The sequence below is a fragment of the Lampetra fluviatilis genome, chromosome 49 (assembly GCF_964198595.1).
Source record: "Lampetra fluviatilis chromosome 49, kcLamFluv1.1, whole genome shotgun sequence".
Classification (NCBI taxonomy): Eukaryota; Metazoa; Chordata; class Hyperoartia; order Petromyzontiformes; family Petromyzontidae; genus Lampetra; species Lampetra fluviatilis.
Genome location: NC_136323.1, coordinates 3,308,374 through 3,452,552, shown reverse-complemented (window position 1 = coordinate 3,452,552; position 144,179 = coordinate 3,308,374). Strand labels below are relative to the sequence as shown.

The 144,179-nt window shown below is 54.9% G+C and overlaps 5 protein-coding genes across 7 annotated transcripts in view; 3 read left to right on the top strand and 2 right to left on the bottom strand.

Moving 5' to 3' along the window:
* The window catches only part of LOC144948350 (nuclear receptor subfamily 5 group A member 2-like), a 113,639-nt gene extending 42,016 nt beyond the window's left edge, over window positions 1–71,623 (top strand). The window contains exons 8-11 of the mRNA XM_078877777.1: window positions 3,716–3,866; window positions 20,350–20,435; window positions 20,526–20,692; window positions 71,548–71,623. Coding sequence (XP_078733903.1) covers window positions 3,716–3,866; window positions 20,350–20,435; window positions 20,526–20,692; window positions 71,548–71,623 — 480 coding nt within the window. The remainder of the gene's footprint in view (window positions 1–3,715; window positions 3,867–20,349; window positions 20,436–20,525; window positions 20,693–71,547) is intronic.
* Window positions 71,624–76,469: 4,846 nt separating this feature from the next.
* SLC39A7 (solute carrier family 39 member 7) lies at window positions 76,470–84,880 on the top strand. Its single transcript, XM_078877957.1, has 8 exons — window positions 76,470–77,357; window positions 79,645–79,813; window positions 80,428–80,508; window positions 82,073–82,204; window positions 82,873–82,934; window positions 82,998–83,130; window positions 83,606–83,805; window positions 84,611–84,880. The coding sequence occupies exons 1-8, from the start codon at window positions 76,989–76,991 to the stop codon at window positions 84,863–84,865; spliced, it is 1,401 nt and encodes a 466-aa protein (XP_078734083.1). The 5' UTR covers window positions 76,470–76,988; the 3' UTR covers window positions 84,866–84,880.
* A 2,651-nt stretch (window positions 84,881–87,531) lies between these two features.
* Window positions 87,532–96,818, bottom strand: LOC144948376 (inactive glycosyltransferase 25 family member 3-like). The gene is made up of 12 exons (XM_078877802.1): window positions 96,429–96,818; window positions 93,924–94,034; window positions 92,839–92,956; window positions 92,441–92,575; window positions 91,896–92,100; window positions 89,990–90,109; window positions 89,668–89,744; window positions 89,342–89,448; window positions 88,838–88,973; window positions 88,482–88,609; window positions 88,096–88,302; window positions 87,532–87,938 (listed from the first exon to the last, which is right to left on the bottom strand). The coding sequence occupies exons 1-12, from the start codon at window positions 96,713–96,715 to the stop codon at window positions 87,668–87,670; spliced, it is 1,902 nt and encodes a 633-aa protein (XP_078733928.1). The 5' UTR covers window positions 96,716–96,818; the 3' UTR covers window positions 87,532–87,667.
* Window positions 96,819–97,944: 1,126 nt separating this feature from the next.
* On the bottom strand, window positions 97,945–122,734 carry POMT1 (protein O-mannosyltransferase 1). Of its 3 annotated transcripts, none has more exons than XM_078877955.1 (19): window positions 122,679–122,734; window positions 112,300–112,406; window positions 111,357–111,407; window positions 110,894–111,040; window positions 110,382–110,484; window positions 109,814–109,879; window positions 109,176–109,269; window positions 108,711–108,866; window positions 108,346–108,467; window positions 107,512–107,607; window positions 106,439–106,531; window positions 105,880–105,976; window positions 104,363–104,455; window positions 104,062–104,182; window positions 103,339–103,436; window positions 102,541–102,581; window positions 101,347–101,473; window positions 100,451–100,628; window positions 97,945–99,758 (listed from the first exon to the last, which is right to left on the bottom strand). In XM_078877955.1, exons 2-19 carry the CDS (start codon window positions 112,316–112,318, stop codon window positions 99,379–99,381), a joined length of 2,082 nt encoding a protein of 693 aa, XP_078734081.1. In that variant the 5' UTR covers window positions 112,319–112,406; window positions 122,679–122,734; the 3' UTR covers window positions 97,945–99,378. The 3 variants fall into 3 exon arrangements, with proteins under 3 accessions (XP_078734081.1, XP_078734079.1, XP_078734080.1); XM_078877953.1 differs by lacking the exon at window positions 122,679–122,734 and adding an exon at window positions 114,477–114,776; XM_078877954.1 differs by lacking the exon at window positions 122,679–122,734 and adding an exon at window positions 114,477–114,776 and having other exon boundaries at window positions 99,463–99,758; window positions 102,468–102,581.
* Window positions 114,470–141,028, top strand: LOC144948460 (von Willebrand factor A domain-containing protein 7-like). The gene is made up of 19 exons (XM_078877952.1): window positions 114,470–114,530; window positions 119,923–120,091; window positions 121,228–121,350; window positions 122,466–122,633; window positions 125,446–125,518; window positions 128,020–128,117; window positions 128,455–128,622; window positions 129,441–129,650; window positions 130,216–130,354; window positions 132,714–132,871; window positions 133,184–133,441; window positions 133,902–134,120; window positions 134,837–134,991; window positions 135,475–135,589; window positions 136,114–136,321; window positions 138,319–138,409; window positions 138,982–139,214; window positions 139,736–139,862; window positions 140,744–141,028. Exons 3-19 carry the CDS (start codon window positions 121,290–121,292, stop codon window positions 140,918–140,920), a joined length of 2,658 nt encoding a protein of 885 aa, XP_078734078.1. The 5' UTR covers window positions 114,470–114,530; window positions 119,923–120,091; window positions 121,228–121,289; the 3' UTR covers window positions 140,921–141,028.
* The last annotated feature ends 3,151 nt before the right edge of the window (window positions 141,029–144,179 follow it).

Here is a 144,179-nt window from a genome sequence, read left to right as displayed (position 1 = left end):
ACTCTCTCGCTCACTCTCTCGCTCACTCTCTCGCTCACTCGCTCACTCTCTCACTCTCTCGCTCACTCTCTCGCTCACTCTCTCGCTCACTCTCTCACTCTCTCGCTCACTCGCTCACTCTCTCGCTCACTCTCTCACTCTCTCGCTCACTCTCTCGCTCACTCTCTCACTCTCTCGCTCACTCGCTCACTCTCTCGCTCACTCTCTCACTCTCTCGCTCACTCTCTCGCTCTCTCTCGTACTGCACGCAGCCCTTCTCGCAGTCCAACGGCCTCCGACGGGTAGCTCATAAACTGCATGCAGAGCTCCATTCTCCCCCTCCCCGTGTCTCTCCTCCCTCAATCTCTCTCCCAGTTGTCTCTCCCCCCTCTCCCTCCCCGCTCTACCCGTCCCCGTGTCTCTCCTCCCTCTCTCTTTCGACTCTCCCGCTCTCCTATCGCTCTCCCCTCCCTGCGTCTCTGATCAGAAGTCGATCTCTCTTGGTCCATCACCAAAGCGGCTCCTCCACACTCCCCCACCTCTCCATCAATTCCCTCTCCCCCCCCCCACCTCTCTCTCGCTCTCCCTTATCTCTCACAACTTCACATCGTCTGCCCCCCCCCCTTCTCCCTCTCTCTACGATCTCCCTTCACTCTCCCCGACCGCTACTCTATTACCCCCCCCCTTCTCTCTTCCCACTCTCCCCCTCGCTCTCCCCCCTCCCTCCTACCCTCTCCCACCTCTCACCCGTCGCTTGCCCCCGGCTAGAGAAGTCGTCTTTAAAGACCCGGGAGATCAGGGGAGAGGGAAGGGGGTGGGGAGGGGGGATCAGGGGAGGGCGATGTAGGGGGGGGGGGATGGGGGTCGTGTCGTTAGTGAAGTCTCAACATGAACTGTGACTTGCACATCGATCGCACATGAGTGACTGCCAGTGCGTGCGAGTGTGTGTGTGTGTGCGAGTGTGTGTGCGCGAGTGTGTGTGTGTGTGTGTGCGAGTGTGTGTGTGTGTGCGAGTGTGTGTGTGTGTGCGAGTGTGTGTGTGCGAGTGTGTGTGCGTGCGAGTGTGTGTGTGTGTGCGAGTGTGTTTGTGTGCGAGTGTGTGTGTGTGTGCGAGTGTGTGTGCGAGTGTGTGTGTGAGTGTGTGTGTGTGTGCGAGTGTGCGTGCGAGTGTGTGTGTGTGTGCGAGTGTGTGTGTGTGCGAGTGTGTGTGTGCGAATGTGTGTGTGTGTGTGTGTGAGTGTGTGTGTGTGTGCGAGTGTGCGTGCGAGTGTGTGTGTGTGCGAGTGTGTGTGTGTGTGTGTGTGCGAGTGTGTGTGCGAGTGTGTGTGTGTGTGTGAGTGTGTGTGTGTGCGAGTGTGCGTGCGAGTGTGTGTGTGTGTGTGTGCGAGTGTGTGTGTGTGCGAGTGTGTGTGTGCGAGTGTGTGTGTGCGAGTGTGTGTGTGTGCGAGTGTGTGTGTGTGCGAGTGTGTGTGCGAGTGTGTGTGTGTGTGCGAGTGTGTGTGTGTGTGCGAGTGTGTGTGCGAGTGTGTGTGTGTGAGTGTGTGTGTGTGTGCGAGTGTGCGTGCGAGTGTGTGTGTGTGTGCGAGTGTGTGTGTGTGCGAGTGTGTGTGTGCGAGTGTGTGTGTGCGAGTGTGTGTGTGTGCGAGTGTGTGTGTGTGTGCGCGAGTGCGAGTGTGTGTGTGTGTGCGAGTGTGTGTGTGTGTGCGAGTGTGTGTGTGTGCGAGTGTGTGTGTGCGAGTGTGTGTGCGAGTGTGTGTGCGAGTGTGTGTGCGAGTGTGTGTGTGCGAGTGTGTGTGTGTGTGTGCGAGTGTGTGTGTGTGCGAGTGTGTGTGTGTGCGAGTGTGTGTGTGTGCGAGTGTGTGTGTGTGTGCGAGTGTGTGTGTGTGTGTGCGAGTGTATGTGTGTGTGTGTGCGAGTGTGTGTGTGTTTGTGCGAGTGTCTGTGCGAGTGTGTGCGAGTGTGTGTTTGTGTGTGTGTGTTTGTGTGTGTGTTTGTGTGTTAGTGCGTGTGTGTGTTTGTGTGTGTGTGTTTGTGTGTTTGTGTGTGTGTTTGTGAGTGTTTGGGTGTGTGTTTGTGTGTGTGCGAGTGTGTGTGCGAGTGTGTGTGTGTGCGCGAGTGTGTGTGTGTGTGAGTGTGCGAGTGTGTGTGTTTGTGCGAGTGTGTGTGTGCGAGTGTGTGTGCGAGTGTGTGTGTGAGTGTGTGTGTGCGAGTGTGTGTGCGAGTGTGTGTGCGTGTGTGAGTGTGAGTGTGTGTGTGTGTGTGCGAGTGTATGTGTGTGTGTGTGCGAGTGTGTGTGTGTTTGTGCGAGTGTGTGTGCGAATGTGTGCGTGCGAGTGTGTGCGAGTGTGTGTTTGTGTGTGTGTGTTTGTGTGTGTGTTTGTGTGTTAGTGCGTGTGTGTGTTTGTGTGTGTGTTTGTGAGTGTTTGGGTGTGTGTTTGTGTGTGTGTGTGTGCGAGTGTGTGTGTGCGAGTGGGAGTGTGTGTGTGCGAGTGTGTGTGTGTGTGTGTGCGAGTGTGTGTGTGTGTGTGCGAGTGTGTGTGTGTGCGAGTGTGTGTGTGCGAGTGGGAGTGTGTGTGTGCGAGTGTGTGTGTGTGTGCGAGTGTGTGTGTTTGTGTGTGTGTGAGTATTTGGGTGTGAGTGTTTGCGTGAGTGTTTTGGTGATTGAGTGTTTGTGCGAGTAGTGGTGTAGCGGTTAGCGCGCTGCACTGCGAACCTGACGACCCGGGTTCGATTCCCGCTCACAGCCAATACCAGTAGCCTCCACTAGGTCGACTGAGTCTCAAATGAGTACCTGGTGCGGTATGCAAACATCGCCACTGGGGAGACAAAGGCGGCCGGGCGTGGTTCTGGCCACCCACCTTCTCGCACACCGTGCCGCCCTTAACAGGAGCTCGCTAACAGCACTTGCCCCAACAGTCTGTTACAGACTATACGGGGGATCTTTGTCTTTGTGTAGCGCTGGCGTAGCGGTCATCACGCTGCGCTACGAACCCGGCGACCCGAGTTCGATTCCCTCTCACGGCCACTAACACCGGTGACGATTATCTGAACCGGTCCTGGGCATCCTCTAGGTCGACTCAGCCTCAAATGAGTACCTGGTACGGGATTTATAGGTGCTCGCTAACACCACCTGCCCCAACAGTCTGGCAAGGCTATACGGGGAGGTCTTTGTGTACAGGTGAGGGGGTGTTGATGTAGTGAGTGTTGGAGCTGTCCATGGTGCTAGAGACAGGACAGCTTGGTGGTGGTGGTGGTGCTGGTGGTGGTGCTGGTGGTGGTGGTGGGGGTGGTGGTGGTAGTGTTTGTGGTGGTGGTGGGGGTGGTGGTGGTGATGGTGGTGGTGGTGGGGGTGGTGGGGGTGGTGGTGGTGTTGATGGTAGTGGTGGTGGTGTGGGTGGGTGGTGATGGTGGTGGTGGTGGTGGGTGGTGATGGTGGGGGTGGTGGTGGGGGTGGTGGTGGTGGGGGTGGTGGTGGTAGTGGTGGGGGTGGTGGTGGTGGTAGTGTGGGTGGTGGTGGTGGTGGTGGTAGTGGTGGTGGGGGTGTGGGTGGTGGTGGTGGTGGTGATGGGGGTGGTGGTGGTGGTGGTAGTGGTGGGGGTGGTGGTGGTAGGGGTGGTGGTAGTGGTGGTGATGGTGGTGGTGTTGATGGTGGTGGTGGTGGTCCTTCCAGTTGGGGGGGGGGGGGGGGGTAAGTGTGACGAGACGCAGGTTCACCCCGCCCCGCCCCGCCCCTCAGGTGGAGTTGTCCGCGGTGCTGGAGGCAGGCGGGGGCCCCACTCTGGCCGGGCTGCTGTCCCGCGCGCAGGAGCTCGTGTCGCGCCTGCACGCGCTCAGACTCGACCGCCGCGAGCTCGTGTGCCTCAAGTTCCTGCTGCTCTTTGGCAACGGTGAGAGACGCGTGGAGACGTGGAGCCCCCCCCCCCCTCTCTCGCCCAGCCCCCCCCCCCTCCAGCCCCCCCTCTAGTCCCACCCGTTCCAGCCCCCCCCCCTCTCGCCCAGCCCCCCCCCCCCAGCCACCCCCCCAGCCACCCCTCCAGCCCCACCCCTTAGTCCCCACCCCTCCAGCCCCCCACCCCTCCAGCCCCCCCACCCTTCCCAGCCAGCCCCCCAACCCGCCCCCAGCCACCCTCCAGCCCCCCCCCAGCTACCCTCCAGCCCCCCCTCCAGCCACATCCCAACCGCCTTTGTCTCCCCTGCGGCAATGTCCACACACCGCACCAGGTACTCATTGAGGCTGAGTCGACCTAGGGGAGGCCCAGCACCGGTTCAGATGATTGGTGGCCGTGAGCGGGGATCGAACTCGGATCGTCGGGCTCGTAGCGCAGCGCGCTCACCGCTACACAAAGACACGGATAAAGATCCCCCAGATAGCCTCAGCAGACTGTTGGGGCAAGTGCTGTTAGCGAGCACCTATGAAGGCCGGCACGGCACACGAAGAGGTGGGCGGCCAACACCACGCCCGACCGCCTTTGTCTCCCCAGTGGCGAAGTTTACACACCGCACCAGGTACTAATTTGAGGCTGAGTCGACCTAGAGGAGGCCCAGGACCATTTCAGATAATCGTCGCCGGTGTTGGCCGTGAGTGGGAATCGAACTCGGGTCGCCAGAGTTCGTAGCTACAACGACCGCTCACCACATGAACACACACACACATGAACGTGCACGCGCACGCACACACATACAGACACGCGCACACACACACATGTAGGTACACACAGACGCGTACACACACGCATGTAGGTACACACAGACGCGCACACACACGCATGTATGTATGTACACACGCACACACACGCGCACATACAGACACACACACATGTAGGTACACACAGACGCGTACACACACGCATGTATGTACACACGGACACCCACGCACACACACACACACACATGTAGGTACACACGTACACGCACACACGCACACACGCGCGCGCGCCTTCTGGTAACAAACGTGGAATGAAGGTAGGAGGAGGAGGAAGCGCGCGGGACATTGGGCTCGAAGGACGCGCGGCCGTGCGGGAACTAAAGGCGCTGAGAGAAAGGGGAGACAAGGGGGAGGGAGACAAGGGGGGAGGGGAGGGAGGAGGAGGCGCGGAGCAGAATCAATCAGCGAGCGTGGCGCAGAGAGAGAGAGACAGAGAGAGACAATGCGAACACGGCACGCGGAATGCAGGACGACTAACACCCTACACCCCACCCCGCTCATCCTGCCATAGCCCGCTCGCTCACCTCGCTCACCCACACTCACCCACACTCACTCACCCACACTCACCTCACTCACTCACCCACACTCACCTCACTCACCTCGCTCGCTCACTCTCACCTCACTTCACCCACACTCACCCACACTCACTCACCCACTCTCACCCACACTCACTCACCCACACTCACCCACACTCACTCACCCACACTCACTCACCCACACTCACTCACCCACACTCACTCACCCACACTCACTCACCCACTCTCACCCACACTCACTCACCCACACTCACCTCACTCACTCACCCACACTCACCCACACTCACTCACCCACACTCACCCACACTCACTCACCCACACTCACCCACACTCACCTCACTCACTCACCCACACTCACCCACACTCACTCACCCACACTCACCTACACTCACTCACACTCACTCACCCACTCTCACCTCGCTCACTCACCCACCCACACTCACCTCACTCACTCACTCACTCACTCACTCACCCACACTCACCTCACTCACCCACACTCACCTCACTCACTCACCCACACTCACCTCACTTCACCCACACTCACCTCACTCACCCACCTCGCTCACTCACCCACCCACACTCACCTCACTCACTCACCCACACTCAGCTCACTCACCCACACTCATCTCGCTCACTCACTCACCCTCACTCACTCACCCACTCACTCACACTCACCTCGCTCACTCACCCACACTCACCTTACTCACCTCGCTCACCCACACTCACCTCACTCACTCACTCACTCACACTCACCTCACTCACTCACACTCACCACGCTCACTCACTCACTCACCTCGCTCACTCACTCACTCACTCACCCACTAACCTCACTCACTCACACTCACCTCACTCACCTCACTCACTCACCCACACTCACCTCACTCACACTCACCACGCTCACTCACTCACCTCGCTCACCCACACTCACCTCACCCACTCACTCACACTCACCTCACTCACCTCGCTCACCCACACTCACCTCACACTCACCTCACTCACTCACACTCACCTCACTCACTCACACTCACCACGCTCACTCACTCACCTCGCTCACTCACTCACTCACCCACTAACCTCGCTCACTCACTCACACTCACCTCGCTTACTCACTCACCCACACTCACCTCGCTCACTCACTCACCCACACTCACTCACATTCACCTCACTCACCCACACTCACCTCACTCACTCACCTCACTCACCTCACTCACCCACTCACACTCACCTCACTCACTCACCTCACTCACCTCACTCACTCACCTCACTCACCTCACTCACTCACCCACACTAACCTCACTCACTCACCTCACTTACCTCACTCACTCACCTCACTCACCTCACTCACTCACCCACACTAACCTCACTCACTCACCTCACTCACCTCACTCACTCACCCACACTCACCTCACTCACTCACACTCACCACGCTCACTCACTCACCTCGCTCACCCACACTCACCTCACCCACTCACTCACACTCACCTCACCCACTCACTCACACTCACCGCACTCACCTCGCTCACCCACACTCACCTCACACTCACCTCACTCACACTCACCTCACTCACTCACACTCACCTCACTCACTCACACTCACCTCGCTCACTCACTCACCCACACTCACTCACATTCACCTCACTCACCCACACTCACCTCACTCACTCACCTCACTCACCTCACTCACTCACCCACTCACACTCACCTCACTCACTCACCTCACTCACCTCACTCACTCACCCACTCACACTCACCTCACTCACTCACCCACACTAACCTCACTCACTCACCTCACTCACCTCACTCACTCACCCACTCACACTCACCTCACTCACTCACCCCCACTAACCTCACTCACCTCACTCACCTTACTCACTCACCCACTCACACTCACCTCACTCACTCACCCACACTCACCTCACTCACTCACTCACTCACACTCACCTCACTCACTCACCCTCACTCACCTCACTCACCTGCACACTCACCTCACTCACTCACCCACACTCACCTCACTCACTCACCTCACTCACTCACCCACTCACACTAACCTCACTCACTCACCTCACTCACCTCACTCACTCACTCACCCACACTCACCTCGCTCGCTCACCTGCACACTCACCTCACCCACTCACACTCACCTCACTCTCTCACCCTCACTCACCTCACTCACCTGCACACTCACCTCACTCACTCACCCACACTCACCTCACTCACTCACCTCACTCACTCACCCACTCACACAAACCTCACTCACTCACCTCACTCACCTCACTCACTCACTCACCCACACTCACCTCGCTCGCTCACCTGCACACTCACCTCACCCACCCACACTCACCTCACTCACTCACCTACACTCACCTCACTCACTCACTCACTCACCCACACTCACCTCGCTCACTCACTCACTCACCCACTCACCCACACTCACTCATCTCACTCACTCACTCACTCACACTCACCTCACTCACCCACACTCACCTCACTCACTCACCCACACTCACTCACCCACACTCACCTCACTCACACTCACCTCACTCACCCACACTCACCTCACTCACTCACCCACACTCACCTCACTCACTCACTCACCCACACTCACCTCACTCACCCACACTCACCTCACTCACTCACCCACACTCACCTCACTCACTCACCCACACTCACCTCACTCACTCACCCACACTCACCTCACTCACTCACCCACACTCACCTCACTCACTCACCCACACACACTCGCTCACTCACCCACACTCACCTCACTCACTCACACTCACCACGCTCACTCACTCACCTCGCTCACTCACCCACACTCACCTCACTCACTCACTCACTCACCCACACTCACCTCGCTCACTCACTCACCCACACTCACTCACACTCACCTACACTCACCTCACTCACCTCGCTCGCTCACCTGCACACTCACCTCACCCACCCACACTCACCTCACTCTCTCACCCACACTCACCTCACTCACTCACCTACACTCAGCTCACTCACTCACTCACCCACACTCACCTCGCTCACTCACTCACCCACTCACCCACACTCACCTCACTCACCCACACTCACCTCACTCACTCACCTGCACTCTCACCTCACTCACTCACCCACACTCACCTCGCTCGCTCACCTGCACACTCACCTCACTCACTCACCCACACTCACTTCACTCACTCACCCACACTCACCTCACTCACTCACCGACACACTCGCTCACTCACCCACACTCACCTCACTCACTCACCCACACTCACCTCACTCACTCACCCACACTCACCTCACTCACTCACCCACACTCACCTCACTCACTCACCCACAATCACCTCACTCACCCACACTCACCTCGCTCACTCACACTCACCTCACTCACTCACCCACACTCACCTCACTCACCCACACTCACCTCACTCACTCACCCACACTCACCTCACTCACTCACCCACACTCACCTCACTCACTCACCCACACTCACCTCACTCACTCACCCACACTCACCTCACTCACTCACCCACACTCACCCACACTCACTCACTCACACTCACTCACCCACACTCACCTCGCTCACTCACTCAGACTCACCTCACTCACTCACTCACTCACCCACACTCACCTCACTCACTCACTCACCTCACTCACTCACCCACACTCGCCTCACTCACTCACCCACACTCACCTCACTCACTCACTCACCTCGCTCACTCACTCACACTCACCTCGCTCACTCACCCACACTCACCTCACTCACTCACCCACACTCACCTCGCTCACTCACTCACCCACACTCACCTCACTCACTCACTCACCCACACTCGCCTCACTCACTCACCCACACTCACCTCACTCACTCACCCACACTCACCTCACTCACTCACCCACACTCACCTCACTCACTCACCCACACTCACCTCACTCACTCACTCACCCACACTCACCTCACTCACTCACCCACACTCACCTCACTCACTCACTCACTCACCCACACTCACCTCGCTCACTCACTCACTCACTCACCCACACTCACCTCACTCACTCACCCACACTCACCTCACTCACTCACCCACACTCACCTCACTCACTCACCCACACTCACCTCACTCACTCACCCACACTCACCCACACTCACTCACTCACACTCACTCACCCACACTCACCTCGCTCACTCACTCAGACTCACCTCACTCACTCACTCACTCACCCACACTCACCTCACTCACTCACTCACCTCACTCACTCACCCACACTCGCCTCACTCACTCACCCACACTCACCTCACTCACTCACTCACCTCGCTCACTCACTCACACTCACCTCGCTCACTCACCCACACTCACCTCACTCACTCACCCACACTCACTTCACTCACTCACTCACCCACACTCGCCTCACTCACTCACCCACACTCACCTCGCTCACTCACTCACCCACACTCACCTCACTCACTCACTCACCCACACTCGCCTCACTCACTCACCCACACTCACCTCACTCACTCACTCACCCACACTCGCCTCACTCACTCACCCACACTCACCTCACTCACTCACCCACACTCACCTCACTCACTCACCCACACTCACCTCACTCACTCACCCACACTCACCTCACTCACTCACTCACCCACACTCACCTCACTCACTCACCCACACTCACCTCACTCACTCACTCACTCACCCACACTCACCTCGCTCACTCACTCACTCACTCACCCACACTCACCTCACTCACTCACCCACACTCACCTCACTCACCCACACTCACCTCACTCACTCACCCACACTCACCTCACTCACTCACCCACACTCACCTCACTCACTCACCCACACTCACCTCACTCACTCACCCACACTCACCTCACTCACTCACCCACACTCACCCACACTCACTCACTCACACTCACTCACCCACACTCACCTCGCTCACTCACTCAGACTCACCTCACTCACTCACTCACTCACCCACACTCACCTCACTCACTCACTCACCTCACTCACTCACCCACACTCGCCTCACTCACTCACCCACACTCACCTCACTCACTCACTCACCTCGCTCACTCACTCACACTCACCTCGCTCACTCACCCACACTCACCTCACTCACTCACCCACACTCACTTCACTCACTCACTCACCCACACTCGCCTCACTCACTCACCCACACTCACCTCGCTCACTCACTCACCCACACTCACCTCACTCACTCACTCACCCACACTCGCCTCACTCACTCACCCACACTCACCTCACTCACTCACCCACACTCACCTCACTCACTCACTCACCCACACTCACCTCACTCACTCACTCACCCACACTCGCCTCACTCACTCACCCACACTCACCTCACTCACTCACTCACCCACACTCGCCTCACTCACTCACCCACACTCACCTCGCTCACTCACCCACACTCACCTCACTCACTCACTCACCCACACTCGCCTCACTCACTCACCCACACTCACCTCACTCACTCACCCACACTCACCTCACTCACTCACCCACACTCACCTCACTCACTCACCCACACTCACCTCACTCACTCACTCACCCACACTCACCTCACTCACTCACCCACACTCACCTCACTCACTCACTCACTCACCCACACTCACCTCGCTCACTCACTCACTCACTCACCCACACTCACCTCACTCACTCACCCACACTCAACTCGCTCACTCACTCACTCACCCACACTCACCTCGCTCACTCACCCACACTCACCTCGCTCACTCACTCACCCACACTCACCTCACTCACTCACCCACACTCACCTCGCTCACTCACCCACACTCACCTCGCTCACTCACTCACCCACACTCACCTCGCTCACTCACCCACACTCACCTCACTCACTCACTCACCCACACTCACCTCGCTCACTCACCCACACTCACCTCACTCACTCACTCACCCACACTCACCTCACTCACTCACTCACCCACACTCACCTCGCTCACTCACCCACACTCACCTCACTCACTCACTCACCCACACTCACCTCACTCACTCACCCACACTCACCTCGCTCACTCACTCACCCACACTCACCTCGCTCGCTCACTCACACTCACCTCACTCACTCACTCACCCACACTCACCTCGCTCGCTCACTCACACTCACCTCGCTCACTCACCCACACTCACCTCACTCACTCACTCACCCACACTCGCCTCACTCACTCACCCACACTCACCTCGCTCACTCACCCACACTCGCCTCACTCACTCACTCACCCACACTCGCCTCACTCACCCACACTCACCTCGCTCACTCACCCACACTCGCCTCGCTCACTCACCCACACTCGCCTCGCTCACTCACCCACACTCGCCTCACTCACTCACCCACGCTAACCTCGCTCACTCACCCACACTCACCTCGCTCACTCACCCACTCTCACCTCACTCACCCACACTCACCTCATTCACTCACTCACCCACACTCACCTCATTCACTCACCCACACGCACCTCACTCACTCACCCACACTCACCTCGCTCACTCACTCACCCACACTCACCTCGCTCACTCACTCACTCACCCACACTCGCCTCACTCACTCACCCACACTCACCTCACTCACTCACCCACACTCACCTCGCTCACTCACTCACCCACACTCACCTCATTCACTCACCCACACACACTCGCTCACTCACCCACACTCACTCACCCACACTCACCTCACTCACTCACCCACACTCACCTCATTCACTCACCTCACCCACACTCACCTCGCTCACTCACTCAGACTCACCCACTCTCACCTCACTCACCCTCACTCACCTTGCTCACTCACCCACACTCACCTCGCTCACTCACTCAGACTCACCCACTCTCACCTCACTCACCCTCACTCACCTCGCTCACTCACTCACCCACCTCACTCACTCAGACTCACCCACTCTCACCTCACTCACCCTCACTCACCTCACTCACTCACTCACCCACACTCACCTCGCTCACTCACCCACACTCACCTCGCTCACTCACCCACTCTCACCTCACTCACCCACACTCACCTCATTCACTCACTCACCCACACTCACCTCATTCACTCACCCACACTCACCTCGCTCACTCACCCACACTCACGTCACTCACTCACCCACACTCACCTCGCTCACTCACTCACCCACACTCACCTTGCTCACTCACTCACCCACACTCACCTCACTCACTCACCCACACTCACCTCGCTCACTCACCCACACTCACCTCGCTCACTCACCCACCCACACTCACCTCGCTCACTCACCCACACTCACCTCACTCACTCACCCACACTCACCTCGCTCACTCACCCACACTCACCTCACTCACTCACCCACACTCACCTCGCTCACTCACTCACCCACACTCACCTCGCTCACTCACCCACACTCACCTCGCTCACTCACTCACCCACACTCACCTCGCTCACTCACCCACACTCACCTCGCTCACTCACCCACCCACACTCACCTCGCTCACTCACCCACACTCACCTCACTCACTCACCCACACTCACCTCGCTCACTCACCCACACTCACCTCGCTCACTCACCTCACCCACACTCACCTCACTCACTCACCCACACTCACCTCGCTCACTCACTCACCCACACTCACCTCGCTCACTCACCCACACTCACCTCGCTCACTCACTCACCCACACTCACCTCGCTCACTCACCCACACTCACCTCGCTCACTCACCCACACTCACCTCATTCACTCACCCACCCACAAGGATAGAAGCGAAAGCACAGACATATAAAGAGACAGATCACCCGTATAACCTTCACAGATTGTTAGACCAAGAGCTGTTCGCGACTAGCACACGAGGGGATGGGTGGCTAGCACCACGCCCGGCCGCCTTTGTCTCCCCAGTGGCGATATTTAGACATCGCACCAGGTGCTCACTTAAGGCCGAGTCGATCTAGAGGAGGTGCAGGACCGGTTCAGATAATCGTCACAGATATTGGTGGTCGTGAGCGGGAATGGAATTCGGGTCGTTGGGTTCGTAGCACGGCGCGCTAACCGCTGCGCCACCGCTCCCAACTGCAATTGCACACAGACACAAACAAACACAGACACTTTCTCACGCACATTGACACAGAACAACAACTGCCATTCGCCACTAAGTGGCGGTGACGTCACCACGACGCTTGTGTCAGGCCATGTGCACCTTGAGGCTATCACGTGAAGTGTCGAACGCCCGCTGGCAGGAGGTCACGGGGCAGACCCAGCAGGTGCCACGGGTCGACTGACTGAGATGACCGAGACGACTGGCTGATGCACCACCTGTGCCCCCTACTGTGCCAACTTGCTGTGCTTTAGCCACCCGGCGCTCCGCTCGTTGTTGTGAGCGTCGCTCCTCCGCCCTCCGTTGTTGCTGGAGGGCGACTGCCTCCAACTGCCCAGTAGCGTCCTTCACGAGCCTCCTCCACAGAGGTCGATCTTGACACTGCTGATACCAGTCATCGACAAGTCCACTCAGCTCCACGTCCTCCTGTACCACATCACTCCATCTCTTCTCTAGCCCGTGCCGCGCCCGTTTAGCCCCCTCGATCCGGTAGAACAAAAGCTGTTTAGGCATGCGGTGGCTGGGCATGCGGGCTACATGACCCAGCCAACGCAGCTTTGCCTTCCTGAGGAGTTCACCGATGGGACTTTGCCCAGATCTTTCAAGGATTTGTGAGCTCCTCACACAATCCAGCCTGGTTAAACCCAGGATGGATCGTAGGCAGGCCAACCTAAATGTTTCCAACCGGCGAAGATGCTCCATTAGGGGGGTCCACGTTTCGCAAACGTAGAGAAGGGAGCGAATGACTGTGGCCGAGAAGACCTGAAGCTTCGTGCGGAGCGACAGACCAGGTAGCTTCCACACAGCGTTACGCAACCGATGAAAAGATATTGCCGCTCGACTGATTCGGAGTGAGACCTCTTCTGTTAAACTGGAGCCGGTCATAAGCACACTGCCCAGGTATGGGAAACTCTCCACTCTCTCCACTACTGCCCCATCACCGATTGGGAGTTGTGGGGTTGGAGTGTCCGATGGTACAAAATACCCAAGCAGGTGCTTAGTTTTGGTGCGGCTGATGGTAAGGCCCCAGCTCTTAGTGGCACGCACCAGTCTCAGCAGCAGCGTCTCCAACTCCTCCTCTGAATGAGCAGCTATTACCAAATCATCGGCATACATAACGTGTTTGACCAATAGGGAGCCATCCCTTGATTGCACCCGGGCATCGATCAGCCTCCCATTATATCTGTACCAAATGGAAATTTCTCCGGTACAGCTATTGAAGGCATCACGATCTACATGGTCAAAACAGATGTTAACTAATGTGGGAGCCAGAGGACATCCCTGTCGCACCCCAAGTTGTACAGGGAAAGGCTCTGACTCCCGGCCACGTAGTTTTACCCGGGCCAGCTCACCGTCATGAAGGTCCTTAATTATCGTGAGCAGAGGGTCAGGGACTCCGCACGAAGAACAACCCAGAGCCCAGGCCTACTGATGGTATCATAGGCCTTGACCAGGTCAATAAAGCAGAGATGTAGGTCTTGTTGGAGTTCCCTACACCTCTGCTGTAGCAGACTGACAGAAAATATGGAATTTGTGCAGGACCGCCCTTTCCTGAAGCCGCATTGGGGCTCCGCAAGCCTCTCCTCAGCGTGCCTAGCAAGGCGATGTTGAATAATCCTTGACAGGACCTTTCCCGGCACACTGAGGAGTGAGATGCCCCTGTAGTTGTTACAGTCTGTGCGGTCCCCCTTCTTAAAGAGGGGGACCATTGACACACAGACACACAGACACACTCACACACACAGGCACTCTCTCTCACACACAGGCACTCTCACACACACACAGACACACTCTCACACACACTCACACAAACACAAACGCACTCACACACACACAGACACTCTCACACACACACAGACACTCTCTCAGACACAGACACACAGACACACTCTCACACACACAGACACACTTACACACACAGAGACACATTCACACACACACAGACACATTCACACACACACAGACACACTCACACACACAGACACACTCACACACAGACACACTCACACACAGACACACTTACACACACAGAGACACATTCACACACACACAGACACATTCACACACACACAGACACACTCACACACACAGACACACTCACACACAGACACACTCACACACAGACACACTTACACACACAGAGACACATTCACACACACACAGACACATTCACACACACACAGACACTCTCACACACACACTGACACGCAGATGTACAAAGATCCCCCGGATAGCCGAGTGGATACTCTGGGGTAAAGTGCTCCTAGCAAGCATCAGAGCCAAGAAGCGCTTCAGACAATCGCCACTGCCGTTAGCCGCGGACTCGGGTCGCCGGGTTCCTAGCGCAGTGCACGCGATCATTCAAATATACAGGATAAAGAGCCCCCCCCCCCCCTCCCCACAGCGTGTTGGGGCAAGTGCTGCTAGCGAGTGGCAGCACCTATTAAAGGCCGGCACGGCACACGAGGGGTTGGGTGGCCAGCATCACGCCCGGCCACCTTTGTCTCTAGATTTGAAGCTTTCGTGACTGCAAGGATTCATATTCTTAGGTTTTTTCCGTAAAGTCACGTAGGTTAAAACATTTTAATTAATAAAAGTTAATTAAAAATAAAATAAAAATCACGACGTTTCGGAGGCAACACAAGCCTCCGTCTTCAGGTGGAACCGTCACAGCACGATTGCTGTATCAAGTAAGATGTTTTCTACACCCCCGTTAAGGCTGAGTCGATCTAGGGGAACTCGGGTCGCCGGGTTCGCGCTAACTGCTACACTACCGCTCTGCTAGCCAGCATGTATACACACACACACACGCACACAGGTACATACACGAGCATTGATACGCACGGTCGAGCGAATGATGTGAATGCTCGTGATGTTCTAACAGGGTTAGAGAGCTTTGATGGGTTCCACTCATAGTGTGGCTAGCTCGGCATTGGGTTCGACTTTGCTCGAAGTCTCTGGGGAGAGACAAAGGCGGCCGGGCGTAGGTGGTGTCCGTACCACGCCTCCCAACGCAACCTTAGCAGGCGAGCTCTTACGTCACTTGCCCCAACGGTATGCAAAGGCTATGCCGGGTGGGGGGTGGGTCTTTATCTTTGCGTGTGTGCCACGTGCGCGTGTGCCTCGTGCGCGCGCCTCGTGCGCGCGCCTCGTGCGCGCGCCTCGTGCGCGCGCCTCGTGCGCGCGCCTCGTGCGCGCGCCTCGTGCGCGCGCCTCGTGCGCGCGCCTCGTGCGCGCGCCACGTGCGCGCGCCACGTGCGCGCGTCACGTGCGCGTGCGCCTTTGCGGCCGGAGGGGCACGGTAGTGCAGTGGGGTCCGCGCGCTGCGCTACGAAAGCGGCACTTGACCCAGCAGTCGACGGAGGCTACCAGGGCCACCAACACCGTCACTGATTATCTTGAACCGCTCACGGATCTCCCCCTAGGTCGGCTCGGCCTAAACAAAAAAATGAATACCTGGTGCGATGTGTAAAACATCACCACTGGGGAGACAAAGGCGGCCGGGTGTGGTCGCTGGCCACGCACCCCTCGTGTGAGCCGTGCCGGCCTTCGTAGGTGCTCGCTGCTCGCTACTAACAGCACTTGCCCGAAGTGGATGTTAAGGCTATAGGAGGTGGAGGATGAGGGAGGGGGTCTTTACCTTTGTGTGTGTGTGCGCGCGGCCTTAATAGGCGCTCGCTAACAGCGCTTGGCCCAACACAAAGAGGCGTGAGAGAGAGAGAGGGAGGGGCGGGGGAGGCACAATACAAAGTGGGGAGGGGGGAGTGGGGGGGAGACAATGTGATTGAAATCAAATGAACTCGTAATGAAGACGCGACCGCTGGCGTTCAAAGGAGGCAATTCCATAACGCGGCACGATTTATTCACCATTGGGACGAGTGGGAGGGAGAGGGGGGAGTGGTGGTGGGGGGGTAACTGTGCAGGGAGCGGTGGCGCAGTGGTTAGCGTCAGGAATGGAACGGGAATGGAACCATAGGTCCATTGCTGATCACGATTTTAATAAGTGACGAATATCTTCTTGGTTCTTTCGGTAAAGTCACGTAGAAGGAAAATAATAAAAGAATAAAAATAAAACGTAATAAAATAATTATCACGACGTTTCTTCACCTGAGGACGGCTGCTTGCGTTGTAGCCGAAACGTCGTGAGAATTATTTTATTATGTTTTATTTTTATTATTTTATTATTTTCCTTCTACGTGACTTTACCGAAAGAACCAAGAAGATGAATCCCTGCAGTCACGAAAGCTTTAAATCGAAAAAGTGACGAATATTTTAACCGGTGCCGGGCCTACCCCTAAGTCGACTCAGCCGTAAAATCAGTAACCCGGTGCGGTGTGTAAACGTCGCCGCCGGGGAGACAAAGGCGGCCGGGCGTGGTGTTGGCAGCCGTGCCGACCTTACGAGGTGTTCGCTAACAGCACTTGCCCCACCCAGGTCTGTGAAGGCTACACGGGGGATCTTTGTCGCTTGTATATTGGCGTGTCTTTTACAATGTGCTGATCATTATGGACACACACTCACTTGTGCCGTATGAACATATAGACACTTACCTGTACACTCACCTCTATACACAAGTAGCCACTCGTGTATACAAAGACAAAGATCCCCCCTATAGCCTTTAACAGACTGTTGGGGCAAGTTCTGTCAGCGAGCACCTATTAAGGCCGGCTAAATTTAGCCACAAAGACAAAGATCCCCCGTATAGCCTTTACCAGACTGTTGGGACAAGTGCTGTTAGCGAGCACCTATTAATGTCGGCACGGCACACGAGGGGGTAGGTGGCCAGCACCACGCCCGGCCGCCTTTGTCCCCCCAGTGGCGATAGTTAGACATCGCACCAGCTACTCAATTGAGGCCGAGTCAATCTAGGGGAGGCCCACGACCGTTTTAGATAATCGGCGTCGTACGCGACGCAGCGCGCTAAGCACTCCCCACTCACCTATTCACCTATCCACTCACCTCGATACACTCGAGGTGAGTGGATAGGAAGGAGCGATGGTCAACGGAGAGTTGAGTGGGAGAGGCGGAGGAAGTCATGGGGAGTCGCGGAATATCAGGGGGGGGGGGCCGGGGGGTGCACCCCCCCCTCCACCCCCCCGCCCCCCTCCCTCCACCCCTCCCCCCATCCCCACCCCTCGCCCCCCACACCCCCCGATGGATTTTTCGTCTCCGCCGACCTCGGCTGCATAATACATGAAGCGCGGCGAGGACTCGTGTCGAGACATTGATCCAACTCCCCCGTGATCTCTCACTCCACCTCCACCACTCCACCTCCACCACTCGCTCACAACAGCTCCACCACTCCACCACTCCACCACTCGCTCCTAACAGCTCCACCACTCCACCTCCACCCCTCGACTCGCTCCCAACAGCTCCACCACTCCACCTCCACCACTCCACCTCCACCCCTCGACTCGCCCCCAACAGCTCCACCACTCCACCTCCACCACTCGACTCGCTCACAACAGCTCCACCACTCCACCTACACCCCTCGACTCGCTCACAACAGCTCCACCACTCCACCTCCACCCCTCGACTCGCTCACAACGGATCCACCACTCCACCTCCACCCCTCGACTCGCTCACAACGGCTCCACTACTCCACCTCCACCCCGAATCCATCACAACTCCCCCCAACTCCACCCCCATCCCACCAACCTCTTCCCGCCTGCTCCACCATCTCAACTCTACCCTACAAACTCCATTCCACCTCCACCACCCCGACTCCAAGCATCCGACTGTTGGGGCAAGTGCTGTTCGCGAGTAGCAGCAGCACCACCTATGAAGGCCGGCACGGCACACAAAGGGGTGGGGTGGTCCGTACCAAAGACAAAGATCCCCTGTATAGGCTGTAACAGACTGTTGGGGCAAGTGCTGTTAGCGAGCACCTATGAAGGCCGGCACGGCACACGAGGGGGGCGGGTGGCCAACACCACGCCCGACCGCCTTTGTCTCCCCAGTGGCGAAGCTTGCACACCGCACCAGGTAGAGCACTGAGTTGAGGCTGAGTCGACCTAGGGGAGGTCCAGGACCGGTTCAGATAATCGTCAGTGGTGTTAACCGTGAGCGGGAATCGAACTATCACCTGCATCTCTCCCCCCTAATTTTGTCACCCCCCCCTGCTCCACCCCTCCCCCCCCTAAATAGCCACCCCCACCAGATGTGTCACTTGACGGGGTCAGGGAGCAAATCTGGCTCGTGGCTGCTGACCTACACACTCACCTACACACTCACCTACACATTCACCTACACACTCACCTACACACTCACCTACACACACACGTATCTGTTCAGCGTTCACCTGTACACTCACCTGTACACTCACCTACACACTCACCTGTACACTCAGCTACACATTCACCTACACACTCACCTACACACTCACCTACGCGCACACGTATCTGTTCAGCGTTCACCTGTACACTCACCTGTACACTCACCTACACACTCACCTGTACACTCACCTACACACTCACATGTACACTCACCTACACACTTACCTACACACTCACCTACACACTCACATGTACACTCACCTACACGCACACGTATCTGTTCAGCGTTCACCTGTACACTCACCTGTACACTCACCTACACACTCACCTACACACTCACCTGTACACTCACCTGTACACTCACTTACACGCACACGTGTCTGTTCAGCGTTCACCTGTACACTCACCTGTACACTCACCTACACACTCACCTGTACACTCACCTACACACTCACCTGTACACTCACCTACACACTCACCTGTACACTCACCTACACGCACACGTGTCTGTTCAGCGTTCACCTGCACACTCACCTGTGCACGCCTGCCCGCAGCCCTGTTGAACTCACCTGAACTGTGCACCTCTTCTCCCTCCTGTTTTCCTCGTTCCCCTTCTGGCCTGACCCCCCTGCTCCTCTTCCCTCCCTCCTCCCACCTCATCTTGACGCTCTCCCCTTCCTGCTGCTCCAACCTCCCCCTTATGATCTCCCTTCATTTCCCACCTCTCCCCCAACTGTCCCCCCCCCCACCTCCTCTTCTCTTCTCCTCCTTAGACGTGAAGCCCCTGGAGAACCCTCGGCTGGTGGAGCAGGTGCAGGAGCAGGTGAACTCGGCTCTGCTCGAGTACACCTTGCGCTGCGCAGGCTCGCACCACCACCACCACCACCCCCATCACCACGCCCATCACCATCCCCACCACCATCACCCCCATCTTCAGCAGCAGCAGCAGCAAGGGCAACAGCAAGCCGGAGACCGATTCGGACAGCTGCTGCTTAGACTGCCCGAGATGAGAGCCCTGAGCGCACAAGCCGAGGAATACCTCTACTGCAAGCACCTGCACGGAGAGGTGCCCTGCAACAACCTCCTGCTGGAGATGCTGCACGCCAAGAGGGTGGGGTAGGGGCAGAGGTCGCAAACGGGTTTTGATTCCTTACCCGTACCCGTACCTGGCCGCACCAGGGTCGCAAACGGGTACCCGTACCCGGCCGTACCCGTACCCTACCCGTACCTGGGTATCGGGTACCTGATTGCGACCTCTGGGATGAAGCCACGTTGCAGGCGCGGGTGGGTTGATTCTAGGAACTTGAATTGTGAGAAGAGACAAGACGTTGGGAAATGAGTGACAAACGGTGACTCACCAGTGACTCACGGCCTACCTGTACCCGTACCCGGCCGCACCAGGGTCGCAAACGGGTAGCCGTACCCGGCCGGGTACGGGTAGCTGGGTATCGGGTAGGGTACGGGTATCGGGTACCTGGTTGCGACCTCTGGGTAGGGGGCGGCGGGGGGGGGGTTATAGACTGAGGGGGGCGGGGCGGGGGGGATACCTTGAGGGCGTGGCTTAACATGGGGCGGGGCTCCCGCGATCCAATCAGCGCGAGAGAACAAGGCCAGTCGTTAGGCGATTGGGTGAACGCGTGCGCCGGTGTGGGCGTGGTCACCGTCTCCTCTGGTCACGTGCACGGTTCGGAATGCACGTCGCACTCGCCTGATGATTGGTGAAGGCGCGTGGCTTTGAATTGCAGTAGAGACCGCACGCGTATATGTGCGCAACAGAGAGCATGAATTCAAATTTTAAGTGGAGGGGTCTTGTGTGTATGTTTGTGTGTGTGTACGTATGTGCCCCTTCGAGAAAAGCAGTGGCGCAGTTGCGCAGTGGTTAGCTGAACCGGTCCTGGGCCTCCCCTAGGTCGACTCGGCCTCAAATGAGTACCTGGTGCAATGTGTAAACATTGCCACTGGGGAGACAAAGGTAACTGGGCGTGATGTTGGCCACCCACCCTCTCGTGCGTGTGCAATTCCACCCTTTATAGTTGCTCTCTGACAGCACTTGCCCGAACAGTCTGCGAAGGCTATGTGGGGGATCTTTGTCTTTGTACGGGTGTGTGTGTGTGTTGATATAAAAAACAACAACCCCTCGAGTTCATGTGAATCAGCATTCTAAGCGTCACTTGAGATGACCGTGTTTACCAATCATCGGGCAAGTGCAGTGTGTGCACGACCGAATCCGTGAGTGAACAGGAGCAGAGACCGGGTTCACACGTGGTGAGGGCCGAGGGGGTTAGAGGTCGAGGGGGTTAGAGGTCGAGGGGGTTAGAGGGGAGGGGGTTCCCCACGATTCCCCCGCCCCCTACACCCCCCCCCCCCGTTTTAACTTGACTGGGGGATGACGTCACATTGAACGTCCCTACAGCACTAGGAGCAAAGGGGGGAGGAGGTGTTGTGGTTTAGGGTCGCGGTGAGTTTTTATTATTCCGGCCGATTCATTCAAGTGCAGCACTTTGCCACTGCTGACCCCATGTTTGCTAGGACCCCCTCTATCTGGAACCCCCAAAGACCCACGACTCGAGACCCCCCCGCCCACCCCCCCCCCCCCCCCCGTAATCCAAGACCCTGAAACGCAGGGCACCCTGTATCTGGGTGGGAACCCCCGATACAAGACTTGACAATCCCTCTGCCTGGGTAACCCCACGAACTGGGACCCCCTATTAACCTGGGACCCCCTTTTATGTGAGACCCCTCTCACCGGGACCCCCCCCCCCCCCACACATACCCCACTCTGGGTCTGCGGATTGACCTGGTTCTGATAGGGATCAGGTCGTCCGTGAATTCGGTATCGATGTATCTATCGTGTTGTTGTTGTTCAAGTTGTAAACGTTGTTGTTGATGTTGTTGATGTTGGTTGTTGTTGTTGTTGTTGTTGTTTTTGCTAAATCGTTCCTTGCGAGCTTTTACCTCATGGCAGTAGCAGAGACGAGGAGACGACACGGGGTGGGGATGTAAATAGACGCGGAGAGAGACGGACGCATCGAGGCAGATGTCGGGAGATGGCGGGACAGAGAATGGGGAGAGGAGAGAGGGAGACACGGGGGAGATATTGGGAAGCATGTGGAGACACAAGGAGAGACACGTGGAGAGAGACACGGAGAGAGACACGAGGAGAGAGACACGGGGAGAGACACGAGCAGAGACACGGAGAGAGAGACACGGGGAGAGAGACACGAGGAGAGAGACACTAGGAGAGACACGGGGAGATACACGAGGATAGAGACACGGGGAGAGAGACACGAGGAGAGAGACACGAGGAGAGAGACACGATGAGAGAGACAGGGGGTCACGATACACGTGAGGCACAGGTAGGAGACACGGGGGACGAGAGTCGCAGAAGGGGGACATGGATTGGAGACACCTGAGGGACATAGGTACACGTGGGGACATGTACACATAGAGAGGCACGGGGAGACACGGGGAGACACGCGGAGACATTTGGAGACACCGGGGAGACACAGGGAGATACGGGGAGACACTTGGAGACACTTGGAGATACCGGGTAGACAAGTGGAGACACGGGGAGACACGGGGAGACACGGGGGTACACGGGGAGACACTTGGGAGACACTTGGAGACACAAGGAGACACGGGGATACACGGGGAGACACGGGAAGACACGGAGAGACACTTGGGAGACACGGGGAGACACGGGGGTACACGGGGAGACACGAGGAGACACACGTAGTTGTGCAAGACACATTGAACATGTTGCGGAGGGGACACACAGGAGAAGCGCGGAGACAGGCGGGGAGATTCGCTGAATGGGACTCAGGTGGAGACACAGGAGAGAACACGGCGGCGGCGGGGGGGGGGTCGGCTCCCTCTCCCCCACCTCGCTTCCCCCCTCCCCCCCTCATTCCACAGCTGCTGCTAATCTAAGCACTCTTGGTCGCGGACTCCGCACGATCCGCTTCGTGTAAAAAAAGAATCCGAATAAAGAAATGAAACCTCAGGTCGTGGTGGTGGTGGTTGGTGGTGGTGGAGGCGGCGCTGCGTGGCCCCCTGCTGCTTGGGGGTGCAGCAGGGGGGGGGGGCAGCAGGGTGGGGGGGGGGTCTCAACATACTACAGTATATTATATACAGTATACAACAAAGTTTGGCTGACTGGGCTGGGCAGCTTGGCTCCACACACTCTCCTACCTCTCCCCTCTCATCTCACTCCACTCCCCTCCACGCACTCTCCTACCTCTCCCCTCTCATTTCACTCCACTCCCCTCCACGCACTCTCCTACCTCTCCCCTCTCATCTCACTCCACTCCCCTCCACGCACTCTCCTACCTCTCCCCTCTCATCTCACTCCACTCCCCTCCACGCACTCTCCTACCTCTCCCCTCTCATCTCACTCCACTCCCCTCCACGCACTCTCCTACCTCTCCCCTCTCATCTCACTCCACTCCCCTCCACGCACTCTCCTACCTCTCCCCTCTCATCTCACTCTACTCCCCTCCACGCACTCTCCTACCTCTCCCCTCTCATCTCATTCCACTCCCCTCCACGCACTATCCTACCTCTCCCCTCTCATCTCATTCCACTTTCCTCCACGCACTCTCCTACCTCTCCCCTCTCATCTCACTCCACTCCCCTCCACGCACTCTCCTACCTCTCCCCTCTCATCTCACTCTACTCCCCTCCACGCACTCTCCTACCTCTCCCCTCTCATCTCACTCCACTCCCCTCCACGCACTCTCCTACCTGTCCCCTCTCATCTCACTCTACTCCCCTCCACGCACTCTCCTACCTCTCCCCTCTCATCTCACTCCACTCCCCTCCACGCACTCTCCTACCTCTCCCCTCTCATCTCACTCTACTCCCCTCCACGCACTCTCCTACCTCTCCCCTCTCATCTCACTCTACTCCCCTCCACGCACTCTCCTACCTCTCCCCTCTCATCTCACTCTACTCCCCTCCACGCACTCACCTACCTCTCCCCTCTCATCTCACTCTACTCCCCTCCACGCACTCTCCTACCTCTCCCCTCTCATCTCATTCCACTCCCCTCCACGCACTCTCCTACCTCTCCCCTCTCATCTCACTCTACTCCCCTCCACGCACTCTCCTACCTCTCCCCTCTCATCTCACTCTACTCCCCTCCACGCGCTCCCCTACCTCTCATCTCACTCTACTCCCCTCCACGCACTCTCCTACCTCTCCCCTCTCATCTCATTCCACTCCCCTCCACGCACTCTCCTACCTCTCCCCTCTCATCTCACTCTACTCCCCTCCACGCACTCTCCTACCTCTCCCCTCTCATCTCACTCTACTCCCCTCCACACACACTCTCACATACCTGTATATATATAAATACAAAGATCCCCTTGTAGCCTTAAAAGACTGCTGGGGCAAGTGCTGCTAACGAGCACCTATAAGGGCCGGCACGGCATAAAGGGTGAGAGTAGCACCTATGAATGCCAGAACGGCACACGAGGGGCTGGGTGCCCAGCAAAACGCCGGACCGCCTTTGTCTCCCCACTGCTGATATTTTCACACATTCACAGACCAATTAATTTAGGTTGAGTCGACCTAGGAGAGGCACAGGGACCGGTTCAGTTATCCGTCACCAATGTCAGCTATGAGCGGGAATCAAACTCGAGTGGCCGGGTTCGTAGCGCAGTGCGCTAACCACTGTGCCACCGCTCCCGCGTAACACAAAAATGCAAAGACAAAGATCCCCCGAATAGCCTCAACAGACTGTTGGAGCAAGTGCTGCTGACGACAACCTATCAAGGCCGGCACGGCACAAAGGGTGTGAGTGGCCAGCACCACGCCCGGCCGCCTTTGTCTCCCTCGTGAACATATTTATTATTTACACATTGTACCGGGTACTCATTTGAGGCTGAGTCGACTAGAAGAGCCCCAGGACCGGTTCAGATAATCGCCACTGTCATTAGCCGTGAGCGGGAATCGAACTCGGGTGGCCGGTTGTTCATAGCGCACTGCGCTAACCGTTGCGCCACCGCTCCCCACAGACACGCACGCGCAACACACGCGCGCGCGCGCGCGCACAGGCACGCACTCACTCAATCTCTCCCACGAGAACACACATACATCCTCGCACGCACACATACGCTCACTCCGTCACCCACACAGACACGCGCGCGTGCAGCACACACATACACACGCATACACATACATACACACACATACACATACATACACACATACATACACACACATACATACACACACATACACACACATACACGCACACACACACATACACACAACACACACATACACACACACATACACACACATACACACACACATACACACACATACACACACTTACACACACATACACACACACACATACACACGCATACACACGCATACACACATACACACACACATTCACACGCACACACACATACACACACATACACGCACATACACATACACACACACAAAGACCCCCGTGTAGCCTTTAACAGGCTGTTGGGGCAAGTGCTGTTCGCGAGCACCTATGAAGGCCGGCACGGCGCACGAAAGGGTGAATGGCCAGCACCACGCCCGGTATTTACACACCGCACCAGGTACTTATTTGAGGCCGAGTCGACCTAGGGAGGACCCAGCACCGGTTAAGATAACACTGGTCAACACACTTTTACTGGCATAAGCTATTCCAACGGTTTTAATGTAATTTTGGGGTGCTGATTCCAAATCTGGCATCAGTTTTTGTCTATCACATCGGGTTTTTGAGATATCAAATATTGCATTTTAAAAAAAAACTGTAGAAGAAAAATATTAAATAAATGTGAATATCTACATAAAATGATATTATAAACTCACTATCCTAAAAATACAACACCATATTTTAACACTAAAGCAGTCACTGACTCGCAACAACTTGCAATCATAAGTGACAGAGTTAATTTCGGGTAAAATAAATGAAAATGGGGTATGCTGATAGCAGAGGTGTGGACTCGAGTCATGTGACTTGGACTCGAGTCAGACTCGAGTCATGAATTTGATGACTTGCGACTCGACTTGGACTTGCATAACAATGACTTTGTCCCACCTATGAGATGTGGACTCGAGTCATGTGACTTGGACTCGAGTCAGACTCGAGTCATGAATTTGATGACTTGCGACTCGACTTGGACTTGCATAACAATGACTTTGTCCCACCTCTGGCTGATAGCATAAAAATGAGATGTTATATAGCAAATCTGAGATCAGATTTGGAATCAGCACCCTGAAATTAGTCTAAAACAGCTGCAAAAGTCCAGGCCAGAATTTTTTTTGTGTTGACCAGTGTAATCGTCATCGGTGTTGGTTGGCCGTGAGCGGGAATCGAACTCGGCACTCGCCGTCTGCGTAGCGTGGGAGATGGAGTGGATGGATGGGCAGCTCCACGCCGGCCGCCTTTGTCTCCCCAGTGCACCCACACACCGCACGCACATTAACCTCCCCATCCAACATCTTTCTCTCTCTCTCTCTCGTCGCTCATTCTCTCTGTCATATACAACAAAGACAGCTCTCTCTCTCCCGCGTAGCCTTAACAGACTTTTGGGGCAAGTGCTGCTAGCGAGTAGCAGCAGCAGCACCTGTGAAGGCCGGCACGGCACACACACTCTCTCTCTTTTACACACACTCTCCCCACTCTCCCCGCACGCTCTCTCCCCGCTCTCCCCCTACTCCCCCCACTCTCCCCCCACTCCCCCCACTCTCCCCCACTCTCCCCCACTCTCCCCCTACTCCCCCCACTCTTCCCTACTCTCCCCACTCTCCCCCCGCTCTCTCCCCGCTCTCTCTTCACTCTCCCCCCGCTCTCCCCTACTCTCCCCACTCTCCCCCCGCTCTCCCCCCACTCCCCCCACTCTCCCCCACTCTCCCCCTACTCTCCCCACTCTCCCCCCGCTCTCTCCCCGCTCTCTCTCCACTCTCCCCCCGCTCTCCCCTACTCTCCCCACTCTCCCCCCGCTCTCCCCCCACTCCCCCCACTCTCCCCCACTCTCCCCCTACTCTCCCCACTCTCCCCCCGCTCTCTCCCCGCTCTCTCCCCACTCTCCCCCCGCTCTCCCCCCACTCCCCCCACTCTCCCCCCACTCCCCCCACTCTCCCCACTCTCCCCCCCCTCTCCCCCCACTCTCCCCCTACTCTCCCCACTCTCCCCCCGCTCTCTCCCCGCTCTCTCCCCACTCTCCCCCCGCTCTCCCCCCACTCCCCCCACTCTCCCCCCACGCTCCCCCTACTCTCCCCCCGCTCTCCCCCCACTCCCCCCACTCTCCCCTACTCTCCCCACTCTCCCCCCGCTCTCCCCCCACTCCCCCCACTCTCCCCCACTCTCCCCCTACTCTCCCCACTCTCCCCCCGCTCTCTCCCCGCTCTCTCCCCACTCTCTCCCCCCGCTCTCCCCACTCCCCCCACTCTCCCCCCACACTCCCCCCACACTCTCCCCACTCTCCCCGCTCTCCCCCCACTCTCCCCCCCCCCCTACACTCCCCACTTCCCCCCACTCCCCCCACTCTCTCCCCACTCTCTCCCCACTCTCCCCACTCTCCCCCCACTCTCCCCCCCCCTACACTCCCCACTTTCCCCCCACTCCCCCCACTCTCTCACCACTCTCCCCCTACTCTCCCCACTCTCCCCCCACTCTCCCCCCACTCTCCCCCCCCCGCTCTCTCCCCACTCTCCCCACTCTCCCCCTCCCACTCTCCCCCCACTCCCCCCCGCTCTCCCCCCCCCTCCCGCACGCCACGCGCCGTGCCCGCGCCGTCCGTCTCGAGGCGACACGAGGCGCCGCTATTTTCCGCCGCCGCGACTTTCACAGATGACTGGGTCACGTGACCGTACCCCCCACCCCCTCAGCACCCACCCCCTCACCCCCTCAGCCCCCACTCCTCTCCAAAAAAAAAACTCCGACCGGGGCCTCCAACTCAGGTGAGGGGGGGAGGGGGTCCCGAACAGAGAGAGAGGTGGGGGAGACTTCCCTGACCCTGCTGCTAACGCGACATTGCATGTCGCAACCGGTCCAGAGGTTTCGCTCGCGTTGAACCAACGCTGCTGAGATTGGAGAGGACAGTGGCGCGGACGGGATGTGTACAACGCACACGCACGTGATCAACACGTGAGCACCACGCCCCCGCGCGCCTTTGTCTCCCCCCGGTGCTTCATATCGCACGCGGGGCTCGGCTAAGGATGGGTCCGAACCTGGGACCCGTTCAGAAATTCCAGGTAACGGTGGAGATATTTCACGACGACGTCGCCCGCGGTCCGGGAATCCAACTGGGGTCGCCGGGTTTGGGAGCTCAGCGCGCTGAGATCCACAGCGCCGCCGTTCTCCCGTCATCACACAGACAAAGATCCCACATCCCCACCAACTCGTGTCACCTCAACAGACTGCAGCGGCGAGCGCTGTGAGCAGGGGCACACGAGGGGCGGTGTTCTGGCCGGAATCACGCCCGGCCGGCCGCCTTTGGCTCCCCTTAGTGCCGCGTTTGCCACCGCACCGGCGGGTACACTCACTCAAGGGCTGAGCCAACCTAGGGGGGTGGGAAACCACACACACACCACACACATACCACACACACACACTCATCACACACACTCATCACATACACACCACACGCACACACACACCACACACACACACCCCACACACACACACACCACACACCACACACACACCACACACTCATCCACACAGACCACACACATCACACGCACACACCACACACACACACCACACACACACCACACACCCCACATCACATACACACCACACGCACACACTCACCACACACACCACACACACACCACACACACCACACACTCACCACACACACACACCACATACACTCACCACACACACTCACCACACACACTCATCCACACACACCACACACACACACCACACACACACCACACACACCACACACACACCACACACACTCACCACACACACACACCACACACACACACCACACACACTCACCACACACACACACCACACACACACACCACACACACCACACACACACCACACACACTCACCACACACACACACCACACACACACACCACACACACCACACACACACACCACACGCACACACCACACACATTCACCACACACACTCATCCACACACACACACTCACCTCACACACTCACCACACACACACACACACCACACACACACCACACACACACCACACACACTCACCACACACACACACCACACACACACACCACACACACCACACACACACACCACACGCACACACCACACACATTCACCACACACACTCATCCACACACACACACTCACCTCACACACTCACCACACACACACACACACCACACACACACCACACACACACCACACACAGACCCCACACACCCCACCCACACCACACACACACCACACACACACACCACACACACACCACACACAGACACCACATACACACACACACCACACGCACACACCACACACATTCACCACACACACTCATCCACACACACACACTCACCTCACACACTCACCACACACACACACCACACACACACCACACACACACCACACACAGACCCCACACACCCCACCCACACCACACACACACACCACACACACACCACACACACACCACACACAGACCCCACACACCCCACCCACACCACACACACACCACACACACACACCACACACACACCACACACAGACACCACATACACACACACACCACACACACACCCCACACACACCACACACACTCACCACACACACCCCACACACACACCACACACACACACCACACACACACACCACACACACCACATACACACACACACCACACACACACCACACACACTGACCACACACACACACTCACCACACCCACCCACACCCCAACACCGGCTCAGACAATCGCCAATTGCGTTGGCGGCCGCGGCGAGCGGTGAATGGAAGTCGCGTCCGCCGGGTTTGTTGTAGGGCTGAACGATTAATCGATTTCAAATCCGAATCGCAATTTGAAACAATGCGATTAGCAACTCGCAAAGGCTGCGATTTTTTTGCGATTTGAAAAGTCCTATTACTTTCTTGGTGGAATTGTTTCATCTTATATTATTATAACTGTATTTATTCAACTTAACAATTGTGCTATGTTTGATTGTTCTATCTCAATTAAAACATTTGAATAAATACATGTTGGAAGCTATTAATATAGTTTAAGTTCTCATTATTGCATTAGAATATAAAGAGCAGTTCATATTGTGATGGTATCACGTGGTAATGCTCCATCACATGTTTTAAATCTATTACACAGTGAGTATTGAAATGAAAGCCTGACTTTTAAAAAATGTAATCGCAAATCAAATCAAATCTCAATATCTGTCAGAAAAATCGCAATTAGATATTTGCCCCAAATCGTTCAGCCCAAGTTAGTAAGCGAGCGGTGACGCTAACCACTGCGCCACCGCTCCCTACAATCAGATAACCCCCCCCCACACCCCCCACCCACTCGACCCCGCCCCTCGGGGTCCGTGGGGGCAGCAGGTGGCGTCGCTGGCGCCTCCATTAAGGGTCCCCCGACCGCCTTTGTCTCTCGGGGTCATTACGGGGTTCGGGGTGGTGGGGGTCCCCTCTAGCCCCCCCCCCGACCCGCTCACAACCTGCGCGCGTGACGAAGAGGGGAGACGCCTCGTGACTTCTCAGCCACTCAAGGGGTCCCATTGTGGTCGGCGTTCTTGCCGCTGTTGTTGCTGCTGCTGCTCCTGTTGTTGTTGTTGTTGCTGCTGTTGTTGTTGTTGTTGCTGCTGCTGCTCCTGTTGTTGTTGTTGCTGCTGCTATTGATGTCGTTCTTGTTTATGTTGTTGTTGCTGCTGTTGTTGTTACTATTGATGTTGTTCTTGCCGCTGTTGTTGTTGCTGCTGCTGCTCTTGTTAATATTGATGTTGTTGTTGTTGTTGCTGCTGCTGCTGTTGTCACTATTGATGTCGTTCTTGTTGTTGCTGCTGCTGTTGTCACTATTGATGTCGTTCTTGTTGTTGCTGCTGCTGTTGTCACTATTGATGTCGTTCTTGTTGTTGCTGCTGCTGTTGTCACTATTGATGTCGTTCTTGTTGTTGCTGCTGCTGTTGTCACTATTGATCTTGCTCTTGTTGATATTGTTGTTGCTGCTGCTGCTGCTGTTGTTGTGATTTCGTGTGAACGTGTGTGTCGTGTGTGCGTAGACGCGTGTGGGGGAGCGGTGGTGTAGTGGGTAGCGCTACGCTGCGCTACGAACCCGGTGGCCCCGAGTTCGATTCCCAACATCGGTGACGATTGTCTGAACCGGTCCTGGGCCTCCCATAGGTCGACTCAGCCTCAAATGAGTACCTGGTGCGGTGCGTAAAAACATCGACACTGGGGAGACAAAGGCGGCCGGGCGTGGGGCTATCCACCACCCAACTCTCTCCTTGTATATGTGCCTGCCTTCATAGGTGCTTGCTAACAGCACTCGCGCCTACCATCTGATGAGGCTACACGCGTGATTTGTGTCTTTATATAGACGTGTTGTGTGTGTGTTTATAAAATGAGGGCAGAGGAGCGATGCTCACAACAACGAGCGGAGTGCCGGGCGGCTAAAGCGCAGCGATTTGGCACACTTGGGAGTACAGGCGGTGATTCTGTCAGTCATCTCAGTCGATCAACTCATAGCAACCTGGGTCTGTACCGTGACGTCGTGAGGGCCTCAAAGTGCACCTAGCCTGGCACAAGCGCCTCGGTGACGTCACCGCCACTTAGTGACGAATGTCGGCTGCTGCTGTGTATGTTAGGCGGTCGCTAACAGCACTTGCCCCAACAGCCTGTGCCGGCTACATAGGGGATCTTTGTCTTTGTGTGTGTGTGTTTATAAATGACTGGCTTTGGAATCGATTACAGGCCATACATAACATCAGTGGCACGTGTGTGTGTCAGTGTGTGTGTGTGTGTCAGTATGTGTGTGTCAGTATGTGTGTGTTAGTGTGTTTGTCTTTGTGTCAGTATGTGTGTGTGTATCACTGTGTGTGTGTGTGCGTCAGTATGTGTGTGTGTGTGTCAGCATGTGTGTGTGTGTCAGTGTGTGTGTGTGTGTCAGTGTGTGTGTGTGTGTCAGTGGGTGTGAGTGTCAGTATGTGTGTGTGTATGTGTGTCAGGTGGGGGGAGCGGTGGCGCAACGGTTAGCGCGCTGCGTTACGAACCCGGCGACCCGAGTTCCATTCCCGCTCACGGCCACCAACGCCAGTGACAATTATCTGAACCGGTCCTGGGCCTCCCCTAGGTCGACTCAGCCTCAAATGAGTACTGGTGCGGTGTGTAAAACATCGCCACTAGGAAGACAAAGGCGGCCGGGCGTGGTGTTGGCGACCCACCCCCTCGTGTGCCGTGCCAGCCTTCATAGGTGCTGCTCGCTAACAGCACTTGCCCCAACAGTCTGTTCAGGCTATACGGGGAATCTTTGTCTTTGTGTGTCGTTGTGTGGGGAGCGGTGGGTGTAGCGGTTAGCGCTACGCTGCGCTACGAACCCGGCCGAGACCAGAGTTCCAATTTCCGCTCACGGCGATTATCTGAAACGATATTGGGCCTCCCCTAGGTCGACTCAGCCTCAAATTAGTACCTGGTGCGGTGCGTAAACATCGCCCCCATTGGGGAGACACGAAACGGCCGGGCGGCGAGGTGATGCAGGCCACCCACCCCGCCCTTCCTGCGCCGTTCCGGCCTTCATAATGATCCAAGCTCATCGCGAACACAGCACTTGCCCCCAGCAGCGTGTTCACAAGGCTACGCGGGGGGGAGGGGGGAGGGTGCCTTTGCGTGTTTCGAGAAGAATGGAAAATTATTTATGAGCAGGTAAGGAGGCCCGGCGCGATAATAAAAACGATGCTTCATCATCATCGCCGTCATCATCACACGGCGCGACGCAGTCGCAAAACTGGGGAGTGAGACTCCGGGTCCCATCACAAATGAGCGTTGCGACGTCGATTTCTCGCCTCCCGTGCACAGGAGCCAGTGGTGGTGGGCATTCCACGTTGCCATGGCGGGAGGCGAGTCCCCCCATGGAATATTTTTGGGGGGATTTTTGCACGAAGCATTGATGTGCGGTGCTTTGTCTGGAAGACTTTGCTGTTTTTTTCCTGGATTTTTCTGTTTGCGCGGAGTCACTTTGAGATGTTTTCTTGTTCATGTTTTTGTTTGTTGCGGTTGCACCCGAGTCAAGAGCCGAATGGCTCACAGGGCTACACCAAATAAATAAATGAAATAAAATAAGTGAACAACCGCCGTCTGGTTTTGACTTGGGCGTGTGGAGTGCCCGGTCTTAATAGGCGCTCGCAAACAGCACCTGCCTTAACAGTCTGTTGAAGGCGCTACATGTAGTACTGGAGATCTTTGGCTACGGGGAGCGGTAGTGTGGCGGTTCGAGGGCGTTACCAGCCACGAATATTTGCACCCATCCTGGAATTCCTTTAGACTCGGGTCCACTCCGCCTCAACTGAGTTATCCTACGCAGTGGAGCGTGTGTGGTGATCTAAGACACCAGCACTGGGGAGAGAAAGGTTCAAAATAACAAAGATCCCCCGGATAGCCGTAACAGAGTTTTGGGGCAAGTGCTGTTAGCGAGCACCTATTAAGGCCGGCATCGTCCAGAGTTCACACCACCCACTTCAGAAGGTGCCCGCTAATTACAACAGCGCTTGCCCCAACAGCCTGCACGGGCTACACGGGTGACCTTTGCCTGTGCACGGGCTGAAGAACGAGTCGATGAGTTGCAGTGCAGAGGGAGACTCACAATCGTTCGTGCGATGATACTGGTAAGAGCCTCCTGGTTACACCAGCCCACAGGGGATTATTGTGTCCGTCCGTCCGTCGTGCAGGGAGGGGCTGGGTGGGGAGAGGAGGGTGGAGAGGGGCTGGGTGGGGAAGGAGGGGCTGGGTAGGGAGGGGAGGGTGGAAAGGGGCTGGGTGGGGAGGGTGGGGAGGGGCTGGGTGGGGAGGGTGGGGCTGGGTGGGGGGTGGGAGGGGTGGAGCTGGGTGGGGAGGGGCTGGTCACCCCGTGGTGCCCTTATAAAACTCAACGTTTAACCTACTCACGCCGGCTTGTGCCCGCCCTCACAGTCGGCCATATTTGCGGAATACACCACGCCGTCGTTGACCCTGGCCATTGACCGAGCAACCCAACGTTCCTACCAGCTCCCTCCGCAGCAGGAATGTGTTTAAGTGCCTCGGTAGTCCCGCGAATTCACGATCCACTCTGCGGAGAGCGAGAACCGCAGAGGAACGGGGAACAGCCGAGTTCGTGACCCACACCAGGCGCTGAGCCACGTGGTTTACCCCGCTCCCTCCCCTCCCCCTCGACCCCCCCCCCCGCCGCCCCCTGCCCACTAATGAAAAGGTAAAGACGCAGCCCTGCAAGTGCGTACACTCAATCCACTGCTAGCGGACGGGTGCCTCCGATAGAGGGGAGATCTCTAGGGGTGTTAGGCCGAGAGAGGCCCGAGTTACCCACACTACACCCCCTTCCTTGAGAGCCCCCCCCCTTCCTTGAGAGCCCCTCCCCCTCCCCGTAGTCCACCACGACCTGTTCATTGCGTGTTCACTTTCAGTGGGTACATAATGGTCATGTCGGTGGGTTCATAATGGCCGTGTCAGAGACCCCCCTCCCCACCCCTCCCCTCCCCCCACCCCTCCCCCCTCCCCACCCCTCCCCCTCCCCACCCCTCCCCGCTCCCCCTCCCCTCCCCACCCCTCCCCTCCCCGCCTGTGTCAGCATTGAATCACCGCGGTGGAGTAATCGTTGTGCGAAGCCGCGTAATTCACCCCCCCACCACCTCCTCCTCCTCCTGATCCCCCTTCCCCCCTCCCCCCTTAATGAGCCGAATGGGGGTTTGGTGGAGCGGGCGGGGTGGGGGTGGGGGGCTTAATTACAGACAGCGAGCGCGCGCCTATGATTATTAATTATCGCCAGTGGCACAATTACCCCGCGTTAGTTAAGCCGATCGGATCAATCCGCTGGAGCGGTGGGTTCAGAGTGGCCGTGTCAGGCTTGCGATGGCCCATTGCAGGGGATAGAGAAACAGCTGAGTTCGAGCCCTGGCTCTTGGCGTCTCTCGCTCTCTCTCTCTCTCCAGTCCAGTGTCTATCCACTGCTGGGTGACAGCCCTCCCCCACGCCGTGGCCGTCGTAAGGGGTTGTTGGACCATACTTCACCACTTTGGTCACTGCGGGTCGGTAAAGGCTGGGAGCGTAGAGGTACGGTACAACAATGGATTTCGTTGCTGATGCTGCTCCCCCTGTCGCCTGCCCCGGTAACCTATAGCACCTGTTATGCACGGCAGTGGCGCTGTCCAGGTTCAACTCCAGCTTCGATTCCGAGATTTTTAGCAAATTCAAACGATTTGGTCACAAGCCTCTCTCTCTCTCCTCTCTCTCCCTGAGGTCCACGTTGGCCGTGTCGGGTTCACGATGGCCGTGTCGGAGAGACTTGCCCCGCTCAGCAAAGATGTTGGTGTCGTCGTTTTGCTCAATGGATGCACCGCAGGAACCCGGCCACCGTAACGTGGAATTACCACCGCGGGCTTGGGGAGGCGGGGTTGCGGGCGTGGGGGGGCTTGCGTTGAGAAACAAAGTGAGGGAGGGGGCAGAGTCACTCTGAGCTGGGACGTAAATTCCTCGCAGCTGGGACGTCCACTCCGCCCATAAACTGCGATTCTCACCACGCGAACCGCGACTTCATCCAAGGTTTACGATGAAGGGGTGGGGGGGGATTAGGGGAGGGGCCATTTCACCCAACACGTGGGAGGGAGTGCGGGGGGGGGGGCTAACACCTCACCCACCGACTCACCACCGTCAACGCAGCTCGTTCACTCTTCTCACCTTTCGAGTAATTCACCTTCGCCTCCACTGACTCGCTCACACACTCGGCCATTCAAGAGCTCACCCACCCGCCTGTCTACCCACCCACCTGTCTACCCACTCACCTACCCCTGACACTCACTCGCGCACCTGTCCATTAGCCACTCACCAACTCATTCAACGACTCCATTCAACATTCAACTATTTATCCACTCACTAACTCACTTACCCACTCACCCAGCCCTCACACTCACCCATGAATAAACCCAACCACTCACCAACTCATGCAACCACTCCATTCAACATTAAACCACTTCTCCACTCACTCACCCACTCACTCACCAGCCCTCCCACTCACCCATCAATAAACCCAACCACTCACCAACTCATGCAACCACTCCAATCAACATTAAACCACTTCTCCACCCACTCACTCACCTAGCCCCCCCACTCACCCATCAATAAACACATCCACTCACCAACTCATGCAACCATTCCATTCAACATTCAACCACTTCTCCACCCACTCACTCACCTAGCCCTCCCACTCACCCATCAATAAACCCAACCACTCACCAACTCATGCAATCATTCCATTCAACATTCAACCAATTCTCCACTCACTAACCCACTCACCTCGCCCTCCCACTCACCCATCAATAAACCCAACCACTCACCAACTCATGCAACCACTTCATTAAACATTAAACCACTTCTCCACCCACTCACTCACCTAGCCCCCCCCCACTCACCCATCAATAAACCCAACCACTCACCAACTCATGCAACCACTCCATTCAACATTCAACCACTTCTCCACCCACTCACTCACCTAGCCCCCCCCCCACTCACCCATCAATAAACCCAACCACTCACCAACTCATGCAACCACTCCATTCAACATTCAACCACTTTTCCACCCACTCACTCACCTAGCCCCCCCCCCACTCACCCATCAATAAACACAACCACTCACCAACTCATGCAACCACTCCATTCAACATTCAACCAATTCTCCACTCACTAACCCACTCACCTCGCCCTCCCACTCACCCATTAATAAACCCAACCACTCCATTCAACATTCAACCACTTCTCCACTCACTCACTCACTCACCCACTCACCAGCCCTCCCACTCACCCATCAATAAACCCAACCACTCACCAACTCATGCAACCACTCCATTCAACATTCAACCACTTCTCCACCCACTCACTCACCTAGCCCTCCCACTCACCCATCAATAAACCCAACCACTCACCAACTCATGCAACCACTCCATTCAACATTCAACCACTTTTCCACCCACTCACTCACCTAGCCCCCCCCCACTCACCCATCAATAAACACAACCACTCACCAACTCATGCAACCACTCCATTCAACATTCAACCAATTCTCCACTCACTAACCCACTCACCTCGCCCTCCCACTCACCCATTAATAAACCCAACCACTCCATTCAACATTCAACCACTTCTCCACTCACTCACTCACTCACCCACTCACCAGCCCTCCCACTCACCCATCAATAAACCCAACCACTCACCAACTCATGCAACCACTCCATTCAACATTCAACCACTTCTCCACCCACTCACTCACCTAGCCCTCCCACTCACCCATCAATAAACCCAACCACTCACCAACTCATGCAACCACTCCATTCAACATTCAACCACTTCTCCACCCACTCACTCACCTAGCCCTCCCACTCACCCATCAATAACCCAACCACTCACCAACTCATGCAACCACTCCATTCAACATTCAACCAATTCTCCACTCACTCACCCACTCACCTCGCCCTCCCACTCACCCATTAATAAACCCAACCACTCCATTCAACATTCAACCACTTCTACACTCACTCACCCACTCACCTCGCCCTCCCACTCACCCATTAATAAACCCAACCACTCACCAACTCATGCAACCACTTCATTCAACATTAAACCACTTCTACACTCACTCACTCACCCACTCACCTCATCCTCCCCCTCCCTTTCTATCACCCCCCAACCCTCCTCTCCCGTCTCCCCCCCCCCGTCTCCCCCCCCCCGTAGCCCCCCCCCCCCCCCGTAGCCCCCCCCCCCCCCACCGGCCCCCCGGGATCACGGGGTTAACCTGTAAAGCGCGCGCCCTCGCCGCGTGGAGGAGATTGCTGCTGCCGCTGCTCTCGACACAATCTCGCGGCCCCTCCATAACCCTGTCACCATCACTCACCTCCACAAACACGGCTCGCACTCGCACCCTGGTGACACACACCACGACTCGCACCCTGGTGACACACACCTCGACTCGCACCCTGGTGACACACACCTCGACTCGCACCCTGGTGACACACACCACGACTCGCACCCTGGTGACACACACCTCGACTCACACCCTGGTGACTCACACCTCGACTCACACCCTGGTGACACACACCTCGACTCACACCCTGGTGACACACACCTCGACTCACACCCTGGTGACACACACCACGACTCACACCCTGGTGACACACACCTCGACTCACACCCTGGTGACACACACCTCGACTCACACCCTGGTGACACACACCTCGACTCACACCCTGGTGACACACACCACGACTCGCACCCTGGTGACACACACCACGACTCACACCCTGGTGACACACACCTCGACTCACACCCTGGTGACACACACCACGACTCACACCCTGGTGACACACACCACGACTCGCACCCTGGTGACACACACCACGACTCGCACCCTGGTGACACACACCACGACTCACACCCTGGTGACACACACCTCGACTCACACCCTGGTGACACACACCTCGACTCACACCCTGGTGACACACACCACGACTCGCACCCTGGTGACACACACCTCGACTCGCACCCTGGTGACACACACCACGACTCACACCCTGGTGACACACACCACGACTCGCACCCTGGTGACACACACCTCGACTCACACCCTGGTGACACACACCACGACTCACACCCTGGTGACACACACCTCGACTCGCACCCTGGTGACACACACCTCGACTCGCACCCTGGTGACACACACCTCGACTCGCACCCTGGTGACACACACCTCGACTCGCACCCTGGTGACACACACCACCACCCGCACCCTGGTGACACACACCACGACTCACACCCTGGTGACACACACCTCGACTCGCACCCTGGTGACACACACCTCGACTCGCACCCTGGTGACACACACCACGACTCACACCCTGGTGACACACACCACCACTCGCACCCTGGTGACACACACCACCACTCGCACCCTGGTGACACACACCACCACTCGCACCCTGGTGACACACACCACGACTCGCACCCTGGTGACACACACCACCACTCGCACCCTGGTGACACACACCACGACTCGCACCCTGGTGACACACCCCACGACTCGCACCCTGGTGACACACACCACCACTCGCACCCTGATGACACACACCACGACTCGCACCCTGGTGACACACACCACCACTCGCACCCTGGTGACACACACCACCACTCACACCCTGGTGACACACACCACGACTCGCACCCTGGTGACACACACCACCACTCGCACCCTGGTGACACACACCACCACTCACACCCTGATGACACACACCACGACTCGCACCCTGGTGACACACACCACGACTCGCACCCTGGTGACACACACCACCACTCACACCCTGGTGACACACACCACCACTCACACCCTGATGACACACACCACGACTCACACTCACACCCTGGTGACACACACCACGACTCACACCCTGATGACACACACCTCGACTCACACCCTGGTGACACACACCACGACTCACACTCACACCCTGGTGACACACACCACGACTCACACTCACACCCTGGTGACACACACCTCGACTCGCACCCTGGTGACACACACCACGACTCGCACCCTGGTGACACACACCTCAACTCGCACCCTGGTGACACACACCTCGACTCACACCCTGGTGACACACACCACGACTCACACTCACACCCTGGTGACACACACCTCGACTCGCACCCTGGTGACACACACCACGACTCACACCCTGGTGACACACACCTCGACTCGCACCCTGGTGACACACACCTCGACTCACACCCTGGTGACACACACCACGACTCGCACCCTGGTGACACACACCACGACTCGTAACCTGGTGACACACACCACGACTCACACCCTGATGACACACACCTCGACTCACACCCTGGTGACACACACCACGACTCACACCCTGATGACACACACCACGACTCACACTCTGGTGACACACACCTCGACTCACCCCCTGGTGACACACACCTCGACTCGCACCCTGGTGACACACACCTCGACTCACACCCTGGTGACACACACCACGACTCGCACCCTGGTGACACACACCACGACTCGTAACCTGGTGACACACACCACGACTCACACCCTGATGACACACACCTCGACTCACACCCTGGTGACACACACCACGACTCACACCCTGATGACACACACCACGACTCACACTCTGGTGACACACACCTCGACTCACCCCCTGGTGACACACACCTCGACTCGCACCTTGGTGACACACACCACAACTCACCCCCTGGTGACACACACCTCGACTCGCACTGGTATCGGATCACCATCAATCACCAACGGGCGGGACCTCATCACCTGCTCCTCCCCACTAGCACTGGCACCCTCTCTGTTTCCCTGTCTCTCTCTGCGTCCCCGTGTCTCCCCATGTCCCCTTCAAGATGCGCCGACTTCACACGAACCGGGGATCGAACCGGGCTTTTGAAATTCAGCAGTTCGCCCCCCCCCACTCCCCCCGCCCCCCCCCAACTCCGCCCCCCCCCCTGGCCGGGGGCGATGATGGCAGAAAGATGAGGTGGGAATCGATGGAGGTGGCCAGGAAAATCTTGTGGATCGATAGCAGCGATCAGAGATCAATAGCGAAGGGCTGAGCCGCGGGCGACACGTGGAGAAGGTGGGGAGAGACACATACACAGAGATACATACACAGAGATACATACACAAAGACACACACATAGACACACACACAGATACACACAGAGACACATACACAGCGATACATACACACAGACACATACACAGAGGTACACACGCACATAGATACATACACAGAGATACATACACAGAGATACATACACAGAGATATACACACAGAGATACACACACACAGATACACACACAGAGATACACACACACAGACACATACACAGACAGACATACATAGCAATACATAGAAATACATACACTAAAATACACAGAGACACATAGAGATGTATGTTTCGTGAACTTCTTTCGCACCGTAGGTAGCCAACCGTGCTAATCGGAAGTGCGATACATGCACAGGGATAGAGATACATACACATAGATACATACACAGAGACACATACACAGAGACACATACACAGAGATATACACACAGAGATACATACACAGACACACACACAGAAAGACACACACAGAGATACACACATAGATACACACACAGAGATACACACACACAGAGATACACACACAGGCACACACAGAGACACATACACAGAGATATACACACAGAGATACATACACAAACACACACACAGAAAGACACACACAGAGATACACACACAGAGATACACACAGAGATACACACACAGACACACACAGAGACACATACACAGAGATGCATACACTTGGGTACATACACAGAGACACATACACAGAGATACACACACAGAGACACACACACAGACACATACACAGAGACACACACACACATACACAGAGATACATACACATAGATACACACACAGAGATCCATACACAGAGATACACACACAGATATACACACACAGAGACACACACAGACACATACACAGAGACACACACACACAGACACAGAGATACATACAAGTAGATACACACACAGAGATCCATACACAGAGATACACACACAGAGATACACACACAGAGACACACACACAGAGATACACACACAGAGACACATACACAGGGCTACAACAACAACCGCCGTTCGCCACTAAGTGGCGGTGAGGTCACCACGACGCTTGTGCCAGGCCAAGTGCACCTTGAGGCCACGTGAAGTGACGAATGCCCGCTGGCAGGAGGTCACGGGGCAGACCCAGCAGGTGCCACGGGTCGACTGACTGAGATGACGGAGATGACTGGCTGATGTACCACCTGTGCCCCCTGCTGTGCCTACTTGCTGTGCTTTAGGCACCCGGCGCTCCGCTCGCTGTTGTGAGCGTCGCTCCTCCGCCCTCCGTTGTTGTTGGAGGGCGACTGCCTCCAACTGCACCAGTAGCGTCCTTCACGAGCCTCCTCCACAGAGGCCGATCTTGACACCGCTGGTACCAGTCATCGGCAAATCCACTCAGCTCCACGTCCCCCTGTACCACATCACTCCATCTCTCCTCTAGCCCGTGCCGCGCTCGTTTAGCCCCCTCGATCCGGCTGAACAGAAGCTGTTTAGGCATGCGGTGGCTGGGCATGCGGGCTACATGGCCCAGCCAACGCAGCCTTGCCTGCCGGAGGAGCTCACCGATGGGACTTTGTCCAGATCTTTCAAGGATTTGTGAGCTCCTCGCACAATCCAGCCTGGTTAAACCCAGGATGGATCGTTGGCAGGCCAGCCTAAATGTTTACATTTGGCGAAGATGCTCTGTTAGGGGGGTCCACGTTTTGCAAGCGTAGAGAAGGGAGGGAGTGACCGTGGCCGAGAAGACCTGAAGCTTCCTGCGGAGCGACAGACCAGGTAGCTTCCACACAGCGTTACACAACCGATGAAAAGATATTGCCGCTCGACTGATTCGGAGTGAGACCTCTGCTGTCAAACCGGAGCCGGTCATAAGCACACTGCCCAGGTATGGGAAACTCTCCACTCTCTCCACAACTGCCCCATCACCGATTGGGAGTTGTGGGGGTGGAGTGTCCGATGGCACAAAATATACACAGGAGAACATACACAGAGATACAAAGACAAAGATCCCCCGTATAGCCTTAACAGACTGTACGGGCAAGTGCTGTTCGCAAGCACCTATAAAGGCCGGAACGACACACGAAGGGGTGGGTGCCCAGCACCACGCCCGGCCGCCTTTGTCTCCCCAGTGGCGATGTTTATACGCCGAACCAAGTACTCATTTGAGGCTGAGTCAACCTAGAGGAGCCCCAGGACCGGCTCAGATATTCGTCGCTGGTAGCGGCGGGAATCAAACTCGGGTCGCCGGGTTCGTAGCGCAGCGTGGCGCTAACCACTGCGCCACCGCTCCCCTTACTCACACACGCGCACAGACACGGACACGCTCCCTCGCTCCCATCGCTCCCCGCCCTCCATCTCTCACTCTTCCTCCATCCTCACCCACTTCTCACGCCCTCCATCTCTCTCTCTCATGCGCTCTCCCCACCATCTCTCCCACCACCCCCCACCTCTCTCCCTGCTCGGGCTTTGTGGATATTCCACGTTTCGATGGCAGGGGAGCTGCACGCCGACCCAACCCGCTGGTATTGACTTCCTACAAAGTGAGAGTACCTCATTTATCGACCAGAGGATGACGATGATGACGCGAATGCTTGCTGATGAGGATGATGTTGATGAGACCTCGCCTGGATTTGAACTCATCGGCGAAGCTCTCCGAGTATCCAAATCACTACGCTGACAATGATATCATTTTCTTGGTTCTTTTGGTAAATACTAGATTTGAAGCTTTCGTGACTGCAAGGATTCATATTCTTAGGTTGTTTCGGTAAAGTCACGTAGGTAAAAAATTAAAATTAATAAAAGTAAAATAAAAATAAAATTAATTTTTATTTTTTACCTACGTGACTTTACCGAAAAAACCTAAGAATATATTTCGGTAAAGTCACGTAGAAGGAAAATAATAAAATAATAAAAATAAAACATAATAATTATATCATTTACAAAACAATGCACCCATCCCATCAGGCCGAACGGCATTCCGGGAGTACAAATCATCAGCAAGCATTGGTCCAGGCAATCAGTTGTCGTTGACTCTGCTGATGAGACGCTGAAATGTCGAAACCAATCCTTGCCCCTAAACATCTGGGCAGTTAAATTTCGATTTAAAGCTTTCGTGACTGCAGGGATTCATCTTCTTGGTTCTTTCGGTAAAGTCACGTATAAGGGAAATAATAAAATAATAAAAATAAAACTGATTATATTTATTTCATTTTTTTTATTATTTTCTTTTATTTAAATAAATAAAAAACATTATAAAATTATTTTATTTTGTTTTTGTTTTTTTATTTAAATAATAAAAATAAAACATTAAGTATTTTATTATGTAAAGTCACGTAGAAGGGAAATAATAAAATAATAAAAATAAACATAATAAAATTATTTTTATGTTTTATTTGTATTATTTTATAATTTCCCTTCTACGTGACTTTACCGAAAGAACCAAGAAGATCTGGGCAGTTCACCAATTTTGGTGCAAGCGAGCCTGGCTGCTGCTGCTGCTGCTGAGACGTTGAAAGTAGAACCGCGGTGCGGAGTTTTGCCTTTTTTCCCCCGTGAGCCACTGATGCTGACATTACCCACTGCCAGTGGGGCCGTTTGACTGATGGGATGTGTTGAAAAAAAACGGAGCATGTTATTTACCATTTTGTTCATGAGTTTGGTCGGATATGGGACGGATGCGAATCGCGTGGTCCATTTAATTGGACACTGGCATCCTCGTGATGACTCGAAAGGATTCACTCCCCCAACAATACACAACAATACACAGCTATACACAACAATACACAACAATACACAGCTATACACAACAATACACAACAATACACAGCTATACACAACAATACACAGCAATACACAGCTATACACAACAATACACAACAATACACAACAATACACAGCTATACACAACAATACACAACAATACACAGCTATACACAACAATACACAACAATACACAACAATACACAGCTATACACAACAATACACAACAATACACAGCTATACACAACAATACACAACAATACACAACAATACACAGCTATACACAACAATACACAACAATACACAACAACACACAACAACACAACAATAAACAAAACAATACACAGCGCGCGGGAGCCGATAAAACATTCGGTTGATCCCCCCTCGACCCCGCCCCTCACTCCGCACCCCCCCCCTTTCCCTCTCCCCCGGCTACAACGTTTGAGGAGTTGGAAGGCCCCCCCCCCCAACCACGCAGCCCCTCCCCTCATCAATCCGCACGCCATCGCGGATCGATATCACCAATCAATCCGCGTCATCGTCATCATCCCAAAACTGCCCCCCACAGAGCCCCTCCCCCTTGCCCCCCACCTAGCCCCCTCCCCCCCTAGCCCCCCTATCGCCCTCCCCCATGGCCACGGGTCATTAACTCCCTTTGCTGCTGCTGCTGCTGTTAGACACAGAACCATGTCACTAACACTGTCACTAACACTGTCACTAACACTGTCACTAACACTGTCACTAGCACCGTCAAAAGGACAAAGACAAAGATCCCCCGTGTAGCCTGTAACAGACTGTTGGGGCAAGTGCTGTTAGCAAGCAGCTATGAAGGCCGGCACGGCACACGAAGGAATGGGTGGCCAGCACCACGCCCGACCGCCTTTGTCTCCCCATTGGCGATGTTTACACACCGCTACACCAGGTACTCATTTGAGACTGAGTCGACCTAGGGGAAGCCCAGGACCCGTTCAGATAATCGTCATTGGCCGTGAGCGGGAATCGAACTCGGGTCGTCAGGTTCACACACGTACACACCTGTACGTGTGTGTGCATGCGTGTGTACACACACACACGAACACACCTGTACACATGTGCGTGTGTGTGCATGCGTGTGTACACACACACACGTACACACGTGTGTACACACACACACACGTACACACCTGTACGTGTGTGTGTGTGTGCATACGTGTGTGTGTTCATGGGTGCTAAGGTCCCCTTCGTTCATCTCCCCTCCCCCTTGATCCCCCTCCCCCCCACCCCCCTCCTCACCCCCAGCAGCAGTGACACGGATCAAGAAGCCGCTACAGCGATAGGGAGGGGAGGGAGGAGGGGAGGGGGGAGGGGAGGGGGGAGGGGAGGGGGGAGGGGAGGGGAGGGGGGAGGAGGGGTTGGGGGGGTAAGGGGCGTGGGGGAGGGACGGGGGGGGGGGGCAGCGAGACAGCTTTAGGAGACAGGGGGTCGAGGGAGATGGAGGGAGACAGATGAAGACACGGGGAGCCAGGAAGAGACTCTGAGACATTGGGAGAAAGTGGGAGACAGACAGAGACAGACAGAGACAGACAGAGACAGAAGGGGACAGGGGTGGGGGGGGCGACGAGGAGAGAGGAGCAGTGGTGGGTGGGGGGGGATCTCAGTGGGAGACAAATGCAGACACCGAGAGATGTGATCGAGAGGCGGCTCCAGTGAGGGACAGGGAAGAGACGGGGGGGGGGAGACGGGGGGGGGGGGAGACGGGGGGGGGAGACGGGGGGGGGAGACGGGGGGGGAGACGGGGGGGGGAGACAGGGGGGAAACGGGGGGGGAGACGGGGGGGGAGACGGGGGGGAGACGGGGGGGAGACGGGGGGGGAGACAGGGGGAGACGGGGGGGGAGACAGGGGGAGACTGGGGGGGAGGGAGACGGGGGGGACGGGGGGGGGGGAGACGGGGGGGGAGACGGGGGGGGGAGACGGGGGGGGAGACGGGGGGGAGACGGGGGGGGAGACGGGGGGGGAGACGGGGTGGGAGACGGGGGGGAGACGGGGGGGAGACAGGGGGAGACGGGGGGGGAGACGGGGGGGAGACGGGGGGGAGACGGGGGGGAGACGGGGGGGGAGACGGGGGGGAGACGGGGGGGAGACAGGGGGAGACGGGGGGGGAGACGGGGGGGGAGACGGGGGGGAGACGGGGGGGAGACAGGGGGAGACGGGGGGGGAGACGGGGGGGGAGACGGGGGGGGAGACAGGGGGAGACGGGGGGGGAGACGGGGGGGGAGACGGGGGGGAGACGGGGGGGAGACAGGGGGAGACGGGGGGGGAGACGGGGGGGGAGACGGGGGGGAGACGGGGGGGAGACAGGGGGAGACGGGGGGGGGGAGACAGGGGGGAGACTGGGGGGGAGGGAGACGGGGGGGACGGGGGGGGGAGACGGGGGGGGAGACGGGGGGGAAAGGGAGACGGGGGGGGAGACGGGGGGAGACGGGGGGGGAGACGGGGGGGGACACGGGGAGACGTGGAGACGGGCTGAGGTATTAGTAGGCAAGTGGAGATGGGGGGGGGTGACGGGATACCTGGGGGATCAGGCCAGGCTATGTATCACCTTGCCCCCCCCCTCCTGCTCCTCAACCATCTCCCCCCCCCCCCCACGCCAATCCCATCGCGACACTAACATAAAACAGAGGAGCGAAGCGGGAGGGGAGGGGGAGTGGAGGAGGGGGCGGGGGAGAGGGGGGATGACCCCCTCCCATTGGTCGCCTGTCCCCCAGACCCCCCCCCCCCCCTCTTGCCCCCAAAATACCCTTGGCGAATGTAGGGTCCGATAGGAAACCCATCATCATCATCAGCAGCAGCACTACAACTATCATCAGCATCATCAGCAGCAGCAGCAGCACTACCACTATCATCAGCATCATCAGCAGCACTACAACTATCATCAGCATCATCAGTAGCAGCATCATCAGCAGCAGCACTACCACTATCATCAGCATCAGCAGCAGCACTACAACTATCATCAGCATCATCATCAGCAGCACTACCACTATCATCAGCATCAGTACTACCACTATCATCATCAGCATTATCAGCAGCAGCACCACCACTATCACGAGCATCATCATCAGCAGCAACATCATCGCCCAAGGCAAAGAAATCCTCCGTGTAGCCTCGTCTGCTGCTGAGCAGCAAGTTCTGTTTGCGAGCACCTATTAACATAGGCATGGTGCACGAAGCGGGTGTGGTGGCCAGCACCACGCCCGGCCACCTTTGTCGCCCTAGTAGAGGTGTTTCTACACCGCACCAGGTAATTATTTGAGGCTAAGTCTACCTAGGGGAGGCCCACGATCGATGTTGATCGCCGTGAGCAGGAATCGAACTCGGGTCGCCGGGTGCATAGCGCAGCGCGTTAACCACTGCACCACCGCTCCCCACTCACTCACTAACCCACTAACTCACACACACTCTCAGCCACTCTCTTACTCTCACTAACACGATAAAAGCAAAAGATCCCCCCTATAACCTTAACAGACTGTTGGGGCAAGTGCTGTTAGCGAGCACCTATGAAGGCCGGCCCAGCACAACGAGAGGGTGGGTGGCTAACACCACGCCCGGCCGCCTTTGTCTCCCCAGTAGCGATGTTTACACATCATTTGATCCCTCTCTCAGACAAACACTCTCACGCACCCTCACAATCTCACTCTCACGCACTCTCTCACAAACACTCTCTCACACTCGCTCACTCCCTCTCACACAAACACTCTCACTCTTTAAACACTCTCTCTCCCTCTCTCTCACACACTCGCTCTCTCACAAACACTCTCTCACACTCGCTCACTCCCTCTCACACAAACACTCTCACTCTTTAAACACTCTCACCCACTCTCACAATCTCACTCTCACACTCGCTCACTCACAAACACTCTCACCCACTCTCACAATCTCACTCTCACACTCGCTCACTCACAAACACTCTCACCCACTCTCACAATCTCACTCTCACACTCGCTCACTCACAAACACTCTCACCCACTCTCACAATCTCACTCTCACACTCGCTCACTCACAAACACTCTCACCCACTCTCACAATCTCACTCTCACACTCGCTCACTCACAAACACTCTCACCCACTCTCACAATCTCACTCTCACACTCGCTCACTCACAAACACTCTCACCCACTCTCACAATCTCACTCTCACACTCGCTCACTCACAAACACTCTCACCCACTCTCACAATCTCACTCTCACACTCGCTCACTCACAAACACTCTCACCCACTCTCACAATCTCACTCTCACACTCGCTCACTCACAAACACTCTCACCCACTCTCACAATCTCACTCTCACACTCGCTCACTCACAAACACTCTCACCCACTCTCACAATCTCACTCTCACACTCGCTCACTCACAAACACTCTCACCCACTCTCACAATCTCACTCTCACACTCGCTCACTCACAAACACTCTCTCACACTCACACTCCCTCTCTCTCACACACTCGCTCACTCACAAACACTCTCACCCACTCTCACTCCCTCTCTCTCACACACTCGCTCACTCACAAACACTCTCTCACACTCACACTCCTTCTCTCTCACACACACGCTCACTCACAAACACTCTCTCCCACTCTCATTCCCTCACTCTCTCACACACTCGCTCACTATCTCTCACACACACTCTCTCACTCACAAACACTCTCACAACCTCTCTCTCACACACACTCGCTCACTCACAAACACGCACCCACCCTCACAATCTCACTCTCTCACACACTCGCTCACTCACAAACACTCTCACAACCTCTCTCTCACACACACTCGCTCACTCACAAACACTCCCACCCACCCTCACAACCTCTCTCTCACACACACTCACTCACAAACACTTACAAACACTCTCACAATCTCACTCGCACACACACTCTCTCTCACACACACTCGCTCACTATCTCTCTCTCTCTTACCCACTTGTCACTACCACTCACTCACACTACCTGGTCACGTGGCGGCTCTGCGTCTGATCCGTCCCGGGGGGGGGAGGTGGGCTGGGGGGGGGGGGGGCAGGCCGAGGAGGAGGAGGGGGGGGGGGCAGTGGTGGGGGGAGGTGGGTGGTGGGGGGGGGGGCTACTGTGGGGGGGGGGGGGGAGTCGTGAAGTGGGGGCCTCTGCAGCCGCCTCCAGTTAAATTCATGGCTCAATTTCCAGACTCCGTCGCCTCTCTGAGACAAGTGGGGGCAAGGGGGGGGCGGGGTGGGGGTGGGGGAAGGGCGGGGGAGGGGCGGGGGGAGGGGGGGAGCAATGGGGGATGAGGGACGGGGCGGGGAGAAAGACTGGCAGGTGAGGTCGCCGCGGCTGTGACATTCCCCGCTCACTTATTCCGGTGTTGGACTTCGTTCAACTGAACTCTGCTGTTCTCGCGATCATCATCATGACGATGATCACGACGATGATCACGACGATGATCACGACGATGATCACGACGATGATCACGACGATGATCACGACGATGATCACGACGATGATCACGACGATGATCACGACGATGATCACGACGATGATCACGACGATGATCACGACGATGATCACGACGATGATCACGACGATGATCACGACGATGATCACGACGATGATCACGACGATGATCACGACGATGATCACGACGATGATCACGACGATGATCACGACGATGATCACGACGATGATCACGACGATGATCACGACGATGATCACGACGATGATCACGACGATGATCACGACGATGATCACGACGATGATCACGACGATGATCACGACGATGATCACGACGATGATCACGACGATGATCACGACGATGATCACGACGATGATCACGACGATGATCACGACGATGATCACGACGATGATCACGACGATGATCACGACGATGATCACGACGATGATCACGACGATGATCACGTCATCAAGCCCGAGTGATGATCTCCTGCCGCTGGTCACGTGAGCACTGAGAGCCACTGGGCGGCTGCATCTCCCGCTTACAGCCACTGCAGCGGCAGTGGTGGAAATTCCACATTCATATGGCGGGGTCGACTCCATGGTTTTTCAATAAGGCAACCGCTGTTTACTCCCCCCCCCCCTCCAACCCCCCCCCCCCGCCCCCCATAAAGTGGAAGATATTTTATCGACCCCGGTGGGATGGATGGTGATGATGTTAAGCTGAGTCAATGCCATTGCGAGCCACTCGCTCCCCTGCTGAGCAGCCAATTACAGCTTCTAACGACTCAGAGAGAGAGAGGACGACTCAGAGAGAGAGAGGACGACTGAGAGAGTGAGGACGACTCAGAGAGAGGACGACTCAGAGAGAAAACGACTCAGAGAGAGGACGACTCAGAGAGAGGACCACTCAGAGAGAGAGAGGACGACTCAGAGAGAGAGAAAGGACGACTCAGAGAGAGAGGACGACTCAGAGAAAGAGGACGACTCAGAGAGAGAGGACGACTCAGAGAGAGAGGACGACTCAGAGAGAGAGGACGACTCAGAGAGAGAGAGGAGACGACTCAGAGAGAGAGAGAGGACGACTCAGAGAGTGAGGACGACTCAGAGAGAAAACGACTCAGAGAGAGGACGACTCAGAGAGAGAGAGGACGACTCAGAGAGAGAGAAAGGACGACTCAGAGAGAGAGGACGACTCAGAGAAAGAGGACGACTCAGAGAGAGAGGACGACTCAGAGAGAGAGGACACGACTCAGAGAGAGAGAGAGGACGACTCAGAGAGAGAGGACGACTCAGCGAGAGAGAGGACGACTCAGAGAGAGAGAGGACGACTCAGAGTGAGGGGACGACTCAGAGAGAGAGAGGACGACTCAGAGAGAGATAGGGGACGACTCAGAGAGAGAGAGGGGACGACTCAGAGAGGAGTCGCCGGCGCTACCAACGATTGCCCACCGAGCTCTGCGATCCTCTGTGTATGTTAAATTGTTACCGGCCAACGAATGACGCAGCGTTCACGTGCTGTGAGCAAAGCGGAAGCCACCCCGAGTAACCCGCACGCCTGTGAGCGTGCGAGGGCGAAACACTCGATCCCACAAAGGCGGAAGAGATGGAGCTCACGTGTTTGTTGTTACCGCCTTCTCCTGGCAGAGCCAGAGTCCGACTCCTCCTCGACACCCACCCACGGGGTAGGGAGAGAGTTTCGCAGGATCCGGGTGTGGTCCACCAACCCTCCACAGCGCTACATTACAACATGCAGGTGCGTGCAGCGCAGCAGCCCGAGTGGGTGTTACGGTGAATGTCGGCACATTCAGGTTCGATTCCCAGCCACAACCCCCCTAGGTCGATTCAGCCTTCACTTACCTGGTGTAATCATCAGCGCTCACCACTGCGCTACCGCTCGTCACTTGCACACTCACTCACACACACTCAGTCACACACACACTCACTCACTCAGTCACTTATACACTCACTCACACACTCAGTCACTTACACACTCAGTCACTTACACACTCACACACTCACACACACTCAGTCACTTACACACTTACTCACTTACTCACACACTCAGTCAGTCACTCACATTCAGTCACTTGCACACTCACACACTTACTCACTTACACACTCACACATTCACACATTCAGTCACTTGCACACTCACTCACTCACACACTCACACATTCACTCACACACACACACACAAATAAACTCATTCACACAAAAATACAAAGATCCCCTGTATAGCCTTAACAGACTGTTAGAGCAAGTGCAGTTAGCGAGCACCTATGAAGGCCGGCACGACACACGAGGGGGTGGGTGACCAGCACCACACCCGACCGCCTTTGTCTCCACAGTGACGATATTTTTAAGCATCACACCAGGTACTCATTTGAGGCTGAGTTGACCTAGGGGAGGTCCAGGACCGGTTCAGATAATCGTCGCTGGTGTTGGCCGTGAGCAGGAATCGAACTCGAGGCGCCGGGTTTGTAGCGCAGTGCGCTAACCGCTACACCACCGCTCCCCACACTCACTCACACACACTCACTCACACTCACTCACACACTCTCTTACACACACTCACATACACTCACACACACACACTCACACACACTCACACACTCACTCACACACTCACTCACACTCACACACACTCACTCACACACTCACTCACACACACTCTTACACACACTCACACACACTCACTCACACACACACTCTTACTCACACTCACACACACTCACTCACACACTCTCTTACATACTCACACACACTCACTCACACACTCACTCACACACACTCACACACTCACATACACTCACACACACACTCACTCACACACACTCACACACACTCACTGACACACTCTATTACACACACTCACACACACACTCACTCACACACACTCACATACACTCATACACACACTCACACACACTCACTCACACACTCTCTTACACACTCACACATACTCACACTCACTCACACACACTCTTACTCACACTCACACACACTCACTCACACACTCTCTTACTCACACACACACTCACACTCTGGTACACACTTACAAACCCCAACACACTTCACCTACCAAACCCTCTCATTCTCTCTGTCATTGTTTTTCAATTTGGAGAGCGCAGAGCGGACTTGGGGAGGGGGGGGGCTACGTGGGGGGAATGGGGGGAATGGGGGGAGTAGGGGAGGGGGCCGCTCTCCCCTCAATGATGCCGCGCGCTCTCGGAGAGTAAACATTCCTCTCGCCCAGAGCTCGTTTCTCACGCTTAGCCAGGAGAGAGGACATCCCCCTCCCTCCCCCTCCCTCCCTCCCACCTCCCCCCCCCTCCCTCCCACCTCCCTCCCCCCCCTCCCACCTCCCTCCCTCCCTCCCTCACCCCCTCCATCCCTCCCCTCCCTTCCATCCCTTCCCCTCCCTCCCTTCCGTCTTCCATCCTCTTGATAATTGCGCATTCGTGATAAAATAGATAATAAGACATATTTACCCCCCACCTCCCTCCCACCACCCGTCACTCCCCTCCATCTCTCTCTTCTTGAATCCATCCCTCCCTCCTTCACCCTCCCTCCACTCCACCCCTCCCTCCTCCACCCCCTCCCTCCACTCCACCCGTCCCTCTACTCCACCCCCTCCCTCCACTCCACCCCTCCCTCTACTCCACCCCCTCCCTCCACTCCACCCCTTCCTCCTCCACCCCCCTCCCTCCACTCCATCCCTCCCTCCTCCACCCCCCCCTCCCCTCCACCCCCCTCCCTCCGTTAATCCCCCCCTCCCTCCCCTCCACCCCCTCCCTCCTCCACCCCCTCCCTCCACTCCACCCCCTCCCTCCTCCACCCCTCCCTCCACTCCTCCCTCCCTCCTCCCCCCTCCCTCCACTCCATCCCTCCCTCCTCCACCCCCCTCCCTCCACTCCATCCATCCATCCCTCCACCCCCCCCCCCCCATCACTAATCCCTCCCTCGCCCTCCCGCAGCCCCCCGCGTGATGACGTCACCGGGGGGGAGCACGTGGTGGGGTCAGAGACTCGAGGATGGGTTCGGGGGTGCGAGCGAGACGTGCGGTCAGGTGAGTCCTGCGTGGGGGTAGGAGCCGGGGTCTGGGACGGGAGATCGGTGGTGGGGTCAAGAGTGGAGTAAACGGTGGGGTCAGTGGTAGGATCAATGGTGAGTTCTGAGGTGAGGTCAGGGGTGGGGGTCACTGGTCAGGTCAAGGGTGGGGGTCACTGGTGGGGTCAGGGGTGGGGGTCACTGGTCAGGTCAAGGCTGGGGGTCACTGGTGAATTAGGGATGCGGGTCACTGGTGGGATCAGGGGTGGGGGTCACTGGTGGGGTCAGGGGGTGGGGGTCACTGGTGGGGTTAGGGGTGGGGGTCACTGGTGGGGTCAGGGGTGGGGGTCACTGGTGGGGTCAGGGGTGGGGGTCAATGGTGGGGTCAGGGGTGGGGGGTCACTGGTGGGGTCAGGGGGTGCGGGTCACTGATGGGGTCAGGGGTGGGAGGTCAATGGTGGGGTCAGGGGTGGGGGTCACTGGTGAATTAGGGATGCGGGTCACTGATGGGGTCAGGGGTGGGGGGGTCACTGGTGGGGTCAGGGGTGGGGGTCACTGGTGGGGTCAGGGGGTGCGGGTCAATGGTGGGGTCAGGGGTGGGGGTCACTGGTGGGGTCAGGGGTGGGGGGTCACTGGTGGGGTCAGGGGTGGGGGTCACTGGTGGGGTCAGGGGTGGGGGGGTCACTGGTGGGGTCAGGGGTGGGGGGTCACTGGTGGGGGTGACTGGTGGGGTCAGGGGTGGGAGGTCACTGGTGGGGGTCAATGTTGGGGTCAGGGGTGCGGGTCACTGGTGAGGTCAGGGATGGGGACATCGGTGGAGTCGTGATTTTGTCAACTGACAGTGTTTGGGGGAAGTTGTTGAGAAAGACAAAGACGGCCGCGGAGAGTGGTGAGGGGTGGGGGGGGGTGGTGAGGTGGGGGCGGCCAGGAGGCGAGTGGCTGCGCGGCGTCGGCGGTAACCCGTTCATCGCTGTGATTCATGAGCAGTGAACCATCATCAACATCACCACCACCATCAACACCACCATCACCACCGCCACCATCATCAACATCACCACCACCATCAACACCACCATCACCACCGCCACCATCATCAACATCACCACCACCATCAACACCACCATCACCATCACCACCTCCATCACCATCATCAACATCACCACCACCATCAACACCACCACCAACACCATCACCACCGCCACCATCATCACCACCACCATCATCAACATCACCACCACCATAAACACCACCATCACCATCGCCACCACCATCATCACCAAGATAACCAAGATCACCATCATCACCAACATCACTACCACCATCACCACCACAATCACGACTACCATCACCACCATCAATCATCATTACCTTCATCCCCTCCCCACGTCCCTCACCTTCTCACCTCCTCACCTCCCCACGTCCCCCACCTCCCCACGTACCCCACCTCGCCCTCACCCTCCCCAATCGTCACTGACCACAGCCGCGGCCGTGAATCGAACTCAGTTCTGCGGGGAGTGGACGGGGGTAGGGGGAGGGGTTCGGCGCGCACATCTGCGCTAACCGCTGCGCCACCGCTCCCCGTGTCACTCCTCCGGGTGCTCCATTGATCGCGTGGTTCCCAGGTCTCCGCGGACGCGACGGGATGTAATCCCAGGTCCTTTAACTACGGATCTGATTAAACTTCCCCGCATCTCCCACCACTACACTTGACCCCTGCGCTCACCCACAGAGATTCATAGAGTCCCTTACACCACCCCCCCCCCTAACACAGACCCCGCTATTGATTTAGGGGTGGAGGGAGCGGTGGCGCAGCCGTTAGCGCACTGCCCTGTGAAGATCGCCAGGTCAACCTGAGTTGGAACGATTCCCAGCACAGCGGCTAACATCATTGGTGAATGACAACTGAACGGGCCCAAGACCCCCTCCCCTCCCCCACCCTTTACCAAAGCCGGATTGACCGGCGTGGTGAAGTATGGCCTAACAACCCACGTGACCAGCACGGGCTTGAGGAGGCCTCCATCCAGCAGTGGATTGAGCAAGGCTGTGACAGGATAGGAAATAGGATGGGTTGGTTATTAACCCCCCCCCCCCCATCTGAATGACCCTGCCCCTCCCCTCTCCCCCAATAACCCCAGCCCCCCCCCCCCCCAGCAAGGCGGCACCAGCGGGGTCATTGAGGGGTCACGTGTTGTCAGGAGGTCGGAGGTCAACTCATTCAGATCAATTCCGAGGCCCAATTCAGTGTGAGGGGCGGGGCTCTGGGGGTGATTACAGCCCCCTGACCTGCCTGTGTCCGTGTGTTGGGGAGCGGTGGCGCAGTGGTTAGCGCATTGTGCCACTCACCCGGCGACAAGCCGAGTTCGAAGCCAGTCCTGGGCCTCCCTTAGGTCGATTCGGCCTTTAAGCGAGTGCTTGTCACGATGCGTAAACATCGGCACTGGGGAGACAAAGGCGGTCGGACGTGGTGCTGCCCACCCACCAATCCCCTTCGTGTGTCGTAACGGCCTTCATAGGTGCTTGCTCGCTCACAGCACTTGCCCCAACACTCTCGCAAAGCTGTATGGGGGATCTTTACCTTCGTTTGGAGAGGGGGGGGTCTCGATTAGAAACTGGACTCCGCTTGGTTCCACCTGACCCCAGCATTGGGGTGAGAGAGGGGGCGTGGGGGGGTGAGAGATGGAGAAAGTGATGGATTGATGAGTGATTGATGGGGGAAAAGAGTGAGTGGGTGAATTAGTGGGGGGGGGGGGGTGAACAAATGAAAGTGTGGATGAATCAGTGAGTAGGTGAGTGAATGGGTGAATGGGTGAATTTGGGAGTGGGTGAGTGAGGGAATGAGCGTATTCGTGAGCGCATTAGTGAATGAGTGCGTTAGTGAATGTGTGAACGAAGAAGTTAGTGAATGAGTGAGTAAGTGAATGAGTGAGTTAGTGAAATAGTTAGTAAATTAGTTAATGAATCAAGGAAGTCGTGAGTAAGTGAAAATATGAAGGCGTGAAGGCGTGAGTGAATCGAAAAGTGAGTGAATAAGCGAGTGAATGAGTGAGTGCGGAAACGCGTGAGTGAATCAAACATTTAATGAGTGAATGAGCGAGTGAATGAGTGAGTGGGGGAACGCGTGAGTGAATCGAAAAGTGAGTGAATAAGCGAGTGACTAAGTGAGTGCGGAAACGCGTGAGTGAATCAAACATTTAATGAGCGGATGCGTGAGTGAATAAGTGAGTGAATGAGTGAGTGCAGGAACGCGTGAGTGAATCGAAAAGTGAGTGAATAAGTGAGTGAATGAGTGAGTGTGGGAACGCGTGAGGGAGTGAAAAAGTGAATAAGTGGAGGCGTGAGTGAGTGTGCGAGCGAGTGAATGAGTAAGTGAGGGAACGCGTGTGTGAATCAAACATTTAATGAGTGAATGAGCGAGTGAATGCGTGAGTGTGGGAACGCGTGAGTGAATCGAACATTTAATGAGTGGAGGCGTGAGTGAATGCGCGAGTGAATGAGTGAGTGCGGGAACGCGTGAGTGAATCGAAAGTGAGTGAATAAGTGAGTGCATGAGTGAGTGCAGGAACGCGTGAGTGAATCAAACATTTAATGAGTGGAGGCGTGAGTGAATGAGCGAGTGAATGAGTGAGTGTGGGAACGCGTGACTGAATCGAAAAGTGAGTGAATAAGCGAGTGAATGAGTGAGTGCGGGAACGCGTGAGTGAATCGATAAGTGAGTGAATGAGCGAGTGAATGAATGAGTGCAGAAATGCGTGAGTGAATCAAACATTTAATGAGTGAATGAGCGAGTGAATGAGTTAGTGCGGGAACGCGCGAGCTAATGCAAAAGCGAATGAAGGCGTGAGTAAATGCGCGAGCGAGTGAATGAGTGAGTGAGTGAACGCGTGAGTGAATGAAAAAGTGAATGAGTGGAGGCGTGAGGCGGCAGCGGCGGCGGCGAGAAGGAGGAGGAGGAGAGTGAGTGAGGACGCTTGAGTCTCCGTCACAAATCACGAGCCGCCCCCCCCCCTCGCCATAACTCGCAACGCTGTCACGGCCGCGCGATGGAAAACGGTTCGTGATGGACGAGACGTGGCCACCGGGTCCGCGCGCCGCCTCATTTAGTCTCCTCCGAGAAGACGCGACCAGCAGCAGCAGCAGCCCCCCATCTCCTCCTCCACCCCCTGCAGCCCCCCACCCCCCATCTCCACCTCCTCCACCCCCAACAGCCCCGCCCCTCGACCCCCCCTTCAGGTTTTCACGCTCGCGCAGATGGGAGCCACACACACACCACCCTGGGTCTATATACTCACACACACTCACACACCACCCTGGGTCTACACACACACACCCACACACCACCCTGGGTCTACACACTCACACACACACACAACCCTGGGTCTACACACTCACACACACACACCACCCTGTGTCCACACACACACTCACACACACACACCACCCTGGGTCTACACATACACACCACCCTGTATCTACACACACACACCACCCTGGGTCTATACACTCACACACTCACACTCACACACCACCCTGTATCTACACACACACACACCCCACCCTGGGTCTACAAACACTCACACACACACATCACCCTGGGTCTATACACACACACCACCCTGTATCTACACACACATACACAACAGCCTGTATCTATACACACTCACCACCCTGGGTCTACACACACACACCACCCTGTATCTACACACACACACCACCCTGGGTCTACACACACACACCACCTTGTATCTACACACACACACCCCACCCTGGGTCTATACACTCACACACACACACACACCACCCTGGGTCTATACACTCACACACACACACACACCCCACCCTGGGTCTATACACTCACACACACACCCCACCCTGGGTCCACACACACACTCACTCACACCACCCTGTATCTACACACACACACACTCACACACCACCCTGTATCTACACACACACACCCCACCCTGGGCCTATACACACACACACTCACACACACCACCCTGGGTCTATACACTCACACACTCACACACACCACCCTGGGTCTACACTCACACACCACCCTGTATCTACACACACACACACCACCCTGGGTCTACACACACACACCACCCTGTATCTACACACACACACACCACCCTGGGTCTACACACACACACCACCCTGTATCTACACACACACACACTCACACACCACCCTGGGTCTACACACACACCACCCTGGGTCTACACACACACACCACCCTGTATCTACACACACACACTCACACACCAACCTGTATCTACACACACACCACCCTGGGTCTACACACACACTCACACACCACCCTGGGTTCACTCACACACACACACCACCCTGGGTCTATACACTCACACACACCACCTTGGGTCTACACACACACACCACCCTGTATCTACACACACACTCACACACACACACCACCCTGTATCTACACACACACTCACACACACCACCCTGGGTCTACACATTCACACACACTACCCTGTATCTACACTCTCACACACACACCACCCTGTGTCTATAAAGACAAACATATCCCGTATAGTCTGAACAACCTCTTGGGGCAAGTGCTGTTCGCAAGCACGTGTAAAGGCCGGTACGGCCTCTCCCTCGTGGTGATGTTTACACACCGCATCAGGCATTCATTTTAGGCTGAGTCGACCTAGGGGAGGCTCAGGACCGGTTCAGATAATCTTCACTGGTGTTGGCCATGAGCGGGAATCGAATCCGGGACACCGAGTTCGTAGAGCAGCGCGCTAACAGCACACAACCACAGCCACCCACAAAGACAAAGATGCCCCGTGTAGCCTTAACAGACTGTTGGGGAAAGTGCTGTTAGCGAGTAGCACCTATGAAGGCCAGAACGGTACAGGAGGGGGTGGGTGGCCAGCACCACGCCCGACCGCCTTTGTCTCCCTAGTGGCGATGTTTGTACACACCAGACCAGGTACTCATTTGAGGCTGAGTCGACCAAGGGGAAGCCCAGGACCGATTCACATAATCGTCACCGGTGTTGACCGTGAGCAGGAGTCGAACTCGGGTCTCCGGGTTCGTTACACCGCCGCTCACCACCCACCTACACACACACACCTACATATAACCCACGCCTCCACACCCACACATAACCACACACACGCACACCTACATATAGCCCACGCCTCCACACCCACACATAACCACACACACGCACACACCTACACACCCACACATAACCACACACACGCACACCTACATATAGCCCACGCCTCCACACCAACACATAACCACACACACGCACACCTACATATAGCCCACGCCTCCACACCCACACATAACCACACACACGCACACCTACATATAGCCCACGCCTCCACACCAACACATAACCACACACACGCACACCTACATATAGCCCACGCCTCCACACCCACACATAACCACACACACGCACACCTACATATAACCCACGCCTCCACACCCACACATAACCACACACACACACACCTACCTACATATAGCCCACACCTACACACCCACACATAACCACACACACACACACACCTACACACCCACACATAACCACACACACACACACCTACATATAGCCCACACCTACACACCCACACATAACCACACACACACCTACACACCCACACATAACCACACACACACACACCTACACACCCACACATAACCACACACACACACACTTACATACAACCCACGCCTACACACCCACACATAACCACACACACACCTACACACCCACACATAACCACACACACACACACCTACACACCCACACATAACCACACACACACACACTTACATACAACCCACGCCTACACACCCACACATAACCACACACACACCTACACACCCACACATAACCACACACACACACACCTACACACCCACACATAACCACACACACACACACTTACATACAACCCACGCCTACACACCCACACATAACCACACACACCTACATATAGCCCACGCCTACACACCCACACATAACCACACACACACACACACCTACACACCCACACATAACCACACACACACACACCTACACACCCACACATAACCACACACACACACACCTACATATAGCCCACGCCTACACACCCACACATAACCACACACACACACACACCTACACACCCACACATAACCACACACACACACACCTACACACCCACACATAACCACACACACACACACCTACATATAGCCCACGCCTACACACCCACACATAACTACACACACTCTTACCTACACACACACACACCTACACGCACTCAGGCACACCGACAGCCACACACGCGCACCTACACCCAACCACACTCACCCACAGCCACAACCACAACCACCCCCCCCCCCCCAGCACCGCGATATTCCACCCCTTAACATTTGTCCCAAAGATGGGTGGACGTGCAGATGGAGGGGACACGGGGGACACGCCACGACACGAGCGGGAGACCCAGGGGGCGGGGGGTGGAGACGGGGAGATTGGCACCACCCAGCCGCAGCCAACCCACGGTTGACCACCGCGTCCCACCTACCCCCCCCTCCCCCCCTCGGACGGACAGAGACAACATTGCGGGGCGGGAGATCAGGACAGCCACGTGTGATGGTCAGATGGACAAGCACAAAGACACCCCCCCTCCCTCCCACTGCTGACCCACCAACTCGCACCTCGCGTAGCCAACGCGGATTGTTGGGGCTAGGGCGGACCCCTTCGTCTCTCCCGAGCTCGCTCACGGGGGCTGTTTGTTGTTGTTGTGGTTGTTGTTGTTGTGGTTGTTGTGGTTGTTGTTGTTGCGTGGTTTGTTTTTCAAATCACAAAACCGCACAAGGTGCGTGCCTACTTCGGGCTGAGTTGACCTAGAGGAGGGGGGGGGGGGGGAATTGGGGGTGGGGAGGGGAGCCATGAACGGTTCACGCTGGTGTGGTGAGAGATCGATCAAGGGGTGAACTCACTCGGCGGCGTGGGGGGGGGCGATCGCGTGAACGGTGGCCAGGATCCATTGAGTTGCTCCGGGCACAGCTGCAGATGAACTCCATCTCGGCCTTCATCCCGGAGCGCGCCGGTGACCACTCATGAATAAATACCGGACGAGGCGTGAGGACGCATATCTCGTTATCTAACATTGACGTGAGCGCTGCACTCAAATCTAGCACTTTATTAACATAAGTTCTCAAATCTAGTATTAACATGAGTACTCATAGCTAGGGACTGCAGTTAATCAGAGAGACGCCTGCTTTCGTGAAGACTCAGTGACTGAATTTTGATTTAAAGCTTTCGTGACTGCAGGGATTCATATTCTTGGTTCTTTCGGTAAAGTCACGTAGAAGGGAAATAATAAAATAGTAACCAATATAAAACAATACAAATCCTCACGACGTTTCGACTGCAACACAAGCAATCATCATCAGGTGTGAAATCCACAGCAAAAAAAATTTGAAAAAAAAACTCAGTGACTGGTTCAGTGGTCACGTTCCACTGATGCGAACTTAGACGGAGTTCGTAGCGCGGCGCGCTAACCACTGCGCCACCGCTCCCCAACGCACACACAGAAATAACAACAAAGACCCCCCCCCCCCTCCCGTGTAGCCTTAACAGACTGCTGGGGCAAGTGGCGTTAGCGAGCAGCACCTGTGAAGGCCGGCACGTCACACGAGGGGGGTGGGTGGCCAGCATCACGCCCGTCAGACCGCCTTTGTCTCTCCCCCTCACTGCCCACAGTGGCGATGTTTTTTACGCACCGCGTCAGGTACCCATTTGAGGCTGGGTCGACCTAGGGGGAGGCCCAGGACCGGTTCAGATAATCGTCACCGGTTGTTGGTGGCCGTGAGCGGGATTAGAACGCGGATCACCGGGTTTTGTCGGTGAGCGCGCTAACCACTGCACCACCGCTCCCCCGCCCCACCAACCCCCCCCCCCTCCACCTTCCCGTGATAGCGACGTGCAGCGATAAATAAATAAATAACGACGGGAATTTCTTCCCTAATGGAGTGATTAGGGGAGGGGCTGTGAGTGGGGGGTGATACGTGGAGGGCGGGTGAGAGGGTGGGGGTGCGGTGGGTGGGTGGGGTGAGGGGAGGGGGTGGGTGGGTGGGTGGGGGATCTTCAGAGTTGATTCTCATTTAAGCAATCAGCGAGGTGAATCGTATAACGCGCGCCAGACACGGCGAGGCGGGGAGAGCGAGAGGGAGGCGCGTGCGTGTGTTGTGTGACACGGAGAGAGAGAGCGAGGAGTCGTGTGGGCGCGCGTGTGTGTGTGTGTCCGTGTGTGTGTGTGTTTGTCTATGGGGAGCGGTGGCGCAGTGGTTAGCGCGGCTGCGCTACGACACCCGGCCATCCGAGTTTGATTCTCACCCACGGCCAACACCGGTGATGATTATCTGAACCGGTCTTGGGCCTGGCCTAGGTCGACTCAGCCTCAAATGAGCACCTGGTGCGGTGTGTAAAACATCGCTACTGGGGAGACAAAGACGGCCGGGCGTGATGCTGGCCACCCACCCTCTTGTGTGCCGTGCCGGCCTTCAAAGGTGCTCGCTAACAGCACTTGCCCCGGCAGTCTGTTACAGGCTACACGGGGGATCTTTGTCTTTTGCGTGTCTTTGTGTGTGTGTTTATATAACGATCGGTGGCGCAACGGTTAGCGCACTGCGCGACGAACCCGGCGACCCAGGTTCGATTCTCACTCACTCGTGACGATCATCCGAACCGGTCCTTGGGCCTCCCTTAGGTCGACTCAGCCTTAAATGAGTTACCCGGTGCGGTGTACACACCAGCACTTGGGGATACAAAGACGGCTGGCCGTGGTGCTGACCACAATCTTCGCCGTCGCGACCTCTCGCAGGTGCTACTCGCCGAACAGCACTTGCCCCAGCAGTCCGCGTAGGCCACACGGGGGACCTTTGTCTTTTGTCACCTACACGGAGGTGGGGGGTGGGGGTGTGACCCCCCCGTCAGTCTCACGCGCCCTGCCCCGCCCCTCGCTTCTCCATCTCTAAACTCACGCCCCCACCCCGCCCCCACCCCGCCCCCACCCCCCGTGGGGGGTGGGGGCGGGGGTTAGAGAAGACGGGGGGTTAGGGGGGTGTGTGGACATCAATCTCCACCCCCCGGACCCCACCCCTCAACCCCCTCCGTCACCCCCCCCCCACCTCTACGCCTGACCGCGCGCACAGGTGTGACGGGTCACGTGACCAATTAAAGTCAACTCCGCGTACTTCTAACGCGACTAATCACGCAGAGGAATGGATGTACTTGACACCGTCGCGTGAATGTGGAATTTCCATCGCTATCTAAAAGTTGTGAACGGGCGAACGAGGGCCTTCCTTAACCCAACGCTAGTTTGAGCTGGAATTATAATTTTTAACTTTAGAAATCATGACTCGTGATATGATTTGCATAATAATAATAATAAAAAAGCACCCTTCATCAATCCACTGCTGGATGAAGGCCTCCCTACGCCCAGCGCGTCGTTGTGGGGTGTTGGGAGGGGGGGTGTAGGGGGGTCATATGACCATACTTCACCACGCTGGTCAGGTGCGGGTTTATGAACGGAGGATCCGGTCCGTACATCATTCGCCACGGATGTTAGCCGCGTCCGAATTATTTATTTAACTTCGGGGTCATCCCCTCCCCCCCCACTATCTTGAGAAGTGTCTATTATCCGCCTCTCGTGTGAGTGAGCAACACATCTACGTGCCACCACGAAGGAGCATGGTGCGAAACGTCGCCTATGATCAAATGCACGAAGGCCACACTCGTTGTCGACGGTGAACGCGCTTCGTGTGTTGCCTGCGCCCGTGCACCACCAACGGCCATACTCGGCAGCAAAGCGCATCACCAGATACATCACGATAACGCGTGGATCACGCTCGCCCGCACCCTTTACCCACCCAGCAAAGTGGGGGGGTGCTCGACCTATACAGCCCCTCCCCTACCCCCCCCCCGCTGCGACCCTCCCCCCCTCTCCGCCCGTCCTCCAAATGTCATGGGCAGAGGGCGAATCCTTGCGCGATACACCAACCCCAACCGCCAGTAGCGGCAGCTGGGACGGCAGGAAGGAAATTGGTGTTCGCGCCCAACAAATAAAAACGAAGTGGCCGGAGAGAAAGCGGGAGAGAGAGAGTGGGGAGAGAGGCAAGTGGGGGGGGGGAGAGCGAAGCAGAGGGAGATGGAGTGCGGGAGTGCGGAAAAAAATGTGCGAGTGATTTGCTGGCGAGGGCTGACCGCGTGAGCGCGGAGAAGGGAGCAGAATTAAACGAGAGAGGAGGACGAAAGACAGATTCAGAGGCGCCTGACCCCCCCCCCCCGCCCGCCCCCCGGTACCCCCCCCCCCACAACCGGCCCCCCCGCCCCCGCCACACGAGACCCCCCGTGAGGCGCGGCGCGAGTGGAGGTCACGCGGACACAATCATCACTCCTCACAAGGACAGCGGCGCTCTGCTCGCCGAGACGGATGGACGGATGGGTGGGTGGGTGGTGGTTGGGTGGGTGCGTGGGCAGTTTGGTGGATGGGTGGGTGAGTGAGTGTGTCGGTGGATGGGTGGGTGAGGTGTGCTGCTGTGTGACTGGGTGGGTGGCTGAATAGGTGTAAAGGTGGGTGGGTGACGGCGTGACTGGGTGGGTGAGTGGGTAGGTGGATGGGCTTGGTGTGTGGGTGGGTGGATAGGTGAGCATGTGGATGGGTGACTGAATGTTTAGATAGCTGGCTGAATGGCAGGGTGGTAACTGCGTGGGTGAGTGACTGATTGGATATATGAGTGGGTTAATGGCTGGGTGGGTGTGCAGGTGGGTGAGCAGGTGGGTGGGTAGGTGGGTGCTGGATGGCTGGGTAAGTGGATAATTGTAGTGGGTGACTCGGTAGGTGACTGGATGGCTACGTGGGTGCGTGACTGAGTGACTAGACGAATTCGACAACGCACTTGACCCACGGACTCAAGGTTACGGAGTTCAAATCCTGGTTGGGGGATCCAGAGAACGAGTACTACTGTACATCCGATTAGCACGGTTGGCTACATACGGAGCGAAAGAAGTTCAACATTCATACAACATATTATTGGTTCTTTCGGTAAAGTCACGTCGAAGGAAAACAATGAAATAATAAAAAATATAAAACAATTTCCCTTCTACGTGACTTTACCGAAAGAACCAAGAATATGAATCCCTGCAGTCACGAAAGCTTTAATTCAAAATCCATACAACAGTGGTCATATGGATTGACTGACCCCGGCCATGGGAATGTGGAATTTATCAGAAAGGCGCGCTGTCCCCACGCTTGTGTTTCACGCACACACGCGCGTATACAATGTACAGGTTCTCCTCGCTTTACACGGTGGTAGTAGATGCGTTCCAAACATACAGGGAGCTCAAACAGAGGAGCACACACAGTACACACAGTGATGCATCTGTGTACCTCTGCGTGTATCTCAGTGTGTGTCTCGTTGTGTGTATCTTCGTGTGTATCTTTGTATTTCTGTGTGTGTCTCTGTGTGTATCTCTGTGTGTATCTCTGTGTGTATCTCTGTGTGTGTCTCGTTGTGTGTCTCCTCGTGTGTATCTTTGTATCTGTGTGTATATCTCTGTGTATCTCTGGGTGTTTGTGTACACACAGTACACACATATACTGCGTGAAATCGTACAAACCGAAAAAAAACTAATCGGGAATCCCGTACCTCCCTATCTACACCATCCCAACCATCCAGTAAATCATGTGACTTGTGTGTTGCCAACCCCACTCGGATCCCTATAGGAGGGGATCTAAGGGTAAGGCTACATACCTTCTTAGTGTGTGATCCTATAGGATGGGATCTAATGGTAAGGCTACATACCTTGTGAGTCTGTGATCCTATAGGAGGGGATCTAAGGGTAAGGTTACAGACCTTGTGAGTCTGTGATCCTATAGGAGGGGATTTAGGATGGGCGGAGTTTGCGGGCGGCGGGCATTGCCCCCCCCCCCGGTGCCCCCCCCCCCCCCCAAAAAAAACTGGACACCTTCATTAATTTATTTTCAGTAGTTTACAAGAAAAATAAAAAAAATTTATTACATTTACCCGCGGTTCCTAATGTGAGGGACAAAGCGAAGCCAAATATATAAATACTGGATCTCGGGCAAGGTTTTCTTGGCCGTTGCATTCACAATTTGACGCAACCAGATATAGGCGCATTCGGGGCCAGGACATGTCCGGGTTTGAGTCCAAATCATGAAGCGATGGCTGCGATGGCAATTCAGTGGGAAACCGCCGAATGTCGTCGTTCCTGGTGCCGTGTGGAGTGAACATCGCTACCCGCGGGAGACAAAAGAGGCCGGGCGTGGTGCTGGCCAACCACCCTATCGTGTGCCCGCGCCGGCCTTTCTAGGTGCTGCTACTCGCTAACAGCACTTGCCCCAACAGTCTGTTAAGGCTATACGGGAGGTATTTGTCTTTGTGGTAGTGCCGGGGGAGCGGTGGCACAGCAGTTAGCGTCATTGCGCTACGACCCCCGGCCAATGATCTCGAGTTCGATTCCCGCTCACGGCCACGAACACCGGGGACGATTTGTCTGAGTCGGGCCCTGGGTCTCATCGAACTCGGGACGTCGAGATCGTAGAGCAGTGCCCTGACCACAGCGCCACCGCTCCCCGCTCTACAGAATATACACACATGGGTGTTTTTTTAAAATATGTTTTCCACACACGGGCGATACGCATTCACACACTCGCGGATCTGCAAACACTCGAGCATGCACAATCGCACGCGTGTATCTGTGTACGTAGGACGATACAAAGCGATAAAGACACGCCGTCTAGCAAGTGCTGTGAGCGAACGCTTATTAAAGCACGAGCGAGGCAGCGTGACCAGGACCGTCTTTGTCTCCCCTGCGCTAATATTTGCGCATCGCTACAGGCACTCATTGTCAGGCTGAGTCGACCTAGGGAAGGGGAATGAGGAGGGGGTTAACATAAATACGTCAGATATCGCTCGCCACTGACGTTTGCCGTGAGAACAGAATTCGAACCCAGGTCGTCGGATTCTGTAGCGCGGTGCCCACCTGCATGGACGGGGGGGGGGGGTGACGTAATCAGCACCACGCCCGGCCGCCTTTGTCTCCCCGGTGACGATGTGTTACAAATCGCACCAGACACTCGTTTAAGGCTGAGTGGACCTAAAGGAGGCCCAGGGACCGCTTCAGACAATCGTCACTGCTGTTGGTGGCCGTGGGCGGGAATCGAACTCGGGTCACCTGGTTCGTAGCGCAGTGGCGCGAACCGCCCCCCATAGACACAACTTAGCGCACGAAGATCCCCCGTATAGCCTTCCACAGACTTTTGGGGCAAGTGCTGTTAGCGAGCATCTATTAAGGTTGTCGCACACACACACACAGACAAAATAGTGTGTACATAAGTGCATAATGGTGTGGTTCTGTATAAACAGTGCTGCACAAGCACAAACAACAACAACAACTCACCGCGTTTATCAATAATTCTGTGTGGCCCTCATCGCGGGACAAATGTACTGGGCGACGTTTCGGGCAACGGCCCTGCGTTATATCGCGCGCGAATGACGAGGGCCATTTCCGCGAAACGTCTCCCCCTTCGGATCTCGCAGCAGAGTTATTGATAAATGCGGCCAGGCTTGTGTTGTGTGTATAGGTGAATGGATCGAGGTGGGGTGGAGGGAAGAGGCGGGGGGGGTGTAAGAGTGGGGGGGAGAAGGGGGGGGGGGCGAGGGGGGGGGGTCGGGGGCACCTCGCCTCCCACACAAACACGGACACGCGCTCAATTAAGTCGCATTAGAACAACTTTTCCACGCCATTGTGTGTTTTAAAGGATAGCTAAAAGGGTGGGAGGGAGGGAGGTAGGGGGGGGTCGGGGGGAGGTGGGCGTCTGTGTCGGGGAGCGGAGCGGTAAGTGCACGAGAATTTTATTCTCGGGGGGGGCCCGGGGGGGGCGGGGGGGGGAGGAAGGGGGCGGGGGAGGCCTTGAAGTCAAGGTTTTGGGTTTTCATTCCACCCCGCCCGAAACTCTCCCGTCTCTCTCTCTCGCCCCGCGCAGTGTCTTCATAGCTCTCCCCGCGCTCTCCCCGCGCTCTCCCCGTGTCTCTAAAAGCTTCTTAGGAGATGACAATGAGCGGCGGCGGCGCGGACGCGAGGAAGGAGGGGAGGGGGCGAGGAGGCGGGTGGGGTGGGGGGAAGGATGGGGAGGAGGAGGCACCCCCTAACGGAGCATTTAACGTGCCGAGTGTATCCACACAAACACACGCACACACACGCACGCATGTACACACACACGTACACACACGCACACACGTACATGTACACACACACATGTACACACACACATGTACACACACGCACACACATACACACACACACGTACACACACGCACACACACACATGTACACACACCTACACACACACACATGTACACACACGTACACGCACACACATGTACACACGCAGGCAACGTGTACACAAAGACAAAGATCACCCTTATAGCCTTAACGGACTGTTGGGGCAAGTGCTGTTAGAGAGCACCTATGAAGGCCGGCACGGCACACGAGGGAGGTGGGCGGCCAGCACCACGCCCGGTCGCCTTTGTCTCCCCAGTGACGATGCTTACACATCGCACCAGGCACTCATTTGCGGCTGAGTCGACCTAGGGGAGGCTCACGAGACCGGTTCAGATAATCGTCACTGCAGTTGGCGGTGGCCGTGAGCTGGAATCGCCTGGTTCGTAGCGCAGCGCGCTTCCAACTACACTACCGCTACCCGCACTTTGACACAAAGATCCCCACCCGCACAGCATGTAACACAGACTGTTGGTGCAAGTGCACACACACACACACAAATACGCACGCAACACGACGGCCCATCATCCCTTCAGTGTCGATAAAATCAGGATCGGAAAGTTTCTGGTAGTCACGAGCGGGTGTCTCGTGGCACGTCCGGTCCTCGGCGCAGGAACGTGGAATTCCCATGCATAGCTCAAAGCGGACAGCGACAATGAGCGCTGCGCCGCGCTCGTTTTGTAGCTTATGTATATAGACTGCATGCGTATAGACTGTATCGACTGTGTACCATCTATAGACTGGACTTGTATACATTGTATACGATTGTGTACTCTCTATAGACGGTATGTGTGTGTAGATTGTATCGACTGTGCAGTTGTATGTGACTGTATGTGCACAGTCCTCATCGTCTGTGTGATCAAGCGCCTTGGAGGCGAGGGTTGGTGGGTCACGCAAAGATCTGCGATAACTCTCCAACTCGCGCGGCGCGGCGGGAGTGGCCAGGAGATGGCAGTGCAGCAAGTGGGTTGTTCGTGCGGACCCCGTGAGCGTTACCTCCCAGCTCTCGAAGAGATGGCAGCTACCCACACCACCACCACCACGTGACCTACAGTTTACCCCACCACCACCACCACACGTGACCTGCCTATACACCACCCACACTTTACCCCACCACCACCACGTGACCTACCGGTCCACTACCCACACTTTACCCAACCACCACCACGTGACCTACAGAACCACCACCCACACTTTACACCACACCACCACGTGATCTGGTGATACACTACCCACACTTTACCCCACCACCACCACGTGACCTACAGAACCACCACCCACACTTTACCCCACCACCACCACCATCACGTGACCTTCCAATCCACTACCCACATTTTACCCCACCACCACCGCGCGGGAGGTGGGACGCGAGGCATTCAAGACACTCGCTCCATAGTTTTAACTGCCGCAACGGGAGATCAAATTTAGCCGACCACTTGCATCGCGATTCTCAGCGCGCTCGCCGTTGCGCCCACTGTGGCAGCATCCTGGCGTCGTCCTTCCTGCTGTGCTGCCTTATATCGTTGTCCCGTCTCATGATGAACACCCTCACGGCCTAACCCATCCGTGCGTGATCCACCAACCCTCCGGATCCGTGGTTCACCACGCGCCGGCGCATCGCGTGCCACGTGGCGACACAGCGCCCCTCTACTAAAGGGAGGGGAGAGAACATCGACCAGGAGTAAAGGATTGGAGCGAGTACAGAGCGAATTTAAGGCTGAGTCGACTTCGGGGAAGTTCAAGATTTGGGTCCGATATCACTGACCGCTGATGGTAACCATGGACCGGAATCGAACGCGGGTTCACCGAATTGAGTAGCGCATTGCAACAAAACCGTAATTATAATATATATTTGGGGGGGGGGGCACATCCCCCCCCCCCAATATTCAAATATTCTCAAAATGCCCCCCCCCCCAATATATTGCTATAAAATAGATTTTTGTTTATATGATGGTGGTTATGGTTGTACTTAATTAATCCCTAATCTCTGCCATTACATACAATGAAACAAGAAAAGGTAAAAAAGAAAAAAAAACAGAGCAATGTAATACAATACACTATTAGACATTATTGTAAACAAATAATTAAAAGTCCATCCCATGTGATTGTGAATTTTTTAATATTTTAGGCAGGAAATTCGTTTTAAAATTTAGATTTTTTTTCTGGGGGGGGGACCCCCAGACCCTCTGGAAGATTTGGTCCCCCCCAATATTGACTCCATGGCTACGGCCTTGCATTGCACACACACACAAATACAACAATTCCCCGTGTAGGCTATGTCGACTGTTGGGGCAAGTGCTGGTAGCGATGACCTATTAAGGTCGGCACGGCGCACTAGGGGGTGGGTGGCCAACACCACGCCCGGCCGCCTTTGTCACCAGGTACTCATTTCAGGCTGAGTCAACCTAGGGGAGGCCCAGGAACGGTTCAGATAACCGTCACTTTTGTTGGTCGTGAGCGGGAATCGAACTCGGGTCGCCGGATTCGTAGCGCAGCGTAGCGCTAACCTTTGCAACTACCGCTCACCACCACCATCGCCACAGATTTTGCCGACTCGTATCATCGATTGCATTCGATGCTCAACGTCCACGATGCAAGCCCCGTCGTCGTTATCGGCCACGGTCGATCCGCTGCTGGATGACGGCCTCTTCAAGCCGTCACCATCTGTCGTGATCCTGCAATGCGCTCCGCATGGCACCTGCACACGAGTTGATCTCACCATCGCTCCGTCTTCCCACTGGACGTGCCCTCTCAGACGCGTTCCATCCTTCGACTGCCACTCCGCGATTAGTCTCACCCACCGGCTGTGTGTCCTAGAGACGCACAAAGACGCAGACGCACGGGGACACATGAACACTGACACACGGGGACACCGTGAGACACAGTGAAATACACGGGGACACGGAGATTACTATAAGACAGTGTACATCTATACATCTGTGGGAGTCTACAGTGTGAATCTGTGGGTCTATGTGTGAGTATATGGGTCGCTGTGTGAGTATATGGGTGTCTCTGTATGTTTGTTGAACTTCTTTCGCACCGTACGTAGCCAACCGTGCTAATCGGAAGTGTTCAGCGTGGGTCTCTGGGTCTCAGTATGGGTCTATAGCTCTCTGTGTTAGTCTATGAATTTCAGTGTGAATCTATAGATCCCTGTGTGAGTCTACGGCTCTCAGTGTGAATTTAGAAACAGTGTTTCTGTGTGAGCCTACGGGTCTCTACGGGTCTTAGTGTGAATTTATAGATGCCCGCGTGAGTCGACCAGTCTCTATGTGAGTGTATTGTTGGTTCTATGTATCAAGGCCGTTGCCATGGAGTCAACATTAGGGGGGACCAAATTTTCCAGGGGGTCTGGAGACCCCCCCCCCCCAGAAACAGAAAAAAATCTAAATTTGAAAACTAATTTCCTGCTTAAAATATTTTTAAAATTCACTAACACACGGGATGGACTTTTTGTTTATTTTTTACAATAATGTATAATAGTGTATTGTATTACATTGCTCTGTTTTATTTTTTTTTTTACATGTTCTTGCTTGATTGTACGTAATGGCAGAGATTATGGATTAATAAAGTACAACCATAACCAGAATCATATAAACATAAATCTATTTTAGAGCAATATATTGGGGGGGACATTTTGAGCATATTTGAATATTGGGGGGGGGATGTGTGTCCCCCAATATTTATTTACAATTACGGCCTTGCTCTGTATACATCTGTACATCTTTGCGTGAGTCTATGGATTGGCCGTGTGAATCTATAAATCCCTGTGTGCGTCTATAGATATTTATCTTTGTGTGATACTTTTACACTAAGGCGATTGATGGGGCAGATGATTGCGTCAGGAGTAGCAAGCGGAGTGGCGTCATCGCTGCTGTGACGATGTCTCCTTCTCCTCTCACGTGTTTGTGAGCCCACGTTATCTGTCCCATTGATCTGTCCCACGTTATTTGTCTCATGACTCTGTCCCACGTTATCTGTCCCATTGATCTGTCCCACGTTATCTGTCCCATTGATCTGTCCCACGTTATGTCCCATGGCCTTGTCCAATGGCTTTGTCCCATGGATCTGTCCCACGTAATCGGTCTCATGGATCTATCCCACGTTATCTGTCCCATGCATCTGTCCCATGTCATTTGTCCCATGCATCTGTCCCACGTTATCTGTCCCATGCATCTGTCCCACGTTATCTGTCCCATTGATCTGTCCCACGTTATCTGTCCCATGCATCTGTCCCACGTTATCTGTCCCATGCATCTGTCCCACGTTATTTGTCCCATGCATCTGTCCCACGGTATCTGTCCCATGGATCTGTCCCACAATATCTGTCCCATGCATCTGTCCCACGTTATCTGTCCCATGCATCTGTCCCACGTTATTTGTCCCATGCATCTGTCCCACGTTATCTGTCCCAATGATCTGTCCCACGTTTTCCGCCGCATGCATCTGTCCCACGTTATCTGTCCCACGGCCCCTGTTCCGAGTGGTGGACAAAAGTCGCCACTCACGCGCACCCCGCGAGTTCTAAATGTATCCCATTTGGAAATCGATGCAGGTGTTCGTGTTGACGTTTGAGGCTGAGTGGACCCCTACTGCCTCCTAGTGGCTCAACAGTTGCGTAGATTATAAGAATAGGTTAAACCCTTTATAGCAATTAAACAGTTGTGCCAAGATGTTAAAACACCAAACTGAATCATGTCTACATTAACCACAAATAATTGTGGTGAACATGAAAAACACACACATGCTGTGATAGTGAATGATGTGGCATTGTCTTTGAAACTGATTGGTCCACACCAGAGACGGCTTTTTTATTTTATTTCTTCACCTGAGGACGGCTGCTTGTGTTGTGTCCGAAACGTCGTGAGAATCTTATTGTTTAATTTGTATTATTTTATTATTTCCTTTCTACGTGACTTTCCCGAAAGATCCAATAATATGAATCCCTGCAGTCACGAAAGCTTTAAGTCGAAATTTAGAGACAGCTTTCTTTAGAGCCTCGTCTCAAACAGCGTTAGTCCAGAGGACGCCAAAAGGCGAACAGCACAAAGACAACGCCACCGTCAAGACATTGAGAGCTCGGGGTGAGCAGCTACAAAGCTGTGTCTGGTATGGACCAGAGACAGCTTTGTATATGATGCACTGTCAAATACAATGCATCATATACTACCAGATCATGTTTGTTGTTGTTGTTGTTGCATGTTCACCACAAGTATGTGTGTGGTTAATGCAGACATGCTTCCTTGCTAAAGGTTTTAGCTTTGTGTCTTAACATCTTGACACCTCCTGTTTTATTGTCACAAAGGGTAAAACCTATTCTGATACTTTTATACTGGCCCATGATGTTGCATAGATTACAAATTAAAACGCGCAGTGCGTACACATGTACTGCATCGGTTACCTCATTGGTACTTGCACTACACTCGAGCTGGTTGTGAGTTAAGATTGCAGATTATGTCTAAAAATCAATCAAGGGGGCGTCCATAAATGACGTCACGCGATTTTGGACGATTTTTTACCCCCCCCCCCCTCATTAAAACATGCTTCAAATCGCTTTAAACTATTGTCATTGTAGTGCGTGTTTAATGTGCCGCTGCACTCTGATGTTGTAGGAGAAAACATTTATTAAAAAGTATATTTAATGAAGTGGAACGTGTTGTCTATATTTATTTAAAGCGCATTTTGATGTGACGTCACATTTCTCACCCCCCCGCCCCTCGTCACACATCGCCACAAATGTCTGACCCCCCCCCCCCCCTAGGTGCGTGACGTCATTTATGGACGGCCCCAAGTCTCCGGTCTAATTTGCGAGGTTACCACCATCATCACCGCAGCACCCACGTGATGTGGCGCGGTGACGTCACCCCGCATCGCTTTCCCGCCACTGTGACCATGACGTCATCACGCACCTCATTAATGCCGCACGGTGGCGACGTCATCGCGTTAAAGAATTACGGGAGTTGTTGACGTCATCACGCACCGCGCTGCAATGATGGGGCGGGGAGGGGCGTGATATGTCACCCACAGCCCGAGTCAATTGAACGTGTGGTGACGTCACCACGCGTTCACGGCACTGACAATTGAATGAGCGGATGACGTCAACACGCTCTTAACGGCGGCTGTGGAGAGAGCGCGATGACGTCAACGAACCGTGCGTCACGGCCGCGTGCGTGATGCCGTCATCACGCAAGCTTTGCGGCTGCGGTGACGCCATCGCGCTCATCTTGGAGCGACGCGACCTGCCACGTCACGTGCTCCCCCCCCACAACGCGGGGGGGAGGGGGGCGGGGGGGCCCACGAGCTTGTGCTCCCATTGGCTGCGGCGCGCGCGACGTCTCTCGGGCCGGCGGGCCAATCGCGAGGCGGCGTGTGGGGGGGGGTCGTTCCGCAGTTGGGGGGGGGGGCGGAATGAAAATCCCGAAAGGGGACGCGGATCTGGAGTCGAGGGAACCAGAGCCGAGCCGAGACCCAAGGAGGAGGGAGGAACCAGGGGGGTGCGATTCTGCAGCGGTGTCCGAGCGATGGTGAAGTGGGCACGCAAGGGCAGATCACATCATCCGGGGCAGAGCGAAACGGCGGCCCCATCGCGAGGCGACGGATCCCAACGAGGCCGGAGCGACGGGAGGGAACAGCGCGGAGCGGAACGGAACCGCGGTTGAGCGGAACCCCACACACACCACCACCCCGCCGAGGTCCCACGTCCACAACACCGGCGGGCAGAGTTGCCGGGGAAACGAAGATCCCGAGTTTGTGAGAAGCGGGAACCACGCGAGGGCGGAAAACGGAACCAGATTCTGAACCAGAGCGAATCCGGTAAGAGGTGGGGAGGTGGGGCCTTGGAGAGAGGCGAGCGAGACTCCAAAGCCAGAGAGAGAGAGACCCAGAGCAGCTCGCTCCCAGCGGCAGGCCCTGCTGCCCCCCGCAATGTCTCCCCTCGCCCTCCTGCGCCTCGCCCTGCTCGCGGGCCTCGTGTGCGCGACCGTGAGCGGCCAGGGCCACGGTCACTCCCACGGTGGACAAGCCGGGCACGGTCACTCCCACGGTGGACAAGCCGGGCACGGTCACTCCCACGGTGGACAAGCCGGGCACACTCACGGTGGACAAGCCGGGCACGGACACACTCACGGGCCCGGCGGAGGCTGCCCTCACGGCCACGGGCCCTCCAACCCGGCCGATAAGTACCACCAGAAGCACTACGAGACGGCCAAGACTCAGCAGCAGCAGCAGGGGGAGGAGGAGGAGGTGGAGCTCCACGGGCCGGAGAGGAGAGACGCGGCGACCGTGTGGATGCAGGTGAGGCCTGTCGCTGTGTGGATGCGTGCAGAGTGCCGGGTGGATAAAGCACAGCAAGTTGGCACAGTAGGGGGGGGCACAGGTGGTGCACTTAGCCTGGCACAGTAGGGGGCATAGGTGGTGCATCAGCCACTCATCTCGGTCATCTCAGTCAGTCGACCCGTGGCACCTGCTGGGTCTGCCCCGTGACCTCCTGCCAGTGGGTGTTCGACACTTCACGTGATAGCCTCAAGGTGCACATAGCCTGGCACAAGCGTCGTGGTGACGTCACCGCCACTTAGTGGCGAATGGAGGTCGTTGTTGTTGTGTAGATGCAGGCGAGGGCTGTCGCTGTGCGTGTCGCCGCGTCTCTCTGTCGGTTCAACCCGTGGCACCGGCTGCGTTCTGCCCCGTGACCTCCCGCCAGCAGCGAGGCCTCAAAAGCGCACCGAGCCTGGCACAAGCCCCGTGGCAGGCGGCACAAGCGCCGTGGCAGGCGGCACCGCCACTTAGTGGCGGGCGAACGGCGGTGGTTGTTGTTGTGGCGAGCGAGCGCCTCGGTGTTGCCGTGCCTCCACGTGTCGCGTGGAGCGGTGGCGCAGCGGTTAGCGCGACGAACCCGGCGACCCGAAATTCGAGTCCCGCTCACGATCACCCTCCCAACAACTCCGCCGCCGCCGGTGGCGAATATATTTGGACCGCGGTCTCCTGCGCCTCCCCTAGGTCGACTCGGCCTCGAACGAGTACCCGGTGCGGTGTGTTAAAACATCGTCCACTGGGGGGGAGACAAAGGTGGCCGGGCGTGGTGCTGGCCACCTACCCCCCCCTCGTGTGCCGTGCCGGCCTTCAGAGGTGCTGCTCGCTGACAGCGACTGCTTCAGGGGATCTTTGTCTTATTTTCTGTGAGCGGTGGCGCAGTGGGTGAGCCAACTTGAGCGTTGAATATCTGAACCGGTCTTGAGCCTCCCTCTAGGTCGACTCAGCTCTAAATGAGTAATCCGGGGCAAGTGGGTCAGGCCACAAACCCGCTCGTACACCAAGCCAGCCTTACAGCGCTTTGACTGTATGTTGAACTCCTTTGTTGAACATCCTTCGCGCACCGCACGTAGCCAACCAGGCACTTGCCCCAACAGTCTGTCGAAGTCGACACGGGGGGGGCGGTTGGGATACCTTTTGTCTCTGGCACAGCGGGCAGTACACGTGGTGCAAACCACCAGTCGTCTCAGTCGACCCGTAACATCCGCGACGCGCAGTCGCCGTCTTTATCCGTGTCCGCTGATCCGCCCCATGGCAGCCGGAGTGCTGACGTGTCTCTCCGTGTCCCCACGTGTCCCTCTGTGTTCAGCGTCTCCACGTGCCCCTTCCACGTATCTCTCTCTCCTCGTGTGCCTCCGATTAGAACGGTTGGCTACGTATTGCGCGAAGGAAGTTCATATATATGTATAGATTAGTCCGTGCCTCCAGGTGTCCCTCCGTAGCTCCACGTGTCTCCCGTCTCCACGTGTGCCTTGCTCTTTTTTTACTTCAAGTCCCCGGCGCTTCTGTGCTGTCCCCGTGTCTCCCCGTGTCTCACCGTGCCGCCGTGTCTTCTCCCCGTGTCTCTGTGTCCCCGTGTCTTACCGTGTCTCACCGTGCCGCTGTGTCTTCTCCCGGTGTCTCTGTGTCTCACCGTGTCCCACCGTGTCCCCGTGTCTCGCTGTGCCGCCGTGTTTCCGTGTCTTCTCCCCGTGTCTCGCTGTGTCCCAGTGTCTCACTGTGCCGCCATTTGTTTCCGTGTCTTCTCCCTGTGTCTCACTGTGTCCCCGTGTCTCAACGTGACGTATCACCATGTCTCACCATGCCGCCGTGTGTTTCTGTGTCTTCTCCCCATGTCTCCGTGTCTTACCGTGTTTCCGTGTCTCACCGTGTCCCCGTGTCTCACCGTGCCGCCATATGTTTCCGTGTCTTCTACCCGTGTCTCACTCTCCCCGTGTCTCATCATGTCCCGGTGTCTCGCCATGTCCCCATGTCTCACCATGCCGTCGTGTGTTTCCATGTCTCTTACATTGTCCCCGTGTCTCACCGTGTCTCACCGTGTCTCACCGTGTCTCACCGTGTCTCACCGTGTCTCACCGTGTCTCACCGTGTCTCACCGTGTCTCACCGTGTCTCACCGTGTCTCACCATGTCCCCGTGTCTCACCGTGTCTCTTACCATGTCCCCGTGTCTCACCATGCCGTCGTGTGTATCCGTGTCTTGTCACCGTGTCTCACCGTCTCACCGTGTCCCCGTGTCTCACCGTGTCCCCGTGTCTCACCATGTCCCCGCAGGCCCTGGGCGCCACGCTGCTGATCTCCGCCGCGCCGTTCCTCATACTCTTCCTGGTGCCGCTCGACTCGGACTCGGCGCGCCGCTCCTCGCTGCTGCACACGCTGCTCAGCTTCGCCTCGGGGGGTCTCCTCGGAGACGCCTTCCTCCACCTCATCCCCCACGCCATCGGTGACCGCGGCACCCGACTGGCCTGCCTCCACACGGCGTGTCTCTGCGTGGCGTGTCTCCACACGGCGTGTCTCTGCGTGGCGTGTCTCTGTGTGGCGTGTCTCTGCGTGGCGTGTCTCTGTGTGGCGTGTCTCTGCGTGGCGTGTCTCTGTGTGGCGTGTCTCTGCGTGGCGTGTCTCCACACGGCGCATCTCTGCGTGGCGTGTCTCTGCGTGGCGTGTCTCCACACGGCGTGTCGTGTCTCCACACGGCGTGTCTCTGCGTGGCGTGTCTCCACACGGCGTGTCTCCACACGGCATGTCTCTGCGTGGCGTGTCTCTGCGTGGCGTGTCTCTGCGTGGCGTGTCTCTGCGTGGCGTGTCTCTGCGTGGCCTGTCTCCACACGGCGTGTCCCTGCGTGGCGTGTCTCCACACGGCGTGTCTCTGCGTGGCGTGTCTTTGCATAGCATTTTCTTGCTGTGGATTTCACACCTGATGATGATTGCTTGTGTTGCAGTGGAAACGTCGTGAGAATTTTTAATTGTTTTATATTTTTATTATTTTATTATTTCCCTTCTACGTGACTTTACCGAAAGAACCAAGAATATAATTTGTTGTGTCTCCGTGTATCTCAGAGCCGCACTCTCACCACTCGGAGTCCGGACATGGACACGGACACGGCGAGACGCACAACCAGGGACACGGACACAGCCACGGTAAGACAACACGGACTGTGTGTGTGTGTCATGCGCGGAAAAAACTCGATTTTTCCAGTGGCAGGCATCGGGTTTTTTCTTTAATACAATCAAACCCGATTTCGGGGAATTAAAACCTGGTTTAATGAATACGAAACTCTGATCCAAGGCTTAGGCTGCTTCCTCGTCAGTGCTGCTATCGTACTCGGGGGGGCCGTCGGGCACGGGGTAGTCGTAGAATGTGGCGGGCAGGTTGGTCGTGATGAACACGAGCTTCTCCTCCACAATCGTGGCGCCAGTGAGTTCCTTCGCTTGGAATGGACGAAGCCCATCGTTGAGAAGTTGGCGAAGTGCGGTTCTGCAATTAGAACCAATTACACCGGATTTCTCCCAATCTCAGATGATCGGGTTTAATATAAAAAGACAATTAAACCCGATTGTAAAAAAACCCGACTGTGCCACCCGTGGTGTGATTATATCTCACGTGACCTGTTTTTCCATTATCGAAGTATGAAAAATAAGAATTGGTTTTACCCTTTCCGGCAATGAAATAGGAGCTGTTAAGATGTTCAAACACCAAACAGAAACCTTTTGCAAGGAATCGAGTCACTGCATTGACCACCCGTACTTGTGGCGAACACACAAACAAACATGCTTCTGATAATGTAGGCCAATCGGTTTCAAAGGCAGTGCATATATTATCAGAGCATACGTGTCAACCTATTCGGTTTACCCATATTCTTGTGCAAGGAAATTGAGTTTTCAGGTCCATATGGGACTTTGCAGGATGATCGTTGAGATTTATAAGGGCACGGCGTGACCAATAAGCTCTGAATTGATCTGTAGTAAGGTAGGCACTGATAAGGGGTTAACGGGGATGTCAGAGGATGTTTGTTTCCATGTTCACCACAAGTACGTGTGGTTAATGCAGACTTGATTCCTAGCAACAGGTTTCTGTTTGGCGTTTGAACATCTTAACAACTGTTTTAATTCCAGCCAGGGTAAAACCTCTTCTTACTTTTCATACTGTGTGTGTATACATCTCTGCGTGCCTACGTGTGTCTGTGGCTTTGTGCTTTTTTGTGGATATGTATCTCAAGTCGGTCAACCCATGGCACCTGGGTCTGTTCCGTGACCTCCTGTCAGCGAGGCTTCGACGCTTCACGTGGCCTCAAAGTGCACCTGGCCAGGCACCACTTAATGGCGAATGGCGTCTGTTGTTGTTGCCGTTGTTGTCCGTGTGTGTCTTTGTCTTGTGTGTGCGGGAAGCGGTGACGCAGTGGTGAGCGCACTGCGCTACGAACCCGGCAACCTGAGTTGGATTCCCACTCACGGCCAACACCAGTGACGGTTATCTGAATTGATGCTGAGCCTCCCCTAAGTCGACTCGGCCTCAAATAATTACCTGGTGCGGTGTGTAAACATCGCCACTGGGGAAACAAAGGCGGCCGGGCGAGCGTGGTGTTGGCCACCCACCCCTTCGTGCGCCGTGCCGGCCTTCATAGGTGCTAATCGCTAACAGCACTTGCCCCAACAGTCTGTTAAGGCTACACGGGTGGGGGGGGGTCATTGTCTTTGTTTGCAGGCCCTGGCTCGCACCTCATGTCCGTGGGCCTCTGGGTTCTGTGCGGAATCATCGTGTTCCTCTCCGTGGAGATGTTCGTGAGACACATCAAAGGGAGCCATGGACACGGCCACAGTCACGGCCACGCTCACGGTGAGTCCCTGTCTGTCATGGTCACAGTCACGGTGAGTCACTGTCAGTCACGGGAGAGCAGTCACGGTGCTTATAGTCACAGACACGGGTATAGCTACGGCATAGGCGTGTTCACTGTCATCGTCTTTGCAAAGCATAGTCACGGACGAAGTGTGAGATCACGGATCCACACGTGTGCGTGCGTGTGTGTGCGTGTGTGCGCGTGTGCGTGCGTGTGTGTGCTTGTGTGCATGTGTGCGTGTGTGTGCGTGTGCGTGTGTGTGCGTCTGAGTGTAAGTTGGGAAGTGGTGGCGCAGTCGTTAGCACGGTGCGCTACAAACCCGGCGACCCGAACTCGATTCCCTCTCACGGTCAGAATGAGAACATTTATTGATACTGGAGGAATCCGATGAGCTATGAAGCTCTTTTTCACAGATGTCCAATAGTCCACATCGGTGGCGACTGTCTGAACCGGTCCAGGGCCTGCCCCTAGATCGACTCAGCCTTAAATGAGTAAATGTTCCGGCGTGTAAACATCAGCACTGGGGGAGACAAAGGTATGTGGCCTTGGAGTGGTGCTGGACACCCTCCCACGTCGTCGTGTGCCGTGTTACTCGCTGACAGCACTTGCCCCAACAGCCTGCGCGGGCTACACAGGGGACCTTTGTCTTTGTGCGTGCGGCGCGCAGGCGAGAAACGAGAGAAGGGAGCGAAGAAATCGGATAAAGGGAAAGGGGACGGAGAGGGGGAGGTGGTGGAGGGGAAGGAGGTGGTGGAGGGGGAGGAGGTGGTGGAGAGGAAGGAGGTGGTGGAGGGGGAGGTGGAGGGGGTGCGGAGGAGACGCCCGGATCCAGCCAGCCCCCAGGAGGGGGAAGTGGCTCCTGCAGACGGGGGCCAGGGGGGGGGGCAGGAGGGAGGGGCTGAGAAGAGGGAGGAGGAGCCCAAACGTGAGTGACGCGTGTGTCTCCGTGTCCCTGTGTGTCGGTGTCCTTGTGGTTCTGACTCCGTGACCACATGTCTGTGTCATCAGTTCCCCACGTTTCCCCGTGTACCTGTTTTTTAATGTCTTCCAGGGTCATAATTTCGCCGAGTCCCCGTGTGTCTGCGTGTGTGTCCGTGTGTCCCTGTGTCCCCCCGTGTGTCCCCCCCGTGTGTCCCCCCGTGTGTCCCCCCGTGTGTCCCCCCGTGTGTCCCCCCGTGTGTCCCCCCGTGTGTCCCCCCGTGTGTCCCCCCGTGTGTCCCCCCGTGTGTCCCCCCGTGTGTCCCCCCGTGTGTCCCCCCGTGTGTCCCCCCGTGTGTCCCCCCGTGTGTGTCTGCGTGTGTGTCCGCGCGTGTTTCCCAATGTGTCCGCGTGCGTGTAAGGAGAACCACACCTGTCCAGCTACTTGAACCTTGTCCCCCGTGTCTCGCCCGCGTCTCCAGGAGAGCTGCAGGTGTCGGGCTACCTGAACCTGGCAGCGGACGTGACGCACAACTTCACGGACGGCCTGGCGATCGGGGCCTCCTTCCTGGTGGGGCCCAACGTGGGCGTGGTGACGACGCTCACCATCCTGCTGCACGAGATCCCCCACGAGATCGGCGACTTCGCCATCCTCCTGCAGTCGGGCTGCACCAAGAGACAGGTGGGAGGGGTGGGGAGGGACGGGGGGGGGGGTTGAGCAGGTCCTGGGCCTCCCCTAGGTCGACTGCGTGGTGCGGTGTGTAGTAAACATCGCCTCTGGGGAGACAAAGGCGGCCGGGCGTGGTCCTGGCCACGCAACCCCTCCTGTGCCGTGCAGGCCTTCATAGGTTCTGCTGCTCGCGAACAGCACTTGCCCCACCAGTGTGTTAAGGTTATATGGGGAGGGGGGGGACCTTTGTCTTTGCACGAGTGTGCGAGTGATGGTGGGCTCCAGGAAGCAAGTCCGGGACGACGATGATGATGACATAAATAACAAAGGTTTTTAGGTTAGATCCCGTAAGTATAAATGTGTCGTAACCCTCCACCACCCGACACAGCCAATAGCAGAGGATTTCACGTAAACAAAACGCCAATTACTGACTACTTCAGCCCACTGATGTTGAAGAGTAAATCTACAACGTTTACAATTTGAGTTCAATAACGTTTCGCTGGTAATTACATCCAGCATCACTGGGCGATTTGCCATAATAGCAGTAGGTTTTGTTTACGTGACAAATCCCTTACTAATTGGCTGTGTCGGGTGGTGGAGGTTTATGACACATTTATACTTGTGCAATCTAACCCAACAACCTTTATTATTAATGATATCGACCGCAAAAGCCGACTACGTGTTAAACTGATGATGATAACGATCACAACGATTATGATGCTGCTGCTGACGACGGAGATGACGATAACCACGGTTATAACAACGATGACGAAGTTGACGACGATGACATGTCCCCCCCCACCGCACCCCTACGCAGGCCATGTGGCTGCAGCTGTTGACGGCGGTGGGCGCCCTGGCGGGCACGGCGTGCTCGCTGCTGGCGGAAGGGGCTGGCGAGGCGGCCTCGGCGTGGGTGCTGCCCTTCACTGCGGGCGGCTTCATCTACATCGCCACCGTCTCCATCCTGCCCGAGCTGCTGGGCCGAGCCGCGCCCCTCGCGCAGTCCGCCCAACAGCTCGTCGCCATGCTCACCGGCGTCGCCATGATGGTGCTCATCGCCGCGTTCGAGTAATGCGGCGGTGTGTGGGTGGGGGGGGATGTGAGGATGAGGGGGGAGGTGCTGGGGTGATGCGAGGAGGATGCCCGTGAATGGGGAGAGGAGTATCGATGGCCGTGATGTGGGTGGGGAGAGGATGGGAGTGATGGGCGAGTGATGGAGGGGATGGAGCCATGGTGGGGTGAGGGGGTGGAGGGGGCGGGAGTGATGATGAGAGGACGGAGAGGGTGTGTTGAGCGAGTGGCTGTCTCCGAGGGGAGTTGTCTGTGGCTGTAACGGAGTGCAAGTGTCGGTGTGTAGGGTGTGTGTCCGTGCTCCCGTGTGTCCCTGTATTGGGTGTCTGTCTGTGTCACAAAGTGAATTCTCATCATTCCATAGTTAAATGTGTATGTGTGTGACTCTGGATTTGTGTGTGTGTGCGCACATGTCTGGGTGAGTGTGTGTATCTGCTCGTGTCCGTGTGAGTCTGCATGTGACTTTGTATGATCTGCAATCTCTTTTAATTCAAACGCTCCACGTGTGTGAGACGGTATGAATTTGTCCGAGCGTTTCCGTGCGTGTCAGTGTGTTGGGGAGCGGTGGCGCACCGGTTAGCGCACTGCACTACTATATGAGCGAACCGAGTTCAATTCCCGGACCACAGCTGGCAAAGGTCAGCGAGTGACATTTGCACCCAGCTCAAGGCTTTACCCCCCCTAGGTCGACTCGGCCTTAAACGAGTGCCTGGTGCAGCGTGCAAACGTCAGCACTGGGGGAGACAAAGGCGGCCGTGTATAATGCTGGCCACAATACCCCCCCTCCTGTGCCGTGTCGGCCTCAATAAGTCGCTCATTAACATCGCTTGCCCCAACAGTCTGTAGAGGCTACATGGGGGACCTGTGTGTGTGTGTCGGTGTGGGTGGACTAACACAAGGGGTTGTGTGTGAGTGTGTGCGTCAACACACCACAGGTTTACACACCCGCGCATGCTCTACACGTACACACACCCGCACACACACCCGCACAACGTTACACGGTCTCCTATATCATGTGAATGCCCGAACTGTAACGAGGCCCCAGTTTACGCGAATAAATCTCCACGCAATTTTGGCCGACCAGTGTCTGTGTGTGTGTGTGCGTGCGATGAGTGAGCGGTGGCACTGCGGTCAACGCACAGCGCTATGAACCCTGTGACTAGAGTTCGATTCGCGATCACAATTCCAATAGCTGGCGAATATCTCAACTGGTCCTGGGCCTCCACCGTGAAAGTGAAAGGCCACTTTGCGCTGCTGGTCATCCACCCACGCCGTGTCCCATTCCGGCCCACAGAAGTGCCGTTCGCTAACGGCACTTGCCCCAACAGTCTGTGTGCGCAGTTTGTATGTTCTCTCCCCCTGTTCTGCTGCATGGGTTTCCTCCGGGCTCTCCGTTTTGACTTCCGTCGCTAAAAGTTACCCGCCCATCCGCGCACAGCGTAAAACCTGTGCCGGTCAAAAACACCCCAGTCACTGCTGAAAGATCCCCTGCAAGTCACTCGACGTGTGACCCCTGCATAGCAGCAGCAAGATCACCCCCTCCCTACTGCGAGAACTTGGCAGGACCCTCCTGAAAAGAGGCTCTTGAGACTCGAGGCTTTCCTGCGGCTCCACGCACGGCGACGTTGAGCTGACGACAACCTTGCCCCACCAATTCGCGTGGTTGGCTACGTACGGTGCAGAAGAAGTTCAACATGCATACAGCTGAAGGTTTTTGAGAAAGATGACTGTCCTTGACCCCTGTTCACGCACGCGCACTCGCTACGACCAATCGGACGCCAGAGAAATGAAAGCGAATTCCAGGACGGGGTCGAGTCGGGTCGGGCCGCGGCTCCGCACGACGGCGACTTTAATTCGGCAATGGGCGCCAACGCGTGATCTCGTTTCTCACCGCGAAACATTCACCACACGCGGCGGACAATTAAACAACGGTTGCCTGGCGGGGCGGCCACGGGGGGGGGGGGGGCCGCCACGGGGGGCAGCCACGGGTGCGACTCGGGAGGCGCCAGGAGGATGAACCACAGACGAGGAGTGGGAAGGCAGCAGCAACAGTAGCAGCAGCAGCAGCCACGCGGCGGTGAGGAGCCGCGCGGCGGTGAGCAGCCGCCGGCGCTACCAACGATTGCCCACTGAGCTCTGTGGTCGTAAGGAGCTATCGTCCGATGAAACCCACTCGTGTGAGGGGGCGACAACACACACGATCCCCATGCAGATGGAGCGGATGGAGTCCACACTTTGCTGGACCGCCTTCTCTTGGCAGAGCCAGGATACGGGCTCCTCGTTGACACCCATCCAGGGTAAGAAGGGAGTTTCACAGGACTTGTGGGTGATCCACCAACCCTTACTACTGCCTCCACAGTTCTGGAGCACAGCCACCGCCAGCATCCGGCTGCGGCGAACAGCGGTATACTGGACGTGGTGTGCCGGGTCACGGACCCGGGCGGGCGCAGCTGAGGCTGTGCGCGCTACAATAAGCTGGGACAACGACGACGCCGTGCGGTGCAGTGGTCAGAAGTAGCAGCGCAGCTGGGGCCACCACCCCCCAGAGGTCAACGGTTTGATTCCATCTCTTGGCGTGGCAGTTGAAAGGTGGTGGGCGAGATTATTAAATTCTCCCCCCCCCCCCCCATTCTGCTCACCCCCTGTCCCCCCCCCCAACCTCCTCTGCCCACCCAGCAGCAGCAGCGCAGACAATATCCACCGCGGTTCGTCTGCGATCCACAGGTCCGTGACAACGTCCGCGCGCTCCGGTGGAAGAGCAGGCCAAGAACGCCCCTCGTCGAGCGTCGTCGCGGCCGCTCCGCTAGAGCTCGTCCCGGGAGGCGGCGACCCCCACGACGCCCGACCCCCTCGCACCCCGGGCCCCCTTGGAGCCCCGGGCCCCCTCCGCCAGCGACCCCAGCGACCCCAGCGACCCCGCCTGGTCACCGTCGCCGCCGTCGCCCCAGAGCGCGGAGGCTTCGGTGTCGCTCACGTAGAGCGCCTGGCCCGCGTAGTGCGACGGGAAGACGAGCAGCGGCTCCAGCGAGAAGGCGAGCAGGTCGCGCGGGGAGAACGGGGCGCAGTACTCCCTCCTGGGGGGCACGCGCAGTGGGGGGGGGGGCACACGGGTAGTACAGACGGAGACGCGGTAGGCGAGTCACTCACGTGGGGTGTTTGTACCACGTGACGGGTAGCCGAGTCACTCACGTGGGGTGTTTGTACCACGTGACGGGTAGCCGAGTCACTCACGTGGGGTGCTTGTCGTACATGACGGGCAGGAACTCGTCCACGGGCACCATGCGGCTGAGGGGCTGCGCCAGCAGCAGCTTCTGTGCGCCGCGCAGCGACAGCGCGTAGCTCAGCGTCCAGTAGGAGTAGTCGGGCACCACCAGGGCCCGCACGCCCGGCACCGCCGCCTCGGGGCGCTCCACCTGCATGCGCTTGCGCCCCACGTAACTGCGGCCGCCAGCCGTGAACGGGAGGGGGTGGGGCACAGACAAAGACAGAGGTCACCTGCGTAGCCTTTAGCAGACTGGCGGGGCAAGTGCTGGTAATGCATATGACGACGACGACGACGATGATGATGCCGATGACCGTGGAGCGGCGGTGTTGGGGGGGCTCAGGTGACCACGCACATGAGGTCCCACTGCAGCCCCTGCGCCGACACCTCAGCCATCGTGAGCTCCAAGCGGCGGCGGAAGTTCTGCTCGAAGCGGCAGTCGTCCTCAAAGAGCAGCACGGAGCTCAGGCCCCGGGACACCACCTGGGTGGGGGGAGGGGGGCGGGCACGGGGGGTGAGAGGGGGGGGGACAGGGGTAGAGACGGCACGCACGTTAGACACGACGCTATGGGGTGACACACACACCACGGAGTCAGGGCTAAGGCTGGCGTGAGGGTACCAGCGCAAGGGTTGAGGCTCCCGTGGGGTCACGTGTGGGGTCATGCGTGGGGTCACGCGTGGGGTCACGCGTGGGGTCACGCGTGGGGTCACCTGCTCCCACACGTGGTGGTGGCTCAGGAAGCAGCCGATCTCGCCGCGCGTCAGCAGCCGCCGGCCGGAGTACGGCTCCCAGTAGCCGGGCAGCATCGCCACCCCCATGGCCCGCAGCGCCTCGTCGCTCAGCGTGCTGCTCGCACACACACAGCAGGCGGCATACACACACAGCATACACACACATATAAAGCGTGCACACGCACACGGCGTACATTCACACATAGCGTACGCTCACACATATCATCCACCAACTCACGAATCTCCCTACCTCAGTCACTCACTCATCCATCATCTTTTCCTCCGTTTCTCACTCACGTAACTCCCCCCGCCCCCAGGGTTAAGGGGAGAGAGGGGGGGGGGAGGAGAGAGAGGGGGGGGAGAGAGAGGGGGGGAGAGAGAGAGGGGGGGGGGAGAGAGGGGGGGGGGGGAGAGAGGGGGGGGGGGAGAGAGAGGGGGGGGGAGAGAGAGGGGGGGGGGGGGAGAGAGGGGGGGGCGACCCACGCTCCGTCCACGCCGTCGACGACGCTGGCGTCGATCTGGAGCTCGCCCAGCGAGTGCAGCATGCGGGCACGGCGCTCGGGACGACGCCGGAGGTTAATCAGGAACACCTACACAGGTACACACACACGCACGCGTGGGTACACACACGCACGCGTGGGTACACACACGCACACACGTGGGTACACACACACACGGGCACGCAGGTACACACACACACACACGTGGGTACACACACGGGCACGCAGGTACACACACACACACTGGCACGCGGGTGTCGGTGTGTCCGTGTGCTTGTGTCCATGTGCTCGTGTGGCCGTGTTCCTCACCTCATCAAATCCCATCTTGTCCGCGTGCTTGGGCGGCATGGAGATGAAGGGAGACGGAGTGGGCGGTGGCTGATCGACTGTGACGCACACAGTCACATATACAGGCACGTACACGTTCACGCACAGCCAGTCACGCACACAGTCACAGTCACGCACACAGTCACAGTCAGAGTTGCTGCACGTGCCGAGTTGCCCGCTGCTGCTGCGTGGCTCTCGGCACGCGTTCCGGGGCCGTTCCGCGTGCCGCTAGGGCGCGGTGTCCGACGTTCCGCTCCGCGCACGCGCACGGTGAGGTCTGGTGGCGACGAGGGGAAGCTCGTACCCATGATCTCCAGCAGCAGGTGCTGGAAAGAGGCCCTCTCCTCCTGCATTCCCTGCGAGGGCTTGAGAGGCACGGGGACGTGGCCGTACTCCTCCGAGTTACACACGTGCATGGCCACGCCTGCAAAGACAAAGGGCCCCCGGGTAGCTTCGCGCAGGCTGTCGGGGCAAGTGCAGTTAGCGGGCAGCGCCTGCGAAGGCAGCCACGGCGCACGCAGGGGGGGGCAGGGTGGCCAGCAACCAACGCCCGGCCGCCCTTGTCACGTACTCGTTTGAGGCCGAGTCGACCTAGCGGAGGCCCGGGACCGGTTCAGATATTCGTCGCCGGTGTTGGCCACCGCTCACCGCACACACAGATACACACAGATAATTATATCAAGACAAAGATCCCCCATATAGCCTTAACAGACTGTTGGGGTAAGTTCTGTTAGCGAGTACCTACCTATACACAAACACACGCATGGAATTTTTTTGTACATTTGTTTAACGACACGATTATATATTTACGCGATCTAATCCAAAAAAAACTGTATTATGGACACGTGGACATATACCAAGACCCGCCATTCATCACTAATTGATAGTGACGTTACTATGGCGCCTCTGCCAAGCCAGGTGCACTTTGAGGCCACGTGAAGTGTCGAAGGCTCACTGACAGGAGGTCTCGGGACAGACCCAGGTGCCATGGGTTAGCTGACTGAGATGACTGGTAGATGCACCAGCTGTACCTCCTACTGTACCAACTTGCTGAACTTTATCCGCCCGACACTCAACTCGTTGTTGTGAGCATCGGTCCTCTGCCCTCAGTTGATGTTGGAGGGCGACTGCCTCCAACTGCCCAGTAGAGTCCTTAACAAGCCTCCTCCACAGAGGCCGATCTTGATACTGCTGGTACCAAGTTCAGTCAGCTCCACGTCCTCCCATACCGCATCAGTCGATCTCTTCTCCAACCCGTGCCGTGCCCGTTTAGCCTCCTCTATGTGGCCAAACAGAAGCTGCTTGGACATGAGTTGGCTGAGCATGCGGTCTACATGGCCCAGCTAACAGCCTTGCCTGCCGGAAGAGCTCACTAATGGGACTGTGTCCAAATCTTTAAAGAATGTGAGCTCCTCACACAATCCAGCCTGGTTAAACCCAGGATGGATCATAGGCAGGCCAGTTTGAAGGTTTCTAACTGGTGGAGATGTTCCACCAGAGAGGTCCACGTTTCACAAGCGTAGAGAAGGGAGGGCATTACTGTGGCCGAGAAGATCCAAATCTTTGTTCGAAGCAACAGACCAGGTAGCTTGCACACAGCATTGCACAGCCAATGAAAAGATAATGCCGCTTGACTGATTCAGAGTGAGACCTCTGCTGTCAAACCGGAGCTGGTCATGAGCACACTGCCCAGGTATGGAAAACTCTCCACTCTCTCCACAACTGCTCCATCACCAATGGTGAGCTGAGGGGGTGGAGTGTTTGATGGCACAAAATACCCAGGCAGGTGCTTAGTTTTGGTGGGACTGATGGTAAGGCCCCACCTCTTAGTGGCACTCTCCAGGTTCAGCAACAACGCCTCCAACTCCTCCTCTGAGTGAGCAGCAATTACCAAATCATCGGCATACATAACGTGGTTGACCAATAGGGAGCCACCCCTCGACCGCACCCGGGCATCAATCAGCCTCCCGTTGTATCTGTACCAGATGCAAATTCCTCTGGTACAGCCATGGAAAGCTTCTCAAACTACGTGGTCAAAGATGATGTTAACTAATGTGGAAGCCAGAGGACATCCCTGTCGCACCCCAAGGTGAACAGGGAATGGCTCTGACTTCTGGCCACGCAGCTTTACCCGGGCCAGCCCACCATCATGATTGTGAGCAGAGAATCAGGAACTCTGAAGTACGAAGAACCCCCTCCCCCCCGCCCACCTGCGCGCATGCACGAGTGAGCGAACACGATGACGTCATCGTAGGGCCAGCTGTAGTCCGGGGGGGGCGGGTGGAACGCCAGCGCCCCCGCGTCAGCCTCTCCCACGTGCAGGAGCAGCGCCGAGTGCAGCATCGGCACGCGGTGACAACCGCGGCGCCGCCGCTCCCGCAGCTGCAGGTACTCGGCCGTGCGGCGGTAGTAGCCCTGGAAGGGGGGGGGCGGGGGGGCACGGAGAGTGGGGGGCTGGGGTGAGGCTACGGTGGGTGCAGTGGGGGGCTCGCAGGTCGGAGCCACGGAGCTCGTACCACTGACAGCCCGGGTTCCCGTCCGAGTTCCAGTCTGGGCTCCAGCCGCTGATGGTGATGACGACGACGGCGATGATGATGACGATGATGTTGATGACGATGTTTATGATGACGACGTTGGAAATGATGACGATGCTGTTGAGGATAATGTTGACGATTATGATGTTAATGATGACGACGTTGGAAATGATGATGATGTCGACGACGACGATGTCGACGTTGGCAACGTTGGCGCTCACCTTGTCGGTGATGCCGCTCCAGTAGTTGGAGTAGGCGGTGCGTGACGTCAGCATGGGCCCCACCACGGCCCGCCGCTCCCCCACCAGGACCCCCAGCGTGGAGGGGTTCCACAGCACCACGTCCGCATCCACCAGCTACCGGGGGGGGGGGGGCGGAGGAGGACCAGGGGGGGACGGGGGGCGGGGCAGGGGGATGAATGGGAGCAGGAGGGGGAGCCGAGGCTGTGTCTCAGGTGCATGCACCCAGCACCACGCGGCCGGGCGTGGTGCTGTCCACCCTCCTACTCTCGTGCCGTGCCGGCCTTCATAGGTGCTCGCGAACAGCACTTCGCGCCAACAGTCTGCTGAGGCTACACGGGGGGTCTGTGTCTTTGTAGGTGTGCGTGCGTCACACTCACGAACACGAAGTCTGCTCCCAGGCTCCTGGCCGAGTCGAGCGCCTCCTGGCGCAGGCTGAGCACGCGCTGGAAGCGATCACGTGGCCAGTGCTTGCAGCCCTTCTCGCCGGGGTAGGCGCTGTACCACACACACAGACAAGGGGGCCGTCCTTAAATGACGTCACGCGATTTTGGACGATTTTTGACCCCCCCCTCCCCCCTCTGATTTTCGAAAAGTTTTTTGGTTTGGCCATGTTTGTTTGTTGTAGTACGGAGTTAGACTGATGGCCTTAATCTAAGTTGTCTTGTGGTTGTTGTTGTTTGACTTGCATCCCACTGGGATTTTTGCACAGTGTTGGTGTAACAGTGATTTTTCTGCAATATTTTGCTGTCTTTTCTTGGATTTTCTGTTTGCACATAGTCACTTTAAGATGTTTTCTTGTTCATGTTTTTGTTTTCTGTTTGTTGCGGTTGCACCTGATTCAAGAGCCGAATGGCTCACAGGGCAACACCTAATAAATGAACTTTGAACTTTGTCACACGGCGTCAGAAAAAGTCAGACCCCCCCCCCCTCAAATATGAGGTCACAAAGCTCTGCCCCCCCAAAAAATTAAACATGCTTTAAATCACTTTAAACTATTGTCATTGTAGTGCGTATTTAATGTGGCGCTGCACTCGGATGTTGTATTATAAAACATTTATTAAAAAGTCTATGTAATTAAGTGGAACGTGTTGTCTATGTTTATTTAAAGTTGAGCATTTTGATGTGACGTCACATTTCTCAAACCCCTCCCCCTCCCTCGTCACACATCGTCACAAATGTCTGACCCCCCCCCCAGGTGCGTGACGTCATTTATGGACGGCCCCTTAACAGACTGATAGGGTAAGTGCCATTGGCGAGCACCGATGAAGGCTGGCACTGTGGCGCACGAGGGGGTGGGTGGCCAACACCACGCCCGGCCACCTTTGTCTCCCCAGTGACGATGTTTACACACCGCACCAGGTACTCATTTGAGGCTGAGTCGACCTAGATAGACACACTCACACACATACACCTGTCTGTATGCACAGGTAGGGAGACCGGCGGAGACTCGGCGTTGTCTCACCTGTCCGTGTCGTCCACGTGTACCTCCACGCTGCTGTAGACGCTCCGTGCCCCCTCCGCCCACTCCCGCACCACGCGGCTCGTGTCGTCCTCATTGTGGTCTGTGGACAGCCTGGAGTGGGGACACGCGGACAAGGGGACAAGGGGGACACGGAGACACGGGGGACGAGGGGACAAGGGGGACGTGGGACACGGAGACACGGGGGACACGGGGACATGTAGATATGGCACATGCGATATACGGGGTGTGTGTATGTGACCCTCGGTGGCACGGAAACCTGATCATTAAATTTCGATTTAAAGCTTTCGTGACTGCAGGGATTCATCTTCTTGGTTCTTTCGGTAAAGTCACGTAGAAGGGAAATAATAAAAGAATATAAATAAAACATAATAAAATAATTCTGAGAAAACATAATAAAATTATTCTGAGCATTATTTAATGTTTTATTTTTATTATTTTATTATTTCCCTTCTACGTGACTTTACCGAAAGAACCAAGAAGATGAACCTGATCATTATCGTCATCAGCATCACGATCAAAATAATAAAAATGCTCACCGATACCATCAAATTCATCATCACCAACAACATCAAAAGTTCACAATCATCATCTCCAACCATTATCAACATCGCTATGACCATGATAATCACCATATTCAACTTAATTATCACAAACAATCTCGGAATAAGCATGATAATATAATTATTCATAATCATCGTGATTCATGTATTTAGTGTTCTAAGTTGCGATGCCATGGACAAGACCACGTGACCACGCGTGCAACGTGGCGAGCCCAACAAACACACTCATGCACACAACCAAACACTAACGATAAAGACAAAGATCCCCCGTATAGCCTTTAACAGACTGTTGGGGCAAGGGCTGTTAGCGAGTCGCACCTATGAAGGTTGGCAAGGCACACGTGGGGGTGGTGTGGAAAACACCAGGCCCGGCCGCCTTTGTCTCCGCAGTAAAGTCACGTATAAAGAGAAATAAATAAAATACAAGCATTTCATTGATTATTTTCTAGTACTTGTATTTAATTTATTATTTTCTCTTTATACGTGACTTTACCAAAAGAACCAAAGAGTAATTCCTGCAGTCACGAAAGCTCCAAATTAAATTTGTCTCCCCAGTTCGAATGCTTACACACCGCACCAGTTACTCGTTTAAGAATGCCCACTGTGCAAAAGGTGCCCCATACAAACATCAACATACTGTTGGGGCTGTCAGAGGAAAGTGCTTAAGGCCTGCATGGTGTACGAGGGGGTCTGTGGCCAGACCCACGGCCCCATTGGCCCAGCTACTCATTTAGGGCCAAGTAGACCTAGGGGGAGGCCCAAGCCCGGTTCCAATATTCAGCCGTGAGCGTGAATCGAACTCGGATCGCCGGGTTCCGAGCGCAGCGCGCTCACCAATTGTGCCAAAGACTCTACATGGAAACATTCATACAGACATACAGACGCTCACGTACACCGCGCACAGCTGCAGGCACAGACACCCACGCGTGAACTCGCCCCACATCCACGACCACATTCCGACATGGGAATCCGTGCAGCGACTCACACCGCCACACACAGACACACGAAGACCCCCACCCCACCCGCTTACAGCCCGAACAGACTGTAGGGGGCAAAGTGCTTCTAGCGAGAAGCGCTCATGAAGGCCGGCGCGGCCAGCACCACGCCCGGCCGCCTTTGTCTCCCTCGTGACGATGTTTACACACCGCACCGGGTTACTAGTTTAAGGCCGAGTCGACCTAGGCGAGGCCCAGGACTGCTAGCAGATATTCCGGAATGGAACTCGGGTCGGCGGATTCGTAGCGCAGCGTGCTAACCGCTGCGCCACCGCTCCCCACACGACACACGCATTGACACGCAATGACGACAGTGCGTCCCACCGTGTGTATCTGCCCGGCACACCACGTCCAGTATCCCCCCTGGCTACCGACTATGCGTGCCCTAGGTAAATGAGTACCCGGTGCGGTGCGTAAACATCACCACTGGGAAGACAAAGGCGGCCGGGCGTGGTGTTGGCAACCCACCCCGTTGTAAGTGCTGCTACTCGCTAACAGCACTGAGCCCAACAGTCCGTTACAGGCTACACGGGTGGATCTTTGTCTTTGCACAAGCGTGAACACTTACATGCGTGTACGCGTGTGTGCGTACGACTGTGTGTGTACGCGTATGTGTGTGTGTGTACGACTGTGTGTGTACGTGTGTGTGTGTACGTGTGTGTGTACGTGTGTGTGTACGCGTGTGTGTGTACGACTGTGTGTGTACGCGTGTGTGTGTGTGCGCGCGTGTACACGCGTGTGTGTGTGTACACGTGTGTGTGTACACGTGTGTGTGTACGACTGTGTGTGTGTACGACTGTGTGTGTGTACGACTGTGTGTGTGTACACGCGTGTGTGTGTACACGCGTGTGTGTGTACACGCGTGTGTGTGTACGACTGTGTACACACGTGTGTGTGTACGACTGTGTGTGTGTGTACACGCCGTGTACCAGAAGGCGAGTCTCCGCGGGGGGTACGTCTGCCTCTCCAGCGCGCCCAGGCAGTAGGGCAGGCTGTGCGCCGCGTTCCTCGCGATCACAGCCACCAGCACCAAGGGCTCCCCCTCCGCCCCTTGACCCCCCTCCGCCCCTTGACCCCTCTGATCCCCTTGACCCCCCTCCGCCCCTTGACCCCCCTGATCCCCTTGAGCCCCCTGCCACTGGGTCCGCGAGCCCGATGGGAGCAGCAGGAGGGGGATCAGCAGCAGGAGGAGGATCGCGTGGAGCGAGGGAGGCATGGCCACGCAGTTGCGGCTCGGGGAGAGGGGTCCCTGCTCCCGTCCGCTCCCTCTCCCAGCTCTCCCGACTCTCTCTTCGCTCTCCCCTTCCCTCCCAGCTCTCCCCCCCTCCACCTCCACCCGGTCCCGGCTCTCTACCGCCTCTCCCCTCCCTCCCAGCCGACGTTCCCGACTCTCCCCCCTCTCCCAACCGAGCTCCCAGATCTCTCGCCGTCTCCTTCGACCCCCTTCCTCTCCCCAGCTCACCGCCACTCAGCCTCTTTGTGCAGCTCTCTGCGTGCGTCCTCCACTCGTCGTGTTCGCTCCCTCCCCTCTCCCCTACACCCCTTTCTCCCCAACACAACCTCCCTCCCTCCTCTCCCTCCCATCTCTCACAGACTTTCCGCTAACTCCTCACGGCTGGACTCTCTCCAGGTTGCGCTCCCCCACCTCTACCCTCCTGCCCCCCTCTCTCCAACCCCCCTCTCCCTCCTGCCCCCCTCTCTCCAACCCCCCTCTCCCTCCTTCCCCCCTCTCTCCAACCCCCCTCTCTCTCCTGCCCCCCTCTCCAATCTCCCTCTCCCTCCTGCCCCCCTCTCTCCAATCCCCCTCTCCCCCAACTCGCTCTCTCCCAGACTCTCCAATCCACCTCCGCCGTGCCGTCTCTCTCCTTGGCAAACCACGTCCTCCCAACTCCCCAGTCTCTCCCCTGCCAATAACCACCAACACCAACCCCCAGCCCGAACATAACCACAACTCTAAAACAATAAAACACTCGCCTAAGGGGCCGTCCATAAATGACGTCACGCGATTTTTGACCACCCCCCCCCCATCGTCACACGGCGTCACAAAAAGTCAGACCCCCCTCAAATATGACGTCACAAAGCTCTGCCCCCCCCCCAAAAAAAATGCTCCAAATCGCTTTAAACTATTGTCATTGTCGTGCGTATTTAATGTGGCGCTGCACTCTGATGTTGTAGGAGAAAACATTTATTAAAAGTATATTTAATTAAGTAGAGAACGTGTTGTCTATATGTATTTAAAGTTGCGCATTTTTACGTGACGTCACATTTCTCACCCCCCCCCCCGTCACAAATGTCTGACCCCCCCCCCAGGTGCGTGACGTCATTTATGGACGGCCCCTAAACGTCCCCATTGATCCTTTACACAGAGCACCCAAGTACGACAGCCACGCTCACTCACGAAGATGCGGTGACACTTTGCCAAAAAAGCAACGCTTGCTCGTGGACTTGAAAATTATATATTTAATGCAATCCTCACCACTTACACATTAAGAAACTTGGACCCTCGTATGACAGCCACTCCCACTCATCAATATTTAAATTACCCCACCCAAAACCACTTCCAAACCTGAGTCGAGTATTACAAAGTGTACCCATTTGACAGCCACTCCCCGCTCATGAATATTTAAATTACCCAACAAATAAAGCCCCACCCACTCGCATTCTTGCAAAGTGCACACGGTGAGCACACCCAGTCATGGATTTTTAAATAGCCCCAAACCCAAAGCCCCTTCCAAACCTCACCACAGTATTACAAAGTCGACCTATTTGCCAGCCACTCCAGGATATTTAAATTTCCCTCTGACCTTTATAGTGACACCCGTTCAGTGATGTCGCAGTTTTGTGTTTGCATCATGGTGCGTGAGTGAGTGCGGTTGCCCTGTGTGTATTATAGCCTCCAACGGTGACGATTATCTGAACCGGTCCTGGGTCTCCCCTAGGTCGACTCGGCCTCAAATGAGTACCTGGCGCGGTGTGTAAACATCGCCACTGGGAAGACATGCAGTCGTGCGTGGTGCTGGCCACCCACCCCCTCGTGTGACGTCACAGCCTTCATAACGTCTCGCTAACAGCACTTGCCCCAACAGTCTGTTAAGGCTATAATACAGGGGGGGGATCTTGTCTTTGGTGCGTGTGTGTGCGTGTGTGTGGTGTGTGTGTGTGGTGTGTGTCACAGTGTGGTGTGTGTGGTGTCTGTGGTGTGTGTGTGTGGTGTGTGTGTGTGGTGTGTGTGTGTGGTGTGTGTGTGGTGTGTGTGTGTGGTGTGTGGTGTGTGTGTGGTGTGTGTGGTGTGTGTGTGTGGTGTGTGTGTGTGGTGTGTGTGTGGTGTGTGTGTGTGGTGTGTGTGTGTGGTGTGTGTGTGTGGTGTGTGTCACAGTGTGGTGTGTGTGCGTGTGTGTGGTGTGTGTGGTGTGTGTGTGTGGTGTGTGTGTGTGGTGTGTGTGTGGTGTGTGTGGTGTGTGTGTGTGGTGTGTGTGTGGTGTGTGTGTGTGGTGTGTGTGTGTGGTGTGTGTGTGTGTGGTGTGTGTCACAGTGTGGTGTGTGTGCGTGTGTGTGGTGTGTGTGGTGTGTGTGTGTGGTGTGTGTGTGGTGTGTGTGTGTGGTGTGTGTGTTGTGTGTGTGTGTGGTGTGTGTGTGTGGTGTGTGTGTGGTGTGTGTGGTGTGTGTGTGTGTGGTGTGTGTGTGGTGTGTGTGTGTGGTGTGTGTGTCGCAGTGTGGTGCACTGCATATCACGGTGCGCTGTGTGGTGCCCTATGTGGGATGCTATGCGGTGTGCTGCGTCATTGCGCGGTGTGGTGTGCGGTGTGCAGTGTGGTGTGCTGCGTCATTGCGCGGTGTGGTGTGCGGTGTGGTGTGTGGTGTGCGGTGTGGTGTGCTGCGTCATTGCGCGGTGTGGTGTGCGGTGTGGTGTGCGGTGCGGTGTGGTGTGGTATGGTGTGCGGTGTGGTGTGCGGTGTGGTGTGCGGTGTGCGGTGTGGTGTGCTGCGTCATTGCGCGGTGTGGTGTGCGGTGTGGTGTGGTGTGCGGTGTGGGGTGCGGTGTGGTGTGGTGTGCGGTGTGGGGTGCGGTGTGGTGCGCTGCGTCATTGCGTGGGGTGCACAAGGAAGTCCCATCCCTCGCTCCAGCGCAGCGAGGCGAGCTGCTGGGCGGAGAGCGCCGGGGTGCCCATCGAGAGGGGGGCGAGCTGCACGTGGCTCGCGTAGACGGTGGCCAGCCACGCCACGCAGCCGGCCAGCAGCGCGTACCGGCCAGCCAGGGACCTGCAGCACAGAGACGCGAGACAAAGATCTCCCGTGCGTGCGGGCGTACGTGTGTATACGTGTGCGTACGTGTGTGTAAGCGCTACGACCTAACGAGGTGAGCGTGTGTGCGCGTGCGTGCATGTGTGATGTGAGAATATATCCGGCTCACTGACGTATCACAACTCGTCACAATGATTGGCTCTGCCGGTCCTGGTCCATAGCCAATGGGGGAAGCCTAGGGGCGTGGCCCTGACGTAATGGAAAGGTGACAGCTGTAAGTAGAGGATTGGTTCTGCTGGCTTTGGCCACAGCCAATGGGGAGATGAGTCAGGGGCGTGGTCCCGGGAGCCTACGATGGAGTCTGGAAGATTCCATAGAGGCTAACCAGGATTGGTGGAAACATACCACGTGACCCGGGTATTAAATAGGGGTGGAGACGAACAACACGTGGTCAGAACTGGAACGAATGGAGGAGGAGGCCACGCGAGAACGGGGCTCCAAGTTGCCACGTGGTTTGCGCGTCTCTCTCTCTATCCCTCTCACGCTGCCTGTCAGCAGCGTGAAGGAGAGCTGTAATGAAAAGTGAATAAAAGACCGGATTCCAGAAGTCGCCTCAACGACCTTTATTACACATGCGTAAGTCCTAGGACCTGACGAGGTGGGCGTGTGTGCGTGGGTGCGTGGGTGCGTGCGTGTGTAAGTGCTCGGACCTGACGATGTGTGTGTGAGCGTGCTCCAGCAGTGCGGGGATGAGCAGCGTGTGGAAGGTGGCCGCGGGGAGGTAGTGGTAGAGGAAGAGGCCTCGCTCGGTGAGCAGGTACGGCACAAAGTGCATCGCCCAGCCGCCCAGGCCCAGCCAGCCGGCCAGCAGGAACCGCTCCCAGCACTCTGATAGCACCGACGCAGAGACACACAGAGACAAACACAGAGACAAACACAGAGACAAACACAGAGACAACCACAAAGACAAACACAGAGACAAACACAGACACAAACACGCGGAGATGCAGAGGCATGAGACACAGCCAGTGGCCCAGGCCCAGCCAGAACAAACCTCTCCCAGCACTGATAACACAGAGGCAGAGACACAGAGTGGACAGAGGTGGCACGGGGGGGGGGGGGGGGGATTTAAGGAATCGAACCAGCGACCTCTGGATCGCGAGTGCAGTACGATAACCATCACACCGCAGCTGCACCCGATGCACAGAAACAAAGATCCCCCGTATAGCCTTAACAGACTGGAGGAGCAAGTGCTGTTAGCGAGCACCTATGAACGCTGGCACCGGGTACTCGTTTGAAGCTGAGTCGACCTCAGGGAGGCCCAGGATCGGTTAAGATCATCGTCACCGGTGTTGGTGGCCGTGAGCGGCAATCGAACTCGGGTCGCCGGGTTCGTAGCGCAGCGTAGCGCTAACCGCTGCACCACCGCTCCCCAGACGTACACACACGGGTCAATGTATCGCTGAATATTGATTTTCTTTGGGTTGCTTGTAATCCGCGTGGAGTAGGCTCGAATCGCGGCGCGCTAACCACTGCGCCACCTCTCCCCGCAACGCGACACACGGAGCGCGTGCTCGGGCCCCTATGGGCTGGCCCCGGCGCTGACCGGCAGGTAGGTCGGAGATGGCGCGCTGACGGCGCAGGAGGTAGCGGACGAGGCACGCGCAGTAGAGGAGGAGGCACACACAGCCCGACACCCAGAGCAGCGGGTTGGGCAGCAGGTGGATCTGAGCCTGGGAAATAGCAACACCATCATCGCCATCATTGACAACTTCAATATCATCATCATCATCATTATCCATGACATCATCATCATCATGGACATCGTCAACATCATCGAGTTATCATCATGGACATTAACGACACTTATCAACCTCATCTGCGAGTGTGTGTGTGTGTGTATATATACACGGCAGCGGTAGTGTCATGGTTAACGCGCTGCACTATGAACCCAGCGACCTGAGTTTGATTCCCGCTCACGGCCAACACCAGTAACGATTACCTGAACTGGTCCTGGGCCTCCCCTAGGTTGATTCAGCCTCAAATGAGTACCTGGTGCGGTGTGCAAACATCGCCACTTGAGAGACAAAAGCAACTGGGCGTGGTGCTTGGCCACCGACCCCTTCGTGTGCCATGCCGTGCTTCATAGGTGCTCGCAAACATAACTTGCCCTAACAGTCTATATGGGGGGCCTTTGTGTGTATAAATCGTCGTGTAAGTATGTAGTCCCATTGGTGAGCTCCTCCGGCAGGCAAGGCTGTGTCGGCTGGGTCATGTAGCCCGCATGCCCAGCTACCGCAAGCCCAAGCAGGGGGCGAAACGGGCGTGGTACAGGCTGGAGAAGAGATGGGCTGATGTGGTAGAGAAGGATATGGATCCAATTAAACTTGTTGAAGACTGGTACCGGCGTTGTCAAGATCGGCCTCTATGAAGGAGGCTCATGAAGGATGCTACTGGGCAGTTGGGCAGAGAAGCAACGCTCACAACAAGAGGATAAAATTCAGCAAGTTGGCAGAGTAGGGGGTACACGTGGTGCATCTGACAGTCATCTCAGTCCATCAACCCATGGCACCTCGGTCTGTCCCATGACTTCCTGCCAGCAGAGAGCCCCCTCACACTTCACGTGACGGCCTCAAAGTGCACATAGCCTGGCACGAGCGCTATGGTGACGTCACCGTCCTTTGAGCGGCGGCTGTGTGCGCGTGGTGTGTGTAATTGCGAACGCACGTTGGTGTGAGGGTCCATCCAGTAGGCGATGCTGGAGCTCATGCGGAGCCACTGCAGAGGCGTAGAGATGTACCTGTGCTCCAGCTCCTCCACGGGGAATGTCAGCATCTTCCACTGACGCACAAAGACAAAGACCCCCCGTGTACCCTTCACAGACTGTTGGGGCAAGTGCTGTTAGTGAGCAAAAGTGAAGGCCAACACGGCACATGAAGGTGTGGGTTTCCAGCACCACACCCGCCCCATATTTTTTACACATTAACAAAAGATACTCATTTGAGGCTGAGTGGACCTAGGAGACACACAAATATACATACATAAACAGACATACACTCACCCATCCAGACCGTAATGTACTCACTCTCACCTTTCCGTTTTCTCACTTGTTTACTCATCCACCCACTCACCCTCTAACTCATCCACTCACTCAATGACCACGTGCAATTAAGGCCCATTGCCTGAAACGTTGAATTTTATTCACTCACCTCACTCACCCACTCACCCAACCAACCAACCACTCGCTCGCCCACCCACCCCAGAAGATGCTCACTCACCCATCCACTCATTTGCTCGCTCGCCCACTCACCCACCTCCTTGCTCAATAACCCATCCACTCCATAACTGGCTCACCCGCCCCGCTCACCCTGCCGCTCACCGGCCCACTCACCCTGCCGCTCACCGGCCCACTCACCCCGCCACTCACTGGCCCACTCACCCCGCCACTCACCCGCCCCGCTCACCCTGCCGCTCACCGGCCCACTCACCCTGCCGCTCACCGGCCCACTCACCCCGCCGCTCACCCGCCCCACTCACCCTGCCGCTCACCGCCCCACTCACCCCGCCGCTCACCCGCCCCACTCACCCCGCCACTCACCTGCAACTCGTAGAACTTGGCGAGGAATCCCAGGTCATGGGGGACGTGCTTGGGGATCGGAGAGCGCAGCTCCTGCTCGCGCTCCGCCTGCTCCTGCGCTGATCCGGGGTAACGCGGGGTAACGCGGGGTAACGTGTGGGTAACACAAGGTAACGTGGGGTTACGCAGGGAAATGTGGGGTAACGCGGGGTAACATGGGTAACGCGGGTAATGTGGGGTAACGTGGTGGAAACACAGGCTAACATGGCGTTAACACAGGGTAACCTGGGGTAAGGTCGGGTAACACGGGGTCATGGTGGCGAGTGCTCGGTGCAGGAGTCAGTCTTGGTGTTGTGTACGTGTCGTGGAGTGGCAATAGAGAGTAAGTGTGTTGTGAGTGTCGGTGAGTGTTGGTGAGTGTTGGTGAGTGTTGGTGAGTGTCGGTGAGTGTTGGTGAGTGTTGGTGAGTGTTGGTGAGTGTCGGTGAGTGTTGGTGAGTGTCGGTGAGTGTTGGTGAGTGTTGGTGAGTGTCGGTGAGTGTCGGTGAGTGTTGGTGAGTGTCGGTGAGTGTTGGTGAGTGTTGGTGAGTGTTGGTGAGTGTCGGTGAGTGTTGGTGAGTGTTGGTGAGTGTTGGTGAGTGTCGGTGAGTGTTGGTGAGTGTTGGTGAGTGTTCGTGCCGGTGTTATTGGCAAGGCCGTGGCCGTGGTGCTGTGCTCATGTCGTTGTCGTCGTGTCCTTCCTCACAGCGCCCGTGGCGGTGCTCCTCCACGGTCCAGCGTGACCCAGGGTGGACCGGGCGCAGCGTGAGGTCGGCCACCACCTCCGGCTGCCCGTGGCCCCACTCGGGCAGCACCGCCCCGCTCACCTGCGCCGCACCACGCCCCCCCCGCACGCACATCAGCAAGCGGCCCACGCCAAGCTAGTCGTGGTGGTGTAAATATAAAGGTAGTAGTGAAAATGATGGCGAAATGTAAGGGGATCCGGAGGCAGCAGAGGGGATCAAGGTGGTGGGGAGAGGGGACTGGTGGTAGCGGAGGTGCCCCACCCGCAGCACGGCGCTCGTGTTCACGTGGACCAGCTGGACGTCCGACACGATGGTTTTCCAAGAGTCTCTGTCCGAGGCACGGTTCAGCACCTCCTGCGTGGACATCAACAGTGAGTAAGTGTAAGCGAGTGAGTGAGTGTAAGTGAATGAGTGTGAGTGAGTGTAAGTGAGTGAGTGTAAGTGAGTGAGTGTGAGTGAGTAAGTGTAAGTGAGTGAGTGTGAGTGAGTAAGAGTGAGTGAGTGTAAGTGAGTGAATGTAAGTGAGTGAGTGTAAGTGACTGAGTGTGAGTGAGTAAGTGTGAGTGAGTAAGTGTAAGTGAGTGAGTGTGAGTGAATGAGTGAGTGTAAGTGAGTAAGTGTAAGTGAGTGAGTGAGTGTGAGTAAGTGTAAGTGAGTGTAAGTGTGTGAGTGTAAGTCAGTGAGTGAGTGAGTGTGAGTGAGTAAGTGTAAGCGAGTGAGTGTAAGTGAGTGAGTGTGAGCGAGTGCGAGATTGAGCATTGTCACACCACAGGCCCAAGCAGCTTATGTTTGGCTGGATAGAGAGGGCGAAACGGACGCGGCATGGGCTGGAGAAGAGATGGACTGAAGTGGTTATGGGACGGTGTGGAGCTGAATGGACTTGCCGATGACCGGTACCAACGGTGTCAAGTTTGACCTCTGTGGAGGAGGAGGCTCATAGAGGATGCTACTGTGCAGCCCCAGACTAGGTGCACTTCTGTGACGACTGGGCAGTTGGAGGCAGTTGTAGAAGTGACGCTCACACCAACCATCGAAATGCCGGGTGACTGAAACACAGCAAAAAACTCAGCTTGCACAGTGGGGAGCCTACAAGTGGTACATCTGCCCGTCAACTCACGGTACCCTGGTCGGTCTCATAACCTCCTGCCATCAGCGAGCCTTCCACTTCACATCATGGCCTCAAAGCGCACCTAGCCTGGCACAAGCACTGTGGTAATGTCACTGCCACTTCGTGGCGAATGGTGGCTGTTATTTTTGTCCTGTGGTTTTGCTTTTCAGAGTGGATGTGCATATAAATGTGTGTTTGTGAGTGTGTACTAATGTGTGTGTGTAGTCAATTGCCTTCAACAGACTTTTGGGACAAGAGTTATTCGCGAACACCTATGGAGACCGGCACAGCACACGTGGGGATGGGTGGCTAATGTTACGCCTGGCCGCCTTTGTCTCCCCAGTGCTGATGTTTACACACCGCACCAAGTAATAATTTAAGGCTGAGTCGACCTAGGCGAGACCCAGGAGTGGTTCAAATACTCATCACTGTTATTGTTCAAGAGCAGGAAGCAAACTCGGGTCGCCGGGTTCCTGGCGCAGCACGTTAACCGCCAGACGATTAGTCTGCAGACACACACATCTACATACGCAGTCACACTCACACCCGCGCGCGTCACACTCAGACCCGCGCGCGTCACACTCACACCCGCGCGCGTCACACTCACACCCGCGCGCGTCACACTCACACCCGCGCGCGTCACACTCACACCCGCGCGCGTCACACTCACCACGCGCCACCAGGGCTGCGCCTGCATGGAGATGTTGTAGTCCACGTAGCAGGACACCTCCTGGCATGTCGGCGTTATCGGCGCCGCCACGTTGTGACTGCGCCCACGAGACGGGGGTCGGGAGGTCAGGGCCCTCACCCCGAGAGACGGCGAGTGCGGCGCGTGGTGTGCGGTATGCTGCTGCTGCTGCTGCTCCTGCTGCTGCTGTGGCGATGGGGGTGGTGCGGTGTGCCGTGTGCGGGGTGGTGTATCGTGGTGCAGCGAGGTGTGGGACTGTGTCGTGTGGCGCGTGTCGTGTTATCCGACGTGGTGTAGTGTGGCGCATTACGTGTGGTGGTGTGGTGGTGTGGTGCAGTGTGGTGGTACGGGGTGGTGGTTTGGTATGGTGGATATCGGTGTAGTGGGCACTGGTGTAGCAGTGTAGTAGATTTAACACGTAGGCTTTAACACGTAACCCAGAAAACCTCTAATATGGAGTGTAGTGGATGATGGTGTAGTGGGTACTGGTGTAGCGGTGTAGCGGTGTAGCTTCGTAGTGCTCTAACGGTGTAGCCGGCACCTGTTGAGGAGCCTTGTCGACATGCCGTGGAGGAGCTGCACGATGTCACCGTGCCGCACGGGGACCGGGGGAGAGTCGACCACCAGAGACTGACTGCACCGCACACGACCACACAAAAATGATTGATATCACAAGACAAAGATACGCCGTGCGGCCTTAACAGGCTGTTTAGGGCAAATGCTGATAGCACTTATGAAGGCCGGCACTGCATGAGAGGGGTGGGTGGCTAGTACCACACCTGGCAGCCTTTGCCTCCCCAGTGGCGATGTTTACTACACACTACACCAGGTACTCATTTAAGACTGAGTTGACCTAGGGGAGGCCCAGGACTGGTTAAGATATCACCGATATTGGCCGTAAGCAGGTTCATAGCGCAGTGCGCCAAGCACTGTACCACCGCTCCCCACTAACGTCATACACACCACACCACACACACCACAGATACTATACCCACCATAGCAACACAACAGGGCCCCATATGGTGAGCATCAGGTGGTGACGAGTCACCCGTGGGGAGAGGAGTCCCCTGTGCGGTACCGAGTGGTGACGACTGGGTGGTGAGGAGTCACCTGTGTGGTGAGGATCGGGTGGTGAGGAGTCACCTGTGTGGTGAGGATCGGGTGGTGAGGAGTCACCTGTGTGTGGTGAGGATCGGGTGGTGAGGAGTCACCTGTGTGGTGAGGATCGGGTGGTGAGGAGTCACCTGTGTGGTGAGGATCGGGTGGTAAGGAGTCACCTGTGTGGTGAGGATCGGGTGGTGAGGAGTCACCTGTGTGGGTGAGGATCGGATGGTGAGGAGTCACCTGTGTGGTGAGGATCGGGTGGTGAGGAGTAACCTGTGTGGTGAGGATCGGGTGGTGAGGAGTCACCTGTGTGTGGTGAGGATCGGGTGGTGAGGAGTCACCTGTGTGGTGAGGATCGGGTGGTGAGGAGTCACCTGTGTGTGGTGAGGATCGGGTGGTGAGGAGTCACCTGTGTGGTGAGGATCGGGTGGTGAGGAGTCACCTGTGTGGTGAGGATCGGGTGGTGAGGAGTCACCTGTGTGTGGTGAGGATCGGGTGGTGAAGAGTCACCTGTGTGGGTGCTTGACGATCCACCAGTTGTTGATGTCCTTGTATGGGTAGCAGGTCACCTGCTGCTGGTGGGAGCTGCCTTTCTTGTTCACGTACCTGGGGGTCACGAAGGGTCACGGTGGGGGGGGGGAGGGTAGGTGAATGTGTGTGAGTTATTGCGTAGACCAGTTACAATTATCCGAACCTAGGTCGACTCAGCCTCAAATGAGTGCCTGGTGCAGTGTGTAAACATCGCCACTTTGGAGAGAAAACCCACCCCTCGTGTGCCGTGCCGGCCGTCATAGGTGCTTGTGAAGAGCACTTGCCCAAAAAGTATATTGAGGCTATACTGGGATCTTTGTGTACGAGTCAGTGTGAGTATGTCAGTGAATGAGTGTGTGTGAGCGAGCGGGTGAGCGAGTATACAAGTACGTTGAATCTTCTTGGTTCTTTCGGTAAAGTCACGTAGAAGGGAAATAATAAAATAATAAAAATAAAACATTAAATAATTCTCACGACGTTTCGGCCACAACGCAAGCAGCCGTCCTCAGGTGAAGAACAGGTCTGTCGGAAAGACAGTCTGGGTCAAATCAAGTCAGATGCTGTCTTTCCGACAGACCTGTTCTTCACCTGAGGACGGCTGCTTGCGTTGTGGCCGAAACGTCGTGAGAATTGTATTTTCTTATGTTTTATTTTTATTATTTTATTATTTCCCTTCTACGTGACTTTACCGAAAGAACCAAGAAGATGAATCCCTGCAGTCACGAAAGCTTTAAGTCGAAATTTAAGTACGTTGAACTTCTTTCACACCGTACGTAACCAATGGTGCTGTGCGAGTGAGCGAGCGAGACGCACGTGATGGGGTAGACGTCCCGGTGGGAGTGCAGCCAGCAGGAGCCGTGCGCGTTGCGCAGCGTCACTTGCGAACCAAACGCCACCTCCAGCGGCTGGCCCTGAGTGATGCGAGCCAGCCCACCCTGCTCACACACACACACAGAACCCCCCCGTATAACCTGTACTAGACTTTTGGTGCAAGCGCTGTTAGTGTGCACCTATGAATGCACGGCATACGAGGTGGTGGGTGCCTTTGTTTCTCCAGTGGTGATGTTTGCACACCACACCAGGTACTCAGATGAGACTCCCTGTATGTTTTACCCATGTTCCCCCCGTGTCCCCCCGTGCGTTTCCCCCCATGTCTCCCCCTTGCGCGCCTCTCTCACCTTGAGCGAGGCCTGGAAGGCGCTGCTCATGAGGTGGTCGTGGGGCCCCGTGTTTTGCAGCAGCTGCAGGTGAAGCCAGAAGGTGGCGACGTAGAGTAGCAGCGGCAGCAGCAGGAGGCCGGCTACCCGAGCCACCACGTGCGCGCACACGCACAGCTGCACAAGCAGGCACGCGCGTGTGTGTCAATACACAAGCACACACAAAGGTCACAGACACACGCAAACACAACTGCGCTCACACTGTCATTGGTCGTGAGTGTGAATCAAACTCGGACTGACCGGGTTTGTAGCGCAGTGTGCTTAATCACTACACAAACGCTTCCCACTTTTGTAGCCACACACACACACGCAGTCTTGCGTTCCATGCATATCCTGTGTCATTTCTCTTGTCCCGTGTCCCTGTGTCCCCCTCTCTCCATGTCTCCGTGTTCCGTGTCCCCCTCTCTCCACGTCCCCGTGTCTCACGTGAGTCAGCGTGCGATCTCCTGCCAGACGCCAAATGTCGCTCGCCGCCAGCGTGCACACCAGCAGAAGGGTGAGAACACCCGTGTATTTCACCCTGCGTACACACACACAGCAGAGTGAGTGGGGCTGTTTCTACAGGGTAGGTCAAGCAACTTGGAAGTTGGGAATAGAACATGACAGTAAAGCATTGTAGTTATAATCAGGAAGAGGAGGTGGCATGGGGTGGGACTTGTGCAGATTTGAGAAGGGTAGTGTTAGTGGTTAGGGATAATGGGGTAGTGATACTGGTACTCAGTGGTAGGGATCGTGTTATTGGTAGTGTATTTGTAGGGGCAGTGTTAGCGGTAGCAGTTGCAATAACAATACCGGTGTGCTGTACTAGTAACAAATTGGCATGTTCTGTGTACGTGACAAATCTTACTAATTGGCTGTGTCGGTTGGTGGCGGGTTTAACGACACATTTATATTTACGCGATCTAACCCAAAAACCTCTATTATAGATAATATGGGCCGCGAAAGCCTACATGAAAAACCCTACTACCAAGCAAAATAAAAAATGAATAACTAAAATTAAGAAATGGCACCAAAACAAAAACCATTTTAGTGGCAGGGGTCGCGTTGGGGTTATGGGATTTTACCCAATCGCAAGTCCGCATGCCGTTCCCGTGGCCAGCAGCCACCCCCACCAGCTCACCGAGAATGACCTGCGGAACGAACACAAATGACAAAAACAAAGATCCCCCACGTAGCCTTTAACAGTCTGTTGGGGTAAGTGCTGTTCACAAGCACCAATGAAGGCCAGCACAGTGCACGGGTGGGTGGAAAACACCACGCCTGGCAGCCTTTGTCTCCCCAGTGCTGATGTTTACAGACCGCACCAGGTACTCATTTGAGGCTGAATCGACCTAGGCGAGGCCCAGGTCTGGCCCAGATAATCGTCCCTGGTGTTGACCGTGAGCAGGAATTGAACACGGGTCGCCAGGTTCGTAGTGTAGCGTGCTAACCGCTACATTACAGCTCTCCGCACAGAAACACATACATGCTAACACTATCAAACATATACACACGCACACAAACACCATGTCTGGCAGGCTCAACGCCCCTGTGCTTGGCCAATGTGCTCCAATTCTAACCACTACCCTCCCCGTGACTCTGCCCCTAACCAACTCGAACCCCAACCGGTGTAGACACTGCAGGTGCCCGTACCGCGCTGCGCGGAGTTTCAGGGCGCACAGCACGGAGAGAAGCGAGAAGCAGATGAGAAGTGGCTCCAGCAGCACGAAGCGAGACTGAGTCAGCAACGCATTGTCTGTTCACACACAGACACACACGCACAAAGACATAGAAGCACACACACAGATATACACAAAGACCACATTGTCTATGCACACAGAGACGAAAACATACACACAAAGATATACAGAGACACACTCAAAGATATATACACCACACATAGATATATATACACATACACAGTCCATTGCCTGTACACATACACACTGGGTATGTTCATACGAGTCTGAATATCACTGGGTTAGGATCTAGGTGGGTTTGCATTGATCTGGGTGGGTCCGGGCGGTTATTGGTGAGGCTGGGTTGGTCTGGATGCCTTCTTGTGGATCCCCACGGGTCCCTATTGGTCCCCGTGTCCCTCCTCGTCTCTCCATGGGCCCCCTTATCTCCCTGTGGGCCCCGTGTCTCCCCATGGGTCCCCGTACCCATGAGCATCAGCAGGCCGGCGAGGATGGCGCCGAGGGGGGAGAGTCCAAGCTGCGTCGAGATGAGGTGAGCGAGTGGCACGGTCAGTGCCCCGCACAACGCCGGCATGGCGCGCAGGGCACGCACGGGCACTGCCGCGTTATACTCTACAGGGAGACGCACGGGGACAAGTGGGGAGACACGGGTTAGCACGGGGAGATGTACGGAGGTACGGGGAGGCATGGGAAGACATGGAGATGCACAGGAAGGCACGGGGGGATACGGGGAGACAGATAGACAGGTACATAGATGGATACTTCATAGATTGACAGGTAGATTCTAGATAAGCAGGTAGATAGTCTAGAGAAGGGAATGTAGTTAGAACATGAGTCTGTGTTTATGCTATGAAGCCAGGAGAGAGGATTGGGGAGAAAGGGGAAGGAGCGGGACAAATGGGGAGAATTCCCCCCCTGGATTTGTCACCTGTTCCAATTCGCTCCCACGTGAAGTTTCCATTGAAGTCACCCAGGTATGCTGTGGGGGCGGGAGACATGGGGAGATGTGGGTGGGGGAGGAATTAGATAGGTGAGACATGGGGAGATATCGGCACAAGGGGCATGACGGATATAGCGCCGAGCGGATTGGTGCAGACACTTGCAAACGAACGAGCACAGCTGGTAGTCAACCCTTCAAAGCACGAGGCTATTGCGAAGGAAGGCAGAGATTGGCACAGTCTACCGTGGTTTTATAGTGGGCAAGTGCCGTGTAGCTTTTACCCAATTAGGTCGTTTCCGAGTACTTTAGCATTCAACTTTGGACCGCGGCGTGACACCCACACCATGGCCTACTCTTTTTAGAATACCTTCACGGGGATTTTTCACGTCCACTGCGAAATAGATCACACTCAACAACCGTATTCGGTACACCCGCATTATTAACCAGGTCGGCCGCATTTCTCGAACCGCGATCTTCTGCAACGATCGGCGTGCCACCCCCTCCGCCTAGGTAGCCATATGTTGCGGCACGCCGTTAGGTTGGAGGGTTTAGATCCGGTTTGAGCAAACACTTTTGAAGAGACAAGGGGGAGACACCGGAAGACGCGCAGAAACCACGGAGTCACACGAGGAGACAGGAAGAAGTAGGGCAACACAAGGTGACACGGAAAAAATGTGGTTGCACAGTGGTCACACGAAGAGATAAAAGGAGACACGGGTGACACAGAGACACAGAGAGACATAGGGTGACACAAGGAGACACAGGAAAACAGCACGGGAGATGAACGCGATCACAAATTTGTGTAACATGTGTTACACACGTGTTTCACGTGGAAGGCAACTGTCTCCAACTGCCCTGTCGCCTCAAATTCCACCTAGCCTGGCACTGCCCAGTAGCGTAACACATGTGTTAGACGTGTGTGTGCTCATACCGCCCAGCGCCAGCAGCATGTGTCCCAGCGGGGGCCCACTTTGATCAACGAAGAACACCCCATTCACATAAAGACTCACAAATTGCCCGTAGTACACTTCGTCAAATCTGTACGCACAGAAACACACACACACATATACATAACTTCACAAACATATAGAACAGGCGCTATTCTCCACTTCGTGGAAGAGACATCACCGCAGTGATTGTACCTGGGTTGGTGCACTTCGAGACTATCACGTGAAGTGTAAAAGGCTCATTGCTGGCAGGTTACGGGACAGACCCAGGTGCCATGGGTTGACTCAGATGACTGGCTGATGCACTGCCTGTGCTCCCCGCTTTGCCACCTTGCTGCGTTTTAGCCACCCGTCGCTCCACGTGTTGTTGTGAGCGTCGCACCTCTGTCTCCAACTGCACTGTAGCCTCAAATTGCGCTTAGTCTGGCACTGCTCAGTAGTGTCCTTCACGAGTCTCCTCCACAGAGGCCGATCTTGCCACCACTGGTGCCAGTCCATCATTTGCAAGTCCACTTAATTTCACAGCATAATTTCATAATACAATAAATTTTCACGATACGATGTTGTATTAGACATTATTATTGAATTGTTTTTACGCTTGGACATAATTCCAGTGCAGGGGGAGACGACAGATATGGTACGAAGATGAAAGGAAAATAAATCAAAGGCTGAAAAAATACACAAAGCTGCGTGGGGAGGAGGTACATGTTTGAAATCACAATCAGAAAAAAATCTGTAAAATATAAAGAACTCCACGCAGCAGTATATTAGGGAATAATTACAGAAAGAGGAACACACGGAGCAGAGAACAAATCGGAGACATCATTGAGATTAACAATTGACTTTTGGGTTTGGTTGACGAACCAAAAAAATATATTACGGTTTCGATGTATTAACACTGGCTGCAAAAACAAAAACACCTCTCACATTAAGTGGCTTTGGCAAGACACAAAACTGCTCAACGGGATGATAACCGAAAATGTGTCTGGACATGTGGTGACAGCCAGCACGAGATAACGCGCAGAGGATTTCGGCCACAAATAGACTGCAATCGGAGGGCCAAGATGCTATGTTTGGCTGTGGCGTCAGCAATTATTGCGATTTCACACCCTGCACATTGACTTACATTGTCAAGGTTTACCGCTCGTCTGCGACCTGTAACCCCCGATGTGGTTGACTCTTTGAGGACATGCCGGCTTGTATATTTTTTTAGTGCCCTGCTTTGCAACCCACCACGAAAAAATTAACCCGTAAAAACAAAGTTTTTCACTATAAATCCTTTATATGCGTGGCATCGGTTTTATTTTATTATTCATCTCTGTTTTTCTTGAGTAAGAGTTTCATTTTTATCACATTGGTATTTTAAATTAAATCTGAATTTTTTTTGTTCCTAAAAAGTGTAATTTTTTTTTTCACGAAAATAAATTGTCACGCACAACGAGTCTGTGTGGAAAATGTCAGGTCGATTGGATCACCGGAAGTGGGTTAAAAAACGACCGAAAGATTTGCACGGTCGTAAGCGCGCAAGCAAGCAAGTTAACTTAATATAAAGGATTTTAAAAAGGTTGTCACTCTGATCACATCAGTCACGCTCATTACACACATCACGTAGACTGCACGCACCACTCATTACAAGTCGAATAAACAGTATCACTAAATTGCACAAACGACATACACGATGTGCATCACACCCATCACACATCTCATAATCACAACGAAAACCATCGTTCGCCACTGAGTGACAGGGACGTAACCACAGCGCTTGTGCCAGGCTAGGTGCACTTTGAGGCCACTTTAAGTGCCGAAGGCTCTCTGCTGTAAGGATGTCATGGGACAGACCAAGGTGTTATGGGTTAACTTAGATGACTGGCAGATGCACCACCTGTGCTCCCCATTGTGCCAACTCGCTGTAGTATGTTAGATGTGCTCCTTGTTTTTGGAGCGGTTGCCATGTTTCATCATGTCACCGTGTCTCTCTGTGCTCGTCTTTCCCCGTATCGCCCTGTCAGTGTCTCTGTGGCTCGCTCCCCCACCCCCTCTCTCTCCCTCCCGGTGTCTCCCTGTGTCCCCATGCGCCCCCCTCGCCACCGCATCTCTCCCTGTCCGTATCCCCACGACCATCGGAATTCCGCCCGTCACCCCCAACGTCTCCCCCACTCACACCACGGCGCCGGGGTACGCAAGCCCCCCTAGTCGGCTCCACAGCGCCAGCAACGTGAGCACGACGAGGCCCACGTCCACCTCGGCGCTCAGCCGCACGGTCAGAGGCCGCTTGGGCAGCGCCAGAATGGTCTCCATGTCTCCCCGGAGCGCGGCGGCCGAGATTTGTAGTCCTTCTCTCCAAGCGCACGGACCTCGCCTGGCTCCACTGCCCGAACCGCGCAGTGGGAGCCGGGGGACGGGCAGGCTTCTCTTCCTCTTGGGAAGCAGGCCGGAGGAAGTTGAAGGGCATTACGGAAGCCGCGATGCAGATCGCGAATTGTTTTTTTTATAAACGCGTTTTGAATGGGAATAGCAATCACGTTCCAGTTGCGTGTTTAAGGGGCAAAATACATTCAAATTACCACAGGAAATGTAACGCATCGTTGTCAACCCATATACGGGTTAGCCCGTATTCTTGTACAGGGAAATTGAGTTTTCAGGTCCATGCGGCGTACATCCGATTCAATGCGGGCAAATAAAGTGGTTTATTTGTTTGTGTTTCTCCCTTGTGATGGAACTTTGTAGGATGAACGTTGAGATTTATAAGGGCACGAGATAACCAATAGGGTCTGAATAAGGTAGGCACTGATTAGGGGGTGACAGGTATGGTAATGTGGACGCAAATAACAAATTAACCATATTCTTGGTTCTTTTGGTAAAGTCACGTAGAAGGGAAATAATAAAATAAAAATATAAAAGAATAAAATTCTCACGACGTTTCGACTGCAACACAAGCAATCATCATCAGGTGTGAAGTCCACAACAAGAACACGTCGTGAGAATTTAATTGTTTAATATTTTTTATTATTTTATTATTTCCCTTCTACGTGACTTTACCGAAAGAACCAAGAATATGAATCCCTGCAGTCACGAAAGCTTTAAATCAAAACCAATTAACCGTTTAACGTGGCACTTAAGAACAAATTACCAGTCACAGCGAGGAGGTGTGTCATTCAGTTAACACGTACAAATTACAAACGTAAATTAAATGCCACGCACTATTTGAATTACGTCATTTGGACGCTTAATTTCGCACTCCAGATCCACTGGTGAGACTCGAGTAAAATTAATAGCAGTAACCACGACCATAGCGAGGAGAGGTATAGTGGATGCAGTGTGCCGGGAATATAAATATGTGCCCAGTGGAGTTGGTCAATACCTAGAAATGAGTAGCCATAGCGAGAAGATGTACACTGGACGTGGTGTGCCGGGTAGGGAAATACGTTGACGAGTCGCCGATCCCGACTGAGCCAGCTGACGCGAAGTCGTGGGTGCTAACACGTGTGGCACCAACACGCGTGGCACCAACACGCGTGAAATCCACACGCCTGGCGTGTACTTGACGGGAGAAGTGTGAATTTCAAAAGTCATTTTGGGCCGGAAAACTTTTGTTTGCTGGAAATGTATTTCAGTGAATATCCGATGTTTGTTGCACTGTTTTCCATTTATACTCTTAACGGAGTTATTTTTGCACAAATTTATATCTGGTTTTATTGCTGTCCCATTGTTATCTCTTTCACCTTTGTTGCATTGCTGTGCTTGTTTTTATCTTTTTAAAGAAGTCAGTTTGGTGACCCGGGTGGTTTTGGCCAACGAGACTCATCCTTGTCCCTCGAAGTGCTCACCCGGTTACACAAAATAAACTTGAGCCACCAATACGCGTTTCACATAAATGCGTCACAAGTGCCTACTGATTGCCGAAGGCGGACCGCGCAATGATTAACCAGCCGACTCCACCTCGCCCAAGGTTTATGACCTCTTATTTTTAACAACAATAACTCACCAAATTTATCATCTACAAACGTCAGATGATTCGAAAGTTGCACCACCAGACTCCTGAATGAGACCACATCAGCCCAGTGCTCCCAATCCATTCACTGGCTCACAATCCCATCCCAAATCAGTTTCAAGATCGCGATCTCCGTTTTCAAGATCCTCCGTGGACTCGCCCTTGGAAACTTCTCCCCTCTCACCTCACGCTACCCCCCACCCCACTATCATATCTCTTCCCTCACGCTACTCCCCTCCACACACTCTCCTACCTCTCCCCTATCATCTCACGCTACTCCCCTCCACGCACTCTCCTACCTCTCATCTCACTCCACTTCCCTCCACGCACTCTCCTACCTCTCCCCTCTCATCTCACTCCACTCCCCTCCACACACTCTCCTACCTCTCTCATTTCACTCTACTCCCCTCCACGCACTCCCCCTACCTCTCCCCTCTCATCTCACTCTGCTCCCCTCCACGCATTCTCCTACCTCTCCCCTCACTTTACTCCCCTCACTCTACTCCCCTCCAAGTTTTCTCAGCTCCAGTACTCAAGTCGTCCTGCGCATGCCTCCAGCCAACCTTTGCTTAGTGGAAGGTCGCTCATTCTCCTCTGCTGCCCTCGTCGTCTGAATCTCCCTTCCCCCGCCCATCCGTGCTGTCGACTCCATGCCTGCCCCTGTTAAAATCCAAGTTCAACTCCTTCCTCTACTGCATACTCTCAAACCTAAATATATGGTCTTTTTCAGACCACGAAACGACGTTTTTCAACAATATTAAACAAACAAAACCCCGCTTTAATGTCCGTTTAAATGCCATAAAATATGACGAACTTGCCTTTTTCTCTACTCACGTACATTCTGAATAGTCGTGCAATGGGCAGTACTATATACTGCATACAAATGGTGCTTGTGAGCAGTAAAACATATATTGACCATGGTAAATCGTTCAACATATAAAGGTGCAGCCCTGCAATTGCCTAGTCACGCCACTGCTGGTGGAAAAGGGCCTCCACTACAGGGAGCTGTGGAGAGCTTATCTAGAGGTAGAGAGAAAGGAGGGGGCAAGCCTCCAAATGCAACTGCTTCTAAGGGCTTTCAGAGTGAGAAAAGCTGTGCGCGTAAACAGCATGGGCGGGCAGCCAGCGCCAATGTTGGAGCAAAGCACCAGCAGTACAAGTAGTACAAGTGTAGTGCCTGAAAGTACGCGTCACGCGCACGCGGCGTACAGTGGGAGCAAATAAGGACACGTGGCGCTGATTGGCTGGTTGTTGTCGAGATGTGGGGCTGCGCTGTCTTGAGGACGGTAGCAGGTGGCAGGGAGTAATTAAGGACGCAGGGCGCTGATTGGCCGAGAGGGTGTTGTTGTCGCGGAGTGGCACCGCATTGTGGGAAAGACATGCCAGGTGCCAGCGGGGGGCTGGGGGCGAGTGGTGTCGCGGGGGATGCCTCAGATTAATTGAAGATTAATTGGCTCGGGGATAAAAAGAGGGGTTTTTGGAGGAGACGGGAGTTCGCGCCTGGGAGGAGACAGAGGATGGAAGAGTCGGAGCAGGAGTGCTAATAGCAGTGTAGGGTAGCAGTGGAGAAGTGTAGGGTAGCAGTGGAGAGGTGTAGAGTAGCAGTGAGACGAGGAAGCCGGTAGAAAGCGGCTGGAGTGTAGGAAGAGAAGCTGAGGTCGTTACGACGGAGTGGGACGGCGGAGCTGATAAAGAGCAGCCGAACTGTGGCGGAGAGAGCGGAGAGGAGAGTCGACGGAGGAGTGATGGGGGAGCGAGTGAGGCCGGCGGAACGCGGCGAGCGAGCGGTGAGCGCGGAGGAGAACCGTGGATCGGTGTTAGCTGGAGGAACGTTGAGCGATGTTGGATGGAGGAGTGTTGATCGAAATACGCGAAATAAAGTGAAGAGGTCTGTCCCATGACATCCTTACAGCAGAGCGCTACACAAGTGTAGTGGGTACAGATGGAGACTCAGTCTTCTTTGGAGGCAACACGTTTATTTATAACAATAATAATGGTAACACAAGGTCCCTAACACAAGGAGGTAACGGCCCCCTTCACCCAATACCCTGGGGAGGTATAGCCTCCGGGCTAGCGTGCCCTAATCACTGGGACCACTCTCTATATCACAGCCCTCCTGCTAGGGGGGACCTAGGGGAGGCTAGCCTGACCCGACGCAGCCAAGGTCCTCGGGTCCTGACCACTGGCCCACTTGGTCCCGGCCCTGACAAGGACTTCGGGTCCGGGAGTTCCCAGGGTCCTATTCTGGGCTGGCTGTTCGGTCTACTGCTTGACGACGAGGTCCGACTTAAATACGGTGCCCAGGGTCACTCCGCCCCTGGCCATCCCTACTCTCTAGAACCTTCTGGAGGTACCTGGATTATTGCGTAATGCCCCAGCCCCCACTGGGGGCCTGGGGTGTGTACCTCCCATTCCCAACCACCCTCTGGGTTCCCTGGCCTAACGGCGTTACCTGGTACAAGCCCATGGCTGGTGCTACACCAGGTCAGTAGTGGTGACGGCGTATTAGGTACGCTAACAATACCGACTACACAAGTAAAGCGAGTGCGTTAGACAATGTCTCTGGTTATGTTTGGTTATTGTTGAGTAATTGTGAATGTGGTTATGCTAGTGTGGTCGTGAGTGGGTCTGTATTGAGTGGCCCTCATTGTGGTTTAGTGATTGTGTGGTTTAGTGATTGAGTGATTGTGTGTTTAAGAGTGTTGGGTTGCTCTTCGTGCTTTTGGGGTCCCTTACTCTCTGCTCACAATCATTAAGGACCTTCATGATGGTGGACAGGCCTGGGTAAAGCTGTTTGGCCGGGAGTCATGCCATTCACTGTTCACCTTGGGCTGAGACAGGGATATCCTCTGGCTCCTACACTATTTAATATATTTTATCACATTGTTCGAGGCGCATTACATTAATGTACTATAAAAATGTCCCATTCTGGCACAAATACATTGAGAGGCTGACATGCCTGGGTCAAGGGATGTGTCCGGAGTGAACTGATGATCTGGTAATTTCTGCTAAACTGAAAAGTTGGAGACTTCACGGTTATTATAATAACCTGGCGTGGTGCTGGCCAACCACCTCCTCGTGTGCCGTGCCGGCCTTCATAGGTCCTCGCGAACAGCACTTGCCCCAACAGCCTTTTGAGGCTACACAGGGGATTTGTCCTTTATCTTTGTTTTGTATAGATTGTGTCGCTCCTAGTGATGATGGTGTGTCTAGTTACGTGATTTATTGGCCCTATGTCCGACGGATAAGAGACACGGGGCCAAGGTCCAGGGATTGAAGACGCCAGATTAAAACTGACCCTGCTCAGAACCATTGGCACGTCACTCATTAAAACGTTCACCCAGCCGGTCTGTCAACCGCACAATTCCGACAACCCTCTTGAAATCCTTCACCCATCAGAGTCTCACCGCCTAAATCATCTTACCCGTCAGCGTTGTTACTCACGCTCCCAATCACCCACGCCTGCCTGTGCGTCGATCGCTCGCTAACCCCCTTGACCCTTCCCTTCCCCCCCCAACCCGCCCTAACCATGACCTTCGCCGTGCACTTCGCCTTGACCCTGATCTTCACCCTGACCCTGCTCCATGATCCCGCCGCGGGGTTCTACCCGAACCAGGCCTCTCTGGGCGTGTATCGCGCCAACCACACGGACGAGTCCGTGACGGAGACCGGGGCACTGAGAGCCGTGGCGAAGTTTCTCGAGGGCAAAGCGGGGCTGGCGCCGGGTGCCTTGGAGGGTCTCTCGCCGCTCACGCCGGCCACGCTCATCGGGGCCTACTACCAAGGTGAGGTAACGGGGAGATGATGGAAGCAGGTCGGTGTGGTGGTGGTGGGGAGGGAGGGTGAGAGGAGACACGAGGAGGGGGATAAGGGATGAGGCGCAGGGAGATATCGGGAGGCTACGGGAGAGACGCTTTGGAGATGAAGGACGAGAGGGGAGAGAGGGGAGAGAGGAGAGGTGGTGAGATGGTTGTGGTAAGGGGATTGATTGGCGAGGTGAGCGATGGCGAGGTTTAGTGGTGAAGGGATTGATCGGCGGGAAGGTGAAACTTCAACAATTATTTTTTCACATAGCGCCCTATGGCGTCTCAGAGCGCTTTATCACATCACATCTCTACACGTGTGGCAGGGCACCCCCCAGTGGCAAGTTGTCCCTTTGGCTTGCAAGCGCGCATTCGTCTGCTGCTCATCGTGTGCGGTGACTGCTGCTGCTGTGTATCACCACAATTGAGTCATGTGCGGTGTATTATTTTTGGTCGTTATGTGTACGATGACGCCGGAACACAACGGCCTACTCCTGCGTTCAACACGCCCGTGGTTAAGTTCAGAGTGATGCATTAACTGGGGCGGCCGCTGGGGGCGAACCGTGAACCTTTTGCAACGAGCGGCGACCGCGACACCGCTAGGCCGCGCCACAGCCCTTTGTGAGGGGATTAATTGGTGAGGCGAGAGATGGTGGTGAGGTGAGGTAATTAAATTATTAATTGGCGAGACGAGAGTTGGTGAGGCGATCAGGTGAGGGGATTGGTGGGAAGGTGAGGCTTTGTGAGACACGGGGTGGTGAGGTGGGAAATGGTGAGGGAATTGGTGGGAAGGTGAGGCTTTGTGAGATACGGGGTGGTGAGGTGAGAGATGGTGAGGGGATTGGTGGGAAGGTGAGGCTTTGTGAGACACGGGGTGGTGAGGTGAGAGATAGTGAGGGCATTGGCAAGAACGTAAAGCTTGGTGAGATACGGGGTGGTGAGGGGATTCGTTGGTGAGCTCAGTGACGTTGAGGCGCTCAGGTGAGGGGATTGGCGGGAAGCGGAGGCTTGGTAAGACTGAGGTGGTGAGGGGATTTATTGTTGAGGTGAGTGATGGTGAGGTGAGTGATGGTGAGGCTTGGTGGTGACTGACCCGTCTCTGATCCTCCTCTTACTAGGTAACGTGTCGGCGGTGAGGTTCGTCAAGGCTCTGCAGGAGGTGGTGGACGGGAACAACTTAATGGAACAGTCCTATTCCGACATCACCGCCTACTTTGCTTACTGCGAGAAATTGGCAGACAGTAAGTACCGCGGGAGACTCGGGTCCCCTCTCGCACCCCAGCCACGGTGATCCACATCCCCCCTCATCCCCCCTCATCATCATCCCCTTACCGCGGGAGTTCCCATTCTCACCTCTCCCCCGTCTATTCCCCCGCCGCGAGTGTGCGTCTGTGCACAGGCGAGTGCACATGTGGGGTGAGTACATGGGTGTGTGAGTACACGGGTGGGTGAGTACAAGGGTGAGTGAGTGAGTGTGAGGACACCCACGGACTTGTATGTTGTAAATCATTTACATTTTCGACGTGATGAATTGACAACAGCCTCCACCTAATAGGCCATGCTGCCTCGGTCATGGTCATCCCCTAGGTCGACTCAGCCTCAAATGAGTACCTGTTGTGGTGTGTAAACATCGCCACCGGGGAGACAAATACGACCGGGTGTGGTGGTGCTGGCCACCCAAGCTCGTGTGCCGTGCCGGCCTTCATAAGTGCTCACTAACGGCACTTTCCGCAACAGTCTGTTAAGGCTATAGGGGGGGATCTTTGTCTTTGGATAAGTTGTGAGTACACTCACGGATTTGTATGTTATATATCATTTAATTTTTCGAAATCACGCTAATAAAGTACACTGCCCGAAACGTCACCTATTATATATTGATGCCCACTCCAACAAAACATCTTAACACTGGTTTTATTTCCAGAAATGGTTTAGCCTATTCTTATTTTTCATACTTTGAGACGAGCAAATATGTCTGAAGGATATAACTGCTCAACCCGAGCTATAAATGCTCTAATATGTGCATAGGCTTTGATCTGTTCGCATTTTGGCATTGATCTCTGGTCTGACACTGGTGAGACTAGGCCATAAAAATGCTGTCTCAAGTGTAGGAAAATCAGTTTCAAAGACAATGCATATATTATCATGATCACCATAAGTACGAGTGGTTAATGCAGACTAGATTCCTTGCAAAATTTACAGTATCTATTTGTTTGAACATCTTAACACTTGTTTAATTGCCAGAAAGGGTAAAACCTATTCTTATTATATTTCCACCTAAAGGGCCCTGCAGCCTTGGCTTGGTCTTATGGCTTTGCACCGAGGACCATTGTGTGTGCTTCTGTCTGTGTGTGTGCAGCGAGAGGGGAGTTGGGCAAGTTCCGCAAAATTGCCATGAACTATGCGAACGTCAGCAGTCCAGCCCTGGCGAGGAAGAACCTGGGTCAAATGCTGCACATTCTCAACAAGTTCTACTCCAACACCAACTGGATCGAGCAGGGCAACCTGGTCCCCCTGGAGGCCCTGGGTATGTGCGGTGCAGGGGTGGTGCCCACCTGTACACGTCACCCACCAGTGTGTCCAACCTCGTTCCACTCGCCCACTGCTGTGTTGACCCGCTGTCTCGGCCTCGCTGTGCGCAGCGTTGCACCGCTATCCGAGTAGTTAACCTCGCATCCAATAAACCCTGAGAGCCAGGGTGAGCATCCGACTCCAAACGTAATTTATTGAATTGAACGAGGTAAAACTGATGGAAAAACACAGCACAGATACAGCATCTGTTAATACTTGGAAATATCAATACGATGAATGAACACCACAGCATCATAACATTGTATTAGATAACATGAACTCAACAATAGATCCTAGATGGACCAGACACCTGCATTAGTACTGCATAGCTATACAAGAGAATAAGCTACTGTGTTAAACAAAGGCACATCGTGCAATCATCACACTGCACCCCAGATGTACAGCACTGCATATAACACTGCACTATGAATGAGACATTTCGTCATCTTTGCTCTCAAGATCGCAAAATAGTTACTTGGGTACAAGTTTGACTTGACTTATTCAATTACAAGTAAAGCAAGTTGCAGGTTTCGTTGTTAACTAGGCCTCGTATTTATCATAACAATTTAACAGCATTATAAAGGCATTTACAGCATTATAACGGTCATTCTAACATTATAACAGCATTCCCAGTATTATAAGAACATAAACGAACTTACAGACGATGCTTCTTAAAGTCCCACAATGTACAGTTACAGCTGGCTTCACTGGGACGCGATTTGTGCCGCCATCTTGAACTCTGTGTAATGGCGGACCCCCAGTCTCGTGGCTGAGAGGCTGTCAAATCGGAACTTCCTGGTCACGTGACCAAACTCAACCTCAAAACAGGAAATTCCTGTGTACTCACACTCCCACTCCTGCTTGTGGAGCAAAACACCTGCCGTGAGGCAGAACACCCCCATACCACATACTCACCCATATGTTAGCCCTGTAACACCTTCTCACCTGGGTCCCACACTTAAAAAATAAGCCTTTCCACTTTTTTCCTTAATTCGCACAAATATGGTATATTTTGGGTGTTTTCCCCCCAATCCCCTATCTGTAGGGGTCACGCATGGGTCCCATGACCCCTACATCTAACCTCAGCGTGCCCCCGCTCGACCTCTACAAATATTGGTGGGGTACAAAGACCCGCGAGGGGGTTTGAGTGAGGGGGGTATCTTATAAAGTTATTTAACTCATCAAAAGCTCAAGCGTGTCAGGGCACGGCAGGCGCCCCAGCGTGGCTAGCCCTTCATCTTTCGTAAGGCGGGGAAAGCTGATACAGGTTTTCTTGCGCTTTGTGCGATTTTACGTATATACTGCTAACTTATTTCTACCCATAAATTGACTATATGCGTATTCTTAGGTTTTTTCGGTAAAGTCACGAAGGTAAAAAAAATTAACTTGATACAACTATCGTGCTGTGACGGTTCCACCTGAAGACGGAAGCTTGTGTTGCTTCCGAAACGTCGTGATTTTTTATTTATTTTACTTTTATTAATTTAAATTTTTCACCTACGTGACTTTACCGAAAAAAACCTAAGAATATGAATCCTTGCAGTCACGAAAGCTTCAAATCTAGAATGACTATATGCGGTTTGAATTGTCCCTGCTATGCGGTCGGACACGGGACATTGCGTGTGGTGCACTGTCTTGTACGTGCTACTCGGCAGGAAGCTCATCTCCGCGTGCGGTGCATTGTGGGTTGGGTCTTTGCGGTCCATTGTACGGGATTTCGCTTTGTTCGCCCCATTTTTGGAAAGCATCTGCCCGCATAAAACGAGGAAACACACAATGGGATGCCTCGTTTGAAGATCCACTCAACGGCTTCCTGATATGCTAATTGAAAAATAAAGTGCTGCCCGCAACAGATGTTAGTGGGCAGGTTGAAGCGATACGTTCTATGGCCTGGGACGCCATGACCACAGTCGCGCTGAGGATCGTCCATCATCATCATTGCCCAGAAACAAACACACGAGCCAGCGCCTCCTAGCGGCTCTGTGAATGCGGAGCGCAGCACAATCACTTTCACAGCACGGGTAAGGGGGCCCACCCCATAGCATCAATCTCGACTTTAGAGCAGCGGTCCCCAACCCTTTCGAGTGTGCAGACCCCTTTTCAACCTCCAAACGTTTCGCAGACCACCACATGCTGCTTGCTGTTTGAATGATTAATTTTCTTTGTGAGAATATTATTTGTTTTATTCTCCGCATACCCCTGTAGTAGTCTCGCGGACCACCAGGGGTCGGCGTCCTAGAAGTTGGGTTCTCAAAGTGCGGACCCTGACCACTCGTGGTCTGCCACGACCCTCGAGGTGGTCCGCTGGCTCATGCAAATGAAGGTTGATCTGGAAATAATGACAATGTTTATATCATGTGTTTTGGACATTCATTCATATTTTTATATTTAATTAATAAACCGTAGGTAAACTACCTTGATTAAACTACCCTAACTCTAAGATCTAAATACCTCCCATAAAATACCCTTTTAGCTGCGTTATTTTTTTTATGTTCCGGTAACACTCATCATTCTGTATTACTGAGAGAAGCGAATGCGTTTTGTCACGAGGGGCGGGGGGGGGGTTGTGTGGGAATGTTTGTATTGGTTGCGTGGTCCACCCGCCAACACAGTTTGAGATAACACTGCTCTCGAGCAATCACTTGAAATGTACTTGGGCCACGAAGGTCCGTGGCCACCGGTGCAGTTGCACCGCCTGTACACTTGATAGTTACACGACTGGACACTGAATGCCATTGCTGCCTGTTCTCCACCCTCCCCTCCTACAGTGAACATGGACCTGCCATTTCCAGCAACTTCATCCTCAACCTTGGCCACTTGCACAGACTGCACGACCACGAGGCAAGCCCCCCCCAACTCCCGTGCCATATCCCCCCCCCCCGCCGTCTTTCAAGTACCTCGTGCGATGTGTACAAATATTGCCACCCGGGGAGACAAAGGCGGCCGGGCGTGGTGCTGGCCACCCACCCCCGTTCAGGCCTTCATAGGTGCTCGCTAACAGCACTTGCCCCAACAGTCGTGAGGCTAAACTGGGGAATCTTTGTCTTTTGTATACAGGTGTGTGAATATGTTGTGTAATGATAACCGTTTACATGTGTAGAGTAGTATGGAGACGTGACGTCATACGTGCGGTGAGGCGCGAGGACGTCATGTCACCTGTGGTTACTTAAGGGAGGCCCCGTGACGAAAGGGGGGTCGGTAAGGCTGGGAGTAGTCTGCACGAGCCAGCTGAGACACAAAGCCGGAGCTGGGCAATGAGCGTGCCTGGGGGGGAGGGGGGGTAACGTGCTGCAGAAACTGGGAATGCGAGTGTGTAAGCAAGCTATAATCATCATCATCATGGCTTGGCTTCGCGAACGAAGAACTAGGAAGGACATCCACGTCTTCTGCAGGCATGCTGGTGGCTGAAGAGGCCTATGCGGGACAAGCAGGTCCTGCCACAACAGCTGCAAGTATAGGTCTCATCTGGGATGGGTGCTGAGGGATCATGGTTCTTCCTCCTTCTCCTTTTGTCCTCCATACGGGCCCTGCGGGTATCTTCGAAGAAGGAGGTGGCCTGGTGGACTGTGTGCCGCCAGGAGTTGCGATCAGCTGCTTGTGTTGCCCACTGACGGTGATCGATGCAGCAAGCAGTGAGGGACTTCTTCAGGGAGTCTTTGTATCGCTTTCGTGGTGCCCCTATGTCGCGATGGCCAGAGGACAGTTCCCCATACAGCACAATCTTAGGTAAGCGGTGGTTCTCCATCCTGGCGATGTGCCCTGCCCAACAAAGCTGTGTCTTGAGGACCATGGCCTCGATGCTGATGACCTTCGCTGACTTGAGGACTTCAGTGTTGGCGACGAAGTCACTCCAGTGAATATTGAAGATTGTGCGGAGGCAGCGCTGATGGAAACGCTCGAGGAGACTCAGGTGACGACGGTACGTGACCCAGGACTCAGCGCCATATAGGAGAGTGGTCAGCACAACAGCTTTGTAGACGTTGACCTTTGTGCCTCTTTTAAGGTTTCTGTTGTTCCAGACACGTTTGTATAGTCTGCCAAATGCACTGTTTGCCTTGGCCAGCCTGTTGTCGACTTCGTTGTCGATCTTGGCGTCAGACGAGATCACGCACCCCAAGTAGCTGAACTGGTGGACAGCTTTCAGTTATGTTTGTTCAATGAAGATGCTTGGTGGATGGTGCTCCTCACGGGGTGCGGGCTGATGAAGAACTTCAGTCTTCCTCAGGCTGACTTCAAGGCCGAAGATCTGAGCTGTTTTCGCGAAACAGGACGTAATTCGCTGCATAGCTGCCTCTGTGTGAGCAAGGAGGGCGGCATCGTCAGCAAAAAAGCAGCTCCCTGATCAGTTGCTCCATGGTCTTTGTGTGGGCCTGCAAACGCCTCAGGTTGAACACGCTCCCGTCGAGACGAAAACGGATGTATACGCCATCAGCGTCGTCGAGGTCCTCTGTGACCTGCTGGAGCATCATGCTGAACAAAATGGTGAACAGCGTGGGAGCAAGAACACAGCCCTGTTTCATGCCGTTTGCAATAGGGAAGGGCTGCGAGAGATTGTTGCTATGTCTGACTTGTCCAAGCTGGTCTTCATGAAGCTGGACGATCATGGTGAGGAACTTCGGTGGGCAGCCTAGCTTGTCCAGGATTTTCCAAAGTCCCTGCCTGCTCACGGTGTCAAACGCTTTTGTCAGGTCCACAAAGGTGACGTACAAGCAAGCTATAAGAGCAATTAAGATTTGACCTGGTTAATAACATCCTTCCAATGATTGCTCAATTTGAATCCATCCTCTCGGTTGAAGTTATGTCTGTGTTTGTATATCTGGATGGCTTCATGAACGAACCTTTGATAGTATCCTGACGGTTTGCAGAGTACCTTGTTCTCGGAAAAAAAACAATATCATGAGAGCCCCACAGCGTTATAGCAGTGATCAGCAACGGCGGAAGAGGACCTGTGCTATGGGCACGGCATAGTTTAGGAATAAACCTCGCAACCAAATTTAGCAATAAGATGCAACAGGTTATGAGGATTGTACGTAGGTTTTCACCGAATGAGTTGAGCTGAAACAATAACAAATTGACGCGTTAAACGCGTCACAATTTGTTTTGGGCTATGTCGGATGGTGGGTGGCCTTGGCGACACAGATTTGGTCAGACCGTTAAGTGGCCTAACAAAAAAAAATCTAATATGAATCACTGGCTGCGAACCCCTACGTACAGTATACATTTCGGGAGAGATTGCTTGGATGGGTCGACCACCATGCACTGCAGATTGTCATAGGCTGCTGTTGTACCGTACGTCTATGCATCACGCATTTGTAACCTCTTTGTGCTACTGTGCTACACAGTGACCCCAACGTGTACGAATGTCTGAACAACATCATCGCGGCTTCACCGCTCACCAGTGGATACAGGCCTGGCAGAATGTGCAGAAATAAACCTATAGGTGAGCTCACACGTGTCATGCACCTGCCTTCTGCACACCTTACCACACACTCACCACTCGCTCACCGCTCGCTCACATATATCCGCACACCCCAGACTTGGCTAATGAAACTGCCGAATGTTTTCCTTAGTACGAGTCATGTTTTGTATGAAGCTGCCAGATTGCGTTTTATGGTCGATAAACCCACAGTAATAACCTGGGCTGCCTGCTGGAATTGAACCGCGACCCCCTGCAACAAGGGGCGAAAGCGCTAGCGCTTGGCCATCTGGCTTTACGAGCCTCGCTGTGTCTTTGTGGACATCACCATGTTTCTATCCTCCCCCCTCCGCCTCCAAAGCTGGCAAGTGCAGTCACGGCGGGATAAACGATGCGTGGCAGAACCAGACTGCGACGGGCGGCATCAACAAGGAGACTCTGGAGCCGGAGCTCTCTCCGCACCACTACTATCACGACGACGCGGGGCAGATGGCCATGGTCGCCACGCGAGATGTCCTCGTCAACTCTGGTGAGACGCAGAGCCAGCTCCACATAATCGCACAACCTCACCACACAGCTCACCATGATCACAGCTCATCACATACACCTCGTCACGCTACATGCACGAGAGTGTGGGGTAGATGGCATTGGTGGCATCCCGAAACCTCCTCCTCAACTCTGATGAGACACAGAGAGGGCTCCTATGATCACTGTTACATTGTTTTTATAGCTTTATTTTGGTGATATTCGAAAACGTATGGTTAAGCCATGTTTGTTTGTTGAAGTACGGAGTTAGCCTGATAATTTTATCTAAATTGTCTTATGGTTGTTATTGTTCGACTTGCATCCCATTGCATCCCTACTGGTTTTTCCTGGATGTTTCTGTTGCGAAACATCACTTTAAGATGTTCTTTGTTCATGATTTGTTTGTTGCGGTTGCACCCGAGTCAAGAGCCTCATAGCTCACAGGGCTATACCTAATAAATGAAACTGAAATAAATGAGGGTTAGAGTCAGCATTAAGATTAAGGGTCAGGGTTTAAGGTAGGGTTAGAGTCAGGATCAGGGTTAGAGTCCGGGTTAGGGTTGGAGTCAGGGTGAGAGTTAGAGTAAGGTTGAGAGTCAGAGTTAAGGTATCCGGGGTGAGGTTCAAGTCAGGGTAAGCAGGGGGAGGATCGAGTCAGGGTTAGAGTCATGGCCAGGATTAGAGCCAGGGTGAGAGAGTCAGGGTGAGAATCAGAGTTAAAGTAGGCGTGGTGAGGTTCGAGTCAGACTTGGGGTTGTTGTCAGGGGTGGACTTGGGATCAGGTCACGGTTTCCCTCGCGTGACGACCTCCTCTCATCACAGCGGGCAGCGTGCTGGAGGAGCTGGGTGAAGAGATCTTCATGCAGCTGTTCAATCTGGAGCGGCACTCGCTCGTCTACGTGGTGGACGTCACGGGAAGCATGAGCAACGACATCGCTTTGGTGCGCAACAAGACCAAGGAGATGGTGCTGAAAGTGGCCAACAAAACGGAGGCCCCCGAGACATATGTGCTCGTCACCTTCAGTGACCCCGGTACGTGGCCCCCGGGGTTTCCTGGGGCCCTCTCTGCCCCTTTTCCACTGGCACATCCGAGCCGAGCCAACCCAGCTGTCCTAATGGTACGGGTGATATTTTCGCTGGCCGTTTGCGGAGCTGAGCCGGAACCAAACCGTGATATGCTGCTGGCCTCAAAGATGGCGTCTGAATCTGACTCGGGGTCAAGCAGGGGCGGGGGCTAATGACACATTCATCGCATCTGACGTCAGTCAGTACGCCGTGAGAACACAGCATACTTAACACCAGTGTCTGTGTTCTTTCTATGTTTGTATTTAAAGTCTGCCACTTTTATAAACGCCCAAAACCACATTCAACCTTTCCTCATTCACGTGGTGGAGAGAGCCAGAGCAGACTGTACGATGGGCAGGAGCTGATCACATGGATACTTATTTCGTTTAGCGTTTGGCATTTTTTTAGAGTTTGTTTAGTATTGACTGTTTCATGCGCCTTCACCCAGACCCCTATGAGCAAACAAGGTCATGCTTCGGGTTTGCTGGGGCTCCATGTTGAGACCCTGCGTTTCCCTCGTGTGTGTGAGTAGATGTTTACGAACCATTGATCACCAAGAACTGGACAGAGATGTACCAGGCACTGGACTCGCTGCAAGTTGGTGGTGGCGGAGACTGCCCTGAGATGGCGCTCACAGCCCTGGAGCGTGCGTTGCAGATCTCGCAGCCCGGGTAACCATGACCTATCACTCTCCTTCGCTTTATCCCAGGCTCGGCGGCCCTGCTTGTCTTTGTCCACTTTGCCCTGCTTGCGGTACTCTCCTGCCTTTAGGCGAATGCTCGCCATATCTTCCTTGGTCTTGTCCCTCCGTCTCATCTTTGGTCCACCTCTCGGTTCCTTGTCTCGCACGTCCATCGGCAGAATGCTCCGACCCACATCTGTGCCACCTGTCATCAGGAAGTGTCCCCCACCACTTACCACACAAGTCAATAGTAATATCACGTAAAGATGGCAGTTCCATGGTTCCTCTGGTTATTCTTGGCCATCGTTAAAGCATGAATTTGCTTAGAACAACAATCTCCTTTGACCAGTCATGGAATGTCTATATTCTAATCTGGATGATTATACTTGTTTACTTATTTATCCAGGAGAGCCACACTTAGTTGTAGGACTCTTTTTCACCAGGATCCCGCGCACTTATTTATTTATTTAAGATATTTCAGATGTTTTCAGCGAAGTAATGGGCGTTTATACAAGTGGGAGGAAGAAACCGTTCAATCCCCATACAAATGGAAACAGGTGGTGATTAGTCCACTTGCTGTACTGCGTTGTTCTGACGTGCCAGGGTACAGCTCTTCCTCAACGCCAACGGGAAGGGAGTTTCACAACATTTGTGCGGTGATCCACTAACCCTCGGTGCCTCCACTGTGCTGGATTACAGGCCACGTGCAACACAGCCACCACCGCCCGGCTAGAAAGGTTGAAACATGTTTTCTTGGTGGTTGGGGTATGACACGGTCATCTCGTGTAGGAGTAATGTGCGAGTGTAGCCCACTCACCCTTTCTTGTGAGTCCTCCAACCTTGGGCTGTACCAAAGCCGTAGCCATGGAGTCAACATTGGGGGGGACCAAATCTTCCAGGGGGTCTGGGGGTCCCCCCCAGAAAAAAAATCTAAATTTGAAAACTAATTTCCTGCCTAAAATATTAAAAAAATCATTAACACATAGGATGGACTTTTTATTTATTTTAACAATAATGTCTAATAGTGCATTGTATTACATTGCTCTGTTTTTTTCTTTTTTACCTTTTCTTGTTTCATTGTATGTAATGGCAGAGATTAGGGATTAATAAAGTACAACCATAACCACAATAATATAAACAGAAATCTATTTTATAGCAATATATTGGGGGACATTTTGAGCATATTTGAATATTGGGGGGGAGATGTGTCCCCCCCCAATATTTATTATAATTACGGCCTTGGGCTGTACACACAGAGCGGTCCTACGGCAGACTTTACAAGAGGTTCTGGAGGCATCAAAGATGCTTGGTTTTCTTCTTTCTACCAAGGCCTTTGTCTTTAACTCCAAACGATTATCACTGCTATATACAGCACACATACAGTCGAAGTTGGAATCTTTCTGCCATGTCTGGGATGGAGCACCCAGTTCCTACCTCACTGCACTGGCTAGAATTTAGAGTGATGAAGAACTCACGAATGGACTCCAGTGACTCGCTCATCAGTGGTCAGTCACCTCTTCATCGCTCTTCTATTGCTAACATGGTTACTGTTACTGCGAACTTCACCACTTAATTCCTCCACCCATGCTGAGGACTTGGGTCTACCAGACTGTTTCCCTCTCATTCACACTGTGTCCAACCTCCACACTGCAGGTCACAACACACTCGCTCACCCACCCACTCAATCGTTCACTCACTCACCGACTCACTCGCCACTCTGCGGGTCACCTCACTTCTCTTCATGCTTCTGTAGTGCCTGAGATACGCGCCACACGCGGGAGTGGGCGTACACGCGCGCAGAGTACAGTGGGAGCAAACGAGGTCGAGGTTGTTATTGTTGCTAGGCGTGAGAAGGCCAGAGACAGGTAGGGGGCGATTAAGAACACAGGGCGCTGATTGGCTGGGAGTTGTTATTGTCTAGATGTGATGCCACGCTGTCTGAGGAGAGTAACAGGTGGCAGGGAGCGATTAAGGACGGAAGGCGCTGATTGGCCGGGAAGTTGTTGTCGCTAAGTGACGCCGCATTGTCTGGGAAAATGTTGATTGGTGTTAGCTGGAGGAATGTTGATCGGTATTAGCGAAATAAAGTGAGAGAGAAAAGCAAGAAGCTGTCGTGTCAAGTCGAGCACTACACTTCTTCCCTCACACTGCTCCACTTGGGAATTTCGTCTCATCATCTTCCCCCCCCCCCCAAGCTCTTACAATAATTAAACTTGTAAAAATTCTAATAAACGTGTCAACTGGTGTCTTTGACAAATTTGATAGTACCATTTTGTTGCTGGCTGCTTGACGTTTTTGTCACCTTTGGGATCACTGCGACCTTGCGACCTCGACCGTCACGCCTACAGGTCGGATATTTACCTGTTCACGGATGCGGGAGCAAAGGACGAGGCGGAGAAGAAGGATGCAGTGATGGCGCTGTTAGAGAGCACGGATTCACGGCTGCATGTGTTCAACACGGGGTCCTACTGTACACGCGGAACACAGCGAGACCTCTACTCACGCGGTACCACGCACAGCTCCCTCAACCCTCACTTGCCCAGCCCTCGCCAAACTCACTACACTCGCCTTGTCTCTCAACAAGGTGACCTACACTCGGATACACTCACCGATACTTACCCACACTCACCGAACTTCTTACACTCGCCTTACCTCAACAGGATTGCATACTGATCCTGCCCTCACTCGCCCCCTCTTTCCATCGCCCACTCTCCCCTTATATCACCTATGCATGTTCACCCTTATCTCTGCACCCTCTCCCAACTGCACCATCACCAACCCCTCCACCTCCCTCCTCCCAAACTCCCCCAACAAACAGCCAGCGAGCCACGTCAAAACATATACGAGACCCTCACAGCGCTGTCGGGTGGCCAGTATATCCTGACGACCAAGGGCGAGCTGGCTGGCGTGCTGGGCAGCTTGGAGCTGAGCCTCAACGCGGCGCCCGTCTCCGTGCGTTACGTGGAGGTCATGACCCCGGACTCCGTGACCTTCCCCGTGGACTCGTCGCTGTCCGAAATCGCCGTGTCCGTGAGCGGCCCGGCCATCTTCACTGTGGAGCTGTTTCTTCCCTCAGGTACCGCCTCCATTGCACGGCAGCAATGACTGCGTTGTTAGTCACGCACCTGGCTCTGCTTGTCCCCAAACCAGATTCAGATGTCTTGCGAGTCCAGCGTTGTTCTGGCTCAGCAAACAGCCAGTGGAAAACCACCTATACCATGAACACCCCCACGCTGGCTCGGCCCAGATGTGCCAGTAGAAAAGGGGTATAACACGCACACTTCTTCTGTTATAGTACACAGCCACAGACAAAGGTCCCCAATGTAACCTACACAGGCTGTTAGGGCAAGTGCTGTTAGCGAGCATCTATGAAGACTGGTGCACGAAGGGGCGGTGTGGGCAGTGCCATGCCCGTGCTGTTTACTCACTGCACACCAGGTACTCGTTTACATTTCAGTTGACCTCGGGGGAGGCCCAGAACCGGTTCAGACGATCGCTAGCAACTAATGTCGGCCGTGCTCCCATCCCGTCGTCAGGTGAATTGGCCACCGACGTGGAGGAGCTCGTGTCCTCCAGCCAGAACATCGTGCGCCGGGTGACCTCGGTGACCCCGGGCACCTGGACGGTCAAAGTCACGGGGTCGTCGGGGCCTCACCTGGTGAAGGTGACCGGGCGGAGCCTAGTCGACTTCACTGCTCAGCTGCTGCAACGGACGAACGGGTTCATGCTGCCGATTCCAGGGCGCCCCGTCACGGGTACGGCGCGCGGGGTGACAGTGGTCGGTCACGTGGGGTGTGCGTGGGTGTATGTGGTGGTAGTGCATGTGTGATGATCAATTAGGGTCTTTGGCAATATTTTCAGGAGCCAGATGTCAATGTCCAGGTCTGCTGGCCACAACCAGAGAGCTTGAGCAGAGAGTTTGTGTAGTTTTGCTGTTCTTCCTCCGTTGAAGGAGCACAGATTGCAGTAGATTTACTAAATGGTCCATAGTTTGGATTGCATGGCCACAGTCATACTACTTTGCCTTGTCGTTAATGTGTTCTACATATCTCTATGGGTCTCTGTGTATCTCTATGGGTCTCTGGGTTTCCTATATGGTCGGTCCATCGTTTGGCTTACATGGCCACAATCGTACTACTGTGGCTTGTGTCTTTAATTTTCCATTTATGAAGGAGGTGTTCACACCGGGCTGGTGATGTTTTGATGCGGCTGATGGTAACACCAGTGTCCTTGCAAGGTTTTAAGAGTGATTGATAACATGGTGAGTGTATGATGTGCGGTGTAACATGGTGTGGTGTAACGTGAGTGCGATGCAGTGTAATGTGTTGTGACGTGGTGTGACGCAGTGTTATTGTGTTGTGGCGTGAAGTGGTATGACATGGTGTAACATGAGTGTGATGCAAAGTGTTGTGACGCAGTGCGGCGTGGTGTGACGTGTTGTGACGTGGTGTGACGCTGTGTGGGGAGACAGGTGAGCCGTATCAGCTGTGGGTGAAGCCGATGGGCAGCGTGGCTGGTTTCTCCATGTCCAGTGTCCGTCTGCTCTCCGGCATGGGCAACCTCGAGTACCTGGTCTCACCCACCGAATCCGAGTTCGGGGTCCCCTTGCAATTCATTGACTCCATGGTGAGCATTGGGGTCAGGGAGAGGACACGGGGATCAGGGGTGATCCGAGGGGATCGGGTGGGCGGGGGGTGGATCAGAGTAGAGCTGTGATATCTGATTGTCTACTTTATGATTCATAAGCAATTGCTTTTCCAGTTAGGCCACGTAATGATCTGGTAAAATATGCGCTCCAAGATCTTCCACTACCCGACCCGCAAACTATACATTTTTCAGCTCGCTCACCAGTGAGTTGGTGAACAACTCTGCATTCCCATCCAATTCAGGAAGCCATTCCGATTTTCAAGGAGTCTAGTCTGACCTTCTGGATCTGGTCCCGAAGATGCTCGACACAGTTGCAAGGGAAGAGAAGCGTCGCGTCTCTAATTGAGCTAAATCTGGCTGTGAGAATTGCTGTTGAAATCACTGCTTACACAATGTCATGGCTTACAGGGGGGGTGGTCTTCATCCAACAGCGGCTAGATTATGGCTGATTCTGGTTTGCAGGCGTTCATGGTGGAGGTGTGCGGCTCATCTCCGGAGGGCCTCCAGTTCTGCCGCATGCACACGCAGCTCACGACCGTGCAGAGCTTCCGTCTCGCCCAGCTCAACTTCGAGGAAGGTGGGGCAGAGGATCAGAATTGTCCACCTCTCATCGTAGTCACTTGTAATCCACCCTCAGTCACCTTCGTAGTCACTCACCTAGTCGTTCACTTGTATAGTAATTCATTCATATAGTAACCATCGCAGTCACTTACTTATAGTCACTCATAGTCTACCCTCGTTGGCCAAAATCAGTCACTCACCTCTTCCACACTCCTTGCCCACCAACAAAGTCATTCACTCAGTCCACCTTCAGAGTCCACCATCGTACTAATTCTCATAGTCACTCACAGTGCATCACACACAGTCGCACCACGTACGTCATGATGGTGAACGCCATAGGGGGAAAACCTTCATCCAGCAGTGGATAGATTCTGACCCACGCACATCCGCTGACACTGGACACCATGTCTCCTGTGTCTCCCGTGTCGCCCACGTCTCCCACGATGCCCGTGTTTCCCGTGACGCCCGTGATACCCGTGCCGCCCACATCTCCCGTGACGCTCGTGTGTCGCCTGTCTCCCGTGTCGCCCACGTCTCTAGCCACGCTGCAGCCCGGTGTGGAGGTGTCCCTCTCTGTGGTCCTGGAGAACCGCGGCGTTGCGGCGTCATCCTTCTCAGTGTCAGCGCGTGACGAGCTGGGCTGGGCGAGTGCCGTGAGCCCCAGCAGCGCCGTGCTGGCACCGGGGGAGACCGCCAAACTCAACGTGACCGTGGCGGCGCCACAGAGCATCACCGAGTTCACCAGCAGGTGAGCGGGCGAACATCGCGGGTGCAATGGCATCAGAGATCATCGCCACGTACACAACATCATCACTGACGTCACGAAGCACAATGACATCCCTGAGATCATTAGACACACGATTACATCACCACATCAACATCACTGCAAACACATTCCCTGTTCATGTGCGTGCCTGTGCATGTGTGCCTGCCTGTGTGTGCGGTAGTGTAGCCGGGAAAGGTCCTGGCAAGGATTATTCAACATTGCCTTGCTAGGCACGCTGAGGAGCCCCAATGCGGTTTCAGGAAAGGGCGATCCTGCACAGATGCCATATTTTCTATCTGTCTGCTACAGAAGAGGTGTAGGGAATTCCAACAAGACCTACAGCTCTGGGTTGTTCTTCGTGCTTTCGGAGTCCCTGACCCTCTGCTCATGATCATTAAGGACCTTCATGATGGTGAGTGGGCCCGGGTAAAACTACGTGGCCGGGAGTCAGAGCCATTCTCTGTAAACCTTGGGGTGCGACAAGGATGTCCTCTGGCATTATTTAACATCTATTTTGACCACGTAGTTCGTGAAGCCTTCAATAGCTGTACCGGGGGAATTTCCAATTGGTACAGATATAATGGGAGGCTGATCGATGCCCGGGTGCGGTCAAGGGATGGCTCTCTATTGGTCAACCACGTTATGTATGCCGATGATTTGGTAATTGCTGCTCATTCAGAGGAGGAGTTGGAGACGCTGCTGCTGAAACTGGAGTGTGCCACTAAGAGGTGGGGCCTTACCATCAGCCCCACCAAAACGAAGCACCTGCCTGGGTATTTTGTACCATCGGGCACTCCACCCCCACAACTCCAAATCGGTGATGGGGCAGTTGTGGAGAGAGTGGAGAGTTTCCCATACCTGGGCAGTGTGCTCATGACCGGCTCCGGTTTAACAGCAGAGGTCTCACTCCGAATGAGTCGAGCGGCATTATCTTTTCATCGGTTGCGTAACGCTGTGTGGAAGCTACTTGGTCTGTCGCTCTGCACGAAGCTTCGGGTCTTCTCAGCCACAGTCATTCCCTCCCTTCTCTACGCTTGCGAAACGTGGACCCCCCTAATGGAACATCTTCGCCGGTTAGAAATATTTAGGCTGGCCTGCTGACGATCAATCCTGGGTTTAACCAGGCTGGATTGTGTGAGCTCACAAATCCTCGAAAGATCTGGACAAAGTCCCATCGGTGAGCACCTCCGGTAGGCAAGGCTGTGTTGGCTGGGCCATGTAGCCCGCATGCCCAATCACCGCATGCCCAAACAGCTTTTGTTCGGCCAGATCGAGGAGGCTAAACGGGCGCGGCATGGGCTAGAGAAGAGATGGAGTGACGTGGTACAGGCGGATGTGGAGCTGAGTGGACTTGCCGATGACTGGTACCAGTGGTGTCAAGATCGGCCTCTGTGGAGGAGGCTCGTGAAGGACGCTACTGGGCAGTTGGAGGCAGTCACCCTCCAACAACAACAGAGGGCGGAGGAGCGAGGGCGGAGAGCGACGCACAGTAGGGGGCACAGGTGGTGCATCAGCCAGTCATCTCGGTCATCTCAGCCATCTCAGTCAGTCGACCCGTGGCACCTGGGTCTGCCCCGTGACCTCCTGCCAGCGGGCGTTCGACATTTCACGTGGCCTCAAGGTGCACATGGCCTGGCACAAGCGTCGTGGTGACGTTACCGCCACTTAGTGGCGAATGGCGGTTGTTGTTGTTAGAAGTGGAGCGGTTCGTGCACAGCGCTACGAACCCGGCGTCCCGAGTTTGATTGCCGCTCGTGGCCAACACCAGTGATAGCGATTATCTGAACCAGTCCTGGGCTTCTCCTAGGTCGACTTACCTGAGCATGTGTGTGCCTGCCTGTGTGTATGTTCCTACATATGCGTGTGCTTGCCTGTGTGCACGTACCTAATTGTGTGTGTGTTAATATATATGCCTGTACCTACCTGTGCGTGTGTACCTACCTGTGCGTGTGTGTGTGCCTGCCTGTGCGTGCTTGCAGCATGCTGCGCGTCACTGCCGAGAGCGTGGAATCTCCGGACTCCTCCTACACCCTCAGCTTCCCCCTGAGCGTCTTCATCGCGCCAGTGGAGGTGAGGAACGAAGACATCGCTCACCGGAGCACGACGACACTCACGACATTGCTCACGACTTACATCCCTCACTCCAACACTCAGTCATTCCTCTATCCCTTAATCACATCACTCACTGCCAGTACTACAATACTGAATAACCATTTGCGCCTTTGAGGAAAACATAATACAATTAATAAGCAGAAAATGTACATCCTTTACAAAACCGTCTGTCCACATAGAAAATATAAAGTAATTTTACACATCCCATCAGCCGCACGGACTTCTGGTAGCACATAAATTGAGCAGCATTGGTTCAGCACATTCGGTGTCAATGTAGAGAGACGCATGTATGAAGAAGAATTATTGTCTTATCTACTCCCTCCCTTCCCGCCTCTCCCCACCCCCATCCCCACTCCTCATGCGCCCTCACCTCCCTCACCTCACCTCCAAATTGCCCGTCATTTTATACGTGTCAAAACATTTGTCACTCGCGTCTAACTTGCACACGGTTAACCGGCAACTCCAATATAAATTATACCACCTCCCGTAATTTGTGATTGGAACATATGTTTCTCCTCGTCGTCGCCCAGATCCCGGACTCGTCCCCCCCTGCGGTGCGAGAGCTGGCGCGGGATGTATCGGCGTGCACGGCGGAGGTGCAGCACGGGGGTGAGGCACTGTGCTCGGGGAGTAGCTGGAGCGTGGACGTCGAAGCCATCGACGCCGAGACGGAGGAACCCCTCACAGTGAACATCGCTCTTGGGGATAGAAAGGCGCTGCTAACCGTGGGCAGCATCGACGGAGTCTACAAGATTAATTATAGGTGTGGGGATGGACGCACACGGGGAGGTGGGGGGCGGCGGGGGTTGATGGAGAGGGATAAGGGGGGAGATGGCAGGGTAATTGGGGAAGGTGGGAGGCAGAGGACACTGGGAGATGGGGGGACAATAAGATGTGCGGGGAAATAGGAAAATAAAGGAATACAGAGACAGTTGGAGACTGGGCACGCGAGGGGACGGGAACAGTGGGAGACGTGGGACGCATGGAGACGGGATAGTGTGGATGAGACGAAACAGTCATGTCTCGGAAACCAATTCCTCAGTATTGGTGAAGGAATCAGTGATTGAGCGTGTGAGTGATTGGATGGTGTTTGAGCAATTAGGTGAGTGTGGGTGAGTAGATGAGTCAGTGAGTTGTTCTGGTGGAGGAATCGACGAGTAAAGTCGACGGTAACCAAGGTGGTAACGACATAAGTGTGATAAGGGGACCCACTTACCACTTACACCTCACTCCCTACCCCTCACCCTGTGCCCGCTCATCTTGTCTCTCCCCTGGGCCCCGCAGGTCTCCGTGCTGCAGCCCATGGGTGACGCTGGACGTGAGTGATTTCACAGGGAACCTGGGGCGCTACTCTCTCGACTTCGCCGAGCCGATGCCGACACAGGACACCACAGCGGAAGGCGGCAGGACGGTAAGGATGCACCCACACCACTATGTGCGGTCCGCTCTCCGATAGCTCGAGTCATCGCTTGCTGCACCGAGTAATCGCACAAGCATGTAGGTGCATGAAGAGACCTTCTGCCTCTTTACGCTTTAAATAGAGGATCTGCCTGGTCAACATCAAATCTTACGGAGGTGGCTGGGTGGCTCAGGAGTTTGAGTATTGACCAGAACCGCCAAGCATCTGGGTTAAAGCCCTTGGTCTGGGTGTCTTTTAGTTGGTTCATATTGGCTTTGTGAGAGATACATAGGACTGCTGACAGCCTGGGTGTGAATCGCGGTTTCAGCCACCAGTGACTAAATTGGGTTCTCAAGTGTAGTGGGTTGATAATCTCTGGCTGGTTTTACATAGAGTCATAGATTGCATAGAGACTCAAATTTTGCATAAAGATTCAAAGACTCGCGTAGTCTAATAAGTGATTAAAGCAGGTTATCAAGTGTAGCGAGTAGATGGGCTCATCCTCATCACCAATGACTTAAATAGAGACTCAGCAGACTTATGTAGAGACCAATAGACTCACAGGAGACCCATAGATTCCCACAGAGACTTATAGATGCACACAGAGATGCATAGACTCACACAGACAAAAGTGGTGAATAATCGAGGTTGTCAAGTATCGCGGGTTGATTGTCTCAGCCCGGTTATAAATTACTAATACAGTATAGAGACTCATAAACTTACACAGAGGCCCATAAACTCACAAGAGACCCATGGCTACACACAGAGGCCCATAAACTCACAAGAGACCCATACACTCACACAGACTGAATAGTGATTAACCCGGGTTCTCAAGTGGAGCGAGTTGATGGTCTCAGTCCGGTCACCACTGGCTAACCACATGTACCCGGCAGGCGATGGTGATCGCCTTGTCGGTGGTGAGCGTGGTGCTGGTCGTCATACTCATCGCGCTGGGAGTGGTCATCGGACGATACTGCTGCCGCTCCAAGCGGGCGGTGCAGCAGGATGCTACGCCCAGCATCATCACCAACCCCTGGGCCAAGCCCATGCAGCGCCCTGATATGAAATAGCAACATCCAGCACAATATACACACACCGCAATCTACACCCAGCACACTCAGCCTACATCGAACAAACCCCCCCCCTTTCCCGGCGAGTTATTTTGCTCCTGTCTCCCATGCTCTAAAATCGCCCTGATTTTGAATAAAGGATTTGAGAAGATGTGCTGCGGTTGTGTGGTGGATGGCTGTTATTGCTATGGACCTCACACAAACATACCAATCTCACACACTCCTATCTTGTACTCACACGGATACATACCCCTATCACCTCCGATTAGCATGGTTGGCTAAATACAGTGCGAGAGAAGTTCAACATAATGTACATACATATCACACTTCCATCACACACACAACTCCTGTGTTCGGAAGCCACTGGAGCTATGAAAACGAATTTATTTAGAACTGCTTTTTGTGTTGTTTGTTGTCGTTTCACCGCACATCCGATTAGCACGGTTTGCTACGTATGGTGCGAAATAAGTTAATCTCCCAGAGTTTTGCATACACTCCCATCACACACACATACGTGCCATACTCTTATAAAAGACTAGCGGGAAGTACCCGGCATTGCCCGGGTGAAAAATATCTTTCAAAACTTCTGTGAAAAACCTTACATATAGTATTATCTATTGACTCTGTAGTAGTATCTACTGACTGTACAGTAGTATCTACTGAGCCAGTAGTAACGACTGACCGTAGTAGTATCTACTGGCCCTACAGTAGTATCTACCGACTCTATAGTAGTAACGACTAACTGTATAGTAGTATCTGCTGACTCGAGCAGCTACTCACCGTAGTAGTATGTACTGACTGTATAGTAGTATATACTGACTGTAGCAGTATTGACTGACTGTAGTGGTATATACTGACTGTTTTAGTATCTAGTAACTCTATATAGCATGATCTATCAACTCGATAGCAGTATTTACGATCACTACAGCAGTGCATACCGACTGAGGTGGTACCTACTATGATTACAGCAGTGCATATTGTGGTGGTACCTGTTATGATTACAGCAGTGCATATTGTGGTGGTACCTGCTATGATGACAGCAGTGCATACTGCTGTGGTGGTACCAGCTATGATTACAGCAGTGCATATTGTGGTGGTACCTGCTATGATGACAGCAGTGCATACTGCTGTGGTGGTACCAGCTATGATTACAGCAGTGCATACTGACTGGTGGTACCTGCTATGATGACAGCAGTACATACTGTGGTGGTACCTGCTATGATGACAGCAGTGCATACTGACTGTACTCATCACCACTCACTGTAAAAGGTAAATTTGCAACGCTGGGTATATCGAGTTTATAGCACAAAGGCTTCGCCTGACAAGTGTGGGGTGTCGAGGCCTAGTAACGTGCAGAGCCTCCGGCCTCGCCTAGATTGCCCACCCGGCCGAGGTTGAGTGCTGGGCCGCTACCCCCCCCCCCCCCTGCGCTAGAATAATACTGTCTAATCGCTATAATTTTATCATCTACCGACCCTATAATAGTAATTGCACACATTGGGGTGGGGGGGAGTGAAGAGGACGTGAAACTTTGATGAATTTACCTCAGCGTCGCGTGTTAATGCGTGTGCATATTTTTAACGGGAATGAGCAATGGCGTCCGCCCTGCAGCGACAGCGTAGTGCCCGTTGCCAGGGGCAACCGCCCGTTGAATTATATAGGTAAGATATCTATCCCGTTTAGCCTTAACAGACTTTTGGAAGAAGTTATGTTCACGAGCACATATGAAATCCGGCATGGCACACGAGGGGGAGTGTGGCCAGCACCATGCCCAGCTGCCTTTGTATCCCAAGTAGCAATGTTTACACACCACCCCAGGTACTATTTTGTCGTCATTGGTGTTGACCGTGAGCGGGAATCGAACCTGGGTCACCTGGTTCGTAGAGCAGCACGCTAACTGCTGCACTACCACTCCCTACCAATACCCGCCATTCGCCACTAAGTGACCGTAACGTCACCACGGCCCCTGTCCTAGGCCAAATGCACTTTGAGGCCACGTGAAGTGTAGAAGGCTTACTGACAGGATGTCTCGTGACAGACCCAGGTGCCATGGATTGACTGAGATGACTGGTAGATGCACCAGCTATACCCCCTACTATGCAAACTTGCAACATTTTAGCTGCTCATTGTGAGCGTTGCTCCTTTTCCCTCAGTTGTCGGAAGCGACTACCTCCAACTGCCCAACAGCATCCTTCACAAGACTCCTCCATCGAGGCCGATCTTGACACCGCTGGTACCAGTCGTTGGCAAGCCCACTCAGCTCCACATTCTCCTGTACCGCATCAGTCCATCTCTTCTCCAGCCCATGTCGTACCCGTTTAGCCCGCTCTATGTGGCCAAACAGCTGCTTGGGCATGCGGTAGATAGGCATGCGGTGGCCGGGCATGCGGGCTACATTACCCAGCCAACGCAGCCTTGCCTGCCTGAGGAGCTCACTGATGGGAATGTGTCTAGATCTTTCAAGGATTTGTGAACTCCTCACAATCCAGCCTGGTTAAACCCACGATGGATCGTCGGCAGGCCAGCCTCAATGTTTCTAACCGGCGCAGATGTTCCATGAGAGGGGTCCACGTTACACAAGCATATATAAGAGAGGGCATGACTGGCAGAGAAGGCTCGAAGCTTCATGCGAAGCAACAGACCAGATAGCTTCCACACACCATTACGCAGCTGATGAAAATATGCCGCCCAACTGATTCGGCGTGAGACCTCTGCTGTCAAACCGAAGTTGGGTATAAGCACACTGCTCAGGTATGGAAAAATCTCCACTCCACAACTGCTCCATCACCAATGGGGAGCTGAGGGGGTGGAGTGTTTGGTGGCATAAAATACTTAGCGGCACACTCCAGGTTCAGCAACAGTGCCTCAAACTCCTCCTCTGAGTGAGCAGCAATCACCAGATCATCACTATACATAACATGGTTGACCAATAGGGAGCCATCCCCCATCTGCACCCGGGCATCGATCAGCCTCCCATTGTATCTGCTGTACCAGATGAGAATTCCTCCGATACAGCCACGGAACGCTTCTCAAACTACGTGGTCAAAGATGATGTTAAGTAATGTGGGAGCCAGAAGACATCCCTGTCGCACCCCAAAGTGAACAGGGAATGGCTCTGACTCCTGGCCACGTAGCTTTATCCGGGCCTGCACACCATCATGAAGGCCCTTAATGATTGTGAGCAGAGAGTTAGGAACTCTGAAAGTAAGAATAACTACCCACAGTGCTGGCCTGTTGATGGTATCATAGGCGTTGACCA

Coding starts and splice junctions, on each gene's coding strand:
- LOC144948460 (XM_078877952.1), top strand. CDS start 121,290: ATGGAACAGTCCTATTCCGACATCACCGCCTACTTTGCTTACTGCGAG. Junction 128,118..128,454: donor GTGCAGAAATAAACCTATAG/GTGAGCTCACAC, acceptor CCGCCTCCAAAG/CTGGCAAGTGCAGTCACGGC. Junction 134,121..134,836: donor TCCAGGGCGCCCCGTCACGG/GTACGGCGCGCG, acceptor GTGGGGAGACAG/GTGAGCCGTATCAGCTGTGG.
- LOC144948376 (XM_078877802.1), bottom strand. CDS start 96,715: ATGCCTCCCTCGCTCCACGCGATCCTCCTCCTGCTGCTGATCCCCCTC. Junction 92,957..93,923: donor CACGTGGACGACACGGACAG/GTGAGACAACGC, acceptor TGTGTGGTACAG/CGCCTACCCCGGCGAGAAGG. Junction 92,101..92,440: donor GGAGCGGCATCACCGACAAG/GTGAGCGCCAAC, acceptor CCCCCCTTCCAG/GGCTACTACCGCCGCACGGC.
- POMT1 (XM_078877953.1), bottom strand. CDS start 114,613: ATGGAGACCATTCTGGCGCTGCCCAAGCGGCCTCTGACCGTGCGGCTG. Junction 112,407..114,476: donor GCGTACCCCGGCGCCGTGGT/GTGAGTGGGGGA, acceptor CTGTGCGTACAG/ATTTGACGAAGTGTACTACG. Junction 103,437..104,061: donor GGAGCACCGCCACGGGCGCT/GTGAGGAAGGAC, acceptor ACCCCGGATCAG/CGCAGGAGCAGGCGGAGCGC.
- SLC39A7 (XM_078877957.1), top strand. CDS start 76,989: ATGTCTCCCCTCGCCCTCCTGCGCCTCGCCCTGCTCGCGGGCCTCGTG. Junction 77,358..79,644: donor CGGCGACCGTGTGGATGCAG/GTGAGGCCTGTC, acceptor ATGTCCCCGCAG/GCCCTGGGCGCCACGCTGCT. Junction 80,509..82,072: donor GGGACACGGACACAGCCACG/GTAAGACAACAC, acceptor CTTTGTTTGCAG/GCCCTGGCTCGCACCTCATG.